General features: G+C 56.1%; 6 protein-coding genes across 6 annotated transcripts; 4 read left to right on the top strand and 2 right to left on the bottom strand.

The window, feature by feature from the left end:
• The first annotated feature begins 6,483 nt into the window (after positions 1–6,483).
• Positions 6,484–10,873, top strand: UPK3BL2 (uroplakin 3B like 2). Its single transcript, XM_007942352.1, is given in 6 exon segments — positions 6,484–6,748; positions 8,376–8,528; positions 8,695–8,914; positions 9,430–9,509; positions 9,731–9,851; positions 10,765–10,873. Coding segments are annotated over 6 exon segments (948 nt in total).
• An 18,831-nt stretch (positions 10,874–29,704) lies between these two features.
• On the top strand, positions 29,705–64,929 carry LOC103196424 (ras GTPase-activating protein 4). Its single transcript, XM_007940167.1, has 21 exons — positions 29,705–29,769; positions 37,295–37,351; positions 39,853–39,966; positions 40,819–40,880; positions 41,957–42,086; positions 44,485–44,566; positions 45,138–45,269; positions 45,548–45,639; positions 47,957–48,074; positions 48,319–48,466; positions 48,752–48,816; positions 49,133–49,245; positions 49,499–49,691; positions 49,895–50,032; positions 50,708–50,852; positions 51,063–51,232; positions 57,440–57,577; positions 57,977–58,112; positions 60,388–60,508; positions 64,581–64,630; positions 64,793–64,929. The coding sequence occupies exons 1-21, from the start codon at positions 29,705–29,707 to the stop codon at positions 64,927–64,929; spliced, it is 2,406 nt and encodes an 801-aa protein (XP_007938358.1).
• A 2,978-nt stretch (positions 64,930–67,907) lies between these two features.
• Positions 67,908–71,454, top strand: POLR2J (RNA polymerase II subunit J). The gene is made up of 4 exons (XM_007940156.2): positions 67,908–67,960; positions 69,558–69,647; positions 70,499–70,673; positions 71,419–71,454. The coding sequence occupies exons 1-4, from the start codon at positions 67,908–67,910 to the stop codon at positions 71,452–71,454; spliced, it is 354 nt and encodes a 117-aa protein (XP_007938347.1).
• A 690-nt stretch (positions 71,455–72,144) lies between these two features.
• On the bottom strand, positions 72,145–78,919 carry LRWD1 (leucine rich repeats and WD repeat domain containing 1). Its single transcript, XM_007940145.1, has 15 exons — positions 78,840–78,919; positions 78,042–78,276; positions 77,832–77,948; positions 77,274–77,414; positions 76,911–77,015; positions 76,578–76,700; positions 76,387–76,501; positions 75,851–75,951; positions 75,456–75,663; positions 74,954–75,026; positions 74,720–74,860; positions 72,893–72,984; positions 72,594–72,749; positions 72,391–72,503; positions 72,145–72,285 (listed from the first exon to the last, which is right to left on the bottom strand). The coding sequence occupies exons 1-15, from the start codon at positions 78,917–78,919 to the stop codon at positions 72,145–72,147; spliced, it is 1,941 nt and encodes a 646-aa protein (XP_007938336.1).
• A 226-nt stretch (positions 78,920–79,145) lies between these two features.
• Positions 79,146–86,588, top strand: ALKBH4 (alkB homolog 4, lysine demethylase). Its single transcript, XM_007940136.1, has 3 exons — positions 79,146–79,271; positions 82,346–82,543; positions 86,001–86,588. The coding sequence occupies exons 1-3, from the start codon at positions 79,146–79,148 to the stop codon at positions 86,586–86,588; spliced, it is 912 nt and encodes a 303-aa protein (XP_007938327.1).
• Positions 86,589–92,242: 5,654 nt separating this feature from the next.
• On the bottom strand, positions 92,243–98,650 carry ORAI2 (ORAI calcium release-activated calcium modulator 2). Its single transcript, XM_007940127.2, has 2 exons — positions 98,402–98,650; positions 92,243–92,782 (listed from the first exon to the last, which is right to left on the bottom strand). The coding sequence occupies exons 1-2, from the start codon at positions 98,624–98,626 to the stop codon at positions 92,243–92,245; spliced, it is 765 nt and encodes a 254-aa protein (XP_007938318.1). The 5' UTR covers positions 98,627–98,650.
• Positions 98,651–102,475: the final 3,825 nt, after the last annotated feature.

Genomic DNA, 102,475 nt, shown 5'->3' with positions numbered 1-102,475 from the left:
GGGAAGGTGGACTATATGAAGAAGAATGTGGCATCAGGACTGGAGGAAGACTCATTAACAACCTGTGATATGCAGATGACACAACCTTGCTGAAAGAAAGACTTGAACCATTTACTGATGAAGACCAAAGACTACACAGCCTTCAGTATGGATTATACCTCAACATAAAGAAAACAAAAATCCTCACAACTAGGCCAATAAGCAACGTGATGATAAATGGAGAAAATATTGAAGTTGTCAGGGATTTAATTTTACTTGGATCCACAATCAACTTCCACAGAAGCAGTAGTCAAGATATCAAGCGATGTATTGCATTGGACAAATCTGCTGCAAAAGAACTCTTTAAAGTGTTAAAAAACAAAGACGTCACTTTGATGACGAAACCAAGCCATAGTATTCTAAATCGCTTCATATACATGAGAAACCTGGACAATGACTAAGGAAGACTGAAGAGAACGGATGCCTTTGAATTATGGTGTTGGTGAAGAATATTGGATATGCCGTGGAGTGCCAGAAGAATGAACACATTTGTCTTGGAAGAAGTGCAGCCCGAACACTACTTAGAAGTGAGTGTGGTGAGACTTCCTCTCACGTACTTTGGACACGTTATCAGGAGGGACCAGACCCTAGAGAAGGCCTTCATACTTGGTGAAGTAAAGGGTCAGTGAAATCGAGGTAGAGTTTCAATGACAGGGATTGACAGAGTGGCTGCAACAATGGGCTCAAATATAGCAACGGTTGTAAGGATGGTGCAGGCCCAGGTGGTGTTTCGTATTGTTGTACATTGGGTTGCTATGGGTTGGAACCACCTTTGCAGGACCTACCACCAAGAAGCAAGCAAAGACAGGGAAGACATCAAGCTACATGAGATCGCTGGGGAACACAAGCTGAAAGAGACAAGGACCTTCCTCCAGGCCGACAGAGAGAGAAAGCCTTCCCCTAGAGCCAGCTCTCTGAGTGTGGGCTTCTAGCCTCCTAAACTGTGAGAAAACAAATTCCTGTTTGTTAAAGCCATCCCCTTGTGGTGGTTCTGTTATAGCAGCTCTAGAGAACTAAGACAGATGCCGAACAGGTTTCTGTGGAGCTTCCAGATGACGATGGACTAGGAAGAAAGGTCTGGTGATCTGCTTCTGAAAATTGGTCAACAAGAGCCTTATGGGCCACAGTGGTCCCACCTGCAACCTGTCACAGGTATGGTGCAGGGCTGGATGGTTCTTTGTTCCACTGTTCACGTGGTCTCTGTGAGTTGGAGGCCATCTCAATGCCACCTGATTGCACACACACATACCCCACACAGATAAACACACTGTGGTAGTTAAGGTTATGTGTCAGTGTGGCTGGGCCTGGTTTTGAGTGGCTGGGCAGTTGGATGTAGTTACCCCCCATGATGAGACTGGTAATCAGCTCCCGGAGGAATCTACTGTGAGCAGCTGAGTAGCTGCCTCAGGGATGTGGTCTGCTTCCTGTGCAGAAGGACAAGCCTTGGGACTGGCTTGGAGCTTCTGGGACGCTTGAATGCTGCAGGTAGCTGAGTCTTCCTTCAGCAGCCTGCCATGTTGTCTGCCAATCTTGGGACTGTTAATGGACTTGAATTAGTGGCCTACCGTGTTGCTTGATAATCTTGGGACTGTGCCATTTTACTTATGGACCTTGGGTTTGTCAGCCTCAGCAGTCAGCAGCTGCCTGAGTGAAGAGACGCCTCCAGCTCCAGTGGGCTGGAAGCAAGAGGCAGAGCCAAAGCCCAAGGTCGAGGGGTGTGATAGTTGGAGCTGTGTGTCAACCTGGCTGAACCACAATTCTGAGTGGTTTAAGCATTTGTGATGTGGGTTATTCCCATGATGAGATCGGATGTATATGTTTTGAGCAGCCAATCCACTGAAAGGGAGTTTCCCTAGGGGTGTGGCCTGCTTCCAATATATCTGTGGACCTTCTGGGAAAAGAGACACTCTTCTGTGGATCAGGATCCTGTTGTGCTGCCTACAACTGTCCGTGAGCAAACAACCCACCATTCGGCCTGGAGATCTTGGATTCATCATTTGTTGGTGTCAACAGCCAGTATACTCCCTGCCAACCTTGAGTTCATCAGCCCCTGTAGCTAGCTGCATGAGTCAGGAAAAGCCTCCAGCTTAACATTTGATCCAAGAACTTGGGACTTGCCAGCTTCTATAAATGTGTGAGCCATTTTCCTAAGACAAATTTCTCTCTCTCTCTCTCTCTCTCTCTCTCTATATATATATATATATAAGCTTTACTGGTTTTGCTTCTCTAGAGAACCCAGCCTAACACAAGGGGCTTTCATCCAGCCCCTAGAGCTTGGCACTTAGAACTCAGACGTCTAACCTCCAAAACTGTAAGAGAATAAACTCCTGTTTGTTAAAGCCATCCACCCATCTGTGGTATTCCTGCTAGAGTGGCACTAGAGAGGTAACCAAAATACATGGGCGGTTCTCTTTAAGTAAAGCCATGCATGCGCCCATGTCACGATGTGACTAGGCCTATTCCAGGCGTAGGGGACAGAGCCCATTTCTATTTTCCTCCTGTTGCTTTGCTGGGCTGCCTTGAGCAGACGTCAGTTTCTCCTATATAAAATAAATGATCTGTTTCTAACCTTTCTCTGTTCCCATTGGTCTGTTCCTGCACAGGGCAAGTAGGAGACTTGAGGCTTATGCTTCACTAGCATTACAGTGGGAGCTCTGGTAGCACAGTAGCTAAGGCACTGGACTGCTAACCAGAAGGCTGGCAGTTCAAACCCACCAGCCACTCCTCAGAAGGAAGATGGGGCAATCTACTTCCGTAGTGATATTGCCTCGGAAACCCAAGGAGGGGTCTCTATGAGTTGGGTCCGACTCGACGGCATATAACAACAACAACAACAGCATTACAGTAAATCTGCCCCTGGCCACCCAGTAAACCAGCAAGAAAAAGACCAAAATAATAATAATAATATAATCTCATTTTATATGGCTATGAACAGACCAATCCCAGAATTAGACACACAAATGGTCAGCACACAGGTGTTTAAACCCACCTGTAAGCTGAGAGAAGCCACTTACAAATCAAATAGCATTTTATTTCCCTTCGATTGGGAAACGTTAGAAAGTTGAATAACAACAAGTGTCTGTGAGGATGTAGGGAAACAGGAGCCTTCACGTGCCTCCATGGGGATGTAATCTCGTGCCACCCTGCCAGACACCAGTCTGGCAGTATCTGGGGCAATGGTGTTTGCGTGTTTCCCCATCACTTAGCCATCTCGCCCCTGGGTAAAAGTCCCAGGGAGATCCTCACACGGGTCCATAAGGGGACACGCATGAGGATGCTCACGCAGGAGGGCGGTCTGTAGCCCTGGGGAATTCAAGGCCCTCACTCAGGGTGGACAAGTAATATATGAGGGTCGTTCACTGTGGAATTTTATGCAGGAGAGAGCAGCAAGTCATTCAATGTACACACGGATGGAGCTTAATTGTGTGGAGTGGAAAAAGTAAGAAACAGAAGGAAGCCTGTAGCACAAAATCATTTAAATGAGTAACACTGACCCTGAACAACCGTGCATGTTCTGTAAAGCTACACACATACTGCACCAACCTTCCAGACAGTCCCTGGGCACTGCACCCTGTACAGTGCCCTTCCTCCCAGGTGCTGGGTCTGTGTGACCAGCATAACTCGGGAGAGAGGATGGAATGTCACCTCTGAGGCTAAGTCAGACAGGACAGTGTGGTTCCTGCTTTTCTCTTGTGCACTGTTTGCTCTGAGAGCAGCCAGCCGCCGTGTCATGAGGACACTCAGACATGGTAATGGGACTTAGACCTTCTGCCCACAGCCATAAAGAAACTGAGGCCTCATGCCACCTTCCAAATGTATCCTCCAGCCCTAGTTGAGCTTTCAGATGACTGTAGCCCCAATGAAAAGTTTGACTGTAACTTCACGAAAAACCCTCATCCAGAACCGCTCCTCGGGTGCTGACCCGCAGAAAGTTTGAGATAATAAATGTTTATTGTTTTAAGCTGTGAATTTTGGGTTAACTTGTTATGTGGCCATAGGTAACTGATACAAGGCCATACACCAAACCAACTAGAGCAGGTGCCTGAGGAGGAAACAGGAGTGGGGTGGAGATGGGAACAAAGAGAGAAAAACAAAAGTAAAGCAGGTCCTTGTGCAGAGCAGTGATGAAGGGCACGATGGACCAAGAAATAAAACGAACCATCTGCCCTGCAGCCCCCAAATTAAAACAGATACAATCAGAAGACCTGAGGGAGACTTCCATCTCCACGGTTGACCCACTTGGGGCTGCAGGAAGTCCCTCTCTCTGTGGGGGCCCAGTTTTCTCACCTGTGTCATCAGATTAACTCCTGCCCTGTCCACTTCTGGGGATGTGATGAGATGAGTCAATGAGCAAGAACGTATTTTCAAAAGGATGAAGCAAGCCCTTCTCACTTCTTCTCAAGAAGCATGGTGCCTGCTTCCACCGACTTTCAAATGGTCAAGAGGAAAGAGGCAAAGCAGAGAGACACAGACGAGAGGGACAGAGCAAACATGGCAAAATGTTAGCAACGGTTGCATCTGGGTGGAGAATACAGGCAGGACTGTTCATTGCACTTGGTCTGCTCTTAAGGTTAGGATAGGGTTAGAGGTAAGGGTTAGGGATTAGGGGTTAGGATTATGGATTGGCTAGGGCTAGACCTAGGACTTGGTCTAGTGTTAGGGTTAGGGTTAAGTGCTAGGAGTTTGGGTTAGGGATTAGGGTTAAATTAAGAGTTAGTGTTAGGATAAGGATTAGGGTTATGGTTTGGCCTAGGTGTAGGCCTTGGGCTTGGAGTACTTTATTTTTTAACTTTTTATTGTGATTTGGCTGAAGGTTTACAGAGCAAATCAGTTTTCCATTCAACAATTCATACACATTTTGTTTCCTGCCATTGAATGCAATCCCCACAATGTACCATCACTCACCCCACTTAATCCCTGTTTCTCATTTCCATTCCCCCTTCTTTCCTAACTCTTCTCACCTTCTGACCTTTGTCCTTGGACAAAGGATGTTCTTTAGATCTCATACAGTCGACTGCTCTAAGGAGTGCATACCTCCCTGGTGTCTGTTGGGTATCAACCTGTCTGTTGTTTGGCTGAAAATTGAGCCATGGGGGTGAGTTCAGTTCCAGGACTCAAGGGTTGGTCTGAATGTGTCACATGACACTTGAGACCAGGCTGGAGGTGCTCATGGTTCATTCCTACAATGAGCAGCAGCACCTGCTAGGGTCTGGAAGCCACACTGGCCTTCTCTATGCTGACCCAGGATTTTCACAGGACAGGGCTCCTGGGACTGTGACAATGCCAACTCTCCTGATGATGGGCAGCCTCCCACTTGTCCCAGTGCAGACTGGGCCCCAAGAGAGTAGATTGTGTGTGACCAACTGATAACTGACCAGCGAGGACACTAGTCTGTGTGAAGCGCCATGGGAAAATTGAGAAAGCAGGGGTTTATTCTGCTTGGTGGTCAGGGAAACAGGTTGGGAAGAGTGTCTCAGAGGACTTTATCAAGGAGGTGATATCTGAACTGGGTTTTGAAGTAACCGTAGGAGTATTCTCCTTTTAGGCAGGGGAATAGCACATGCAAAGGTTCAGTACTAAATGCTCCAAGAAGGACGTGGTAAGGAGTGAGTTGATATGACCTTCTACTTCTAGCACCTGGTGGTCAGTGGTTCTCAACCTCTTCCCACCTCAACATGCTTGACACTCCCAGCCTGCTCAGTTGTTCAACAGAGGTTCCTTCCAGCAGTTTTCATCAGTTAGAGCGGACATCCAAGTTCCCCCCAGGGAAATCTTCCTCTCACCGGGAACTAGGTCACAGTGATGTAAACCTGTTGGATTTTCAGCTGAGAAGACACCTGGCATGATTGGAGTTTTAGGAGGATGGTTCTGGCTAGGTGTGCAGGCTAGACTGGGGGCAGGGGGTTGAGCCTGAGGCAGAAACCCATGGGGGGTTCTTCTCTAATCCAAGAGTATTATGCTCTGCCCATCCACCCTGGGCCCCATCTGGAACCTTCTGTCTGGAGGACAGTGACCAAAGATGGAGGAGGAAAAGAGGAAAGGCCAGATGGTCACCTGGACACGGACAGGAGGGACAGGGTGGTTGAGGAGCCCTCCTCCTACCTTGCAGTGGGTGTGACCTGCTGGCCCCAGGTCCTACGCTAGCTGGCCGGTGATCTTGGACAAGCCATTTTCCTGCTAGGCCTTTCTAGAAAATGAGGGTGCCTCCCTGCACCCAGGGTGCTGTGAGGAGCCTTAGTTACCAGGTTAGGGAGTGTTTGGATGAGAAGATGCCATGTAGTGGGGTGTGGCAGGATTGTCACTGGGGCAGTCTAGACCCCAGGGCCTGCCTCCTCCTTCCCAGGCCTCTCCCTGGCCAGGCCCTTCTGCAGTGGGGGTGGGGGTGTCCAGGCAAGTCTTGGCGGCGGCAGCAACTGATTGTTCTCTTCAGACCCCTCCCTGGTGATGCCAAATTCTGCCCCAAAACCTGTCCGACCAGTTGTTTGGGAGGAAGGGGCACCACGGGAGGGGCAGCAGGAGGTGCCAGAAGCAGCCTCCCCCAGCCCAGCAGGACGGTGGAGCCTCTGAGGCTGTGGATGCTGTAGACAGACCCTTGGACAGACAGACGGAGGGACACTTGGCCTGGCCATGGGGCTCAGCGGGGAACACGTCCTCCTGTCTACACCTCTGCTGCTGCTGTTGACTGGTCTCCGGTGCGGGATATGCCTGGGTAAGTGAGGGTGGGGACCTAGGCAGGAGGCCTACTCGTGTCTGGGTTCAGGAGGACAGGCCCACCTGCCCTGGCTGCCTCCCAAGCCTCTCACATGTCTGAGAACTGGAGGACCACCAAACAAGCTCACAAGACACACACCTACCCTCTCAAGACTGAGGACCAAGCGATGCTGCCTTTCCCCACTTTGGGATCCTCGTCACCATGGATCCTGAGTGCTCACCTCAAATCTCACCAAAAATGTCCTCCTTCTTCCCCTGTGCCCTTCCCCTGAGGAGAGGTTTAAAGGAACCTGACAGGACAAAGGAAAGTGCTCTGTCTCCCAGCCCATCCCTCCCCTCACCCCAAGGCAGCTCTCTGACCTGGGCTGGAGGCACTGTTCCCTTGCCAGCTCTGAAACGAGAGACCCTTCGAGATCCAGCACCCCTTCCGCCCCTGCCACTCCACTCCTCTTTCTTCCTCAAGCCTGGTATGCCGGGTACACTGGGCCTCAGAGATAGGACCTCTGAGAAGGGAGGAATCGAGTCAGCCCCCCACCCCTACCCTCTAAGGGTCTGGCTTGGAGGTTTGACCCAGGGGTTTGTTGAGAATTGAGCTGGATTAAATGGGAATGGATTGCATTGAGCTGAGCTGAAAGAAGGAGCAGGTTCCAGAGACTTGCATAAAAGCCACCTCATCTTCTGCTCCTCCCCAGTATTGGGGGCCGGGGAGAGGAGGGGCGCTGTGGCTCTGTTCCTCTTGTCTTTGGGAGTTGGAGGCAAGGGTCAGGGGTTCTGAACTCTCCAGGTGGCACAGTGACACAGGCCAGGCTGCCAGTCCTGAGTCCCAGCTGGCATACGGGCTGAGGCTGCTTGGCCTGCAGCCCTCCCTCCATGCGCCCCCCAGTGAGGCTATGAGGGGGGACAAGGTCCTGAAGGCAAAGGTGTCTTGAGGCCAGGGTGGAAGATGGCAGAGAACTGGGAGGGAAGGAGAAGGGGTCTAGACTCTGAGCCAACTTCTGGGGTCTCAGTGGGGTCCTACCTGTGTTGTCCCCCATCCCTCTCAACCCCAAGTCAGTCCTCTCACAACGCAAACCAATGTGGGTGGTGTTGGAAGGACTTGAGATGTGGGTTAACTGAGGCCCAGAGAGAGAGACAGAGCCCAAGGTGAATGGAAACATCAGGAGCAGAGTCCGGCCAAGGGCTCAGGCTCACCCCACCTTGAGTCTCACTCCGACAAAGCCAAAGACCCCTACCCAGGAGAACTCTGCCTGCAGCTGGGGGAAAAGGCTTCCTGGGCCTCTCACCTGGGCATCCCAGGAGGGGCAGGATATGAAGGTGAGGTTGACTAAGCCTCTCTCTTGACCTCCCACCACCCCTGGTGGGATCCCAAAGGTGGGGGCAAGGAGCTGGACTCAGGCTGTCCACCCTGCCTGTGGGGTACAGACTTGTCAGGGAGGCTTCCTAATCAATGTCCGACTCCCAGGAAAGAGCCCCAACTCCTCCCTCCCATTGGGGCTCCCAAGACAGACCCACCCATGTCTCTTGCCCCAGACTTTGACTCCCAGGGCATGGGGATGGGCTGGGGGAGACCTGCCCTGTTCAGCCTCTTCTCTCTGCCCTGCCTGTCCCCCCACCCCACCCCCCAGAGCATGTCAGCTACGTGCCCCAGCTGTCAAATGCCACCCTGGCAGGGAAGCTCACCCAGTCCACCTTCACCTTGGAGCAGCCACTGGGTCAGTTCAGTCATCTAAGCGTCTCCGACTTTGATGCCATCTGGCTGGTAGTGGCTTACAGCAACGGTGGGTATGCATGTGTGGACCCTGTGAAATGGTGGGCAGGCCTGGGACCAGCACCAGGGGTGTATGAGGGTGGAGATGCTGCAAGGGTAGCTATCTGGCCTGGTGGGGTGTAGGTGGAATCCTGCCCGTTCGGCCCCCACCACCTGACCCGCAGTGCCACCCTCAGCCACCCAGAACTTCACTGCCCCCCAGAGGATGGAGGATTCTCCTGCCCCCGCTGACCTAGCCCAGAAGGGTTACTACCTCACACTGAGGGCCAACCGGGCACTCTACCCGGGCAAGCAGGCCGGCAACCAGCTCCAAGTCCTCCGCGTGGGCAACAACACCCACTGCTCACCGACCCAAAAGGGCTGCAACCACCCCCTGCCAGGCCCGGGCCCCTACCGGTGAGTGCTTCCGCCTGGCCCCTGGCTGGGGTGCAGGGGCACACCTCACGCTGCCCAAACTTGGGCTTGGAAGGCTCCTCAGAGGGCCCTGGGGGCTGTGTGCTCCTGCAAACAGGAGCTGGGGCAGTGGGCAGACCCGGGCCTTGCTGAATTCTCGGTCTTGAATTCACCTCCAGCCCCTTCCTCCATGGTCAGTGTGAACCACACGGATGGTGTCTCCCCACCCAGACTCGGCGTCCCCCAGTCTCCTCCTCCTAAGTGCTTGACTCACTGATGTTAGGTGCCAGCACCCACACACACATCCCAATGAAGGCACTGAGACCCAAGAGGGTGAGAGATGCACCCAAGGTCACACAGCTGGAAAATGCCACAGCCGGGATTTGAACCCCTTCTGCTGGGCTCTTAGCCCCTGCTCTACCCCCAACCCTGGTGCCCTCCCCAGGCCCTGAGAGTCCAGGGGACTTAATGTCAGGTTTTCAGACCCTGGGGCCTTCAGTGCTGGGTCTCTCGTTCAGGGTGAAGTTCCTGGTGATGAGTGATGACAGGGGGCTTGTGGCTGAGACAGAGTGGTCCAGTGAGACCCGCCTGCAGCAAGGTATCGGCCAATGAGCCGCTCAAACACGAGGGGCTGGAGACCAGTGGTCTGGGGGGATCCCGAGGACTGGGGATGGGCTGGGGACCAGGCCAGCCACCTACTAGAACCCCCATGAACATGCTAGTGTCTGCAGGTGCCCCTCCAGCCTGAAGCCCCTTCTCAGATCAAACGAAACCTCTTTTCCTCCCCACCCTGCCTGCCTGCTTGTGTGGCCCCCTCAGCGGAAGTACTCCAGGCTGCGCCGGGGCGGCTGACCACCGGCACCGTGGTCATCATCGCCTTCCTGTCTGTCCTGCTGGCCGTGCTCCTCACTGCCCTCCTGGCCCTGCTCATCTATACCTGGTGAGTGGGCAGGCCACCACTCTGGGACTACCTCTGGTCTCTCCTCCTCTCACCTGGCTTCCCCCAGCAGCTGCCCTGGCCCGGGTCCCCTCGCACAGCGCCTCCTTGCTGCCCGAGCTGGAAGGCTTTTTCCTGCAGGGTAACATGTATGCAGCAGGGATGGACACCATTCCTGAATCTCTGAGCTCTGAGTTGGAGACCTTATCTTCCCTGCCGAGGAGCCCGCAGGACAGGGTGGGGGTCTGCCCATTGGGCCCACACTTTCTGAGTGGGCGCCACTCGCCCCCTGGTGGCAGCGGATGAAATTGCAACTAGGGATCAGGCGACTCTCCCCCAAGTGCCAGACCCTCCAGGCAAGGTGCATAGCTTTCAGGTGAAGCACTGAGCTGTGCCTCACGACTTCATAGAAAGCTCAGGTGCTGGGGCCTGGCGGAGAGGGGTGTCCATGAAGTTTCGAAGAGGAAAAGGGGAACTAGCCTCTGAAGCATGGGTGGAGGAGGGGAAAGGGGCCAGGAGTCTTTGATGGCAGAAGAAGCCAGTGGTGGGTTTTCGACACGGGCAGGGGATCCCTGGGCATGTGGGGCGAGGAGAGGCAGAGCGTAGGGGCTGGGTGGTGACAGAGGCAGGGAGGCGGAAGAAAGACAGCAGCTACTGGAAACCCTGGGAGCACAATGCGAAGGCGCAGGCCAGGCATTCCGCACCACTGTCCGTGGGGATCGCCACGCAGACGGGCCAGCTACGGCAGTTACAAACGACAACAGAGAAACAGCCATGGTTTGATTCCCTTTGGCTAATAGAAGCTGGCCCGTGGCGCCTCAGTTTCCCCGGAGCAATGGATCGGAGCTCCAGGCAGTGGCTGTGGGCCCTCCCCCAGGCCCTAAATTCACCATTCTCTCTCCTACCTACCTCCCAGCTTCAACACCTGCGGAAGCACACCCATTTCCGGCCCAGAGGAGTCCGTGTGCGTGAGACAATACAACACTCACCACGCGTTCAGCCCTCCAGCCGTGGGGAACCTCTGAGGACGCCCATCTGCCCCTCAGCCTCGTCCCTAGTCCAAGGACGCCCTGCAGCGTCACAGGCCAGGGAGAGAGATTTTTAAAAGGAGAGTTTGGGGGGGGGTGTATGAAACCCCCAAAGCTTGGGCCAGTCCCTGTGGGAAATAAACGTCCCCGACACCTCCACTGTGTGTCTGACTGTTCACCTGGACAGTCTTCTGCCACCACTCCCCCAGCTCCTCTGGGAGCTTCTGGACGGAGTGGGGGGAGAGGAGGACCATAGGGGAGGTTCTTAGGGCCACGGAGCCACCTGGGGCCCTTCGGCTCAATCTGTAAAATGAAGATGAGCGCACGCGCGCCACTGGGCAGCAGCGAGGCTGCGTAAACTGTGAAGACTGCGCATGCGCAGCGAGGGGTGCTCGCCCTAGCGCTGCAGCCAGCCTTCCTCTCACGGAAGAGGCCTCAGGTTGCATGCTCCATCCCCAGTGCACCCACTCTCCAGCTCGCTTCTCCTCCTGGCTGGCTGGGGGACTTAGAGCTGCCCCTCTGCCCTTCCTCCCTGGAGGGCACAAGACGTCCAACTTCCAAACATCACCCACCACAGCTGGTGCACTTTCGGGTGGGGACGCCCTCCAGGTTGGGGCAGGTGGTCAGGGAGTGTGTGAAGCCCCCCCCCAAGAGAAGCAGGGTCTCTGCCCAGAGCTGACTGCAACCCCAAGTCATTCAGAGCATGGCTCATCGTCATCAGTATCCCCACCCCGCACTGGGCCTCAAGGGTCTGGGATGACCCAGGCCGGGGTGGACTGCCTGAGACTCCAGCGGGGGCTTCCTGGGGGGTGTGGCCTTGAAGAAGCAGGGTGGTTCCAGGTGGGCACAGGAAGGGGGCCCAGGTAGCAGGAACAGTGCGTTCAAAGGCCTGGGAGCATTTGGGGGCTGGGGGCAGGTGGGAGGTGCCAGAGCACAGTGAGGGAGATGAAGGGTGGAGGAGGGTCTGGGAGAGGTGCCTCCTGCCTCGCCTCTGGGGTCAGGGGGTCAGAGAAGAAGGGTGTGGCTGGGTTCCCAGGCGCCTGACTCTGGGAGGGGCCAATACCCCTAATGGGTTTATTAACTGAAGCGGACACATCCGGCTTCTGCAGAGGAGGTGCTCCGTGACCACAGGGACCAGGCTTGGAGGGGGGTGGGAGGCACGCCGAGTCCCCAAGCCTTGGCCTCTCCACCGCCTCTTTAGAGCAGCCTCCAGACTCGACCCGGGGGTTGGATGGGCCTGGGCAGGTCACGTACCCTCTCTGGGCCTCAGTTTTCCCTGATATAAGGCAGCAAAGACTGAACTACCCTCCACTGACTTTTATCTACGCCCAGTAAATGCCAGGGCGCTGGCAGGAACAGATGGCTCCCATCTCAAAGGGCAACTGAGAGTTTACAAAGGTGTGGGCAGGACCAGGGGTCAAGGGACAGACACCAGTGGGGAGCCCTGAGCTCTCCTGACTGAAGGGAGGACAGGAGAGAGAGGATGGTGTTTCCAGAACCAGTGAACGGTAGCCATGGTGAGGGTCTGCCCTCCCCTCTCCCCTCCCAGCCCACTGCAGGAACGGGCTGCAGTAGAGGGATGTAGACTGCGCCCCAAGGCCTGAAGGGAGGGAGCGGAGGAACACATATCCAGCCTCTCTCCTCCTGCCCTTTGGTCTCAGGCTGGTGCCTTCACTGGCCACACCTGACCAGACGCAAAAGGGCAGGGGTCTGGGAGATGTGGCCTGTGAGGCCAGCCTCCTGGGCTCCCAGCAGGGCAGAGAAAGGCCAAGACCACATCTGGAGGGCCCAGGCCACCTCGTGTGGGACCTGTAAAACCTTCTTACCCTCCAGACTGAGGAGGGGGGCAGATGGATGGCACAAAGACCTGTCCCACACAGAAGGCTGCCTGGGGCTGGGATGGAGCCTCAGAGAGGGTCCTGAGGGACTGACCCCTGAGCCTCAAAGGACAGGGGAATTTGCTCACATAGCCCCTTCACTGCCTTCTTGCTGCTTCCTTGAGGAAAGCCCTCCTGGGTGGAACCTACCTCATGCTTCAGGGTTGGGAGGTAGTGAGTGTGAGGGTCCTCTTTGCTCCTCAACCCCTATTTGGGAACACTGCCCTGGGCTAAGTTCACAACTCCCCCCAGCCTCTCCACCCGTAAGCGGTTGCCCATGTTGTGGGCCTGGACCTCATCGGTGGGAGACCATGGCCTGCCCCACAGGCTCCTACCCTCACCGCCTGCCTCACCGAGCTCCCTGCTTCCTGGACACTCACCCCCTCCAGCCAGCCCTCTGTGTTCACTCCTGACACCTCCTTACCGCCCCTCCCCTCAGCTGCCTCATGTGTCCTCTCTCCCTGGGTATCTCGGACCAGACATCCTGGAGGCCTTCATGCCAAACACCCCCCATGTGCACAACACAAACCTAGAGCTGTCTTCAGCCCCACTCCTCCTCCCGATTCCCTGGTCCTCAGGCACCCAGGCAGAATGCTGGGGACACACCCAGATGACACTCTCTCCCTGGCCCATGGGGACATGTGCCACCTTCTTCAGACCTGGGACAGACACAGCCTGCCACAAAAACTTCAGCTACCTCCTCAGGACCTGCCTAGGGTGGAGCCCAGAACTTATCGTCAGGGCCTGATGGAGAGCCCAGCATGAGTGGGCGGGGGTCTCCCTGCGTTCGTTTCCATGGGCGGCCGTACAAATTACCACGGGCTGGGTGGCTTAAAGCAATGAGAACTTCTCTCCCAGTTCTGAAGGCCAGAAGTCTGAAGCCAAGGTGTTGGCAGGGCCGTGTTTCCTCTGACAGCTCCAAGGGAGAGCCTTCCTTTGCCTGTCCCAGCTTTCCATGGCTCCTACCATTCTTTGCCTTGTGGCTGGATCACTCCAATGTCAGCCTCTGTGTCCCATGGCCTTTCCCTCTCTGTGTGTCCTCTTCTCTCTTACGAGGGCACCAGTCATTGGAATTAGGATGAATTCACCTTGATCCTTAACGAATTATACCTGCAAAGACTCTATGTCTGAATAAGGTCACATGTTGGGGGTTTGGGTGGACATGATCTTGAGGGAAGAGGGGATACTATTCAGGCCGCCTTCTCCCTCCAGCTGGGGTCCACAATGGAGATCCTCATCTGGGCTTGCTTCTCTGGGCTTTTCTGGGGTGTGGGAGTCTGGGACTGGTTGGAGGGAAAGGCCCAAGCCAGGACCCTTGACCCTAGAGTACCCTTTGACACCTTTTCTATGGCGCTGAGAGAAAGCTCTGGCCCTTGGGTCCCTGGGTCCCCCACCATTCACCCATTCCCCCCTCACTCACTCACTCATTCCTTCCTTCAACAGGCAGTGCCTGACTTCAGCCAATCAGATGGGGCACTGGGTTGGATAGGGTCCTCACCCGCAGCCACCGGCAAGGCCATCCCCACCTCAGTGCGAGGTAGACTTGTGCATAACATTGGAGCCCTGATGGGGGGCAAGTAAAGAAGGAGCGTGAAGTGAGGACCATGAAGGATGGAGAAGAGGCCAAGAGGCAGAGGGCCATCCCAGGGCCAGCACGGAGCCTGGTGGGCCCCTGGCATGTCCACAGGGCACTGGGGCCCACGAGGTGACACAGGTTTCCTCCCACTGAACACAAGGTGTGGCTGAACCAACCCCGTCAGCACTCCGACTCCTGGCGACCAACCTGGGGCAAACAGACTTCGGAACAAGGAGGCTGAGCTCGTGTCAGCCTGAAGACAAGCAAGTGGTGGGGCAGGGGCCTGGTGCATCTCTTGATGCTTCTACCTACCATCTGTCTGTCTCTCTTCTCTGACCCCTGTCTTGTCTCTCTGCCTCTTTCTAGTTCCATCTCTTGTCTCTGTTTTCAACTCTGACAAGCCATGGGAACTCACTTTGCTTCCTTGGCGGAAGCTTGTATAAACCTGCCAGCGATGGGCACCACCATTTTCCAATAAACACAAAAAAAAACCCGGAGCATTAGCATCTGTTCCAGGTTTGGGCTCAGGAGGGCAAAGGGGCCAAAATGGGACAGAAAGGAGAAGAGGGAAAGGCAGGAGACAGGGAGAAAGACAGCATGGGTCAGGGACAGGGACAGAAGACACCAGCCCGGAACCCCACCCTGCTGGCCTTGCCTCTCGTCTCACTGTTTCCATGTCCTGGCCCCTCCTTGGCAGAGCCCTTGTGGCCTGCGTGGACTGTTGTGGAAAATTAAGTAACTCCCTTTTCCTCTTGCCCACAACTAGGTATTTGCAGCCCTCGTTTGGCAGAGCTGAGCCTGTCCTGGAAACCCTGGCTCACACGGAGGGTCTGAAGACCTGAGGGGGTGGATACTGGTGGCCAGTCAGGCAGCAGGGGCTGTTTGGCCAAGGAGAGGAAGGAGACAGCTCTCTAGGAGTCTGGGGTAGGGGATGCTTGCAGGTCCAACCCCATCAGCTAAGCTCCCTGGGGATGTTTCTATCTCATGGGCAAAGACACAGCCACTGTGACCTGGAGAGGGGCCTCCCTGGGATCCCAGCCATCCTGCTGTGGAGCCCTCTCTGAAGGATGACAGCCTAGGCCAAGGGTTGGCTTCCTCCTTCCTCCCACGACCTATTAGTGAGCCCCAGGATGCTCCCAGGACCTCCTGGGGACTTGGCGTTTCAGAACTCCAGGATGCCCACTTGCTGGGTAGGGTGTGACCTGCCCAGAGTGTGCCCTGAGGTTCCTGTGCTCTCAGGACGGCAGCCCTGGGCTCACACACCATCCTTGCTATCCTCCTGCTTTTGGCTCACCCCCTTCACCTGGAACTCAAATCCTCTCCGTCCATCAAGATGATTCAAGTGTCACCATCTCATTGTTACCACCAACCACTCTTCTATGGCAGGTAATCTCTCCTCCTCTGTAAAAATGTCATAGTGGAGGCATCTAACCTCCTCTAACTTCATGAAGGGGAGAGAGACTCACCACTGGCATCAGCCCAAGGCTGATTCCTATTAGACGGAGGTCAGACATGTCTCCATGCTCCAAACTTTCTATCAATTCTGACACCAAGCATCTGTCCCATAGCCCTCTTTACTTCTCTACTGGGTTCAGCAATTTGTTGCAACAGCCACACAGAACCCACAGACTATGTTCATGATCATGGAATTTATTATGGAAGTAACAGTTTACAATTTAGGATCAGAAATGACTCAAGACAGCCTCTTCTCAGTTGTGCCAGGAGGCAGGCCTCTCTCTGGCCCTCAGCTCCTTGGGCCTCTTGCCTCTCTTGGGCCAGCCTGGCCTCTGCCCTGCTTGGACAAGTGTTGCAATGCTCTCTAGATGCACCAATAAGTGCCTACAGGCACCCCACTCCACCTCTCGTGCTGTAGGCCAGGAAGCCCACCACCACATCTCCTGCTGGTCTCCTGGTGTCCTGCCTTTGCTGCCACCATTTCTCTGCCACTGCTTCTCTCCACCTCTCACTATCTCTGGTGTTGCAGTTCTCTGTCTCCTGGGTCTAGGAGGTTCCCAGTTCAGGGACCTCCAGGTCCAAAGGATAAGTTCTGCTCCCGTCCCCTCCCCTTGGGGGTAGTCCGCTACCCTGTGCCATCTCTGGGATGGCTCATTATAAGCCTAGCAGGATGACAAAACTGACCAATCCCCTCATTAGTGTTCCATGCACCTTATTTGCATTTTTAGCAAACTGTCCAATCCCCTTGGTGTGCCACAAGCACCTTATTTGCATAGCACCACCCAATCATTTGGTGGGTGTTATAAGACCACGGTTGAAAATGGCAGATGAAAGTGATCCATTGCACTGTATCTTCTGACTCTGCAGAAATCCAAGAATACCTCCCAGAGCACACAGAGTGGACGCTCCTCCATCCCTGGTGCACACAGAGAAGTCAGGCACTCAGAGCCCCTGTGTCAGCTGCCACCATTCATTTCAACCCAGCTGCACACAGAGGTGACTCAGAATGGCTCCTAGTGGGAAGGGAGGACAGACATGACAACGAAGGAGCTAACACTTGCACAGCACTTCCTGGTCTGAAGTGCTGGTCTGAGCCATTCACATGAACAACAAGTTGCCGTTAAGTTGACCCTGACTCATAGTGACCCTGTGTGTGTCAGACTAGAACTGTGTTCCACAGAGTTTTCAACCATTGAATTTTCCATAGACCTCCCAGCCTTTCCTCCAAGGCAACTGTGGGTGGACTCGAACCTTTAGGCTTTGGGTTGGCACCGAGTACATTAATCATGGCACTTCCCAGGGACACCTTCCTGTCTAGGAGCCCTGCTAATACTGGGTCAATCCCACAGCGAGTCTCATACTACAGATGAAGAACTGGCGACCTGGTGTGGTAAGTGCCAAGAGAGTGGGAAACACGGGGCCAGGAACGAGCTGGGGTGGAGTGGTGATGGGAGGGGTCAGGGATGTCTCCATGGGGGTCTCCAGGCTGAGCAGGTGGGGAAGGAGAAAAGGCCACTGTGGGAGGAAGGAGCTGCACCTGCAAAGGCCAGAAATATGCATGACAGTGAGGAACAGTGACTCAGCCTGCCTGGAGCCTGGGGTGAGTGGACCAACGTGGCTGAGGGGCTGGAGCCAGTCAGGAAAGAGCCTGGGGCCACGACTGAGTCCTGAGGGCAGCAGGGAGCCTTGCAGGATTTTAGGCAGGAGATTCCTAGAGTACATGTGGAGTTTACAAAGTGGAGTGGGAGACCTACTGCAGGCGGGTGAGAGAGAGGCCAGTTTGGAGGCCTGAGCCAGCTGGGCTAGGGCTGGAGGAGAGGGGGCTCAGGGCCCTTCCTGGAAGGCAGGGACTCTCAGCTCTTCCACCCCCTGCTATGCAACCCTGCAGAGACTCCCGGGGACAGAGCTCTGGGAGAGCCTCTTGCCAGGCCAACACCCTCTAGCTCTGATCTGGATCTCCCCTTACCTCGCCCCCCTTCTACCCCCAGCTTCCTTAGCAAGAGAATGAGGCTGGGCGTTTCCATCCCGTTTCTGGAAGGTTCAGGAGGTTAAAGAGGGCAAAGCACGCAACTCCATTCAGGCAGATGAACTTCTGGGAAGACAGGAACCTGGGCCCAGGACGAGGGCCAAGGGCGGGTGGGCAACAGTCCTCTGGTCATGGACCCTGTCACCTGGTGCCCCAGGTCCATGGCTTGGTCCCTATGACCTGCCATTGGCCCCCAGAGGTGTCTGAGTGACCATCAGAGGTACTGAACAGAGACCCCCACCCCCACCTCGGCCAGCTCCAACCTGGGCTATGCAGGAAGTGGGCTCTCAGGGCCTGGAAGGGTGTGGCAGCCTTCCTGTGGCTACAGCAAAAAACAAGTAAGGACTTCTGTCCTTGAGACACTGGCATTGCCAGAGCTGTCTGTCACTGAGACCTGGGGGTGTCCCCACCACTGCCCACACTGTCAGCATGACTGCTCCTTACCCAGGTGCCAGCAGCAAGAGATTTGTGGGGTCCAGCAGGGGAGGGTGTTGACAGCCACACAGAGTGTCCCAGGCCAAGCAGAGGCAGGGATGCTGGGGGGGACACACTGGGGGTTCCGCTGGGGTCAGCTAGGGGACATCCTGAGGCCAGGGTTGCAGTTACCCACAGCGCACCAGGAGCTGTGGCAGCAGTGGGGTTGGCAGCAGCAGAGGGAAGGGCTGTGCTGGAGGCCTGTTTGAGCCACAACAAGAAGGGTGTGCCTTGAAAAACACCTCAGAAGGTGGATGAACTCGGAGGACATTCTGCTGGGTGAAGTAATCACAGAAGGACAAATATTGTATTCATTATTGTAAAAAGTCAAGGAAAGGTTTATATATGGATGGAAACTTTCTTTGTTGGTTACCAGGGTTGGGAGGGAACACTGCACAAATAAAAATAAATACATAAATAAGTAAGAAGGGTGTACTAGAGCTCTTGGGGCTGAGAACCACCAATTCCACCCTCCCGTGCCCCCACCGAGGCGCTATCCTCCATTCTTCTCGCCAAGGGTCCTGGTTCCTGTCAGCCTTGTCCCTGCCTGGTAGGGAGACTATGACGCCAAAAGCCTAGACAGGTTTACATCCTGGCTGCAGCTGACTGGCCCTGTCCCAAGTGTCCCAAGTCCCACTCTCTCTCTCTCTCTCACACAGACACACTCACACACACACACACACACACACACACACACACATCTCTCCATGGAGCAAGGAGATACCCAGCCAGACCCATAAGTACTTGTCCCCCACAGGTCCCGGATCCCAGGGTCTCCTCCAGCCCTGGGCCATCTCTGCTCAGGGGTGCCCCCATAGCCATGCCTGTCCTTTCACCCCCCCACTTCCCAGCCCCAGGCCTTCTCAAGTCCAGCCATGGTACCACCTCTTCCAGGAAGCCCACCCAGACTATCACCGTCCACAATAGGAAGGAGGTGCATGTGGTTGTTCCCAGAGGCCACGGCAGAGGTCTGGACCCCCGACCTGGCATTCCCAGCCTTCAGCTGGTCGGAGGTTTGAGTCCACTCTGATCAACTGAAAACGGAGCCACTGAAAAGGCCGTGGGGCACCGTGCTACCATGACAGCCACAGGGTGGCCGACTCAGAGGGGATGTGACAGCAACTGGCTCTGCTACCTGAGGCTGGGACCGGGACTTCTGGTTTTCCACTTGCCTTGCCATGCCTCAGTTTCCCACTCTGGGAAGGGGCAGAGCTTTCACCTACAGGGGATGGGGCTGAAGTAGTTAAATGACTCTTTTGCCCCAGAGAAAGGTGAAGTTGGGCCTCAGCATCTAAGACCACATGGATAGATAACCTCTGCACAGCAGGGCTGAGCACCCTCCTGGACCCACGCCCCTAGACACCCAAGGGGCCCCTGCTGGCAGCCCCGAGCCTGCTTCTGCCTCCTTTGGCCTCTGCCTGAGACCCCGCTCAACCACCTCTGGGATGCCCAGAGGGACCTGCAGGCTGTACCCCCCACAAGGGATCCCTGAGGAGAACTGGGCAGATATTCTCCTGTCCAGGCCTCCTTTGGCTGGGGCTGAGCCTGGGCCGGTCCTCTCTGCCTCTGTTTCTCTGTTTGCCTCTTTCTCTCTGTGTTTCTTGCTCTCTGAGCAGGTAAATATAACCCCCACTCTTCCAAGAGGGTGGGGACCATGCTAAGAGTGAGTATCCTTGTAAAAGTGACTTGGCCACTCCTTGTCTAGTAAGTGGGCATACACTTGCATTTTATTCCTGGATTGCTGGTGAGGACTCTGAGAGCTGAGGCCCGGCCCACACACAGTAGGGACCCGGTACATGCTTTCCCCATCTTTAGAATACAATGAACAGCCCCTGGCTTGTGTGAGGACTAATGAGATGATCCCAGAAGTACTCACCACAGGAAGGTGTCATGAGAGGTCTGCTGGCCAAGTGGCTCCTCAGCAGAGGTCAGCCAAGAGGAGCCCAGGTCACAGCCACTTGATGGGGTGCAGCCATCACTGGCCACTTTGCTTGTTGTTGTTGTTGTTAAGTGCCATCAAGTCGTTTCTGACTCATAGTGACCCCATGCACAGCAAAACGAAACACTGCCTGATCCCGCGCCAGCCCCACAATCCTGCTATACTTGAGCCCATCATCGCAACCACCGTATCAATCCATCTCGATGAAGGCCTCCCCTTCTTTCGTCGACCCTCCACCCTACCAAGCATGACATCCTTCTCCAGGGAATGGTCCCTTCTGACAACATGATCAAAATACGTGAGACGAAGTCTGGCCATTCTTGCTTCCAAGGAGCATTCTGGCTGCACTTCCTCCAGGACAGATCTGTTAGTTCTTTTAGCAGTCCATGGTACTTTCAGCATTCTCTGCCAGCACCACAACTCAAAAGCATCAACTCTTCTTCGGTCTTCCTTATTCATTGTCCAGCTTTCACATGCATACGAGGCGATTGGAAATATCATGGCTTGTGTCAGGTGCACCTTAGTCCTCAAGGAGATATCCTTGCTCCTCAGCACTTGATACAGTTCCTTCGCAGTTGACTTTCCCAATGCTACATGTCGTCTAGGAGCTCTGGTAGCATAGTGCCTAAGGCACTTGACTGCTCACCAGAAGGCTGGTGGTTCAAACCCACCAGCCACTCCTCGGAAGGAAGGTTGGGCAATCCTACTTCCGTAGTGATACTGCCTCGGAAACCCAAGGAGGGGTCACTATGAGTCGGGGCCGACTCGACGGCAAACAACAACAACAACAACAACAACATGTCATCTAATGTCCTGACTAATGTCTAATGTCCTGACTGCTGCTTCTGTTGGCATCGATTGTAGAACCAAGCAACGTGAATTCTTTGACAACCTCAATCTTCTCTCCATTTATTGTGATGCTGCTCATTGGTCCAGTTGTGAGGATTTTTGTTTTCTTTATATTGAGACATAATCCATACTGCAGACTGTATTCTTCAACCTTCATCAGTAGGTGCCTTAAGTCATCCTCACTTTCAGCAAGCAAAGTTGTATCATCTGCATATCTCAGGTTGCTAATGATTCTTCCTCCAATCCTGATACCACGTTTTTCTTCATATAGTCCAGCTTCTCGGATTATTTGCTCAGCATATAGATTGAATAAGTGTGGAGAAAGGATACAACCCTGATGCACTCCCTTCTTGATTTTAAACCATGTAGTGTCCCCTTGCTCTGTTTGAACGACAGCCTCCTGGTCAAGGTACAGATTCCTCATGAGTACAATCAAGTGCTCGGGAATTCCCATTCTTCTCAATGTTATCCATAATTTGTCATGATCCACACAATCAAATGCCTTTGCATAGTCAATAAAACACAAGTAAACATCTTTCTGGTATTCTTTGCCTTGAGCCAAGATCCATCTGCCACTTTGCAGATCAGGCAAATGAGGCTCAGAGAGGTTGAGTAACTTGCCTTCCATCACACATCAGTCTTCCTGTAATAGTGGAGCCAGGATTTGAACTTGGCAGTCTAGCTCCAGAGCCCACACTTTTTTTTTTTAATTTTTATTGTGGTTTGGATGAAAGTTTACACAACAAATTCATCTTCTATACAGCAGTTTATACACATTTTGTCTCATGACATGGACTGCAATTCCCCACAATGCAACACCTCTCTTCCCACTTCCTCCTGTAGTTACCTCTTCCCTGTGTCCTTCCCTCCCATGCACTCCCACCTCTCAAGCTATCTCCCTGGGCAAACACTGCCCTTCTGTTCTCCCATGATTGAGTGCTCTAAGGAGTGTATCTACCTGGTGTAAACGTTCACCCTGTATGTCTGGCTATTGTTTGGCTGGAAGTGATAGGAGTGAGTTCAAGTCCAAGCCTGAAGAGTAACTAGGGGCCATAGTCTTGAGGGTCTCACCAGGCTCTATCAGACCCGCAAACCTGGTCTTTTTTTTTTTTAATGATTTTTTAGTTTTGTTCCACATTGTTCTCATACTCTATCCAGGATCTCCTGCACTGATCCCTTTCCAAGAGGTTGACAGTGGTAGCCGGGTACCATCTAGTTTTTCTGGTCTCAGGGCCATGTAGGCTGAGGTTTGCATGGTCCACTAGTTCCTTGGACTAATTGTTTCCATGTGTCTTTGGTTTTCTTCATTCTTCTTTGTCCAGAGCCCACACTCTTAACTGTGGGCCTATACTTTAAAAAGAGTGTTAATGCTAAATGCCTAAGATTAAATGGGTGGAGGTGTCAAGCTGGGGACAGAGCCCTTCTTGGAAGGTGGAAGGCCCCCTCCTGTCCTCTCACCACTGTCCACTCCAGATTTCTTAGCACACTGCTGTCACTCAGCCTGTGGGCTTCCTGTGGTCCTGGGTGAGCCTATACTCCTGCATTCAGCATTTGGGGGTCCACAGCTCTCTGACCTTCGTGTGGGGGCTTACCTAGCCACACTTGGGGCCTCCCGGCCCAGCTTCTCCCCATTCCCTGCTCTTCCTTTTCATCTACTTTCCTCCAATGTTCCCTCTTCCTCCTCCTCTCTCCCCCCACCTAGTCCTCTCTGCCTCCCACCCCACTTCTGTGGGGCTTCAGCCCAGGGCCAGCCCCTTGGGGCTCCATCGGTCCTGAGCCCTGGACAGAGGTTTGGCACTGGCTGGGCAGGCAGCAGGCACCACAGGCAGAGAGAAGCCGAGATGAGAGTGGCTTTCCTCTTTGGCAGGACAGTGTTCTCCAGAAAGCCCCTCAGGGCTGTGAAATCCCTGAGGCCTAAGGGGAAAAAATTACACTTGCTCAGAAATATGAAAAGTGCGGAACAGAAAAATAGCAAATGCTTACTGAAATGTGTTCAAAACCAAACATTCTGTCAGCTTGTCCCGTTGTTAAATTTAGTATTTGAAATGCACCACTGGGCCTGCGAACAATTTGTAGGTCGCATATCCTTGCCCGGGCAGAACCCCTGAGAGTCCTAGGAAGGCATGAGGAGGCGGAGCTAGCAGCAAGGCAGTGAGTGCCTTGCATCACTGCCTTGCAGTCAAATAGCTCCCAAAGTTCAGTTATACAATCTTCTCAAATATTTTTACAGCCAAAAAAAGCCCCACCATATAAAGTCGGGGTGTGTGTACATTTCCAAATGTTTATTGGGATGTGGCGCGGAGCCCCGCGCTGACGCACGTCCAAAGATAGCACTTCAGCCTTGCCTTGATGGATGAGACGAGCAGTGCGCATGTCACAAGCTTTCCAAGTGGAGTGTTTTTTTTCCAGCGCTCAATTTAATCTCCAGGGAACTCTTGTTCCACAGGCGACAGAAATTTAGTTACAGTCATTTCGGCATCCGGCCCCACAGTGGGGTGGGGTAGCCCCCAGGCGGACATCCTGGTTCAGCGCTCACTCCATGGCTCCTGGAGGGGGTCGTAGGGGTCGTGGTCCTGCAGGCCTTCCCGCCCCGGAAGTAGATTGCCCAATCTTCCTTCCCAGGAGTCGCTGGTGGGTTTGAACCGCCAAACTTCTGATTAGCAGTCAAATGCCTTAGTCACTACACCACCAGAGCTCCCAGGGCTGTACTAGGGCTCAAAGATCCCTCACTTTATCTCCAACATGACTGACCTGCCGAGTTTCCAAAGCCTGCCTTGAAACTCCAGATACCTGTCCTGTGGCCAGGTGGTACGTCACTTCCATGAGCCTGAGGCACGTGTAACTTGGGCAGGCTCTTTTCTGGATTAAATAAATAAGTAAACATTAACATTTATATTTTATTATAAATTTTATTTATTTTATTATAAAGGGAGCGCTTGTGGCATAGTGCCTAAGGCATTTGCTAACCAGAAATCTGGAGGTTCAAATCCATCAGCCACTCCTCCTTGGAAGGAAGGCTGGGCAATCTACTTCCAGTAGTGATACCATCTCAGAAACCCAAGGAGGGGTCTCTATGAGTTGCAATTGACTCAATGGCAGTGAGTTATTATTATTATAAAGACAAATATAATCCAGGCAGGATTCATGGTTACATAGTTACTACAATTATATTTACTTTTTTCCCTTGCAATTCTAAAAGAGATTTAAATTACAACATTTTCAGGGGTTTCTGAAAATATCGTGTGGGCAGGGACAGGCCATGCCATCCAGCTGCCCAAGTGTGTGAGGGACACAGGGGACTGGCAGATGCATATGCCAGCCCTTCAAAATGTTCCCACTGCATTTTCAAGACCCAAGTCTGTGCATGTCACTCTTTCACCCCAAAACTTTCACAGGAAGCAGCCCAGGGCTGAGGTGGCAGTGGGGACAGCATGGTAAAGGGTCCCGTCTCCGTGAACATTGCCACTCTTGGCTGACCAGCATTCTAGGCCTTTCATTGGCTGGTTCCTGTTTGCTTCTGGACTCACGTTCCACAATCTTCCCAGCCTGTTTATGCTTCCAAGGCTTTGCTCATGCTGTTCCCTTCCCTGAGAATATTCCCTTCCCACCTGGACCACGTCATGCTTCCCTTTGCTTCCTCCAAGACCCAGCTCAAATGGCACTTCCTCTTTGAAGACCCCTGGGCACGTCCCTCCTCTGTGTTCCATTCATTTCTCAGCTGAAGTACGTCTACAACCATCTCTTCCTTTCAACTGTGAACCCCTTGAGGGCAGGGTCTGTGGTTGGTTTTTCTCTGGATCTCCAGTGCCCAGTCCAGGGCCTGGCACACAGCAGGTACTCAGTGAATGGTGTATAAATAAGCAGATGGCTGAGTGAGTGAGTGAGTGAGTGACTGGTTGTTGTTGTTGTTGTTGTCGTTAGGTGCCATCAAGTCGGCTCCGACTCATAGCAACCTTATGTACAACAGAACAAAACTGCCCAGGCCTGTGCCAGCCTCACAATCCTTGCTATACCTGAGCCCATCATTGTAGCTACTGTGTCAATCCATCTCATTGAAGGCCTTCCCCTTTTTCATTGACCCTCCAGTTTACCAAGCATGATATCCTTCTCTAGGAACAGTCCCTTCTGACAACATGACCAAAGTAGGTGAGATGACGTCTGGCCATTCTTGTCTCCAAGGAGCATCCCGGCTGCACTTCTTCCAGGACAGATTTATTCGTTCTTCTGGCAGTCCATGGTACCTTCAGTATTCTTCACCAACACCACAACTCAAAAGGATCAACTCTTCTTTGGTCTTCCTTATTCATTGTCCGGCTTTCACATGCATATGAGGTGATTGAAAATACCATGGCTTTGGTTAGGCGCACCTCAGTCTTCAAAGAGACATCTTGGCTCTTCAGCACTTGAAAGGGGTCTTTTGAAGCAGATTTGTCCAGTGCAATATGTCATCTGACGTCTTCACTGCTGCTTCCATTGGTGTTGATTGTGGAACCAAGTAATGTGACGGGAGGAGTGTGGTAGTTTGGTTTGTGTGTCAACTTGGCTGGGCCTGGTTGAGTGGCTGGGCAGCTGGTGGTAGTTACTCCCCATGATGAGACTAGCAATCAACTCCATGGTGGGATCTACCACAAGCAGCTGAGTAGCTGTCTTTGGGATGTGGTCTACTTCCTGTATATAAGGAGAAGCCTTGGGGATGGTCTCTAGCTCCTGGCACGCTTGGACCCTGCATGTAGCCATGCTGTTGCTCAGCAGCCTGCTATGCTCTGCCGACCTTGGGACTTACAATGGACTTAAGTTAATGGCCTGCCGTGGGGTTTGGTAACGTTGGGACTGTGCCTTTTTCCTTGTCAACCTTGGGTTTGTCAGCCTCAGCAGCCAGCAGCTGTCTGAGTGAAAAAACGCCTCTAGCTCCAGTGGGCCAGGAGCAGGAGGCAGAGCTGGACCCCAAGGTTGAGGGGCTTTCACCCAGTCCCTAGGGCTTGGCACTTTGAACTTGGACTTAAAGTCTCCAAAGTGTAAGAATAAACTCCTGTTTGTTAAGTGCATCCCATTTGTGGTATATTTCTGTCAGAGCGGCACTAGGGAACCAGGACAAGGAGGTAGGAAATGACAGCAGTAGTCAGGTCAGCAAAGGAGTGTCCCCTGCTTCCCGCACAAATGGAGGAGCAGGGCTGAGCCCCCTCCCTGCCCCACCCTCTCACTCCTCTTGAGAGACCAGTTTTGGGAACATGCTGAAATTTGGCCCATCTCTCTAGCTGAGTCCTCCAAGTAGATAAGGTTGTCCCTGGGAGTCCCCAGGCTGAGGGCTGTGCTCCCTGGCTGCAGGGTGAGAGAAGGAACCGTGTCAGCGAAGCTGGGGGCCAGGGGACAGCAGCCTTTGACTAGAATGGCAGGTGCCTGGGACAGAGTCTGAGGTCCATTCGCCAGTCCTGGGCATGGAAGCGCCCATCTTCCTTCTGAGGTGAGTGTGTTGTGGATACCGGGTGACACGTCAGGTGAACCTCAGGGAAAGGAGTTAATAGCATCTGCTGCACAGGTTGTTACAAGGATTGAGTGAGGACATGATGCTGGTGTCTGGTGGGGACTGGGGAAGTCATTGACATGGAGAAATTCAAGACCCTGCCCTTGGGTCCCTGGAGCCACCTGAAAATGCCAAAGATGAGGGGAGAGGAGGTGGCACTGGGGACAGCATGGTAAAAGGTCTGGTCTCAGCCACCTTCGACCTCATTATGAGTGCGGTGAACACTGTCACTCCTGGCTGGCCAGCATCTGAACACTTCCCTTGGTCCTGAGACTTCCCTCTTCATCTCCACCACTCCGCCTTCTCAGGTAGGGCCCTTCTCAGCACAGATGCTAAAAATGTTACTGGCCTTCCCAGCCTGCCTTGCATCAGGGGTCAGGTGTTCTATTGAGGGGGATGAGAATGCAGCATTATAGCGATGGTCCAGTGTCGGTGTGAAATGAGAGCCCAAGGCCAGTGCCAGCAGCGGGGGTATGTGCAGCAAGCCACTTCTGGGCTGCGATTTGGGGTGCTACTCCTGCTGTGTACAGCCTTTGGGCCTGGTTCTCTGTGACACACTCAAGGGTTTAAACGACTCAGAACTAGCTTCTCTTGCCTGGAACCAAAATCCAGGGAAGTATGGCTCACGAAGCAAGGGGATTGTGGGTGGTGCCATTAAAAGCCTAGTGCCCCACAGAAGGAAGAGTTAATCTGTGTCTATTCTGCACAGCTCAGAGCACAGGGCGAGGCCAAGCTCCTAGCTGGAAGCCACACTCCAGGAAGGCCAGCAATAGAGCAAAGCTGTCTAGGAGACAATCACCAAAGTAGAGAGGGGCCTGGCTGGGAGCAGGTGGAAGGCTTTGGGGGAGGGATGTGCCAGAGTGCTCTGGGGAGAAGATCCAGGGTTTAGGATCCAATGGCAGGTGTGCAGCCTTGGTTGACAGGAAGTCCAGACTGTGCTCAGAGCTGGAGTCATTCGGAGATGGACAGAGCCACCTTCCCAGGCCTAGAGGTGAACAAGCAGGACACCCTGAAGTGGACTAAGCAAAGCCAAGTGGGGGAAGGCCCCTCCAAGGTGGGCTTCCTGGCTCAGCTGTGGGCGACGCGTCTCCAGGTTAAAGGGCTGCACCAACACCTGAACAATAGACCTGGCAGAGGGCCACCTGCCTCAGGAGCAGCCCACGGTGCAGGGCGTGTGCCCCAGCCCCACCCAGAAGCCAACAAAGTTCCTTCCCACTCCACGAGTGGCCTAGAGGGAGATATTGAGGCCAAATGGCAAATCAGTAACTAGGAAGGGCTGGCAACAATCCCAAGAAACCACCTGAAACACTAAGCTGTCAGTACCCCGACAAGCCATCATTTTCCCTCTGATCACACTGACAAAAATCAAGAGATTGATAACAGGTGTGTGGGTGAGAATGTGGGGGAGCTGGCCCTCTCTCGTGTGCTGGTGGCAATAATACCTGAACAGCTGGTGCAGCAGGAACCTTGGCAAATCCTATGGCAGTCCCTCATGCACGTGTCTTCTGGCCCAGCAATTCCACTTCTAGGAATTCATCCCCGGCTACAGTTGCTCACGTGCAAAACGGCGTGTCAGCGAAGCTGTTGGCGGCAGCATTGTTGGTGAGAGCTAAGGATGGCAACAAGCGTCCTGTCACTAACAGAGGACTGCTCAAAGAGAAGGATGCTTTTATACACAGATATGCATGGTAAGAAAATTGTACGTGTGAACAATAAGCTATTTGTGTAATAAAGAAAAGAACGCATTTGTGGAGGAAAAAGACTGACCTCCCTGAATTTGGTCATATGTGCATGAATACTACAAACAACAAAACAGGAAAGGAAAACAAGATGTAGATAAAAGTCAGGGAGACTTATGGTACTTTGCAGGGTGAGTTCTTCAATGCCTTTTGAATTTGCTAAAGTGTGAGCGTAGAGAAAACAGGAAAAGGATTTGTAGCGAACACCAGAACTCGTGCCTCTCACCCAGTGTACCTCCTGGGTACCTCTGGCACTTGGTACTGTGCCCTCTTTGCAGGCAATGAAATGAAATCAGCTCAGAGAAGTTCAGGCAGCCGCCCAGCGTCACCCAGCAAGAGTGTGGCAGAGCTGGGGAACCCAAGTCTGCAGCCACACTTGGGGCGCCAGCTGGCCAGGGCCAGTCGCACTGTGCCAGCCCCAGAACTGGAACCTCTAGATCTGGGAGAAAACCAGCTGAGTGATCTTCCGATTTGCGGCAGGTAACTTCCCCTCATCTGTGCCATGGGGTGCAGGAGGAGTAAATTAGGGTGACAGGCCACCTCCACCCCTAAGCGGGTGCTCGATAAAATCCCGGGGTCGGTGCTCAAAACCTCTGGGCTGTCCTAGCTCTCCCAGAGCCTCCCCGGGCCCAGGCGTCTCGAACACAAACACTGTTTACTAACTTCATCCGATTGTTCATTCATTCGACATACATCTAAGGCAGGCGGTCATGCATCACACATCGGAGCCCGGCGCCCCGGGCCCCGTGCGCACGGGCCTTCTCCTCCAGCCCGCCTGGGCGCCCCTTGCACTTGCCCACGCCTCCGAGCTCCGACACGGCCCACTCGGGCACCGCCCGTCCGCCCCACACGTCCCTGGCGCAAAGCCGCTGGGCACAACGCGTTTACACTCGCCCACAGCAGCTTCCATCCCCGCTGCTCGGGGCTCCCAACGCGCCCAGAGCCAGCCCTGCATCAGCGCCTCCGCGCAGGTCCCGCCCTGCCCTCGCCCCCAGGCGGCCAATGAAGGCCTCGGTCCGGGTCTTCCCCGCCCACCCCGGGAAGCCCGGCCGTGGATTGGCCTGCACGGGGGCAGAGTCTCCCCCCCCCCGCCCCAGCCAATGAACTCCGTGGTCTGGAACTGCCACGCCCACCCCGGGAAGTCCGGCCCTTGATTGGCCTGCAAGGGCGCAGTGTCCCCCGCACGTGGGACGGGGGCGGGGGCGGGAGTGAATGAAGTGGAAGCGAGGCCCCCCGCCCCCGCGATCTCCTCCCCGTTCGCCGGCGCGGCCCGCCCCCGGTGGCGCCGGGTCCAGCATCGCCGGCGGCCGCCCGCTGCACCGGATCCTGGCGTCCAGCTCCTCGCACCAGGACCCCACGGCGCGGACCCGCGATGGCCAAGCGCAGCTCGCTCTCCATCCGCATCGTCGAGGGGAAGAACCTGCCCGCCAAGGACATGTGAGCGCGGCCAGGGACGGGAGCCCCAACTTTCCGGGGAGGGGTGCCACCCCTTAAGGCTGACCTTTCTGTGGGCCACACAGCACGCCCACAAGTAGAGCAGCGACGAGGGTGTGGCGAGTGTGGCCGCAGTGGGGGACTGGTAGGGAAAATGGGGACAGTGAGATTTTCTGCAAACACTGGACAGCAGCTGACAACAGGAGCAGAGGGTGTCAGTGAAGGGCGGGGACCGAGGAGGGGGCCCCCGTCTGTGCGGACGCTTACGGAGCAGGGAGGGAGCTAAGAGCGAATCTAGAGGACAAGGGGCTTTGCCGGTGGGAAAACATTCTGGGGAACTACCAGGGGTGTGGCTGCAGAGGATGGAGGTACCTCCTAGAAATGAGGGTTCCTTCTTAGCAGTTCAGAGCCCTCCGTACGCGGCAGTGTGCCCCTGACACACGTCTGCCTCTCCAACGTTCCCTGAGCCCGGGGGGAGCTCTTGAGAAGAGCAGGACAGGTGGAGATGGGCCAAGATAGGTCAGGAGGCCAGGATTCCTGCAAAATCGGGCAGATTGGGTCTGCATTGTGTCCCTTTAGTCCTGCCAACCACCCGGCAAGGCAGCTCTCAGCAGCCCATCTCACAGGCGAGGAAACCGAGGCTCAGAGGTGTGAAGTGCTGGCCCTAGTATCTAGGGCTTTCTCGGATCCTCAGCTGGATTTGGGGAGAAGGGTTCAGGGACCCCTTGCCCTACTCTTCTAGAAGGTCCCATAGGCCTGACCCCTGGCTCCTGGTTCTGCCAGCAGCTCCTTTGTGTACAGTCTTAGAGGCAGGTCTCTGCTTTAGCTTCAGTTTTTCCTTTTGTAAACTGAGGGTTGAAATCCCTCCCAGATGGGAGAAGTGAAAAACACACTGATGGAGGGGCACTGGCTGCCTGGAGCAGGGGCAGGGAGGCTGTCTAGAGTCCAAAGTCTGCTGGGCCAGACCTCCCCACCCTGCGCTCCTCAGCGGGCGGGCTCCGGGATACAGAGAGGTGGCAAGCCCAAGGTAGGGGGCACGGGCATCTCTCTCTCACATACATTGCCCCCTGAGTTCCCCTGAACTCATCATGCAAGCAGTTCCAGTTCAAGGGCCCCCTGGGCCTGCCAAGGCCAGGCTCAGCAGTTGCCATGGCGATGGGTGAGGGAGGAATGAGCCCTCTCAAAGTGGGTTTCTGTGCGTGGAGGAGGTGGGGCAGGAGCTGGGAGTGGGAATGTCTGTAGCTCTGAAAAGGGTCTTGGCCTCCAGGCCCATCCTATAAGCACCCCCATGCTGGCCCCAGTAACTAGGTCATCTTGGCCTCCTCTGGCTGGTGGCGGCTGGGAGGAGCGGCCCCTCCGTCTGTCGCCTCCCTCCCCATCCCAGCAGCAGCTGGCTCTCATGCAGGTTCTTACCAGCCCAGGGTGTACCCGCCTGGGAACCAAGGTGCCCCTCCCACAGCCCTGCCTCCATCCCGGAGGGCCCCCAGTCTTGTTGGTTCTGCCTCTGGAATCTCTTTCCTTCTCTATCCCCCTACCTCTCCTGACCACCTCTTCCCTGCCTCCTGCGTGGTGCCAGGGGTATTCGTTTAATCCAGCTCTGACCTGTCAACCCTCCCTTCTCCATGTGCATGGCCCGTCAGCGTGGTCATGTCACTGCCGACCCCCCATGGACCTGCTTTTGAGTATATTTAAAGCCCTTCTGCTTCCATACACTCCCGTTCGGAGTCCTCCAGAAAACTCCTATTCATCCTACAGGACCCCTCTCAGACATCTCCTCTCTAGGGCTTGCCCTGTGCTCTTGGTCAGGGTTCCTTGCCCCCATTTTGTGCCTTCCAGCACTTTGGGTCTGCTGGGGTGAGCATGGAGCCTTCGTGTGGCAGTTGCTCCTTCCCAGTCTGCCTGCCTGCCTGCCTGCCTCTAGGGCAGGGAGCGTGACTCATTTGTCTTGATATTCCAGGTCCCTGAGGAACACCTGGTCCCTAGGAAGGAGAAGAAGAGGTAGTGGGGCCCTTCCCATTTAATCTTTTTATTAGCTGTAGAAGGTAGATACGTTCGCTCAGTTTGTGGGTGAGGAATCTGAGGCCTGAGATGTTTAGTTTGCCAAGGCCACACAGCATGTACTTAGAAGTCAGAGTTCAGATCCTGCAGAAAGGACGAGGAGGCCACATGTTCTGACCTCCTAGAACCCCACAAGAGGAAGGCAGAATCACCATCAATAGCCCAAGGCCTATTACTTCAAGGCCAGACATGCTGCCTCCCTCCAGTCCTTTCACCAAGCGTTCCTCCCAAAGTACCCACCACCTCTCTCCTGGGTTCGATAATTCACTGCAGTGGCCACACAGAACTCACAGATTATGGGGTTTATCAGGGAAGCACCAGGCTACAATTCGAGTTCAGGAAAAATGCTCAGTCTCTCTCCCCAGCCCACCGTCTCTCAGCCAAGTCTCTCACAGTCTCTCCCCCAGCAGTGCATGTCCCTCGGTGTCTTCCTCAGCAATGCGTGTCTCTTGTGTTTTTCCCAGCAGCACGTGTCTCTTTCGGCAGCAGCGTTCTGCCTCTAGGAGGCCTCCTTTTCAGCCCGGCAGAGTGGCCAAACTAGCCAATCATAGCATCAGAACTCTAAGCACCTGAGAGAGAGTGGGAACCTCCCAGAACATTGTTTTGTGCCACTCCCAACAGAAATACTCCAGGTGGACACCTTCAGCAATCAGGAGCTCCTCAGGTGCCCATAGAAAATCCCACCTTGGAGTTTACAAAGACTTATGGGTAGAAAAGCCATACTAAGTAATTTACTACACTGCAGATCCTCTCTGCTGCTGGAATGAGCCAGGGATCCTGGCTGGACCAAGATTGAAAGCTAGCTGTGGTCACTAAGCTTCGAAAATCCTGTGCAAAGCATGGCTGCAGGGTTTCAGGGCCTCGGAGACCACCCGTGGCCCTCCTTTACTGTCTCGTGAGCAGTGTCTCCCCAGCCAGGGCTTGCACACTTCTGAGGACAGGGAGCTCACCACTTGCCATAGTGGTCTATCTTTATTGTTGTTGAGAAAATACACAGCAAAACATATACCCATCAATGGCCTTGATTACATTCCCTGAGTTGTGCAGCTATTCTCACCCTGCTTTTCGGAGTTGTTCCTTCTCCAGTAAGATAAACTCACTGCCCTTTAAGGCTCCTGTCTAATCTTTCGAGTTGCTGTTGTCAATGTGATCCCCTGTAGATAGTTCTTAAAAGAACATAATACTCAAGACAGGTATTTTTAAAGACATTAGTTAAACTATTGTCTGGTTCTAAGATGACTTCAGGGGATGTTTTTAGTTTAAGGTTTAAAGGTGATCTAGGGCAATAGTTTCAAGGCTTCATTCAGCCTCCATGGCTCCAGAAAGTCTATAGTCTATGAGATTTTTCCATTATGTTCTGCAGTTTCCCCCCTTTTGATCAGGATACTTTTATAGAATCTTTAATCAAAATGTTCAGTAATTATTGCCAGGCACCATCCAGTTCTTTTGTTCTCCTGGCAAAGGAGGCAGTTATTCATGGAAGCAATTAGCCACACATTCCATTGCCTCCTCCTGTTCCTGACTCTCCTTACTCTGTTGCTTCAGGTGAAGAAACACCAATTATGCCTTGGATGACAGGTTGCAAGCTTTCCATACCCCAGGCGCCATGCAGTCAACTGGGAGGTAGAACAGAAGCACTAAACACGTTATTAAGCCAATTAACTGAGATGTCGCATGAAACCATGACCCTAAACTTCCACAGTGAGGAACTCTGGTGGTTACTCCCCCTCCCCCATGGGTGCTGCTGGCCAGGGAACACCATCATCCCCACCCCCAGATGGAATGGCCTGTCCCCTGCCCCCCAGGCTGCACTGCTTGGGCCCTGCCCCTCCTGGCCCTGCCCCCTTCCACTCCCTTGAAGCTCCTTCTCTTTCCCATTGGCCAAGGCAGAGACCCTCTTCTCTGCCCCATGGTGTGTGCCACTCTGGCAGCCTGCACCCTGACAGGCAACGGGCAGGACTGGGGGGTGGGATGAGGGTGAGGGGGATAGTTAAGAGTTACTGCACTAGGTGACAGGTGACACCACCCTTAGTGATGCCATTGCCTTTGTGGTCCACTACTGCGGCACCAGCCTGCCACCACTGACCCTGGGGTCATTTTGGTGTCACCCCTGTGACAGTGTCAGGGGGTCTGTCTTCATACACAGACCCATCCTGCCTTCTCCCACCCTGCTTCCTCCTGCTGTCTGCTGCCCCTCGGTGTCTGGGTCAGCCAGGCAGGAGCTGAGTCTCACAGTGACCAGTGACCCAGCGGCGCCCACGTCCAGTGGCCCTGGGGACGGGCCTGGGGCTATTTTGGAGTTTGCCCTGATCACCGCCCTTCTGCAGCCTGGAAACTGCCAAGGCCCTAAATATAGAGGCCCCGCAAGTAGCCAGGCTGGGCCAGAGGCGACTGGCTGGGAAAGGAGAAGTGGAAGAGGGGGCCAGCCCAGGGGCCTCACTGGGGCGGAGAGCACTGGCAAGCGGGACAGGTCCCAGCGGGTCATCAAGGAGCCATGGTTGGGCCCAAGTTCTAAAACCTGGCCTCAGCCCACTCTTGACACTGTTCCCTTTGCACCCTCTGATCCACCCCTCCAGCCCATCGCTGCCCCGGCACCACCCCTCCCCATCTGTCCTGGCTTCCAGGCCTTTGCTTACCCAGTGATCCAGCCTGAAACACAAGCCCCAGGCCTCGCCATGCATTCGCATATTCATTCATTGTTCGTGGATCCATTCATTGAGTGAGAGGCAGCCAGGCAGCGCTGGGCCCACAGGGAAAAGCAAGAGGTTTTCTGTACCCGAAGGTCCACTGGCCTGGAGGTGGTAGCAAGCAGGGAAGAGGTGGCCTTGTGCTGGGGCTGCCCGTCTCAGCCTGCACTGACCTTCCCTCCTCCTCCTGTGCTCCTTGTACAAACACGGCTGATTCACATTCTTGCATTCTGTATTTGCAAATTCATCTGCTCGCTAACTTTATTTTGTACCCCCAAATCAATGATCGTGGCACTTTGACAGTCATTCCTGGAATGCACGGTGCAAGAGGCATAGAATTTGAGTTGCGTGACATGCGGGTTGCCAGCTGAGGTGTAACAAGGCAACACGTTGCCTTCTTGTCTCCGCTCTTAGAGTGTAACCAAGGGTCCTTCAAGCGTTCTATGTAGTGCCATGCTTTTTGCATTCTTGTGCTTTTCATGGCAATTTCACTGTTTAGAATGGCCCCCAAGCATTCTGGTAAAGTACTGGCCAGTTTTTCTGAGCTCACGAAGGCTGTGATGTGCTTTATGGGAGAAATCCGTGGGTGAGATCAGCTTTATTCAGGCAGGAACTTCCATGCTGTGGGCTGTGAGTTTTAATGTTAATGAACCAACAATACATATGAAATAAGGTGTCTTTAAACAGAAACACATGAAAAGAAGAAAGGTTATGTATGTATTGATTTGTTAGGAGCTCTGGTGGTGTCTGGTGGTGTTAAAAGGACTTGGCTGCTGACAAGAAGGTTGGCAGTTTGAACCTACCAGCCGCTCCATGGGAGAAAGTTGAGGAAGTCTGCTTCCATAAAGATTTACAGCCTTGGAAACCCTATGGGGCAGTTCCACTCTGTCCTGCAGGGTTGCTATGAGATGGAATTGCTTTATGGTAATGTTTTGTTTGTTTGTTTGTTTGTTATTGATCTGTTGACAAAAATCAGACCAGAGGCTTGCAGGACCCTAACCCTGCACATCCCCTAAAAAACCAAACTCGCTGCTTTTGAGTCGAATCTGTCTCATAGAGACCCCTCCTTGGGTTTCCAAGGCGGTATCTCTATGGGAGTAATTGTCCAGTCTTCATTCTGAGGAGTGGCTGGTGGGTTTGAACCTCCAGGCTTCTGGTCAGCAGTCAGGTGCCTTAGGCACTACCCCACCAGAGCTCCTCCCCTAGGAGTGGTGGTTCAGTATTTGCTAATTCAGTGTGTATGGCAACTCTATGGAACATAATTACCACCAATAGGAAGAGTTGGCCGTGTATGTGTGTGGCTTCTGGCTCTTCAGCCCAGCCCCCATTACCTGGGTGCACAGGGGGCTGATCGCTTGAGGCTAGGAGTCCTCTGGCTTTGAGGTGGGTAGAATGCAAGCTGGAGTGTTCACTGAGGGCTCCCTGGAAGAGGAGGTTCTTGCGTAATAGGGGCAGTTTACAGGCAGATGAGCAAGGAGACTCAGGCTGGGCTAACATTCACCGAGCAAGCCCGTGAGCTGGTATTGTGGGAAAAAGTGAGTCTTGGCAGGGATTTCCATTGGTGTCAGGACTTTTGGAGATGTTTTCCAGAGTGGCTTCCTCTGCCGGACAAGCCCCTTATGAGAAGGGAAGCAGGACATGGAATTCCCCAACCTCCCACTTGCTAGTACACTTCCTTTTAACGGACGCCAGGAGGGCAGTTCTGGAGAGAGTCCTCCCGTGCCCCTTCCACAGTACCATCCCTGGGCCTGCCTGGAGACCCCGCTAGACTCTAGGGATCCCCCACATTCAGCGTCAGTTGGAACTGAGTGCCCCCTGTTTTGCTGGCAGCTCCTGAGGCCAGACTGTGTGCTGTTTGTTCATTCAGCCCTTTATTCATTCAGCAAACACTCACAGGACCCCTGTTCTGTGCCAAGCCCTGTGCGGGGCCCTGTGGACATAGCAGTGGTCTGCCCTCAGATAGCTCATAGGTCAGGGAGGCATTGATGTTCTTGTATCCTGAGCTGTGCTGGGGTGACGAGGGACCTGCAGCAGGGTCCCCAGAACTAGCACCCCAGCCTCTGAGACAGGGGCTTCTTAGTGGGGGCTGATGGTGGGGGAAGTGGGGGGACATTCTGGGCAGGGGACCCGCAGGAGCAAAGGGGATGCTGTTCTGACTGCTCCCCAGAACAGGCCGGCTGGGGTGGGGGTGGCTGGGGTGGGGGTGGGAGTGGGCGGGAGGAAGCACCCTTTGTCCCCAGGGAGGGGCGTGAGGAATGACACTCTCTGCTCCCTCCACCCCCGATGCCTGGGCAGGAGTAGATTGTCCAGTCTTCATTCTGAGGAGTGGCTGGTGGGTTTGAACCTCCAGGCTTCTGGTCAGCGGTCAAGGGCCTTAGGCATACCCCACCAGAGCTCCTCCCCTAAGAGGAAGTCTGCTTCCATAAAGATTTACAGCCTTGGAAACCCTATGGGGCAGTTCCACTCTGTCCTACAGGGTTGCTATGAGTTGGAATTGCTTTACGGTAATGTTTTGTTTGTTTGTTTGTTTGTTTGTTAGTTATTGATCTCCTTTCCTTCTGGCTCCTGTCTTTCCCTCCTGGCCTCCCACCCAGACTGAATGGGGGGGCACATGTTTAGGCTGAGAAGCCTTTGGGCCTCAGCCCTGGACCCTGTGCAAAGCCTTTTCCTGGGGCCACTGAGGGCCCCTGGCAGAGAGAGAGGAGCTGCCTGGGGGGCCCATCCTTGGCCCCGCCTCTAGCAGGCCTCCCACTCAGCCCCTCCTTTCCTTGTCTGTCTTGTAGCAGCGGCAGCAGCGACCCCTACTGCATCGTGAAGGTGGACAATGAACCTATTATCAGGTACTGCCTGCGCCCCCAGGACCAGGGCCTGGGAAGGGGCTCCCTCCGGGAGTATACCCTCTCCCCCCTGCTCATTCCATCTCACACTCTCAGTGGGGTGTGGGTTTTGTGCAGAGGTGGGTGAGGGCTTAGAGCATCTAATCCCCTGGGCCCCCCACCATGCCCTGACACTACCCAGGGCAGTGAGGAAGGCCTACCTGTAGTCATGGACCTTAAACGCCTGTCCACTGATTACCTGCTGTGGGGCTGGGAGCTTGGCCAAAGGATGGTTGCCTGGCTTTATTCATGTCTGCAAGCTTGTGAGGGAGAGATGACGGTGACGACCATGACCATGACCATGACGCAGTGTCCACTTGAGCACTGTCTACTTAATTCTTACAATGAGCCAGATACTGTATCATTCAAGCCTACTACAGATGGGGAAACTGAGGCTTAGAGAGACTAACTTGCCAACATCACATACCCAGTAAGTGGCAAAGCCAGACAGGAGCTCAAGTCGTCCAGCCCCAAAGCCCAAGCGCCTTCCACAGTGCTCCTCTGCCTTCCCTGGTCCTTGTTCCAACTCAGGGGCCCCCTCTCCCTCTACAAAGACTGCTTCTCTCCAGGCTCGGAATCCCCAGCCATTTCCTCTGATGCCCCTTCCTCCCTTGTGCTATTTGGGGGTTCCCAAGCCCACCCTCAGGTTCAGTAGTTCACTAGAAGGACTCCTGGAACTTCGAAAAGCCATTATTGTCACAATTGTGGTTCGTGACAGCAAAAAGAGACTAAAACCGGCCAAGGGAAGATGTGTGGAGGGCAGGGAGACACCAAGCCCCAGCTTCTGTTGCCTTCTGCCAGTGGGGTCAGACCAACAACGCTTGCTTCGCCCAGCAAGTGAGGAGGAAGCACAGGTGAAGTGCTGCCAACTAGGGAACCTTACCCGATCTTGGCGTCCAGAGTTTTCGTTGGAGTTGGTCACACAGAGATGGCTGACCACTCAGATACAAAACTTCGGTGGCGTAGTGCCTAAGGCATTTGACTGCTAACCAGAAGGTTGGCGGTTCAAACACACCAGCCACTCCTTGGAAGGAAGATTGGGCAATCTACTTCCGTAGAGATACTGCCTCAGAAACCCAAGGAGGGGTCGCTATGAGTTGGATCTGACTCCACAGCAGTGAGTTTTTTGGTTTCATTTTGGTTGGACCACTCACATGGCTGACCTTAACCTCTAATCCCTTCAGAGGTCAAGGTGATACCATATGGCCCAATCACATTGTTAGCATAGACTATCTGGCATGGTCCAGGGCCCCCAGGTAAACAAAGACACTCTTATCAAGCAGGATATTCCAAGGGCTTAAAGGTTATGTCCCAGGAGCTGGTTGAGAGCCAAGCTTTAATGTACAGGGTGTGGACACCAGACTCACTGTGTTGTTAATTCTTTACTGCACACGTTCCCTCCCCATCTCTGGGCCAGGCATAACGTAGGGCCTTGGATGCCCTGCCCCTTCCCTCATCGAGGCCCATCTCTAAGTGAATGGCCAGAGATGCTTCCAGTGTTCTGCTTGCCTTAGTCTCTGTTGTTGTCCGCAGGCCAAGGCCACTGGACAACAGTTCTTCCTGCCTGCAGGCACGGCCCCAGTCTTTCTCTAGATTCCCTCAAAACCATGGATACCAAGGGGCTAGAGAGGCATTGGGGGTCTGACTGTCTCAATTACAGACAGGGACACCGAGGCCCCAGAGCTCAAATGACCTGCCTGAGAAGTGGCTGGAGTGAAAATGGTTCCTTGTGCTTACATTCCAGTCCTTGGAGGCTTCAGCTCTCCTCACACATACCCTGGGACATTCCATGAATTGAAGGCTGTGGTCCTCAGGGGTTTGGCCAGAGCTGGGTTAGGACCTGCCCGGACAAGACCTTGTGGCTCTTCATCCCAGTGCCTCCCAGGAGGACTGCCCGGCTCCTGAGTCAGCTTGGCCAGCCTCCTGGCTCCGCCCTTGGCAAGTCCGCTCCGAATCAGGAGCTGAGGTGGGGCTGGGAGGCCAGTCTGGTCCCAGCTCTCCTGCCACCCTGCCGTGTCACCAAAGGCCCGATGGGAACTCAAGTCTGGCTGAGCCCGAAGCTGGAGCTCCTTCCACAGTGCTCCTCTGCCCTCCCTGGTCCTCCTTCCAACTTGGGGCCCCTCTTCCTGAGAGAGTCCCACAGTGATCACCCCTTCCTCCAGCCTCAGCTTCTCAGACTCAGTTTCTCAGTAGTGATTACTACTTCTTCCAGTCTCAGTTTTCCCAAATGTAAATGCTGGAAAGACACAGCCCTGGCCTCACGAAGGGGAGAGGAAAGTCAGGAAGGGGGTGATTGTTGGTGGAGGGCTCTGGGACAAGGAGGCCTCAGACGACAGAGCCAGTTGTCATCACTGGGGTGGGGAGAGGGATGTGGAGAAAGGTGGGCTCCTTTCACACAGTCCTGTCTTGCTGCAGCCCGGGGCATGGGGGTGGCCAGGGCAGATGCTAAGGGGCCGCTCTTGTAGGACAGCCACTGTATGGAAGACCCTGTGCCCCTTCTGGGGTGAGGAGTATCGAGTGCACCTGGCACCCACCTTCCACTCTGTGGCCTTCTATGTCATGGACGAGGATGCCCTCAGGTGGGTGGGCCCCACTCTTCACCTGGGGTCTGGACCTGGACATCTGCCCCCTCCCTGGCCCATTTCACTCCTGGTCTCACTGGGTGCATTGCATCCTCTGTGAGAACCCTTCTATGTTTATACCCTTCTATATCCAAAGGCAATCTACTTCCGTAGTGATGCTGCCTTGGAAACCCAAGGAGGGGTCACTATAAGTCAGGTCCGACTCGACGGCACATAACAACATATCCAAAGGAGGAGCTTTGGTGGTCTAGTGCCTAAGGCATTTGACTGCTAACCAGGAGGCTGGCGGTTCAAACCCACCAGCCACTCCTTGGGAGGTTGGGCAATTTACTTCCATAGTGATGCCGCCTCAGAAACCCAAGGAGGTGTTGCTATGAGATCCAATGTGTGTGTTTGTTTGTTGAATATCCAAAGGGTGGGGGAGCCCAGGAGGGGTTGGTAGATGCAGTGTGTCTGCAATAGATGCAGGGTGTCTGTGAGTGAGGATGCCTGCATCACGTCATATATGTGCACAGGTGGGAATTGCATGTGATCCAGTGTTACATGTGCATGGGGGTGTGAGTCATGAAGGGGCCCCAGATAGCATGAGCTTGGCACGCGTGTGGACACACAGTGGTCCGTGTGCCGAAACAGCATGTGCCCGTGAGAGTGTCCAGAAGCCAGGGCCTGCAGGAGAAGGGTCTCAGAACCAGCCCTCGTCTTGGGTCCTGCTCCGAAGGGCCCCCACAAGTGGCTGGAGTGACTGGAGTGCTCACACAGGGGCTCTGAACTGGGTGGGAGGGGGTCCTGGACTCCCAGAGCACAGATGCTGTAGCCCCACCCAGCTCTGACTCCTGCTCCACCCTCCAGCCGGGATGATGTGATCGGAAAGGTCTGCCTGACGCGGGACACCCTGGCCGCCTACCCTAAGGGTAAGAGCTGTGAGACGGAGTCCATGCCCAGCAACCCTGGTCTCCCTCTCTGACTCCCTCACTTCTCTGCCTCATCCCTGCCTGGCTTGCACCCAAGGGCCCTCCCTCTAGACTCCTTCCAACCCCTAAAAGTCTGGGCCTCTGGCCATCTCCTGTACCCCCTACCTCTGGGTCCTGGCCCCCATTTAGCCTCTGGGTTGGGACAGCATCTTCTCTAGAGTAAAGAGTTGATGCTGGTGATGGGATCTGAGGGTGCTGTAGGCAGAAGGGGACCCCTTCTTTCCATCAGATGGCTCCTCTGTGGCCTGTGGGGTCCTCTCAGCCTGGGCTCCCTGCCACTCTCATGTCTGAGGAGTCATGTCTGAGGGCTGGAGGGCCACCGACATGGCTCCTGGGATGCTGACAAGGTCGCTGTATGACCTTGACCTTCCTGGGCTGAGCCCTGTCCTGGCAAGGGTTCAGGCCAGCAGCTCCTAGGTGCTTCTGGCTCTGCCAGCCGGAACCTCGCCCCCGGCACACACCTGCTCCTGTCTGTGAGGCCAGGGCAGACGTGCAGGGGTGGGGGAGAGAAGGGGACTTTGCTGACTCATGAGGCCTCTGGCCCTTGCCAGGCCAGAGGCCTCTCCTCCTATGTCCTCAGCCTGCCCCTCTGGGCCCCAGTGACCACAGTGATGCCATTCCTTAGTGTCTTCTCTGACTTCCCCATCCGGACCTCAGGCCCTTCTCTAGGCAGCCCTGAGAGAGAGGCACTTCCCTGGTTTCAAGATGGGGAAACTGAGCACGTGATCCCACGATGAGTTGGGGTCAGGGCTGCCAAACACAGCGTGGCACAGCAGTGAGGACACTGGCCCGGCAGGCCCCAGGACTTGGATTCTAATCTTGGCTCTCCCACCTGCTGTTGCTTAGCTTCTGAGCCTCAGTTTCCACTATTGGTCCCTTGGAATAACAGCCCCCACCTCACAGGGGCTTGAGCAGATTCTGAGGGGATTATGGAGGGGTCACTTGGGGCCTGGTGGAGGATGAGGGTGGAGGGCATGGTGGGAAAAGCCAGGCCCCAGCTGAGCCCCCGCCCACAGGTTTCAGTGGGTGGGCCCATCTGACCGAGGTGGACCCTGATGAGGAGGTGCAGGGTGAGATCCACCTGCGGCTGGAAGTGGTACCTGGGACCGGCCCCCACCGGCTGCGCTGCTCCGTGCTGGAGGCCAGGTGAGAGGTGGGGCTGGAGAGCGGGGCAGTGGGCCTGCAGGGACCACGACATTGGAGAAACCCATGGGGGCCTCTGAGCCTCCTCACCCTCCACATCTTGGCCCCAGTACTCTGCCTCTGTCCACCCAGGCCTGCTCTCAGGAGACAATCCCAGTTTCCTTGTCTTGAAGGTATTTTCTGGGTGCCCCACTCAGGGAGATGGGCCCCTTAGGGGGTGAGATGGTGTTCTAATGGTGGGACTCTGGGCGTTATAGAGAGGGTTCCCAAAAACCAGATTCACTGCCATCAGGTCAGTTTGGACTCACGACCCACTGCCGTTGAGTTGGATCCAACTCATAGCGACCCCTCCTTGGGTTTCTGAGGCGGTATCACTACGGAAGTATATTACCCAACCTTCCTTCCGAGGAGTAGCTGGTGGGTTTGAACTGCCAGCCTTCTGGTCAGCAGTCAAATGCCTTAGGCACTATGCCACCAGAGTTCCTGTTTGGACTCAGGGACCTCTCGTTGGGTTTCCAAGGCTGTACATCTTTACAAAAGCAGACTGCCTCATCTTTCTTCCAGAGCCACCGATGGGTTCAAACCACTGACTAACCTTTTGGTTAGCAGCCAAATGCCTTAACCACCGCACCACCAGAGCGTTTAGCCGCACACATTTGGCCTGGTGTGTGCGTGTGTGTGTGTGTGTGTGTGTGTGTGTGTGTAAGGAGAGGTTCTCAGTGGGGTGGGAGGGTCAGAAAAATTTCTGAGAACCTGCAGATGGCAGGGCTGGTGGGGGATAGCCCCAGGAGGGGCAGTGCCTTGAATGGGAAGGGGGTGCTGGCTCTGTGGGTCTGAATCACCTGTGGCAGCCCCCCTCCCCCCCTCCAGGGTATTTTTAGCTGCAGGCCCACCCCTGTCTGGGCCTGGGTGTGAGTCACACACTTGCCATGAGGGAGCGTCTTCCTCTCTGGTTTCAAGGCCACTCCATTGGGTCCTTCCCTGCTGCGAGGTGGGAGGGCGTCGCCCTGGAGGACAGCAGCACTGAGCCAGCACCTTGGGCCACCTGTGCTGGGAGGGAGGGCGGCCGGCTTCTCTGGAGGTAAAGATTGCTCTTCTGGAAAGGAGAGCGGGCCTGGGAGGGGCGGGGACATTCTGTGACCCCACCCCTAGCTTTACTTCTCCAGGGAGCTGGACTATGAAAAGACATAGCTGCCTGGGGACACAAGTCCCGCCCCTCCCGGCTCCACCCTTCCTCACACACCACCCCACGCTCACCACCTTTCTCCTGCCTCCCCAGGCTATCTGGGGGCACGCTCACAAGTGCTGCCCAGCTCCTGGGGTCTTGGGGGCTCTTCTCCCAGCACCCACCTGCCACAAAGGGAGATGCCAGGGTTTTCTCCCACACCTTCTCTCCCTCACCTCTCTCAGCCCTCTGTTCCTGAGGGCTGTTGGAGAGACGACTAGTCTGAGTCCACTTGTCACCCACTGTCCCCAGCCATGAGACCCTTGCTGGATGTTTGAGGTAACGCAGAAAGCCCGATTTGCTGCAGGGAAAGAATGAACTTTTTCTCCTCATCTTTCATGGCAGATTCTTAAGGCCAATCTCCGGGATTCTCTAAGTTCTGAGGAGGTTGAAAAGCAGGCAGGAGAGGAAAGGAGACGGGCAGGAGGGAATGTTAATAAGCCGTGGAAGAAGAGTGGGCTTCATAGCTCTCCAGAAGGTTCTAAGTCAGGGACCGTGTAGAGCCCTGTTGGGTCCTGTATCTTGACCTTCCCCACTTACCTGCATAGGAGCTCTGGTAGGCACTTGACTGCTAACCAGAAGGCTGGCGGTTCAAACCCACCAGCCACTCCTCGGAAGGAAGGTTAGGCAATCTACTTCTGTAGTGATACTGCCTCGGCAACCCAAGGAGGGGTTGCTATGAGTCAGGGCCGACTCGACGGCACATAACAACAACAACTACCTGCATATCATGGAGGAGATGTTCTAGAAACCTGTTGTCTCTACTGAGGAAACCAAGCTCAGAGACGTTGTCCTTGCCCAAGGTGGCCCTGGGAGCAGAGGGCATTAGGGCCCATGGCCCCGGCGGTTGCCATGGCTACATTTCCCCCCACACACACACCCCTAGACTGAGGGGTGGCAGCTGGTCTGCAGGTGCTCAGTTGGAAGGAGCTGTGGCCCCTGCCTTGGGCCAACTTGGTCTGGGCAGGTGGCACATGGGGGACAATGGAGCAATCATTGTGGGAATCGGGGCCCAGAAAAGAGACAGGTGCTGTCCACAGCCACCCCACTTGGCAGGGGCAGCCTGAGGTGCCTAGACCTTCCTCTGGGAGCAGTCACCCCATGGTGGCAGGGTGGCAGTCAGGGAGGGAGAGGTGGGGGCTTGGGTGACAAGTCATTGATCGCTCCCTTCCCCAGGGACCTAGCCCCAAAGGACCGGAATGGTGCATCTGACCCCTTTGTGCGAGTGTACTACAATGGCCGGACACGGGAGACCTCGGTGAGGAAGCTAGGAGGGGCAGGGAGGCTCAGGGACACACCAGGTCCTTGCCACCTCCTCACCACCACCTGGAGGGCAGGTTGGGCAGGAAGTCACAGAGGCACTGCAGAAGAGCGGTACAGACTCTCTGAGGGCACTGAGTGGGTTCCAGGCCTCCAGCCCCTGTGACCTCAGCTAGGCTGGGGGCCAGGTAGGGGGGGAGTTGAGGTAACCATACCTGTGGAGCATGGTATGGCCCACACTGAGTTCCTCACCTCCTGGAATGGCTGGGATGGTGGGCTCAGCCTGGGGTGGAGGCGTCAAGACCTGGGTTCTCAGGGCAGTGTGCCACCATTTTGCTGTGTGGCCTTGGACAACTCCCTCACCCACTCTGGGCCTCAGTGCCCCTCCCATCTGAGAAATGGGAGGGGGGCTTGGGGATCGAACAGGAAGTTGTTCCGTCTAGTATTTAGGACCTGCGCCTGGTCTCAGGAGAGGGGCTGCATCGAGGCCCTTGCAGGAAACCCTGGGGAGGTGTTTGGGGTGGGTGGGCCTGGGGAGCCTGTGGAGTCAAGCCCACCCTTGCTTATAGATTGTGAAGAAATCATGCTACCCCCGCTGGAACGAGACGTTCGAGTTTGAGCTGGAGGAGGGGGCTACGGGGGCACTGTGCGTGGAGGCCTGGGACTGGGACCTCGTCAGCCGCAACGACTTTCTGGGCAAAGTGAGCTCCGCTCTGCCTCCCCACCCCAGTCCCCAAGGCTGCACCTGCCGCCTTCAGCATCTGGCCTCCAGTCCCACCCCTGAGGGCCGCCCTCCAGCTCCCCAGAGAGGGGCACTCAGAAGGCCTGGGACTCCCCAGAACCAGAAGCTCCCCTTCCCATGCACTGGTGCCCAGGGACCCTGAGAAGGTAACCCTCCCTCCACAAGACCAGGAGTGGGCAAGGAAAGAGCTGAGTATCCCAGCCCCAGCTTGGTCTCCCCACTCTGCTCTGTCCCCAGGTGGCGTTCAATGTTGCAGGACTGTGGGCAGCCCAACAGGAAGAGGGCTGGTTCCGGCTGCAGCCCGACAAGTCCAAGAGTCGCAGGAACGAGTGAGTGCTGGGGGCTTGGCAGCAGGGTGGTGGGCTCTGGCCCAGGGTGGAGGCTGGCTGAGAGTGGGCTGCAGGCAGGCAGTGAGGGAGGGCTGGTCAGGGGTCAAAGTGACACAGTCCTGGAATTCTTTCAGCCCTTACCTGTCAAGCCAGGATCCATCTCCATCCCAGACCAGTTACCATTGCCTCTTCCTTCCCACAGTCCTGGACTTAGCCTTGTCCTCTGAGCTTCAAGACAGTACTAGTCTCCTGCTTTCTGGCTTTTCTCAGTTTCTGGAACAATCCCTCAGACCCTTTTCCTTTAAGAGTTTTCTTGCAGACCCCAGGGTTCTGAGTCGGGATCCTTGAGTTATAGCTCTGACTGCCTGGGATTTCCCAGGCATAGGATTGCCAGATAGGAAGAAGACACCCAGTTATAACTCAGTTATAGATAAACAATCATGTTTAGTGTAAGTATGTTCATGGGGTATCAGGATTGGAGGAAGACTCATTAGCAACCTACAATATGTAGATGACATAATCTCACTTGCTGAAAGCCAGGAGGTCTTGAAGCACTCACTGATGAAGATCAAAGACTACGGCCTTCAGTATCAACACAAAACTACGGCTTACATCTCAACACAAAACAAAAATCCTCACAATTGGACCAGTAAGCAACATCATGGTAAGCGGGTAAAAGACTGAGGTTGTCAAGGATTTCATTTTACTTGGATCCACAATCAACACCCATGGAAGCAGCAGTCAAAGAATTAAACAACTATTGCATCGGGCAAATCTGCTGCAAAAGACCCCTTTAAAGGGTTGAAAGGCAAAGATGTCACTTTGAGGACTAAGGTGTGCCTGACCCAAGCCGTGGTATTTTCATTTACCTCATATGCATATGAAAGTTGGATAATGAATAAGGAAGACCGAAGAATTGATGCATCTGAATTGTGGTGTTGGCAAGGAATGTTGAATGTACCATGGTGCCAGGGAACAAAGTGTCTTCGATGAAGTGCAGCCGGAATGCTCCTTAGAAGGGAGATGGCCAGACTTTGTTTCTTGTATTTTGGTCATGTGATCAAGAGGGGCCAGTCCCTAGAGAAGGATATCATGTCTGGTGAAGTAGAGGGTGAGTGAAAAAGCGGAAGGTGGATTGACACGGTGGCTGCATTGGTGGCTTAAACAGAACAGTGACTGTGAGAATGGCACAGGACTGGGCCGCGTTTCATTCTGTTGTACGTAGTGTCGCATGAGTTAGGACCAACTCAGCGGCACCTAACAACAACAACACGTTCGTGCAGTATTTGAGACATAAAGCAAAAAACCAAACTTACTGCCATCGAGTTGCTTCTTACTCACAGCGACCCCTCCTTGGGTTTCCGAGGCAGTATCTCTATGGAAGTAGATTGCCCAATCTTCCTTCCGAGGAGTGGCTGGTAGGTTTGAACCGCCAGCCTTGTGGTTAGCAGTCAGATGCCTTAGGCACTACACCATCAGAGCTCCTACTTGAGACATATTTACACTAAAAATTTCGCATTTAACTGGGCATCTTGTATTTCTGTTTTTCTAAATCTGGCAACCCTCTCCAGGAAGCCCCTGACCTCCTTACCCCCTGTTCCCTAAAGCGGAAGCTCAGCAGGGCCCCCACACCCCGCTGATGATTTAGCTTTGCTCCTGTCTCCCTGTGGAAGCCCATCCCGGGCTCTTAACCGGGTAGAAGGTGTGCCTCCAGCACCAGGGCAATTGCACGGAGCAAGCCGAGGGCATGTCTCCACTGAGCGTGCTTGGGTGACCCTTTGCTGAGCAGCATCGTGTTGAGGTCTATCTACCGTGTGCTGAGGGCCGGGGTCTTTGAAAATGTTAAGCCTTAGTTAGCGCTCCCCACCGGAAGGGCCCGAGCAAGGGAACTTGGGAGTTAGGTCAAAAGTGGCAAGTTGCTCAGCCTGCCTGAGCTTCAGTTTCCCTTGGTGGGTGGATATAAGGGCAAAGGGAGGCAGTGGATGGGCTTTGCTTCAGGGGTGAAGTGTACCCAGGAGGGAGGTGTTATCTGGGAGTTACGGACCCGAGGCTGGGGAGCCCTCCATGTCCACGGGAATCAATCTGGAGTCTGGAGGGAGCAAGGCCAGGCCTTGAGGATAGGTGGGGTTTCCATGAGCACTGAGGCAGGAATGACTTTCTAGACAGACAGCAGCATGGGCAAAGAATGGGATAGTGCTGTGCACGCCAAGCTGGAGGCTATGAGCAGAGACTCTGGGGGACTGGAGGCAGTGGGGAGGGGCCGTGGCCCAGGACGGCCTGGGTCCCTGGTGGAGAGGTCATAGGCTGCCCATTCCAGGAGCAACCTGGGCTCCTTGCAGCTGGAGGTATGGCTGCGGGACGAGACGGTGCTGCCATCCAGCTGCTACCAGCCCCTGGTGCAGCTGCTGTGCCGGGAGGTGAAGCTGGGCACCCAGGTGAGGGGTGCCCGGGGGGGACGAGGTGGGAGGGTCTTCCCTGTCCTCCTAAACCCACTCCACAGAAGGCAAAACCGGGTCCTCAGGACGGTAGGGGGCTGGCCAGCGCTGAGCTGGGCCTGTGCTGGGAGCCTGCTGTGCCCAGGCCTCACTACCCCTTGGGCAAGTGTCCCCCTTCCCCGTAGTGCTCCAAGGGCCCTGGCCACACCCCCCCAGCCCTGCCTGTCCTTGCCGCCCCCTGCAGGGCCCAGGGCTGATTACACTCATCGAGGAGACCACCAGCACCGAGTGCCGCCAGGAGGTGGCCACCAACCTGCTCATGCTTTTCCTGGGGCAGGGGCTGGCCAAGGACTTTCTGGACCTGCTCTTCCAGCTGGAGCTGGGGCGCACCAGTGAGGCCTGGGTGAAGCAGCTGGTCCAAGGGTGTGGCCGAGAGGGGAGCGGGGGCCAGGGCCTTCGGAGATGCTGGGAAGGGAGAGACCCAGGCAACTTCCTCCGGGAGAGTGACGAGTCAGATCAGGAGAGCCGCAGGAGGCAGGCAAGGGATTGGAGCAGGAGGACAGTGGGTGGGGAGGCGGCCAGGAGGCTGCTCACTGAGGGGCCAGCTTAGAGCGCCCAGCCTCCTCTTCTCCTCTTGGAGGCCCTGTCCTCCCACCCAGTGGAACCTCTCCTCGTAGGCGAGGCCAACACCCTGTTTCGGAGCAACAGTCTGGCCTCAAAGTCCATGGAGTCTTTTCTGAAGGTGAGTTTGCATCCTGTACTGACGTTTTATACACAAGGAGACCAAGACAGGCCAAGAGACAGAGGGGACCTGAACTCACGCCCACTACTCTTTAAGGCTAAGAATTCCATTAATTCACTCAGCAGCTGCGTACCATGCCCACTGCCCTACTTGTGTGGGTAGAACCCTCCAGGCCAGCTGTATGGGTACAGGGGGACAAGCGGGGCAGGGGCGAGAGGGAAAGGGCGTGAGTCACGGAAGCTGGGGAGACTGATGCTGGGAGATGGTGGGCAGCTGGAGGTGGAGAAGGACCAGTCCGGCTCTTGGTGGTCCCCAGGTGGCTGGGATGCGTTATCTGCACAGCATTCTGGGTCCCGTCATCGACAGGGTATTTGAGCAGAAGAAGTACGTGGAGTTGGACCCGAGCAAAGTGGAGGTCAAGGATGTGGGGTGAGGCCAGGGGTAGTTCCCGGGAGCGGGGATGGTTAGGCTCAGTCTCTGAATGGGTTTATGGCGCTTTCTGCCTGGGGTTTACCTGTGGTGACTCTACCCTGTTCCACCTGTGTCTTAACTCTGCGCCCCTGTCTCTGCTGAAGCCTTTCTGTGCCTATCCCCACGGCAGGCCCTGCCCGAGCCCGCCGCCCGCCGCGGGTGCAGGTGCTAACCACGCCCCTCTCTCCACCGGTCCGCCCCGCCCACGCAGGTGCTCGGGGCTGCACCGCCCACAGACCGAGGCCGAGGTGCTGGAGCAGAGCGCGCAGACGCTGCGCTCCCACTTGGGGGCGCTGCTGAGCGCGCTCAGTCGGTCCGTGCGCGCCTGCCCCGTGGTGGTCCGCGCCACCTTCCGCCAGCTGTTCCGGCGCGTGCGCGAGCGCTTCCCCAGGGCCGAGGACGAGGTGCGCCTTCCTGGGGCGGGGAGAGGGAGGAAAGTGGTGGGGGAGAAGGGACTGCGGGCCACGGGGAAGGTGGGGAAGGTGGAGGGTTGGAAGCGGACGAAGGGCAGGGCGGGGCCGTGGAGAGAGTCGGAACAAAGGAAAGAGGGCGCAGGAGGCCAGGCCTGGGGAGAGAACAGCTCGGCTCTCCCCTGTCGACCCTTCAGAACGTGCCCTTCATCGCCGTGACCAGCTTCCTGTGCCTGCGCTTCTTCTCTCCCGCCATTATGGCGCCCAAGCTCTTCCACCTGCGGGAGCGACACGCGGACGCGCGCACCAGCCGCACGCTGCTGCTGTTGGCTAAGGTACAAGCCTGCAGACAGTGGCGGGGTGCCTGACTGCATGTAGGAGAGGTTGCGCCTGTCTGGACCATCGTGTGTTCGCGACTGATTCCCAGAAGGCCTTGTGAGGAGGCCAGTGATAACGCCCACGTTGACACCTTACTTCACAGTTTACAAAGATTTCTCATGCTCATCTCACCAGAGCCCAAACTCATAGATAAGGAAAATGAGCCCTGCCAGGTTGCCCAAGTGGTGTAACAGGGACTTCCAACCTGATCTAGTTACTCCCTGGTCCCAGCAGGCAGGATTCTAGTCACGCCTGCAAACCAAGAACCCAAACTCATTGCCATCCAGCCCATTCTGACTCAGTGGTCCCCATTTCCAAGGCTGTAAATCTTTACAGAAGCAGACTGCCTGGAGCAGCTGGTTTGAACCACTATTTTGGTTAGTAACCAAATGCCTTAACCACTACACCACCAGAGCCCGCAGAGGAAGGTTAATGGGTTGGGCCCCAATGGTCTAACCTACTGAAGTCCCAAAAGGCTTCAAACTCTGATCAGTTCAACTCTGATCCCCAGTGGGGCTGGGCTGGGCCGTGAGCGGGGCCGTGCCGCCAGGTGCATCAAGGGAACCATGAACTCAACCCTTCTTGGGAGAAGAGGCTCAGCTGACAGCTGGACTGGCCCTTCCTGCCCCCAGGCGGTGCAGAACGTGGGCAACATGGACACGCTAGCTTCCAGGGCCAAGGAGGCATGGATGGAGCCCCTGCAGCCCACTGTGCGCCAAGGCGTGGCCCAGCTGAAGGACTTCATCACCAAGCTCGTGGACATCGAGGAGCGAGAAGGTGAGCGATTCCCTGTGAGTCTCGCCCACCGCCGTGTTAGCCTCTCGAGGCCCCGCCCACAGCCTCCTGTGATTGTCTGCTCCGCCCATGGCCCTGCCCCCCGCTGCTGGTGCCTCACACGGCTCCTCCCACAGCCTCCAGCTGTCTTTTGCTCCGGCCCCGCCCCTGCTCACCTAGCTGTCTTTTCGTCTTACGCATCCGGCCGGGCAGAGCTGGACCTGCAGCGGACGCTGAGCTTGCAGACGCTGCCGGTCAAGGAGGGGCCTCTCTTCATTCACAAAACCAAAGGCAAGGGCCCCCTCATGTCCTCCTCCTTCAAAAAGCTCCACTTCTCCCTCACCACCGAGACGCTCAGCTTCTCCAAGACGCCCAGCTCCAAGGTGGGTAAAGAGGGAGGCAAGTGAGTGGTGCTCCCAGGGCTCCCAGAGCCCACACCAGGGTCCACGGGGTCTTAGAAGGCGGTTTCTGGTGATTGAGCTGCTTCTGTAACTTACGAGGGTCACTTCCAACCGGTGAGGGTGAAGTCCTTCTGCATAAGTGGCCGCATGTCCAGTCCTGATTTTCTTGGCAAGTGCCTAAGTGCGGTGGGAGTGCTTCTGAGGAAAGCTGAGGAGGGCCAAGAGAGGTCCTGGAACAGGCCTTGGAGTCCTGGGTTCCAGTTCTGGCTCAGCTGTGTCTACCTGGGGAAGTGTCTTCCTCTCTCTGAGCCTTGGGTTCTTGGCTTGTACATTTTAGATGCCAACTGAGCCTTGGGTTCTTGGCTTGTACATGTTAGATGCAAAAAGCCAAACTCACTGTCTTTGAGTCGATTCCGACTCATACAGCGCCCCCCATTGGATTTCTGAGGTAATAAATCCTTACTGAAGTAGGTCGCAGTCTTCCTTCCACAGAGTGGCTGGCAGGTTCGAACCGCCAACCTTCTGGTTAGCAGTCAGATGTCTTAGGCACTGTGCCACCAGAGCTCCTTACATCTGGGATTGTTGTTATTGTTGTTATGTGCTGTCGAGTCAGACCCAACTCATAGCGACCCCTCCTTGGGTTTCTGAGGTGGTATCACTACAGAAGTAGATTGCCCAACCTTCCTTCCAGGAGTGGCTGGTGGGTTTGAACCACTAGCCTTCTGGTTAGCAGTCAAGTGCCTTAGGCACTACGCTACCAGAGCTCCTTACATCTGGGATAATAGACCCTATTTACCAGGTTGTTGAGGGTTAGATGAGGTGATCTCTGAGGAGCCTAACACAGGGCCTCACCAAACCAAAAGTCACTGCCATCAAGTTGATTCTGACTCATAATGACTCCCTTGGGGTTTCCGAGGTGGTACAGAAGTATATTGCCCAGTCTTCCTTCCGTGGAGTGGCTGGTGGGTTTGAACCGCCAACCTTCTGGTTAGCAGTTAAATGCCTTAGGCATTACGCCACCAGAGCTCCTTAATACCATTTACATGGTAAATGGTATTAAAGACCCTATCCTCTGGGCCAGAGTCTTCTGTGAGCTGAGTCTCTTCTTCCAAGAAGGATTGAGTTTATGGCTCCACTGATGCACCTGGCCCGGCCCCCAGGCAGACAGGCCCTGCCAGGGGTGCCCAGCCCACCCCTGAGTGGGTAGAGTGGGCCAAGGACAGGTGAAGGATCTCGTCACACCCCTGCCCTTGGGAGTCAGCTGGTCCTTGAGGGGTCCCACCAGGTGAGAGGGCCAGCCTCTTCCCCACCAAAGACCCCTTAGGTTATTTTGCCAACACTATTTCTTAAGATTTGAACGGTTTTGTCACAAAGGCATTATTTACTTCTGGTCACCATTTGTGTTCATGGTCAGCGAGTGAGCCAGTCAGATGGCCCATCAGGCAGAGACAGCCTCACGCCACCAATGGGACTTCCACCCTGGGCAGGGTTCCCCGCGGTTGACTCTGCCCCTATCAGGGGATCCTGTATTTTCCCCTGGGCGCTTGGCAGCTGTGGGAAGCACTTGTAGCCTCTCATTGTGACCATCTGGGAGTACCTCCTGTGGGCCCGGCACCTGTTACCTCACCTCATCATCTCAGTCCTGCAAGGTTGGGGTGTCATCCTATTTCATGAGAACCAAGGCTCAAAAGTGGCGCCAAAGCTCCTTGGTAAAGAGTGGCGGCACTGGGACGAGTCCACGTGACTCTGCAGCCCGGTTCTCCTGTGATGCCTCTGCTTGCCAGGTGGGGAGCCGGGACTGGGTGGTAGTCAAGGGCTGCTCCATCTCTGACCCTCTGGGGTTCTGGGGGGATGCGTGAGACAGAAGTGGACCAGGATCCAAATGACAGCCTGACTAGTAAAGACTGCTGGAGTGAGCAGGGAGGTTGGAACAACCAGGGAAGTCTTCCTGGAAGAGGTGAGGACATAGAATCACTGACTCTCAGCATTAGATTGTTGTTGTTGTTATGTGTCATCAAGTCAGCCCCGACACATAGCAACCTTTCCTTGGGTTTCCGAGGCGGTAACACTATGGAAGTAGATTGCCCAACTTTCCTCCTGAGGAGTGGATGGGGTCCCAGAAAGCATCCTGTCCAGTCCTGTCTGGGTCATGGATTACCTCTCCAAGATCCCCCCCAACCAAAGACTTTGCTTGCATGCTGCTGATCACGGGGAGCTCACTACCGCACAAAACCCCTTCTGTCTTTGCAGTCCTAAGCTGCAGCCCGCTTTCTTGTGTCTTTCTTCTCTGTTGTCTGCTTTGCCGTTGGGCAGCAGAACCAGTGTGTCCCTCCACCCTAGCACAGTGGACACCACAGCCCTGAGAGCATGTACTTCCAGGGCCCCAAGGCCCTGAGCTTCCAGCTAATCCACTGGGAGGAGATGGGAAGTCTCTCACCCAGTCATCTTTAATTTTTTTTTTCTTTATCAGACTTCATAACATGCTTTAATTTGCCAAGTTCCTACTTGGACTGTGGCATCCAGAACTGGCCACCACGGGTGTGATCCGCGCACTGCAGAGTCACATCCTTGATTCTGGCCATCATCCCTTTACTGATGCCGCTCTGAGTCACATGTATTTTTTAGTTCCATGTGACAGTGGTTCACACTCAACCTCCTACTGACTACTCAAGTCATGTTTATTTTGCTCTTCAGAGGGGAAAAGAAGAACCCTTTAACTCAGGAGCAGGAGTTTGGATTTCTGTCTCTCCAGCTTCACCTTGTTGAATTCAGCCCTTGGCACCAGCTGACTAGGATCCTTTTCAGTTCTGATCCTGAGAGTGACCCTGGGCCTGGTGCCCAGGCTAGAGCTGAGGGCCGCGCTTGGGGCTGCTGCTGAGGCTTCCGGGGAGCGGGGGAAGGAAGGTCCCCTCCGTCAACAGTCCCCCTCCAGGATGCACCGCGCCTTCTCTTGGTTCTGTAATTTGGCTGAAATCAATGAACTGTGCTTGGAGGGGGAAGGCCTGGCGACACCCCCTAGTGGTGGCTGATTTCCTTTCTAGCTTCCTCTTGGATTTGATTAAGGATCTGGCCCAGCATTCTGCTTGCTTCCTTGCTTGGCAGAATTCGCAGCTGCTTCCCTTGGAAGCCCACCACGTGGCTCCTGTCTCTGGCCCCTCTGTGCCTCTCTTGAACCTGGCTTTGGGGTTGTAACGGCTACTGGTTCCCCCCCACTTGGTGCTCTCTTGCAATTCCGTGTCCCTGCTTGCAGCACTCTCCCGTTCCCACAGGGGCAGCGGGTCTGAAGCAGGTCTCTTCTGGTCCTCACTGGGGTGACCTGTAAGCACAGGCCTCCCATGTTCCAGTGTCTCTAGCTCTGGGAACCTCACTGGCTCTTGTGTTCCCCTTGGCTTTTTCTGCAGCCCAGCCCAGTGTGGGCACTGGCTCCCGACCACCTGGTCGGGCCCACCCTCTGGACCACCTGTCCCTCCACATCTTGTGTAGACCCTCGGGCAGCGGCCCCCATCCCTGCCTTCTCTCTGCCTCCTCTGCAGTGGGCGCACCCCTGCATGAGAGCACTTCCTCCGGCCGGGCACAGGACCCCCCGACTCCCTCTGCTCTGTGCGTGTGTGTCTCTGCGTGTGCGCGTGTGTCTGTATGTCTCTGTGTCTGTGTGTGTCTGTCTCTCACCCCAAAGCTCAGATGGGTGTCCTCAGACTTTCTTCCAGGCTTCCCACTCCTCTCCTCCCAAGAGATGGCCTCTGTGGTGTTTGTCTCTGAGGCCAGTGGACGTGACAGGCCTTGGATTCCTGGCTGGGGGTGTGGGTCTTACCCTGAGGGCCTCGAGGACTGGTCCTTCCACTGAGGGGGTCCTGGCGTGAGAGCTGATGGGAGGGTTTAGGAGGCAAGAGCAGGGCTTGGGGGCTGGTAGCCTAGATTTGGGGCCCCTTTGGGGATGTGGGTATTTTTATTTTTTTAACCTTTCCCTTCACCCAAGTTAAGATGCGTCTGCCCTCTACTTAGTGGTTTACCCTCCCTTCCCCCCCCACCATTGGTAACCATCAAAGAATAGTTCTTTTGTGAGACCGTTCTGTTACCACAATTGTTGTCTCATTTTCTGTGAAACCCTTTCCTTGACGTTGTACACTAGTGGTCTCATGTAATAGTTGTCCTTTTGGGATTGGCTGACTTTACTCAGCATCACTCCTCCAAGTTCATCCGTGTTGTGAAATGTTTTGCAGGTTCCTCGTTGTTTAACGGTGTGTGGTATTCCATTGTGTGTATGGACCATTTGTTGATCCATTCTTCCATCAGTGGGCACTTACATTGTTTCCTTCTTTTTGCTGCCGTGAGTAGTGCTGCCGTGAACGTGGGTGTGCATGTAGAGGGACTGTCCGTGTCACGACTCTTACTTCTTTGGGACATATAGCTACTAGTGGGATTGCTGAGTCAAATAGTCTTTCTGTCTCCAGCTTTTTAAGGAAGTGCCTTACCGTTTTCCACAACGGTTACACCATTTTACAGTCCCACCAATTGTGTGTGAAGGTTCTTCTTGTTGTTGTTATGTGCCATCAAGTCGGACCCGACTCATAGCGACGCCTCCTTGGGTTTCCGAGGCAGTATCACTACGGAAGTAGATTGCCCAACCTTCTTTCTGGAGAGTGGCTGGTGGGTTTGAAGCGCCAGCCTGCTGGTTAACAGTTAAGTGCCTTAGGCACTACGCCACCAGAGCTCCTGTGTGAAGAAGGTTCTAGTCTCTTCAAACCCCTGCCAGGATTTTTTTTTTTTTTTAAACTTTGCTATTAGTGCTGAAGGAGCTCTGGTGGTGTAGTGCCTAAGGCATTGACTGCTAACCAGAAGGCTGGCGGTTCAAATCCACCAGCCACTCCTCGAAAGGGAAGGTTGGGCAATCTTAGTTCCACAGTGATACTGCCTTGGAAACCCAAGGAGGGGTCGTTCTGAGTCGGATCCAACTCGACGGCAGTGAGTTTGGTTTGGTTTTATAAGTGTTGAAATAGCTCTGGTGATGTAGTGGTTAAGACATTTAGCTGCTAACCTGAAAAAGCTGTTCCAGGGAAGAAAGATGGGGCAATCTACTTCTGTAAAGATTTACAACCTTGGTAACTCAATGGGGGTCGCTGTGAGTCAGTAAAGACTCAATGACTGTGGGTTGGGTTTTGTTTGGGTTTATTAGTGCTGGGGTGAGATGGTACTTGTTTTGATTTGCATCTATCTGATGGCTAATGAGGAGCGCTGGTGGTGCAGTGGTTAAGCGCTTGGCTGCTGACCAGGAGGTCACCAGTTCGAATCCACCAACTGCTTCGTGGGGGAAAGATGAAGCAGTCTGCTTCTGTAAAGATTGACAGCTTCGGAATCTGTATGGGACAGTTCCACTCTGGCCTCTAGGAGCGCTGTGTCAGATCAACTCGATGGTAGTGGGTGGGTTGCTGGCTGATCTCTTGTGTTTGTTGTCTGCCTCGATGTCTTTTTGGGTGAAGTGTCTAGTCACCTCTTCTCCCTGTTTTTTAATTGGATTGTCTTTTTGTTGTTAAATTGTTGAAGTGTTCTATAAATTTCAGAGATTAGCCCCTTGTCTGATGGGTCGTTGCCAAGTTCTTTTTTCCCCAGCCTGCAGGTTCTCTTTTGACTTTCGATGAAGTCTTTTGATGCACTAAGTGTCTGGTTTTCAGGAGGTCCCAGTCATCCCATTTGTCTTCTGGGGTTTGTGCAATTTTAGTTGCATTTGACAGATGTGGGGGTTTTTCAGGCCCGAGCGGCTCTCTGTCCCACGTGGCTTTTATCAGATTCTGTTAAACAGCATCGCGTCTCACCCAAAGAGGCAGGAGCAGAGGTGACTTGGGAGATTAGTGAATGTGGCGAGGCCTGGGGCCTGGTCCCAGGCAGGCCTTGCTTTCAAGTCCCTGGGGAGTGCTGGGTGGCCAGAGGTATTCCAAGTCACAGACCTCCCAGGACTGCCGGGAGCCCGGGAGCCCAGGAGCCCAGGAGCCCAGGCTCCGCCCCTCCCAGTTACAGGGCTCCCTGTCACCATCTGCCTGCCCTCTGTCTGGCTGAGGTCACTCCTGGGAGAGCTGGGCACTAAGAACCCACACTGCAGAGGGGAGACAGGCCTAATGATCGGAGGCCGAGTGGGGGAGAGGGTGACTGTGTCTCAGCCGGGCCCCTGACCCTGTCTTCCCCTGCCGGCCTCAGAAAAGCTCCCTCATCAAGCTGGCTAACATCCGGGCAGCAGAAAAGGTGGAGGAGAAGAGCTTTGGCAGCTCGCATGTCATGCAGGTCATCTACACGGACGACGCCGGCCGGCCCCAGACGGCCTACCTGCAGTGCAAGGTGCTGGCTGTGGGCAGGGGCCCAGTGGGGCACCACAGGGCTGGGGTCTGGGGGTCTGCCTGGGTGGGCTGGAAATGAGGAACGAATGTCTCCCATCCGCCATCAGCCACGTTTGGCACAACAGGATGTGTATCTGTGTGTCCATGTCTGTATGTCCTGTGTCTGTCTGTCTTGAGTCTCTGTGCCTGTGTGTGTATCTATGTCTTTGTATGTGTGTGTGCATGTGTGTGTCTCTGTCTGTTTCTTTTGTGTCCATGTGTCTTGGTGTATGTCTGTGTATGTGTCTTGTATTTGTGTCTGTATGTCTGTCTTGTGTCTGTGTGTGTCTGCATCTGTCTGTGTGTGTGGCTGTGTGCCTGGGAGGCCCTGGCCCTTGTCTGATGAGGTCACACCTTGCAGTGTGTGAACGAGCTGAACCAGTGGCTGTCTGCACTGCGGAAAGTGAGCGTCAACAACACTGGCCTGCTGGGCTCCTACCACCCTGGCATCTTCCGCGGGGACAGGTGGAGCTGCTGCCACCAGAGGGACAAGACAGGTGGGGGTGGAGCCTGGCCACAGCAGGCCTCAGGCTCCCTGACGGGGAGATGTGGCCAGTGAGCGCCTCCTGCTGGCCTGGCTGGGAGCCACACGGGGGAAACTAACCTGAACAATGCCAGTCCCTCCAGATGTTGGGGGGAATGAGGTCCATGGACAGCTAGCTTGGGAAAAACCCCAGATGTGTGTGTATGATGCACCATCAGGACATCAAAGGCTCTGAGGAGGCCACAAACTCTTAGAATCAATCCTGTTTCTAACGCTCTTTAAACTCAAACTCATTGGACAGGGACTCTTCTTGCCCAATGAGTTGCAGAACAGTGCTCCAAGGAGCACGCTAGGATGCCCTGCCCGTGAGTGCTGGAGGGAGGCCCTGAGCTTGCCCACTTCCGGTACCAGGAGCTGAGCTGGGCTGGGGAGCGCCCTGAGCCTCAGGCACTGGAGGGGTGGCAGGAAGGAGTGTCTGGAAGAACCTTCTGGACATGGGCTCTGTCTGTGCCGCCCAGTACACCAGCCCCAGCCACAGCTGCTGACTCTGGAAATGTGGACAGAGCAAATGAAGAATGGGTTTTTTTTTAAATTTTTTTATTGTGATGTGGGTGAGTTTACAGAGCAAATTCATTTTCCATACAGCAATTCATGCACATTTTGTCTCTTGACATTGACTGCAACTCAACTCCCTACAATGTAGCCGCTCTCTTCCCACTTCTTCACCATAGTTACACCTCTTCCCTATGTCCTTCCCTCCATGAACTCCCGCCCCCCTGAGCTGTCTCCCTGTGCAAACACAGTAGCCCTTCTATTCTCCCATGACTGATCACTCCAAGGAGTGTATCTGCCTGATGTAAATGTTCAGCCTATATGCCTGTCTTTTATTTGGCTGGAAGCCATAGGAGTGGGTTCAATTCAAGACCTGAAGGATAGCCAGGGGCCATAGTCTCAGGGGTTCCACCAGGTTCCATCAGACCAGCAAACCTGGTCCCTGTTTTTTTTTTTATGATTTTGAGTTTTGTTTCACATTCATTCCATCCAGGATCTCCTACACAGATCCCCCTCCGAGTGGTAGCCAGGCACCATCTAGTTCTGGTCTCAGGGTCATATAGGCTGAGGATTGCATGGTCTGCCAGTCCCTTGGACTAATTGTTTCCATGCATTTATGGTTTTCTTCATTCCTTTTTGCTGTGGACGAGGAGAGACCCATCCTTGTATCTAGATGACCACTTGCAAGCTTTTAAGATCCCAGTTGCTACTCACCAAAGTAGGGTATGGAACAATGTTTTTGTATAGTATGAAGAACAGGGTTTTTAAATTTTAAAAATTGTGTTTGATATTAATTGACTTAGATTTGAGTAGCCTCATAGAAGTAGCCTCAGTAGGTGGCTACCTTACTGGACAGCACAGTTCTAGAACCTTCCAGACTGTCCCCCTTATCTCTAGCTGCTTTGCAGAATGCTTGCTTCCCAGAGTACCTTCAGCACTTGGAGCCCCTGCTCTCCAGGCCAGGCCTCAGCCCCCAAAGCCCCATGGAAGCTGTCAGAACCTGACTCACTTGTTCTAGACCAGCCCTGGATGGGGAGTGTCAGCTGTTGGTGTTGGGGTGCCACCAGGCCACCGATGCTCTTGAAGGGAGTTTGTTCCCTTTCCTTGTGTAGAAAGTTCAGTCCAGCTACGGTGCTTGCCCACAGACAGACCCCCCTCCAGGGCCCTGCAGGGTGGCTCTTTACAAGTGACATTGGGGCTGGCTGTCCTGCCCTGTAGCCTCTGACTGTCACCACTGAAGTGACACTGTTGGTGAAGTGGGGCCTCACCACAGCACTGTGGGCAGGGCCTGTAAGATGGAGGAGACCAGAGCTCAGAGAGGGCAGGTGATTTGGCCAAAGTCATAAGGCCAGTGAGTTGCAAGGCTAGCTCATTCCAAGGTGTAGACTCCCTTATGGCCCACTTGACCATGATCTTCACAGGTAACCTTCCACGTTACCCAGATTTCCAAGGTGCATCTTGCCCAGTTCCCACACTCAGCAGTCATGTATCCCACATCCTGTGGTTCAGGAGTTTCTGCCTGGAACGGTGTTTTGGGGGGCCACAGGCATGCCTGGGCTGGGCTTCCCTAGTTCTGTTCTGCACTGGGGGACCCAGGTCCATCCCTCTTACCCTCTGGGCCTTGGTTTGCCCACCTCTACAACCAGCAAGACGGACTTGAACTCAGCTAGTGCCTGTCCCTCTTCCCTGCCCACAGGCAGGGCCAGCCTGTAACCCTGGCCTCTCTCTGCCCCCAGATCTGGGTTGTGATAAGACTCGGTCACGGGTGACTCTGCAGGAGTGGAATGATCCTCTCGACCATGACCTGGAGGCCCAGCTCACCTACCGGCACCTGCTGGGCGTGGAGGCCACACTTCGGTGAGGAAGCCTTTGCAGATCACGCATGGAGAGCCGTGCGTGCTGGGGGACTGGACTCAGGGCTGCTCTGAGTGGGCACTGAGGTCACTTCCCTTCTAACCAGGCACATCACCCCCTGCTCTTGGCAGCCACATTGGGGAAGGGGCACCCAGATCTCTGCAGATCAGGACGGAAGCGCCAGGGTGGTGGGAGCCCAGGGTCAGGGCCAGGCTGCTTCTTGCCTCCCAATATCAACTTCCCATGGCGCCTTAGGAGCAAGGCCTGGAGGGGTGGTGAATGTCCTCCCTGTTTGTCATTGCCACTTCCAGAATTCATCCCTCCACCCCCTCAAAGACCATTGAGCTCCCACTGTCAGTCTAGAACCTTCTGCTCACCTGTCAACTGCAGCCACCTCCTGTGGTGCCCTGGCTCCCTTTCTTCTGCACTCCTGCTCCCTTGTTGGGTAACCTCATCCTTCACGTAGGTGGTGCATTCACATCCTGTCTTCTCCGAGGACCCTTCTAGAGTCATAGTCGTCTGCCCACCTGCGCCCGTACTCCCATGGCTACACCCTGGAGCGTGTCATTCTTCTTGCTTCACTTCAGTTCACGTCATGTATTGGTTCTTGTTAATTTGCAAACACTGAGCCAGTAGGTATTCTTATCCCCAATTAAGTCAGGAAGTGGCAGAGCCAAGAATCAAACCCGGGCCACCTGGCTCCAGTGCCCATGTCCTAACCACTGCACCCTGCTGCCTTTGGAGTCTCACTGACTCCAGAACCCTCCAGCCACTCTCCTCTCCTTCCCTCTCACTTCCTGTGGTGTCTGATGCTAACAGACCTTCCACCCCACTGAGTCCTCCACCCATTGACCTGTCTGTGGTCCTCTGCTGTATCAGTTTCCTATAGCTGCTGTAACATCACCACAAGCTTGGTGGCTCCAAGCAGCATGCCCACTCATCAGTTGTTGACATGGTTAGGTAGCAAAGATTGGGTCATTTTTCCGCATTATGCAGAAACAAGAGGGTGACCACATCAGATTAGAAAATGGAGAATGACTGTATCTTCACCTAACTTCCAAATTACATCATTACATAACTTCTAAACCACTGAGAATCATGGCCAAACCAGAGTGACATATAACCTTTACCATCACAGCCAGTCTTACTATCTCGTCACACCTCAGCGTTCATACTGCCAGACGTGCGGCGTGAATGCACAAAACAGTTGGATGGGTTTTTACTGTGGTTCTAGGTGCGAAATGTCAGATGACGAGGTAGTCGGTGAGGAGAAGGTGTGCACATTTACTCTCTTACGGTTCTGGGGTTCAGAAGCCTAATTCACGGTGTCAGCAGTGCTGGTTCCTTCCGGGGGTTCTAGGGGAGAGCCCATTTTCTTCTTTTTTCATCTTTGAGAGGCTCCCTGCATTCCTGGGCTTGTGGCCCCTTCCTCCACCTTCACGGTCAGTTCCTCCAGTCTCTGATCCTGTCATTGCACTGCCTCCCTCTTAATAGGACCCTTGTGAGGGCATTTAGGGTCCCCCTGGACAATCCAGGAGTATCTTCCTGTCGCCAGGCCCTTAATCACATCTGCAAAGTCCCTTTTGCCCTAGAAGGTAACAGATTCTGGGGCTTAGGTCGTGAATTTCTTTTTTTTTTTTTTCATATTGTGATTTGGGTGAAGATTTACAGAGCAAATTCACTTTCCATACAGCAGTTCACATACACTTTGTCTCATGTCATTGACCACAGTTTACCACAATGGATCCATACAGCAGTTCACATACACTTTGTCTCATGTCATTGACCACAGTTTACCACAATGCAACAGCTCCTCTCCCACTTCCTCCCCATAGTCACCTCTTCCCAGTGTCCGTCCCTCCATGCACTCCTGCCCCCTGAGCTGTCTCCCTGTGCATAAGCAGCCCTTCCTTCTCCCATGATTGTTCTCTCCAAAGAATGTATCTACTTGAGATAAATGTTCAACTCATATGCCTGTATTTTGTTTGGCTGGAAACCACAGGTGTGGGTTCAATTCCAGACCTGAAGGGCAGCTAGGGGCCATAGTCTCAGTGGTTCCACCAGGCTCTATCGGACCAGCAAACCTGGTCCCCACCGTTTTTTTTCTCCCCTAGGACATGGATTTCTTGGGGGGGCTGATCACGTCGCCCACCATCTGCCCCCACTTCCCCACTTTTACAGTGTAGATCCCAGGACCCGTCTCTGAGGCCTGTGTTGGGTACATCCTCCTCGCCCCCCTGCTGCCTCTCTGTGGTTAAGCCTCATCATCCCTGGGTAACCCAACCCTCCACCCACTTCTTGCCTGCACTCAAGCAGCTCAGTGAGTCTGGAGAAAGAGTTGCTGGCCCCACTTTAAACTTTTTACCCCAGGTCTCAGGCAGTGCTGCTGCTGCTCCTAATCTGTGTCCTCTGTCAGGTTGTCCTGTTGGCTGTCCCACCGCCCCTGATGCTGGTGGCTGTTTCTCAGTTCACCACACAAATGAGCACAGCCAAGATAAGACCCTCGCCTTCCCACGGCCCGACCCGTCCCACCTGCGTCAGGACGTGGATGGTCTGTGGTCTTGTTCCCATGCATGAACTACATCTTCTCCCAAGGCCACATCCCTTCTCCTCGTTCCTTTATGCAGGGACGTTGCTCCTGACGTGGTCGCCTCTCTTGTTCATCATCAGTTTTTTCTTGGTCTCCCCGATCATTCCATCAACACAGAGACCCTCTGCCGTCAGTCCATCTGAAAACATGAAGCCCTCCCTGGACCCACATGCCCCTCAAACCACTGCTCCGTCTCCCTGCTCCCTGGGTTGCAGAACTTTAGAAGGAATTATCTTTACTCTTTGTTCTTTCTCAAACTCAGTCTGGACAGGCTCATGCCCTACCAGTCACCTCCATGTTTCCAGGTCCGATGGGCACATCTTGGCGCTCCCTGCTCTTGGCCCATCACAGTCATGGGCACAGTTGGCATCCCCCACTCTAGACACATGCCCTTGACTTCCAGGACCTGCCACACTCCTGTGGTTTTCTTTCTCTCCTCCTCTTCCTCAGTCTGCCCCATGCCTTTACATATCATCTGTGACCTATGGACTCCGACCTCTCTCCTTCCTGAGCTCCACACCAGTCCAGCCACCTACCTGTCATCTCCGCTTGGATATCCAAACGTTATCTCAAACCTAACTGTAGACAGTAGGGCTCCCCATTTCTCCACTTCCAGGCCCCTTCCTCTCCTAGTCTCCTCTCTGTAAATGGCACCACCGCCTACCTGGGTGCAAAGCTAGGGATCATCCCTGGTTCCCCTCTTTCTCTCACCTGCCACATCCATCCCCTCAGCAAGTTCCCTTGGCTTCACGTTCAGAATAAATCCAGAGCTGACCTCTTCTCCCTCCACTGCTACACCTCCAGTCCAAGCTCTCCCATTTATGGCCAGGACAGTGCAGTAGCCTCCGAATGGGTCTTCCTGCCACCACTCCAGCCTTACCACAGTCCCTAGAGGGACCTGCTAGAATGTGACGCTTGATCACGTCCTCATTCTCCTGCGTGAAACCTCTAACAGTTTCCCATCACAGGCCCTGGCCCCTGGCTGTTCTTCCAGCCTCTTCTCCTGTGGCCTTTGCTTCCTTCCTGTTTCTGGGCCTCACCATGGTTATTTGCACCCCAGGGCCTTTGCACGTGTTGTAGCCTTTACCTGAGTGTTCCTCCCCCAGGTGCTCCCATGGCTCGTTCCCTTACCAGATGCAGGTCTCTGCTCAAATGCCCCCTTGTCTAAGAGGCCTCCCCTGAGCCCCCTGCGAAAGTTACTCCCCCACCCGCACCCGCCATCACTCTTGAATCTCACGAGAGTCTTTCTCTCTGAAGCTGTGTTCTACATGAACTGCCTGCTCATCTGTTGCCTGTCTGTTGACTGTGAGCTCCGTGAGGGCAGGACTCATTCACGGCTCTGACCCCAGGATGGAGAACAGAGCCTGGCACCCTCAGACAATGCTGATTGAACAAATGAGTGGGGGCAGGGAGGGAGCTGGTTCCGAGGTTGACGGGTTCAGGGGGCCCCAGGTCACCAGCCTCCCCATCATTCTTCCCTCACAGGGAGAAACACCAGGAGCTGAGGGGGGCCACAGAGGCGGGCTCTGGCCCAGGTAGGTCTCTCCATCTGGGACTCACGTGGTGCCCTGAGCCCCCTTTGGGGGAGTCGCGGCCAGGATCTGTATCCACGGGGCTCCTCAGGCTGCACCCAGGGCCCTCTTGCCTCTGGGATTGGCGCTGGCTGGTGAGAGGCCCTGCCAGCTCTACCCTTACAGCCTTCTGCTCCCCAGCCCCCAAGGACAGCCTCGCCCAGCTGTTCCAGGTGTTGCAGGACCTCAAGAAGGCCCACAGTGCCATTTCTGCCACCGTCCCACCCTCGGAGCATAGCAGTGTCCTGGAACGGCAGACGTGAGGCCAGCGCACCCTCGCCAAGCCCCTGCCAGGTGCCGGGAGACCCTGTGTGTTCTTGGCCCTTCACCTAAGTCCCCTTCCTGGGATGCTGGGCCTAGGGGTCTCCTGGGTCGGGGGGCAGGGAGGTCCAGAAGTCCAGATTGGGCAAGGCTTTGGCCCATTATCACTGACCTGAAATCTCTTGGGGACTTTGGGGCTCCATGCTCCCGAGAGGCCTGGCTGCTTCCTGTGGCCCTTACACTCCTGCCACTAGCCCAGACTCTCCAGGCATCTCCTCTCCTGGACAGACCAACAGACCACCCTCGGGAATCAGGGCTGAGGGGGCCCAGGTGGGGAGGGAACACACTTCCTCTGTAGCCCACACCCCACTCATGAAATCTAGGCTCCTGGGGCCCAGGACACCCCTCACTCTCGGCGGCCACCCACCACTCTCCTTGCAGCCACTGCCTGTGCCCCTGGGGTGGGGGGAGCACCACAGTGCTCTGTGACGACAATAAATCAGCTGTGACTGCTTGGCTCTGGGTCCTGTAATGGGGTCGGGGAAGAGAGTGGGCCCAGGGGGACCCCAGCAGCTGCTGGCAGGGGTGACCAAGGACTGGGGCCACCATCACAGCCTCTGTGCAGTCCCCATCCCTCTACTTTGCCTCCCTTCCCCCCCCCACCCGAGAGGCCCCTTTTCCTCCCGGCTGCTGTCCCCCCAGATCCCTGCCTTCCTCGCCCTGCCCCACATCCCTCACAGACTCATCCCTTGGATGAGTCTCTCCTCACAGCCCCAAACAGGCCCACCGGCCCCTTCATCCAGGGCAGCCCTGAACACTGCACAGCGGGGCTGGGTTTAGAATTCGAATCCTGAGCCATGGCCTGGCCCTGGCAGCAGCCCCTTCCTCCTCCAGGCACAGAAGCCTGCCATCACCCAGCTCTCCACTAGCTGTGACAGGCCAGCAGGCCAGGCCAAGTGCGCTGCTGTGGCCACAGTGACTTGGCTTTTGGTGTTACTGTTTTGGTTACCTTGTGCTGCTCTGACAGAAATATACCACAAGTGAGATGGCTCGAACAAACAAAGAGTTTATTCTCTTACAGCTTTGGAGGTGTTCTAGTTACTTAGTGCCAGTCTGACAGGAATATACCACAAATGGGATGGCCTTAACAAACAGTTTATTCTTACAATTTGGAGGCTTTAAGTCCAAGTTCAGAGTTCCAAGCTCTAGGGGCTGTGTGGAAACCCCCTGACCATGGGCTTCAGCTCTGCCTCTTGCTCCCAGCCCACTGAACCTAGAGGCATCTCTTCACTTAGACAGCTACTGGCTAACAAGCTCATGGTCGACAAAATCGCACAGTCCTGATGTTACCAAACAACATGGCAGGCTGCGGAACGATACGGCTACATGCAGGGTCCAAGTGTGCCATAAGCTAGAGACTGTTCCTAAGGCTTCTCCTTATCTACGTTAAGCAGACCACATCCCTAAGGCAGCTAGCTACTCAGTTGCTCACAGTAGATTCCACCATGGAGTTGATAACCTGTTTATTCATGGGGAATACTACATCCAGCTGCCAGCCAAGTTGACACACAAACTTTTAACTACCAGTTTGTGTGAGGCTAGAAATCTGAGTTCAAAGTATCAGGCTCTAGGGGCTCGGTGAGAGCCCCTGGACTTTGGACTTCAGGTCTACCTCTTGCTCCCGGCCCACTGAAGCTGGAGGCTGTTCTTCAGTCAGGCAGCTGCTGGCTGCTGAGGCTGACAAGCCCAAGGTCGACAAATAAAACGGCACAGTCCTGATACTACCAAACCACACGGCAGACTACTGATTCAAGTCCTGAAAAAGTCCTAAGATCTGCAGGGCAACACAGCAGGCTGCTGAATATTGACTCGGCTACATGCAGGGTTCAAGTGTGCCATCTGCTGGAGACCTTCCTCAACGTTGCTCCTCCAGTAGGTTCCACTGTGGAGTTGATTACCAGTCTCGCCATGGAGAATACCTACATCCAGCTGCCCAGCCACACTGACATACAATCTTAACTACCACACTGACACAGGGTGGAGAGAAACCCAGAGTCCTCCTCTCCTATAAGGCCTCCAGCCCCTGCCTTGGCCACATAGTTGCCTCCTTGGCTCTCTGATCCCAGGCCCCAAAGGACCACCCTGGCTCCAGCCCACTCCTGGCCCCAGGAGGGTTGTCTGAGCCTTCACCATCGGAGCTCCCAGGCTGGTTCTTTTGGCCAAGCAGGAATCCAGGGGGCTGAGGGCCCTACGCGTGGCGTCCCAGCATCCCAGGAGCCTGGATGCCTTTACGGGGTCAGTTCCTTCTGAGCCCCTACAACTCCACATGGGTGCACTTTGCTGAAGAGGGGACCCGACCTCTGTGGGGCAGTGATGACGACCCCTCCTTGGGTTTCCGAGGCAGTATCACTACGGAAGTAGACTGCCCCATCTTCCTTCCGAGGAGTGGCTGGTGGGTTTGAACCACCAGCCTTCTGGTTAGCAGTCAAGTGCTGTAGGCACTACGCTACCAGAGCTAGGGTGCCTGAATGCCCAGGCTCCAGCCGACCTGCTGGAGGTACCACACACTCCGTCCCCCACTCGGACGCCTCTCGCTGCGTACTCCAAGGATACACTTCCGTGTAGGGATCAAGAAGCAGCGGGGCGGGAAGGGCCACAGCTCGGAGGTTCCAGCTTAGCCTGGACGAGGCTAGCTCTGTTAGAGTGGGTCCCCAGGCGTCTGAGCGTCCCACCACGCCCACTTATGAGCGAACCAAATGGCGTTTACAGGCTCACGCATGCGCAGAGCGACCGGCCGGCTTTCGCCCCTCCCTCTCGTAACTCGCGCGTCGGCGCACGGTCCTCCCGTCCGACTGGGGGCGGTGAGTTGGTTGCACTCACCGAGCGTGTCTGACGCCGCCGACCTAACTTGGAAGCGGAAACTAATCTGGACCGAGTCGCATTATAGGGCTTCGGAGGTGGAGGCGGCTGTGGCCCTAAGATGAACGCCCCTCCTGCCTTCGAGTCGTTCCTGCTCTTCGAGGGCGAGAAGAAGTAAGTGGGGCCTGCGGTGCCGAGCAGGGTCGGGCCAAGCTTCGCGGGGCCCTCGGCTTTCAGGACCCGCGGATTCTGGGGCTTCTCTTTCCAGCCCGTGTAGGAGCCTTAGCGCCTGTGTCTGCCAGACTTGAGGCCGTGGTGAGGCTCGGGTTTGCAGGGGAGGAGACTGAGGCTTAGCGAGTCTGAGTAACTTTCTCCGGACACTGGCGTATTCGAACCCCGAAAGCCGGGCCCCAAAGCCCTGTTCTTCTGGGATCATACCAACTCGTCTTTCCTCCACCGCCTCCATCCTTCTTGCTGCAGCGAGTGCGATGTCTCTGCTGTTCGTGTGACGCCGTCAGTAACTCTCATTGCCTGCAAATGTGTGATTTAACGGTCAGGCAGCGCAGGCTTGGCCGCTGGTCCCCAGTTACCCGTGCCTTTGGACAAGTGGCTTGATTTGCCCGAGGCCCAGGTTTTTAATCTGAAAAATGGGCTTATTGCTGTATTGTAGTATGTTCTCCTAGGGAAGATTAAGTGAACTAATTTAAAGTGTGCAAAATGCCCATTCTGGGCTCACCACATGGAAGTGTCATTAAATATTACCCAGAACCCCCTGGTGTGCAGGACTAGTGGTCTAGCTTTTTGCAGCCTCCCTTTTAAGCAGTAGTTCTCAAATGAGGGCCTGTTCTGGTTCCCTAGTGCCGCTCTGACAAGAATAGACCATAAATGGGATGGCTTGAAGAAACAGTTTATTCTCTTACTGTTTGGAGGCTTTAAGTCCAAGTTCAAAGTGCCAGGCTCTAGGGGCTGGGTGAAAGCCCCTCGACGACCTTGGACTTCAGCTCTGCCTCCTGCTCCTGGCCCACTGATGCTGGAGGCTTTTCCTCACTCAGCTGCTGGCTGCTGAGGCTGGCAAGCTCAAGGTTGACAAGTAAAAAGACACAGTCCCAATGTTACCAAACTACAAGGCAGGCCATTAATTCAAGTCCATAGAAAGTCCCAAGGTTGGGAGAGCATGGCAGGCTGCTGAACAATGACACGGCTACATGCAGGGTCCAAGAGACCATTCCCCAAGTCGTCTTCTATACAGGAAGTAGACCACATCCCAAAGGCAGCTACTCAGCTGCTCACAATAGATTCCACTATGGAGTTGATTACCAGTCTCGTCATGGGGAATACTACATCCAGCTGCCCAGCCACTCCACCCGGCCAAGCCAAGTTGACACACAGACTTAACTACCACGGGGCCATTTTGCTCCCCAAGGGGCATTTGTCAATGCCTAGGAATATTTTTGGCTGTGCCAGGGGAGGTGTAGTGTGCAGAGGCCAGGGATCCTGGTCATGTCTTCCACAAGGAAGAATTACCTGGCCCCCAATCTTGGTCCTGCCAAAGATGAGAAATCCTGCTTCAGAGAAAAGAATCAAAGCAGAGAGGTAGAGGTCAGTGTACAGACAGTGCTGCTCTGAGTCCGAGAGGTCTTTATGGGACCAACAGACCCAGGGAAAGCTTCCAGGAAGAGGGACTTGAGCCTGCCTTCCCGAAGGGCAGGGTTTAACTTGGGGAGCGAGGGGAGAGCCCTGCCCCTCATATGCTGCCTCTGCCTCTTCCCAGGATCACCATTAACAAGGACACCAAGGTGCCCAATGCCTGCTTGTTCACCATAAACAAAGAAGACCACACGCTCGGAAACATCATTAAATCGTAAGTTCCAGGTCGGAGCATCTCAAGGGCTATGTTTCATGGGGCTCTTTATGCAAAGCACAGTTCCATAAGGACATTCTTAAGCTGAGAAGAGGGACAGGAAGTGCCCGGGGTGCTGGCCCGTGGCTTCCCACCGTTCCAGCACCTTTTTCCAGCATCACACTGACCCGTATGTGTTCACAGCCATGTGTCTATATGGACTATCTGACATAAGTGAGTTACTGTGCAGACAGCCACAGCGCTCACCCAGGACAATGGCTCTGTGCTAGTGAGCATCATTAAGCACTCGGGGCTAGGATCCCCCTCACCGTCAGTTGTCGCAGTGATGTCAGTGACCTGTTACACCTGGCATTAGACTGTGTGTGGCAGAGACTGTAGCTTCAGTAGAGGACGGGGAGGGAATGAGGGGGGCGTTTGTGGTTATCTGGTACCGGTACCTGAAACCGGTCACTGCATGTTTGCTTACACCAGTGATGTCCTGGCCAGGCGGTCAGGGATGTGATGGGTGTTTACCATCTTGCGGGGCCCTCTTTAGAGGCATTGCAGGGTCCTGTCTTCCCCTGAGGGAAGAAGTTGCTAAAAGCCTCGTTTTCCCAGCTAGAGTCCTTGATCCTCATGGATGTAGGTTTGTGGGGGTATGGGGGGCCCCTCACATGGTTTATCTTCTTCAAAGCATCTGTTTTACCTACAAATTTTTGGGAAAACTACACATGAAGAGCAGAGGACCCCTGGGGTCAGCCCCCAGAGGCATTGGCTTACAGGCCTCAGCCTAACAGGCTCCTTGCTGGATGGCCAGGGCCCCCAGGGCATTAGGCACAGCCTCTCTCACACCGCCCACCCCTGCATTTCAGGCAGCTGTTGAAGGACCCACAGGTGCTGTTTGCTGGCTACAAGGTCCCCCACCCCCTGGAGCACAAGATCATTATCCGGGTGCAGACCACACCCGACTACAGCCCTCAGGAAGCCTTCACCAATGCCATCACCGACCTCATCAGTGAGCTGTCCCTGCTGGAGGAGCGCTTCCGGGTGAGGGCCCAGGGCCCAGCTGGCAGGGGATGGGGGAGGCTAGAGCCAGCATGCCCGGTGCCACGGTGTTCTCAAGGCCCCTGGAACTGTTGCTCACACCGAGGACGGCCCCTGCGTCATTTCCTCTGCCTGTGTGATGTGAGGAGAGCGGGGCTCCTGGAAGCCTCCAGGAAGCCTGCACTAATGTCTAATGGCCTGCTGCCTGTACCCTCACTGGGGATCTGCCTCCTTGTGCACACTTGGGGCTCCTGTGGCAGGAAGCCACCTGCCACCCTGTGGAGGTGCTCTTCCAAGGCTCCTCGGTGGTCTATAAAGCCTGTCTAGGCTGCAGCTCATCCTGGGGTGGGATCCTAGGGCTCAGGAGGCCACATGGGTAGTGGCCACACCTGTTCATGGCAGAGGGCCTCAGTCTGTGCACAGCTGAGAGGGGGAAAGGTCCATAGCTAGTCAGATTTTCAAAGTCAAAGTCAAAAGCTTGCCTAGGATAGCCTCTGCTCCACCTGACTGACCCCAGGCAGCCGGACATAGGATGGGCGGGACCTTTGGTTCCTGGCTGCCCGGCCCCCAGTGCTGTTTGGGGTCCATTTGCTGACCTGGTGCAGTTCTCTGCTGTGCAGTGTGGCCTGGTGGTTACACTGTGCAGTGTGGCCCGGTGGTTACACTGTGCAGAGCGGGTGCTGGGTTTCATTTCCAGGCTCACCCCCAGCCATTCTGCTAAGTGCATTGCCTTCTTCCTCTCCCCCAGGTGGCCATCAAAGACAAGCAGGAAGGAATCGAGTAGTGGCCTGGAAGGAGCCCTGCTCAGCCTGGGGGCCCAGCGCCTCCCCTCCGCTGGACACGTCTCTCCCGGTGCCAGGCTGAGCAGAGGCTTCGCTCAGCTGTGGGGCCCCCCCTTGTAGATATCCCATGAGCCCTGACCCGTAACCCTTATGTCTCCTGTATATATAGGTTCTCCTGGTATTCCCAGTAAAGTATGGCAGACAGAGACCTGGCTGTGGGCTGCTGCTGGCTGGGCCGCACTGAAGTGAAGGTGGCTTCACAAGCGGACGGTCTTGGGCTCATAGCACAATCTGTGTCAGAGCCACTAAGGGGTGGGTGGAGGTCACCTGCACGACTTGTTACAAAGACACTGAGGGGGCCATACTTCAAAGGTTTCTATCTGAGATGTTGGCATAAACAGAGTCACTCTGGACCCAAAATGGAGTACCTGGAGGGCTGCTGGGGAGTGGCAGCCTTGCAGAAGGGGACAGACACCTGGTACTTCCTGAGCGGCTCTCTAGCACCTCCACTCCCAGGAATACGCGGTGGGGCCCACGAAACCGTAAACAGCATGCCACAAGCCTCTCTTTAACAGTATAGAGTTTAATAAAAAATGTTTACTGGCAAAAACACCCTTATTGTTAGCCCAAAGGCTGCACCAGCATGTCCCTGGTACTCTGAGGGGCAGAGCCCCTCCCTGGCCTGCTGGCAGCTACAGCCTCCTCCAGATGGCCACGATGTTGGAGTCGGTCAGCGCGGTGAGGTAGGTAAAGGTGGGGTTGGCCACCACCGTGTTCACCATGGTCTTGGTCACCGCCTGGCCGAGAGCCCAGGGCTGGGGCCACTTGAGGATCTGGTGGCAAGAGGCAGAGAGGGGCTGGGCACTGGCTCCCCAGCGGCCAGGCCCCCATTGCCGCGCCAGCCCCAAGCACAGGTGGGGCAGTGAGCTGTGCAGTACCTGCGTGGGGGCCTGAGGGGCTGCTGGCAGTGGAGGGTGCTGGTCGAGCAAGTGCTGGACGTCGTAGACCCACACGCTGCCCTCCTCGTCCCCACAGAGCACGATTCCCTCACCTGCCGGGACGGGGAGGTTGATGGCCAAGGTGGGACTTGGGGGGGGGGGGTCAGAGCGCCAGGAGGTGGAAGGTGGGGCAGGTGGCTTACCAGGACAAGTGCTGAGCGAGAAATAGGCCAACTCGGTGGGTGACCACTGCAGCTGAGCCAGGACAACCACAGCCACCGTGGCCTGGCTGCCCCGGCCTGCCCACGTCTGGCTCCAGCTCCACAGGCAGATGGTACCCAGGCCGCTCCCCTTGGAGGCTGTGGGGAGAACCGAGACCTGCGTCTGGGCTGGTCCCACACCAGACACTTGCTGTTCACACGGGGGGCTCCCCAGCAGCCCCTGACCCACACCCCAGCCCAGGGAGAGGTGACCCACCGAGGGTCCAGGAGGCTGAGCTTACCCACAACATCGTCGTTCACGAAGGCCAGTCCATCCACTCTCCGTGCAGATGCCTCCGAGGCCTCGGGGAAGGTGAACTCCACCTCACACACCCTGTGGGGAGCAGAACAGGCTGGGTCAGCAACCACTAGCTTTCCATCTGTTCCGGCACCTGCTCTGGGCCATGCCCGGTGTGGAGGCCAGATGCAACCAAGAAGGGAAGTTCTTGGCCCCGGAGGGGGAGCTGGTCCCCAGGTGTGCTTCAGTGTCACAGGGGAGCAGGTCAAAGTGCAGGGCTGCTGCTTCCAGGGTGGGGCAGGTGGTCAGGAGGGTTCTGGAGAGGAAGCGCCTCTGGGCCTGAGAGAGACGTGAGCTGAGCTCACTTCCACACAGAGTGCTGGGGCTGGAGACCGCGGTGCCTAAGGGGGGCGCTTGCTCTGACGGTGGGGAGTGGCTGCTCGAGGTTTTTAAATCAGGAAGCGTGATCACATCGGAACTTGGAAAGGCCACCAGCAACCGCCCAGAGTCCTGGAGAGGCCAGTGAGGCAGCAGCTGTGGGCTGGGCCTGCACCATGGCACCGGAGGCAGGAGAAGCGCATGCATCTGAGATGGTGAGAAACACCACAGGACCTGGGGGACGGGGGAGGGAGGGGGCGAGGTGGACCCAGGGTAGCCCCTAGGGGTGATACAGGGCTGTCGTATGAGTGAAGGGAAGCCACCGCTGACACTAGGCAGGTCACCTGAAAGGGTCTCGTCTCAGGCCTCCGCTCCCCTCGTGTAGGAGCTACTTCTCTCCTGCCACCTGCCCTACAATCCGCCCTGGGCTCTCCTACACTAAAAATAAAATTCTAACTTCTGACCAGCCAACAACACCCACCGGGCCCCGGCCCCAGGCACCCTGCCCACCTCTCCTTGGGCACATCTGCTGGGCTTTGTGAAACTGTGGTCAAACCTCCCGGGTCAGCCTAGCTCTCCCTACCCCCTGCCCAGTGCACGCACTTCCCTGCTCCGCCTGGTCTCCCTGTGGGAGAGCAGGAGCCCAAGCACCACCTGGTCTGCCTGCAGTTCCCTCCCAGAGTCCCCGTGGGTCCCCATCTAGAGCTGGCTGCCCCTCACTCAGCACCGCCTGCTCTGCCCTCAGCTCCCCTCACCGAGTCCTGGTGGGCCCCCACCTACAATGGGCCACCCCTCAGAGCACTGCCTGGTCTGCCCTCAGCACCCCTCACTGAGTCCCTGTGGGTCCCCACCTAGAGCAGGTCACCCCTCACTCAGAGCACCGCCTGCTCTGCCCTCAGCTCCCCTCACCGAGTCCCTGTGGGTCCCCACCTTGAGCAGGTCACCCCCCCACTCAGAGCACCGCCTGCTCTGTCCTCGTCGCACCGTGCAGTCTTATCATCTGCCGCCTTTGTCCGATGCCTATCTCTGGACGAGGCTGTGGGCCCCACACAGGCAGGGATCCTGTGCCAAGCACCCTATCAGGGCCTCCCAGGTGGTGCACTGCAGGCACTTCCAGAGCCTCGCGTATCCAGACCCTACTGCACTCGACCTCGTCCCCACTTTACAAATAAAGCCAGGAGGGGAACACTTACTGCCGGTGAGTGGCCTGGCCGATCCCTGTCATGGTGCAGTGAAGCCCCAAGTTAAAGGTGACGCGATCACAGCCCAGAAAGGGGACTGAGGCAGCCCCGCCCCACTGCTGAACCCCGGGCTGAGCAGGGGGCCCCAGACCCTTTCCTCCGCGTGGGAAGAGACCAGCCCTGCGGGGCTGGGTAATTTGGGCTCTGCCCCGACTTGACTGACAGCACCCAGCTCTGAGGCTTGGCTTCCCGAGCTGCCCTGCCCGCCTCACCTCCGCCTCTGGGACTGGTCCAGCCGAACGTCCCAGCAGCAGCAACCACCCTCGCAGCCGGCCAGCAGGTAGGTATCCGGGCAGGAGGCCACAGGGCAGAGCCGCAGGGGGATGGAGGTGGTGTCGAGCATGAGCAGCTGGCTGCCAGGTAGGAGAGGAAAGCCGGGGCCCCTGAGCCCTCTGTCTCCCCGACCCCAGCAGCAGGCCCGCCCCAGCCCTGCCCCAGCGCACTACCTGGCCCGGAATTCATAATCGTGGTTGGGTGTCCCGATGTCCCACAGGATGATACGCTTGTCATAGGAGCCCGCTGAGGAGGGAATGGGGAAGGGGATAGGTGGCCCTGAGGAGACCTTGCTTCTGCCTGCAGGCTGTGTCCCGGGCTGAGACAGCGGTCTGAGGCAGAGAGGGTCATGATTCGGACACGAGACAGACTCAGGGCCTCTTGATCTAACCCGACACGCTGCACCAGGCAGCCTTCTCTCACCAGGCAGGCCTCTGCTCACCACACTGGAGGGCCACAGGTGTCAACCCACGATAGACGAGAACCAAGTATGTGGTCAAAAAACTCCACAGCCACAGAACAGGCTGGGAGTCAAGCCGGGACCTGGAGCCCAGCTCATCTACCAAACCAGAGCCAAACCCAGCCAACCCAGTGGGAGCCCCTACCCTCCCAGGGAGTCCGGGCACAGCACAGTGGTGCCGGGGGAGCATGGGGGCTGAGAGGAGGGGGTCTTACTGAAGAGATGGGTCTCGTGGGTGGGGCTGAAGCAGAGGGTGGCAATGGCCTTCTTGTGGGCCCGGACGACTCCGCAGGAGAAGCCAGCACGCACGTGCAGCAGCCGTACCAGGCCCCGCAGGCCGGCAGCCGCCAGCACGTTCCAGCGCTTCTTGTGGCCTGCCTGTGTGACTACCGTCACGGCTGTCCAGGCCACTGAGAAGAATTCCTGGGGGGCAGGGAAGGAGCGGACACTGAAGGTGTCAAGCTACCTTTTCGGACACGTATGCTGGCTCAAGCCTGGGGACCAAGGCCCAGCATGAAAGACCAAGGCTGCGAGGTGAGGAGGCCTCTGACTCTGCCCCCGAGCCTGGCACTCTGCCCGCCACCCAGCAGGACAGGGCCCCGGCACTCACCTCACCAGGCACCTTGTACTTGTGCAGCACGATGCCCGTCTGGCAGTCAATCACACAGACAGCCTCCCCACCGCAAGTGGCCACGGTCTGGGACGTGGTTCCTGAGTGCCCTGTTTGGAGGGGTCAGCCTAGTGAAAAACATTTTTGTTAAAGTGCCCCCTGTCCCTCCTTGGCCGTGGTCTCCTGACTCCCCAGTTCACTAAGGCTGCCCTTTCAGGGAGTACCCACATACCCCCCTTTTGTTTTTTAAATTTTTATTGTGATTTGGGTGAAAACTGACAGAGTGAATTCGTTTTCCATACAGCAGTTCACACATTTTGTTTCATGACATTGACTGCAACTCTCTACAATGTAACAGCTCTCTTCCCACTTCCTCCCTGTAGGTACTCTTCCCTGTATCCTTCCCTCCCATGCACTCCCGCTCCCTGAGCTGTGCCCTGTGCAAACACTGCCCTTGTGTTCTCCCATGATCCCCACACGCCTTTATGCTGAAGGCCGTCTGCTCGTTTCCCATAGCCTGCCCAGCAAGCACGTACCCTCCTCCCAGGCCGGCTCAAAGGCGCACGCCCACAGCTGGGTCTCCAGGTCCCGGGGGCTGTTGTTCTTGCTGTGACACTGCAGGAAATGCAGGGGCTCCAGCTGCAGGCTGGGCTGTGGGGACAGAGGAGTCACAGCTGGCCTAGGCCGGGCTCCTCTGCACCTCCTCCCGGCCACCTTGCTAGCCTACCTGGCTGCCATCAGAGCCCATGGGCCTGCCTTCCACCTGGGCTGGTGGGGAGGTGCACACCCGCTTGTTGGGAGAGAGGCTGAGTGGGTCATCACCGGGCCGCTTCAAGGCTGCCAGCCCGGCCTGTGGAGGGCGTGAGGGCGGGCTGAAATCCTTGCAGCCATTGGCCCATCCGTCTGGGGCTTCCTTCCTCCCCATCGCGGGCTGGACCACATCCTCCTGGCACCCATGTTTATCCCCAGGACTCCCCGCTCCCCTGTGGCTTCGCTAGGCAGGCAGGGTGGTGGCAGCAGGTACATGGAGCACTGGGGAGCTGCAAAGAGACATCCTCACCCTGGGCTCGGGGGTGGCTTTGGCTTCCACAGTCCTCTTTGGGTTGTCTGCCTCAGGCACCTGGGTCCTACCAGAGGCTACCAGCTCCTCGGAGATCATCCGCACCTGGGTGGGGCCAGGCACTCTGGAAGCTGGGCATAGTCTTGAGTGCCCCCAGCCCCTCCCCAGATGTCTGGTCAGGGGGTGCATGTGCTTCTGGAGTTGGGAAAGGGCCTTTCCAGGCACGGGGGCTGCCTTCCCTGACCCCTCGCCCCCCACAGCCCCACCCCTCACAGACCCGAGAGCTCCGGGACAGCTGGGGGCCACCTGAACCAGGAGGGAAGTGGCAGAACTAGTTCCCTGAACCACAGGGTGAGGACGTACCCGCCACTGGGTGAACTCGCTGAGGGACTCAGGCCCGTAACGAACTTCCCTGACAGCAGATTTCACAAAGTCCGCCTGAATCTTCTCAGCCTCCTCCTCGGGGCCCAGGGTGGCCATGAACTTCTGCCAGTAAGCAGTGACCTGGTACAAGAGGGGCTGGATCCAGGCCGAGTCCACCCCAGCTCTCCTGGCCTCCCTGAGGCACCACGGCCCCCAAACTCATCATAGCCAGAAACGGCTCAACCTTCTCATCTCCCAGAAGCCTCTGCACAAACCAGCAATACGCATACATCCAAAAGGGCCCCAGCAGGGGAAGAACTGACTCAAGTCAAGCATGGCAAGACACCGAAAATCACCCGGCCTCTCCTGCCTGCAAACCCAGAAGGCAGGGCCTCCAAGGGCAATGGCCCAAGCACCAGATCTCAGAGGAGGCAGCACCTTGTTCAGACTAGGCTGGTGCTGCATGTGAGGCTAAGCAACTTAAGGGCAGAGCCCCTCAATGTCCTCCGAACGTCTGACCGCACTCGGTCCTCGAGGCCTCCCTCTGCTTCCTCTTACCCTGCTGGTCAGCTCCCGGTTCAGGTTCTCCACCTGAGAGGAAGTCGAAGATGCCTCCTTGCCATTGACCTTACGGAGCTTGGGCAGAAGAAAGGAGACTTTCAGATTGTCGCTGACCTGGGAGATGAGGGAACCATGGCTCAGAGGCTGCCCGTCGGAGCTCAACTGACTGGTGGCCCGTGCACTGGGCCAGGGGTGGTGACCACTCACCGTCAGGAAGGGGTTGCCTTCCAAACTAAGCTCCTCCAGCTGTGGGAACTGGCACAAGAAAGTGACATCCCCCAGCTGGTTGTTAGCACAGCGGAGGACACGCAGGTGCGTCAGGCCCAGGTTGGCGGGCAGCGTGTCCAGCTGGTTGTTGGACAGGTCCAGCTCTTGCAGCTGAGTTAGGCGGCACAGGAGCTTGGGGTCCAAGTGTTCAGAGCGCAGCTTCAGGCCTGACAGGCTGAGGTTGAGGGGGGAAGGGAGGCAGATGTGGAGGGTTCAGGGACCAAGCAGCTCTCACCCCACGCCCCCGGCTGCCCTGCCAGCCTCAGGTTTTCTCTCTTCACATTTCTGGGGCATTCACAGCCTCCCCGTCTCCTTTTATTTACTTGCAATCTTGCAATACTTCAGGGCTCAGCTGAGCGTGGCCCCCTCCAGGATGTTTTCCCCGAACTTTTGGGGGCTCCTCTGTGCACCTCACGCCCTCTCTAACTATCTCAACACTGCCTCTCTACCACTCTGTCTCCCTAGCAGCCCGGGCACTCCACTCTTCAGCAGTAAGGCCACTGGGGACCCAACCCGCACACTGGTCGAACAGCAGTCCGGTCCATCTCATAACTAGAGGAAGGCGCTTGGCGAGGGGGCGATTGCGAACCGAGGGGGCTGGGCAGAGGGTGCAGGAGGGCCCCAATCTATCTTCCCGACCCCCGGGGACCCAGGACCGGGCAGCCCAGACAAGCCCTGGTGGCGGGCTATGTGACCCTGGACATGCGGACATAGCTTTGCACCTATCCCAGCCCTTACTCTAGGCTCCGGATCTTCCCAAGCCGGTCACACTTGGGCCGGCCCCGCTGCATCAGCAACCGCGACGAGAGGGGGACCATGGCGAGAAGGCGTGGCCGGTACTGGCCTGAACGGCTGCCCGAGCGTTCTAGGAGCCTGGTACTGGCGCATGGGGGTGCCGAGCACAGAAAGCGGAGTCTCGAGAGCCTGTCTGGAGCGAAGACCGGAAGGAAGCAGGTCCGCGGACTAAGCGCCCCGCGGCAAGGACTACAATTCCCAGAAATCCACGCGGTCCCGCGCCTGCGCCTTGGCTGCCCGGTAGGGGCTATGGCGGCGGTGACAGTGGCAGAGGCACCCGAGGTCCTTCAGGAATGCGGCTGCAAGGGCATCCGGACTTGTCTGATCTGCGAGCGACAGCGCAGTGGTGACCCGTCCTGGCAGGTTCCCCCGCAGGTAAGGGCTGGAGGGGGGACCGCGCCCACAAACTTCTTATGGGGGAACTCAGGCCCAGATGGACCACGAGACGGGCCAGGATCAAACTGTGTCAGGAACCCGGGGTTGTTGCGGGGTGAGGAGGTGAGGTCTTTGAGGAGTGGTCTTGGGTGTAGAGAAAGGGCTTCTCGTCGTGGGGTGTCACCCAATCGCAGTTCAGTTCCGAGACAGGAAGAGTGTTGTTGTCGTCACGTGCCATCGAGTCGGGCTCACAGCGACCCCTCCTTGGGTTTCCCAGGCGGTAGCTCTGGTAGCATAGTGGCTAAGGCACTTGACTGCTAACCAGAAGGCGGGCGGTTCAAACCCACCAGCCACTCCTCGGAAGGAAGATAGGGCAATCTACTTCCGTAGTGATACCGCCTCGGAAACTCAAGGAGGGCTCTCTACGAGTCGGGTCCGACTCCACCGCACATAACAACAACAACAACATCACTACGGAAGTAGACTGCCCAACCTTCCTTCCGAGGAGTGGCTGGTAGCTGGTGGGTTTGAACCGCCAGCCTTCTGGTTAGCAGTCAAGTGCCTTAGGCACTAGGCTACCAGAGCTCCTCCGGGAATAGTAGAGGGTGGGGATGCCACGGAGCAGGCTGGATGTGGTTAGGTGGGAATCTCAGGACGCTCCTGGGGTAGTCTGGGAGGTGTGGCACTAAGGGGTGGAAGCCGGGAAGCCAGCACTATCCCAGCTTGGATGGCTGTGGGAGTTGGTGAGTGAGATGGCCAGTGTGGGGCTGGGAGACAGGGGATGGCGGCCCAAAGCGCGGGAGGCAGCTTCAGGAGGGGGCGTGGGGTGAGAGAAGAATGGAGGGCCAGCAGTGGGGCCCTGGGGGTGGGAGCCACAAGAGGAGAGCCCACTAAAGGCTCTGATGGGCTCTGTAGTCCTGGCTGGGTGAGCGCTGGCCTGAGCCTCACACAGAGGAGGCATTATAGTCTCTGCCTCCTGGGGCTGGCCTGAGGATTAAGCTGGTAATACATATAATCTGCCACATATTAGCTACTTTATGAACTAACTCTTTAATTAAGAAAGCTGGAAGAGAAATATGTATTGGAAGCCAAGGGAGAGGTTTAGAAGCAGTACTGAGTTGTGTGGCGAGTGGTCAGGGCTGACTGGATGGGACAACATATGTAACAGATGATGGAGTGGGGACCCCTGGGGGAGATGCTGGGGGCATGTGGGCTGGGGATGAGGAATGAGGTGGTGGGGGAAACAGAGGCTGCAAATGCAGGAATCGTGAGGGTGGGACAGGAAGGGAGGAGGCGGGGCTGTAGCCTGGAAGGAGACAAGGTAGGGATGTTGTTGACTTCTGAGGATGAGGCCTGAGTGCGTTCAGCGGCCGTGGGGGAGAAGAAGGACCAGGAGATGGAAGAAGGTTAATGAGGGACAGCTAAGGAAGTGAAGAGCCGAGAGATCAGGGCTGCCCCTGGGAAGGAGTTGGATTTGAATAAGAGGAAAAAAAGGAGTGAGGCTGAGAAGTCTGGGAGAGGCAGGAAGGGTGGTGATGAGGAGCCCACGTTGAAGGTCTGCTTAGTGGAGCACGGGCAGCAAAGACCAGGGGAAGCTGGTTATCGTGGGGTGGGAAATGGACTGAACAAAGAGGCAGACCTGCTTCTCCAGCTGGTGGTCCTCTTGGCTGGGGTGGGCACGGTGGGGCATGATCCTAAGCCACTTGAGCAATGAATCTCACTGCGGAGGGAGGCAAACCTATACCTGGGTGAGACCCCAGGAAAGCTGCACCATGGCTTGGAAGTGGGGGAAAAGTCTTCTTGGACAGAAGGGCCCTCAAACTGGCCCTCCCGGAGGTGACAGGCATGAGCAGCCCATGAGGAACCGAGGTGGAGCCAGGAAGGCCCAGAAGAGATCACGGGTGCACAGCTACAGGGGAGAGGTGTCAGCAACTGCGTCCTTTGGATCTCCTGGAAGCAGATGCTGAGACGGAGGTAGGAGTAGAAGAGACTTGCGGGGCAGGGGTCATGCCACGAGACCTAGACAGGCAGGAAACAGGACTGAATGGGCAGAGAGCACTTCTGGCCACCATGCAGATCTAACGGTCTTGTCCAAGGCAACCAGGGGCTCTGGGCAGACTGCCATCAGAGGAGCCTCACTGTGGGCACAAAGGGCCAAGCCTAGAGTTAGCGTTGCTGGGCCTGCCCTGGAAAAGCTTGCCCTCGGCTTAGAATCTGAGGTGGGCCTTGAAGGCCTTGCAGCATGAGGTTGTCTGCTCACTGCACACCTCGCAGATGAAGAGAGGAGGGCGGGACCCTGAGAGCCCCTGCTTCTGCTGAAAGACTTCTCCCCTGTGGCCTCACAGCACGTGCTGCTCCCTCTGCGTGGCCGGGTCCTCAGGGTTGGGTTTCACATACTCCTTGAGCCCCTGGTCTGGGCCAGATGCTTTCACACAGGTCCTCTCCCCCACCCATGACGGGAGGACGGGAGATGCCCTGTAGTGACACGGGGACACTCGTAGGCTGCTCCCTGGCTGTGCAGCACCGGGCCAGTTTCTGACTTGGCTGAGCCTCATCAGCCTGTCTGTGAAGCAGAGGGAACTGCCTTGGCTATGAGGCTGCGCTTCCCTTTTACAGAGGAAGAAAGTGAGCAGTGGCCCAGTTGAGTGCCTCTCTCGTGCTGCCCTGGGCCTTCCCACACGGCCTCAGGGCAGAGGCACGGCAGCTCTGAATCTGATGCCAGAGAGAGAAGCTTGGAGGGCAGAGATGGGCGTCACCAGACTTCACCAGGCTTAAAGGCAGGTGGCGTAGTACCTAAGGCATTTGACTGCTAACCAGAAGGGTGGCAGTTCAAACCCACCAGTTGCTCCAGTTGCTCTGTGGAAGGAAGATGGGGCAGTCTGCTTCCATGATGATTTACCGCCTCGGAAACTCAGTAGGGGTCACTATGACTCGGAATGAACTCGGTGGCAGTGAATTCAAGGCAGGGAAGAATGGACCACTGGAGACCCCTCAAAGGCAGCTGGCCACGGGGCAGGGGCTGCTCCCGGGGGGTAAGCTTTGATGGCTTTGGCTCCCCCGTCTTTCTTCTGCAGAAACGGGACCGTTTCATGTACTGCGCCCACACTGGCTGGGCTGTGGGCGCCGAGGAGTCTGACTTCGAAGGCTGGGCCTTCCCCTTCCCAGGAGTGACGCTGATAGAGGACTTTGTGACGCGGGAGGAGGAAGCTGAGCTGGTGCGCCTGATGGACCGGGACCCCTGGAAGCTCTCGCAGTCTGGTCGGAGGAAGCAGGTGCGTCAGCCAGAACTCAGGCGGGGGCCCCGACGGTCAGAGAGGACCCTGGAGACTGACTCCTCCTCGACTCGGAGACCCTGTGCTCACCTTCCTCCGCCTCTCTGAGTGGGTCTCTCGGGTCCTCCATCAACACCCCCAGGGTCGTTAGTGGGCAGGCTTCCCCTGGCCTGGGACTGAGGGTGAGGGGTGGCTGAGGGATGTGTGGAAGAGAGGGGCAACTGAGTCAGTTCACTTCCCAACAAGACAGCACTGTGGCCTGTGCTCCAAGGCAGACGTGGCTGCTTCTCCCCGTTCCCCTCTTCTGAGCTAGCTCGAGGTGGTGACAGTCAGGAGGGATTCACCTCCCTGGCCTCCCTTCACGTCTGAAGTTCTCTCTCCATTGGCTCGTGTCCTGCTCGTCTGGCCTCGAGGTCCTGGGCTTCCCCTTTGCCGTGACCATCCCTCCTCCCTTGGTTCACTCCTCTCCAACTCACTCCTTGGCACCTTGCAACCTTCGACCCCAGCGGCACCTGCAGCCCATCCATCCTGCCCTTCCCTTCCCTCACCCCTCTCGTCTTCCTTCACCCAGCTTCAACGCCCTGACCCTTACTACAGTCACTGCCCACTCACCCTTCGCCCCTCACTTCATTGTGCTGCTTTTGCTGACCCACAGCCTGGTGACGCCCGCCTGCCCACCCTGTACCTGCTCCTGCACGCAGACCTGGTCGGGAAGCGGTGTGGCACATAGCCTGTGACAGGCCCCCTCCAACAAGGGTCGCCCTCCCTGCTCTCAGCCTGGGTCTCCGGGGTCACTCACCCCGCTTCTCTCCTCTCGGGCCTCCTTTCCTATCCCTCACCCTCCTCACCATCAGTTCTGGTTCCCTAGTGCTGCTCTGACCAGAATAGACCACACACGGGAGGCCTTAACAAACAGGAGTTTATGGTTACAATTTGGAGGCTTTAAGTCCAGGTTCAAAGTGCCAGGCTCTAAGGGCTGGGTGAAAGCCCCTCAACCTTGGGGTCCAGGTCAGCCTCCTGTTCCCAGCCCACTGGAGCTAGAGATGTTTCTTCACTCAGACAGCTGCTGGCTGCTGAGGCTGAGAAGCCCCAAGGTTGACAAATCAAAAGGCACAGTCCTGATGTTACCCAACCACACGGCAGGCCATTAACTCAAGTCCATTGTAAGTCCCAAGGTCGGCAGAGCATAGCAGGCTGCTGAGCAACAACACGGCTACATGCAGGGTCCAAGCGTGCCATAGGCTAGAGACCATTCCCAAAGCTTCTCCTTCTATACAGGAAGCAGACCACATACCCAAAGGCAGCTACCCAGCTGCTCGTGGTAGATCCACCAAGGAGTTGATTGCCAGTCTCCTCATGGGGAATAACTACCACCAGCCGCCCAGCCACTCAACCAGGCCCAGCCAAGTTGACACACAAACATAACCACCACACCATCTGCGGACGACCTTGCCTCACTGAGCAGAAAGAACCGCGTCCCACGCCACCTGCATCTGTGCACAGATGGCCACCATCTCTCCTGCTGCTGAGGCCTCTCTCCGGGGCTGCCTGCCGTCACCTGTGCTCTCCTCAACGCTGTTTCCCCCCCTCCTGCAGGGTTAGCTTTGTGCACGGCTTCCCTGCCTGGCCTCCGTGACCTGCGCCCGACCCTCCCAGGCTCTATCCCGTGTGGTCAGAGCAGGGCTTCCATGTAGTTGGTCACAACTTCCTCTTCCAAACACATTCTTTGCTCAACCGGCCTCTCCTCTCGGGCCGCTGCTTCCTCCTCTGCAGGCCTCCTCGGGTGGCGTGTCCTCAGGCTCAGTCCTGGGGCCTCTTCTCTTCCCTCTCGGCTCCCTCCCTTGGTGAGCTCCATGAGGCCTGCTCCTAAACACCCTGCCCCTGAACACTGTCTGTGTTTAGAAGCTCTTAGCATCAGCCCCTAAAATGGGCTTGGCCCTCCCCTCACCCCCACAGTGGGCCCCCGTTCAGCAAATGCCCTCACCTGCTCAGCCCAGAAAGCTGGCATCTTCCCCAGTCTCCCGCTCTTTCTGTATTTCCAAACCAAACAAAAACCAAACCCACTGCCATCAACTTGATTCCAACTCATAGCAACCCCCACTGGGTTTCTGAGACAATAAATCTTTATGGAAGTAGATTGCCCTGTCTTCCTTCTATGGTATGGCTGGTGGGTTTGAACTGCCAACCTTCTGGTTAGCAGTCACATGCCTTAGGTACTGTCAGCTCTCCCTTCAGAGCTAACCCTGAGCACGTCACCCTCTCCCCTACTGCTGCTTTCTGCAGCGCTGCCCGGGGTGGCCTGCAGGCGCCAACTCGCTCCAGCACCCTGGGGCAGGCGAAACCTGCAAGTACGCAGACGTCAGCACCAGGTCGACCAGACGTCAGCCTCATGGGGGTGGATACTGGCTCCCTTCTCGCCAATTCTCAGCCACAGTTCTGAAAAGCATCCTACAAGGCTTCTTCTTAAGCTTTTATTTTATCCTTCGATGTAGTTCCCACACCATAAAACTTCCCCTTTTCAACCATGTGCCTGAGTGGCTTTTAGTACACTTGCGAGGTTGTGCACCAGCCATTAATGCCTAGCTCCAGAACACGCCATCACTGCAGACGGGAACTCGGCATCCAGTAGCAGCCATTCCCCATTCTCCTGTCCCCTCTCCAGCCCATGGCAACCACTAACCTACTTCCTGTTTTCTATGGATATACCTAGTTGGGACATGGCGTGTACTATGAATGGAATCATACAACATGTGGTCCTTGGGTCTGCCTTCTTGCACTTAGCATGATGTTTTCAGGGTGCCTTCCTGTTGGAGCATGTGTCTGAACTCCATTCCTTTTGATGGCTTTATAACATTCTGTTGCTGCAGGTGCCCCACTGGGTCCAGTCACCTGTTGATGGCCATGCAGGCTGTCGTGAGCAGTGCTCCTGTGAACATGTGCATGACGTTGTGTGCACATGCACTTCAGTGCTCTGGAGCCTGTACCCGTGACTGGAATCCCTGGCTCCTGTGTTCTCCCTGATGGTTGTGAACCTCAGTTGACCCCAGGCTGACCTGCTTCCTGATACAGCCCTGGACTGGCCTTCTCTCCCTCCCTGATCACCTACCCACACCCTCACTGTTTGGGATCACATCCCAGAACACGCTACCTGGACACAGGCCCTTTGTCTCTAGCCCTGCTAGACCTAGGCTAAGACAGCCCTCCCAGCACCTTATGCCCCCTCCTGCTTGGTTCTTCCCTTGGCGTTTACTGCCAACTAACGTTTGCTCTGTTATTTAGTATTTAGATCTTCTCAGTGGCCCGCCTCCCCGCTGGAATGTCAGGACTGTGAAGTCACGTTTCCGCCCAGCTCATTCACTGAGACTGACGTCTTTGGATCAGTCTTCAGACCCAGCCTGTGGCTGACACCATGATAAACGCAACCACTTCTCACCACCTTTTTGTTCTCATCCTTCAGGACTACGGCCCTAAGGTCAACTTTCGGAAACGGAAGCTGAGGGTGGCTGGCTTCAGAGGCCTGCCCAGCTTTAGCTGGGAGGTGGTACGGAGAATGGCCCTCTACCCCGGCCTGGAGGACTTCCGGCCCGTCGAGCAGTGTAACCTGGACTACCGCCCTGAGTGGGGCTCGGCCATCGACCCTCACCTGGATGACTCCTGGCTGTGGGGGGAGCGGCTGGTGAGCCTCAGCCTGCTCTCCTCCACGGTGCTGTCCATGGGCCACGAGGCGCCCGGCAGCCTCCTGCTCTGCCCGGCGCCTCCTGGCTCCCTGGAGCCCTTGGTGGAAGGTGTGCTGGCCTTCAGCAGGTCCATCCTGTGCCAGGACGTGGAGGTGGCCATCCCCTTGCCCCGCCGGTCGCTGCTGGTGCTCTCGGGCGCGGCACGGCACCAGTGGCAGCATGCCATCCACCGGAGACACATCACCGCCCGCCGCGTCGGCGCCACCTTCCGGGAGCTGTCAGCCGAGTTCTGCTCCGGAGGGAAGCAGCAGGCCCTGGGGCAGCAGCTCCTGCAGCTCGCCCTCTCCTTCCAGGGAAGACCTGTATGAGCCGCCTCGCGGACGGAGCCAGCGTGGGGCCTGCCAGGCCGACCGACCTCTCACCAGGGTTAAAGGGGGGGCCCCCCCGGCAAAGGCTTGTTTCCAGCTCATCAGGGAATCAGCTTGACCTCTGACACCACACAGGTGTTGACAAGAACTCACCTCAGGTCTGTCCCCGTCGGCCTGTGCTGTGGTCACTTGTGTTCTGGTTGTCATAGTTTTCAGAGAGTGGGGTTAACTTGAGCTTAAATAATTTTGGTACCATTTAAAGCTCTTTTCTCCTTGATCGGTTTCTTTAATGAGGTTCCCCAGCGTTCCCTTCGTTTGGAGAGCGTGCTGCATTGAGGACAGGAACTGGGGGACACCTGGAAGTTCCCGTTCTTTCAGGCTTCTGAGTGTTGGGGAAGCTTTTGAGTCACGTGCAGCCTGTGGCACGGTCGTGACCCCACGGGGGTGTGATGAGGGCAGGGAAACCCAGAGCCCGTTCATCCCTCCTGCAAAGAATACCGTTAAAAAGTTCAAAAGAAAATAAAACTCCTCCCCTGCCAGGATGCTGCAAGGTTGTGTGCTTTCTTGGTGCTGTGGGGCGTGCTCACTTGGACAGGCTGGCTGCCCTGGTGCACCTGTGACCAGGTGAGGAGCAGGCCACGAGGTCAGGGTGCGGCCAGCCCTCGACCTGTGTGGCCAGCTCTCCCTCAGCAGCCAGGACTCCAAACAAAACACAGTCGCTCCCCGCCCTTGTGCTGGGAGCCAAACTCAGCGGGAGCCGGCCCGTCAAAGCCAAGTCCAGGTCGTGGCTGGGTCTGGTTCTTCCAGACACACTCAGCCCACCCGGGAGTTGCTGTCAGCTAGGAGGAGCTGCCGGCCGGCCGTGGGCTGTCTGCTAAGAAGCCACCCAGCTGCTGAGCCACCTGTGGGTCTGCAGGACACGGGGAGAGAGCGGAGAAGCTCTCAGGTTTCAAGTGTCTGCCAGAGGCCCAGCTGCCTGGTGGGTGGGGTGGGAAGTGAGCTCCCAGACGAGCGTGACAAGAATCTGGCCTCTTGCCAGGTGTCTCTGGGCTCAGTGGGCATCCAGGGCAGGCCGTCCCTGCTGCATCTGAGCAGCAGAGGGGCTGGTGGTCTACTCCAGAGGGGCCGGTGGGTGTCTGCCCCCCCACAGGCTGGACCTTACTTAGTGCAACCCTGTCCCTGGGTGGAGCCCGCAAGGAGCCGCCACCAAGGGGCTCCACAGGAAGGGCATTTGGGAGAACCCGCCTCCCTGAACCCCCCCACCCCCCCCCGAGAGGCACGTTAAGGCTCGGGGAACACACTTGGCGAAGAAACCTGCTGTAGCCAGTGCACCGGGGTAACCCGGGGCTTGCTGGACATTTGGGCAGGTGGCCCCCTCTCCAGTCCCGCAGAACACACTAGGAAGTAGTCCAGTGCTGGAGCCAAGTCGGTGACGCCAGCAGTCGTGTTAGTCCTTGAAGCCACCGTATGAAGACTGTCAGCCTGGATGTGACCTGCTGTCTCCGCAGTGATTCCTCCCCGCGCGAGGGCATTCACAGAGCTCCTAGGGCAGGGCTTTGAGATGGCAGGCTGCCATGCTGCACCCACACCCAGCTTCCGGGTGTCAGGGTCCCAGCATCAGCATGCGGGGGTAGCTGGCGTCTGTTAATCCTGCATCTCGGACAGCCCTTCATGCATTCGTGCAGAACCAGACGTATTGTGTGCAGGCTAGTGTGTTGGTTCTAACCCTCCTGCAGTCTCAAACTGAGGAGGTACAGCCCCGGGACGGCACGCTCACCGGGCGCTGTCTGGCCTGAGGCAGCTTCCTGCAGCACCCGATTCCACAGAAGTCAAGGGGTGGCGCCGCTGAAGGTCCTCAGCCCGCCCTGCTTTGGGAAGACATCAGGGAAGTTGGTGCCATTCTGAGAGGCGGGCAGTGAGGTCTGGGTCGGCCATGACTAAGGGCAAGGGCTGCTGAGTTCAGTCCACGGATATTCTCAAGTCATTCCTGCCTGGAGTTGGGTACCATGCCCCAGAGCAACTTGTGGGAGGCCTAGCAGACAGCTGGGGCTGGAGAGGGGGGTTAGCAGGTTCTGAATGGGCTGGAAGGCATCTCTGGGCCCACACGGGGGACCACCTAGGACCCTTCCACTCAACCACCAGGGCCTCCAGGTTGAGAGGTGAGTCTGCTGGGAGGCTTCCGGCGGAAATGGTCCGGAGCCACCAGCCACGACTCTCGCCCTGCCAGTGCGTGGGTGCCTGTGCCCCGTGTGTGCACCTGTGTGTTCGCATGTTTGTGTGGGTTTGTGCCTGTCTGTTGGGGAAGGGGCTGTCGGTGTCTTTTTTTTTTTAATCCCATTTTTCCCTTAAGGAAACCTCAGCCCCCATTCTGAGTGTTGTCTTGCTAGTGGCCTTGAAAACCGGGCAACGGGCTTGCTGGTACGAGGCGCTGTTCCGACCCCAGACCTCTCGGGCCACCCACAGCCTGGGAAGGCCTTTTTCTGGGCTGAAGGGCAGTCTGGCCCCTCAGGACGGGCAGAGTGCAGGCACTGCCGGCAGCTTTGCCCCCGATTCCCAGGAGCCTCAGGGGAAGTGTCAGGAAGTTAAAATATCAAGGATGACATGCTCCTCTGAGAAGGTGGCCTGTGCCCCGCTGGCTGTGGGAAGGGTGTGCTGCCCGAGGGGACAGCCAGCACTGGCCCTACAGCCACAGGAACCTGCTGTTGGAGGAGGCACCGCAGGACCTACCCCTCGGTGGCTCCTCTCATGGGGACTGTGGGGACTTGCACCCCGACCCTGTCCGGATGGGCTCTGGTTGGCTCAGTGGCACACATGGGTTGCCCCTCCATTTCCGGGAAGGGAGAGCCCGGCCTGGGAAGGAGAGCAGCAGGCAGAGGTGCTCACTGCTGACCCACCCTCTCCCCTCCATGGAGGGAGCCTGCAGCGTAGCCGTCCGAGTGCCTGCCTCTCCAGCCCCCACTGGCCTGGGCGGCCTGTTAGGGCACTGCGGCTGGTGACCAGCCAGCCATTAGGACAAGGTGGTGGGGGCTTCCGAAGTGCCTGCCCCTTCCAGGATGCAGGGCCAGCTGTGCAGGGAAGGACACTCCACGGAGAGCAGAGGGAGCCGTAATCGCTTCGGTTTATTTGGTTCAATCCAGGACAATGTTTTTAAAATCTATACATGAGACAGGTTATGTACACCATTCATGATCTGCATGGTACCCAGGCATGTAGAACTGATTGGCATGGCCAGGAACCCTCTGCACGTGACCCTTGATCCACTGGGGTTTGGGTGGCTTTGGCCTCAACAGACACACCTTCCTAGAAGCCGCTAAAAATACATTCTGCTGTCGCTGTTCCTAAAATAGACACTGGGTTCTGGGACTTCTGGGCAGGTGCTAAGTGGGGAGCGTGTTCTATCCTGGAAAGAACCTGGGGAGCTTGTCTGATGAGCACCTGGCTGGCTCTTCTCAAAGGAAAACAGACAAGCCCCAGTGGTGTCAGCGCAGCCACCCGTCTCACCCGGGCAGAGGCCGCTGTGCTCAACACCCTTCCGAGTCAGGCGAACCCTCCGGCAGCCAGAGGTCTAGCCTGCACCTCGCTCTTCCCCGCCTTCCCCGCCTGCCCCCTTGTTGCTGCAGCAGCCCTCATGGAGCGCTGGAGCCCACCCCAGGTTGCCTCTCCTGCCTGCTGCTCCCTGTCCCCTTGGCTGTCTCTGTTCCCACTGAAAGTCTGTCTTCCCTGTGCCTCAGAGCTAGGAGATGGGAGCCAGCCGAGTCCTGTGGCTGAAGGCAAGAAATTACAGGAATGCTGTTCTTCCCATCAGAGGGCGAAGATGACATGGTACGTGGTGTCCTCCCCGCCCGGGTGGCCTTCTCTGACCCTGATGCCGACAGGCCGCTGACCAGGTGTGACGACCTTCCTTCCTGTGCGGGAGAGCCCATACCCAGCAAAGCAGCCACCTTGGCCCTGAGGGCCTGCCTTCCCGGCGGGTCTGCTGTGTCACTGAAGCCTTTTTGTAAAACAAACACGTATTGAACCCGACGAGTCGCACCAGGGCTTCTGGAAAGGGCAGGCATGCAGGCAGATGTCTGCAAAGGATGTGCACGCCCTGGAGACGACGTTTCCCGACTGGATGTGACGCACAGGCCTCTCCACAGGTGTCAGGATGCGGGCTGAGCGCAGCACATCTCCCCCGAGGGCCTCGGCATTGCGGTCACAGGTTAGGGTTTGTATCATAGCCCCAGAAGCCCCAACCAGGCCAGCCAGGCCTTCAAGGCACTGACAGCCCAGACCCTACAGAGATGGTGAGCTGTCAGTAGAAATGAGACCACAGAACAGAGCTGTCTGACACCCACTTATACAAACAGAAGAGGCGTCCCTCTGCAGGCAATCATTGGAAAAAGTGGTAAACGTGGTTCTTAAAAGCCGTGTGGGGACAGCAGCGCCCACACATGCTGGTGCTGCAGTGTGTCCGCAGCCACCAGGAACAGGGCTCAAGCTAACCAGACACTCTTGGTGACCCCACTGGACCCCACCCTGAGCACAGCTGTGTAAACATGAGAGGCCTGGAGGCCCATGAATGGGGATACCGTGTGGGGCCCCACCCTCCCTGCAGAGGGGCTCAGGGTCATTACAAGGAGGACTTACACCAGGGCTGGTCCCTGGTTCCACCACCCACAGGCCAGGCAAACAGGAAGCCCCCAGACTGCCTCACTCTCCTGGGACGGAGCAGTAGGGAACAGACAGGCCTCCTGCTCCTGGCCTCCTGCTAGCACAGAAGGGAGGGACACGGAGGGCTGGCTGACACAGCTCAGAGGTCATTCTGTGGCCTGAAGGTGGAGGCCATCAGACTCGGGGCTTGTCTGCCAGCCTGGTGGCCTCATGCGTCAGTGTAGCCAGGGTCCCAGGCTGGCTGGGAAGAGAGATTTCCAGCCTGGTGGGCTTCAGCGCGCCTCGGTGAGCTCCGTCACTTTAGACCCGTGTCGTGTGGGATGCCCGCCACCCGCACCCCCCACCCTGGCCCGGCCTTCACCCTGAGAGCTTTCCCCAGGGTGGAGTCTCACTCCCTGTTATACTACACCATGGGCCGCTGAGGCGGTAGGTGCCTGGGCTGGGAAGGGGCACCAGGCCAGGCCACCCCACCATCCCAGCCCTAGTCTATCACAGTCGTGTGACAGGGTCAGACATGCTACCCAGCAGGGCCCGAATCTTACAGGGCACCCTGCCAGGCTCGCTGCCCGCTCTGGCTGCAGGTCTCCGAGATCACCCTGCACCACTGGCTCAGAGCCCTTCCTGGGATGGAGCCGACGGGCTGTGCCCTCAAGCATCTTCAGCCTGCCGCCAACACTCGTTCCAACAGCTCACCCCGAGCCCACTCAGCTGCCCTTCTCTTCCCCACAGCCCCGGGGCCGTGCTTCTGACCCCGGAAAGGCTCAGCCTTTCTTTGACTCCTTTGCTCTTAGCAACCGAGTCTCTTGACTGAGCGAGGAATTCCATTTTTGGAGGGAAACTGTCCTGAGTGCCATAGCATTAGGACAGGAGTAAAACTTTGGTTTTGAACTATCTGGCAGTGTCTACGCGGCCTCGGCGACACTGGGCCTTTTCGAGATTCCCCCAGACGCAGGCGCCCGGCTCTGCTGCCCACTGGCTCCCCCTGCAGGCGCCCGGCGTCCTTACACCACCTGCAGGCTTCGCTCGTGCCCATCCAGCTGCACCTTGAGCTTGTGCAGCTCCTCGATCTCCCGGTTGTGGCGCTCGGTTTTGTGCCGCACCAGCGAGCGGTAGAAGTGGATGGTGAAGACCACGAAGATGAGGCCCACGGGCACCATGATGATGGTGGACACCAGGGCGGCCTGCCAGCCCGTGTGGCCGCCTGGGCTGGCCGGGGGGCCGGGCGGGGGCCGCGCGTCCACGGGCAGGAACTTGATCCAGCACAGCAGGACCACCTCGGCCAGGAAGAGCAGGATGCCCAGCACGGTGGAGAAGCCCCAGGCCAGCTCGATGTAGGGGTGCATGCGCTCGTGGGGCGACTCGCTGATGGAGTTGAGGTTGTGGATGTTGCTCACCGCCTCCACGTTGGGCAGGATGCACGTGCTGATGAGCAGGGCGAACAGGTGCACGGCCACCAGCACCGTGGTGCAGGCGCTGAAGGCAATGAGCAGCGGCCGCGGGTACTGGTACTGCGTCTCCAGCTGCACCTCCACCATGGCCACCTGGAAGGCACAGCCACGCCGTCAGCGGGGGGACAGGTCAACGCGTGGCACGTCCATGGGGGTACGACCCAGCCACCCAAAGGAACAAATCCTGACACATGCTACGACACGGACGGACCGCTGAAACGTCACGCTGCGTGAAGGAAGCGAGACCTATGACCTGTGTCTTGGAAGTATCTACAACAGGTGAATGCAGAGACGGAGAGAGGATGAGCGGTCGCCAGGGGCAGGGGCTGGGGGAGTGGCTGCATCACGGGGACAGAGGTTCTGTTTGGGAGGCTACATGGGGGTGATGACCACACAATGAATTAACACCACTGGGCTATACCTGGGAACTCTGGTGGCATAGTGCCTAAGGCATCCGACTGCTAACCAGAAGGCTGGTGGTTCAAACCCACCAGCCACTTCCCGGAAGGAAGGTTGGGCAATCTACTTCTGTAGTGATATCGCCTCAGAAACCCAAGAAGGGTTGCTATGAGTCGGGGCGGGCTTGACAGCAGCAGGGCTATATACCTAAACATGGGTGAAACGGCAAGATTCATGTTGTATACGTTTCACCACAATTAAAATAAAGAAAAAAGAGGCAGAGTTGAGTGCTGCTGGGTGGGGTCAGTGGGCAGGGCAGGGACTCACCCAGTGCTGGGCCTCGGTGACCAGAGGGCCCTCTGCTCGCTGTTTACTCATCTTTAATCTTCCTTGTTTTGGGTTAGCTAAAGAAGAGCCAAGGCCCTCTGGTGGCACAGTGGTTAAGGCATTCAGCCATTAACCAAAAGGTCAAGGGTTCGAATCTACCAGCTGCTCGGAGGGAGGAGGATGAGGCAGTCAGCTTCTGAAAAGATTTACAGCCTTGGAAACTCTACGGGACAGTTCCACTCTGCCCTACAGGGGCGCTGTGAGTCCGCACCCACAGGACAGTGGGTTTGGTTTGAGCCTTGCCTGGGTAAAGATTTACGGCCTTGGAAACGCTATGGGGCAGTTCCACTCTGTCCTCTAGGGGCGCTGTGAGTCGGAATCGATTTTTAAAGAGCTCATTGAAGAAAAGTTTAAAAAGAAAGAAATAAGAAGCTTGGGGAAAAAGAATTGTCCTCTGTTGCCTTCCTGAAACAGAACGTGGGGCGTACACGGGGGTGGCCCCCTACACTGGGGTGTTCTGCTCGGATTTCGACCCCAGCAGCTATCTGATGGGTTCAAGAAAGTCATGATTTTGCATTCTGTGTGCCTTTACCATTATTAGTTCTAAACCAAGAGGAACAGCTCCTGTTCTTGTAAGAAGTAAAAACCGACCCCTCAAAAGGGAAAAACAAGCTCCTCATGCACCCCCCCTTGGAGCCGCACATGGGCTGGGCGGGACGGGGCAGGACAGGGCGGTGTGAGACGGTCTCACACCCACCACGCTGTGCTCTCAGCTGAGCCCAGAGCCAAAGGGCGAGCTCTCATCTCTGGAGCCATGAACATGGCCGAAGTGGGGGTCACCGGCAGGAGGGGCATTGTGGGAAGGGGGCGGGGCTGGAAGGCGTGCACTCCGTCAGCAGCCAGCCACCGGATGCCGGCAGATAGTGTCTAAAATTGGGGTGAGTGGCGGGGCAGAGGGCTGAGCCTGGAATTTAAAATCAGAGCAAATGCCAGAAGAAACAACGGAAAGAGTTCCACACAGCTGTCGGGGAGGGCGGCTGGGAAGCTGGGGGCTGCTGCGAAGCTGGGGGCTGCTGCTTTGTTAAACGAGCTCTGGTTGCGCAGCGATTAAGACATTCAGCTGCTAACCAAATGGTCAGTGGCTCGAATCCACCAGCCGCTCTGTGGGAGAAGGAGAAGGAGAAGGACTGCCACTTCCGGAAAGATCTGCAGCCTAGGGAACCCTATGGTGCAGTCCTACTTTGTCCGCTAGGGGCGCTGTGGGTCAGCATTGACTCCATGGCAATGGGTTTGATTTTGGTTTTCGATTGTTACAAGCTTTTTAGTGGGACTTAATTATTTTTAAATGAAGGGGGAAAACCCACAAAGGGATCTGGAGGCCGTCTGTGGTAGCCAGGCCAGGTCCTGCTCACTACACACCCCAAGGGGCTTTCACAGCGTGCTCAGCACTCAAGACCGTGTCTACCAGTTCCCTTAATAACTCTCCCTGCCCTGTTCCCCAGCACTGAGGACTGCGTGGTGGAGGGTTTAGTACCCAGCAAGGATTCTGGGCCTCATGCCACAAAGATGCAGCAAGAGCCTTCTCCCTGACACCCAAAGGTGAGAAACTAGATGATCCAAGGAGGCAAGAAGGGGGGTGAGATGCGGAAAGAGCAAAGCCAGAGGAAGGCTTTTCTACCCACCGGGTGCATCCTAGATCTGAACAACCTTGTGAAATGAAACATCTGGTAAATAAAAAGAAGATAAAGCAGGTAGCATAGTGGCTAAGGCACTTGACTGCTAACCAGAAGGCTGGCGGTTCAAACCCACCTGCCACTCCTCGAAAGGAGGATGGGGCAATCTACTTCCGTAGTGATACTGCCTCGGAAACCCAAGGAGGGGTCACTATGAGTTGGGTGTGACTCGACGGCACATAACGACAACAACAACAACAGTGGACCACAGGGAGCTCTGGTGGCACAGTCCCTAAGGCATCTGACTGCTAACCAGAAGGCTGGCAGTTCAAACCCACCAGCCACTCATCGGAAGGAGGGTTGGGCAATCTACTTCCGTAGAGATACCGCCTCGGAAACCTAAGGAGGTGTGGCTGTGAGTCGAATTGACTCGACGGCAGTGAGTTTGGTTTTCCGCATGGACCACAAGCTGAACAGCATCCGCAGTGTTCACTGCTGGGCCATTCTGAAAAGTATCCAAAAAGACAGAAACCGGGGGCTAAGGGGTGGTCCCTTCTCAGTGCCTTGTGGCCTGGGGCTCTTGTCACCACAGAGTGCCAACTATAATTACGAAAGAATGCTGCAAAGGGAAGAGGGTTCTGAGATAAGAGACAGAGATGATGAAAGGCCAGGCTGCTGCCCATCAGGAAAGCGGTTCCGTTCCACCTCACAGGGAGAAAGGGCCAAAATGAAATGTTTATGCCGAGCTTTTATGAGGGGGTCTCAGATCACTGGTTCTCTGTGTGAGGGCAAAGATACACATGAAGAAGTGAGCTTCCCGTTAGGCAAAATGGAACAGCCTTACAATTCTAGTCAGAGGGCACCCTCCCCATGACTCCCTGGGCCAGAAGGGAACTGTGTGCTCCACAGGGCTTTCAATGGCTGGGTTTTGGGAAACAGATCGCCAGGCCTTGCTTCCAGGGCACCTGGGTAAACTCGAACCCCCAACCTTTCAGTTAGCGGCCGAATGCATTCACCACCCAGGGACCCAACAATTCAATTCCAGCAAAGGGCTCGTTTCATTTGTCCATATTCCCCGCCAGTCCCTGCCCTCCTCAGCGGTGGCTTAGAGTTCAGGTGCGTCTGTCACTTACGTCCCCGGGGCGCTCCACTGCTGAACTCATTTCCGTCTGCCTGACTAGCAGGGAGTTCACTAATCCAGCTGGGTGGCCCACGGCTGCCCTCTCTGCCCTGCTGACCGTGCTGGGTGCTGGGGGAGCTCACAGCGCATGTCAGCGGGCGGCCTTCCCGAGAGGGCACTCAGGCAGGGGTGCAGGCAGGCAGGAATTGTGACTAGCAAGTGTGACATTGCCACGCCAAGGACAGACAACACGGGGGACCTGCCTGGTCCAGTCATCAGATTCTCACTCAAAGACCACTTCCAACACCCCCCACCCCCAAGCTCCTGCTGAGTCTCAGAATCTCTTCTCCAGAAGTTCTGCCTCTCTCACTTGATAGACAGGGCTTGTTTTTACATTTTAATTAGTGACTGTGAGGCCCTCACCTTGGTGAGCATCCTGTTGGCTACAGAAAACAATGATCCTAAGTTTGGAAATGCAAATATTTGGAAGAAAGCGTCTTCAAAAGACAGCTGCAGACAGGAAGAGACCTCCAGACCCGGGCCCCACACAGGAAGTGAACCTTACTGCATTATATAAGGCAATGCTTCTCAGGGTTAAAAGAAAAAAAAGGCCAGAAGAACTTAATGCAATATTGTGATTCTTCTGATGGGTACAAAGTAAGCTCTGATCTTAATTGTGACATCTAAGCTTCTCACACATGTTCCTTAAAATTAAGCTAATTAAAGCTAATTAATTAATTAATTACTCTGTCTCTTTAATGGGATGGAAACCATGGGAAAAAAGCACTACAAGCCTTAGTTAGCACAACGATTGTGCGTTCCTGTGATTATGTTAAAAAAGACAAAACCATAAACCCTCGTGACCTCAGTAAGCCTAGCTTCAGACTACAGACATAAACACACATGACTGTCCTTCCGTGATGGCCTCAGCCTCACCCAGCATGTCAGTCACTCCCTCCCTGACTCCCGGGTCTCATTCTTCCCAAGGGTGGCCCACTCAGAAGACAGCTCACGGGGGCAGCCACCGTGGCTCAATGCACAACTTTCGACCTTCTGTGCTACCAATGTGACAACTGAGGTCTTGGGCTGAATAAAAACAATTGTTTTTACATAAGGAAAAAAAAAATCCCTGCCAGTCCAACAGGACCTGTGAGCGTATGACAGAGACGCAGGGGTGGCCCCAGTGATATGAACCAGCCGTGTACATTCTCAGTCTGAATCCTGACAGCCTCACCCACCCGGGCGGTTGCCAGGAGGGCTGAGGGACTGGGGGCTTTGGAATCAGCAGGAGGTCTCCATGGTTCTCTGCCCAAGGCTGACTCTTGTCCTCGGGGATGACGCAGAGGGCAAGTCCCAGCTGGCAGTGGGCGTCAGGCCCGAGGCTCTGCTTCGTCACCCAGAGGCCACATTCGGGGAGTGTGTGCGTCCCCAACTGTCAGGCTAAACTAAACACTGCAGTCACTCCCACAGTTCTTGCTCAAATTCCTCATCTCCAGATTCCTGGGTGTTGCCCAAGATGGAGCAGCCATGGGTACCTTTCTCCAGGAAACTCTGTACTGGACACTGGAGACACTTAATTAATCCCCACACCAACATTCCTAAAGGAACCCCAGTGGTGCCGTGGTTGGCTGCTGACCAAAAGATCGGGGGTTCTAACACAGCAACTCCATGGGAGATAGCTGACACAGTCTGCACCCATACACATTAGAGCCTTATAAACCCTATGGGGCAGTTCTATTCTTTCCTATAGGGTCGCTAGGAGCTCTGGTAGCGGTAGCATAGTGGCTAAGGCACTTGACTGCTAACCAGAAGGCTGGCGGCTCAAACCCACCAGCCACTCCTCGGAAGGAAGGTGGGGCAATCTACTTCCGTAGTGACACTGCCTCAGAAACCCAAGGAGGAGTTGCTATGAGTTGGAGCCAACTCAACGGCACATAACAACAGGGTCGCTAGAGTCTTCTGAGGCTTTCTGAGGGCGCTGGGGCATGGGGACAACCCTGGATCCCCCAGCAACCCTGTATGTTGAAAGAGCAGGTCTCTCGGAGGAGCTGGGATGTGGGGGGCATTCCTAATGGTCCATCTCGGCTGTGAGGGAGCCCAGAGGGAACGCCGTGCTCCCTGAAGCCAGAGTCCTGAGCAGCAGAGGCCTGTTTGGCTGCCCGCGTTTCCCACTGTCCGCGCGACGGTACTCACCATGGCGAAACCCGAGAGCAGGGCGGACGTCCGGCTGGAGGCCTTCAGTTTGGCCCTGCTCAGGTAGAGCTTCCTCCAGGAGAGGGCCTGCACTGAGTGGTGGTTGGAGGTGACCAGTTCCAGGTAGCTGCGACGGACCCAGTCCCGGTAATCCATGCCCTTGTGGCCGGGCTCAGAGCAGGCGGGCGTGGAGGGGGCCACAGGCACATTGAGCTCGGCACTCATGGTGGGAGCCAGGCTTGGGGCAGTAGAGAGGTGCCCTCGGGCATCCTAGAGCGCTCCCGTGGCCTGGAAAAGCCGGAAGCCAAGCCCATTTAACCTTCTGGGGGCAGGGGGCTGGACCTGTCCATCCCCTGCCAGAGAGAGCCATGGCATCCAAAGGCATGAGGATGGGGCCCTGGTCCCGGTGACAGGCCCCAAACCAGAATGTGGGGACCATGTGGAGGGGAGGCAGGTCAGCATGCATCTCTAGAGATCCCCGCAACATTCAAAGGTGCTCCCTCTGCAATGTTAGTCCCACCCTCAAAAAGACTCCAAATCAGGTGTGGTGGCCCCAGGGCCACTGGGTGGAAGGAGTTCAAAGGCTGGCCCAGGGTGCCCCACAAATCCCACAGTTGTTTCTGCCCTCAAGGAACAAGAAGCTGTAGCGTTTAGAGAAAGGCTTGCACCCACAATGACAAAACCTGGACTTGACTTGTTAAATCAAATCTCTAACTGTCCCTAGGGGATCCTGAGCGTGACACCTGCTCCTTCCAACCTTGTCTTCATCATCTCCCAGTAGGGACACTGCCACCCTACCGGACTCTTGTGCAGCTTGGACAAGTGAACACACCAAAGACCCAAGACAGCTTTTCAATATCCAGGTGACGACGAAGAAATAAACACCTCCAAGTAGCTGCGGTAGCATAGTGCCTAAGGCACCTGACTGCTTACCAGAAGGCTGGCAGTTCAAACCCACCAGCCACTCCTCGGAAGGAAGGTTGGGCAATCCTGCTTCCGTAGTGATACTGCCTCGGAAACCCAAGGAGGGGTCACTATGAGTCGGGGCCGACTCGACGGCAAACAACAACAACAGTAGCTGCTAGTTCCTCAGATCCAAGTTCAATTTTAATCAGTACATCTACCTTCACAAATACTTGGTTATATAACTGAAGAAAAGCCACATTCAGGCTGTAACGGAGACTGTGAGCAAAATGACAATCGGTCCCCCCGCTGAGATGAGGACGTGCCACGGGGACATGAACACAGGAGCCCCGAGTCCCCCACGCACACATCTGGCTTGCCAATAACGTGGGCTGAAGAGCAGAGAGGTGGTGATTTGTGACTTTAAGCCCAAACCTCTACTGATTGAAACAGGCGACTGGCGGCCTCATGCAGCCCACAGACTGGCCTGGGCGGCGACAGGCCGGGATCCCGCTCCAATTAATCTGCAGAGCGCGCTTCAAGGACACGGACACCTTGCAGCTCACTTGGCATCGGCTATTAGCTTTTGTATTCAAGCTCGCACAGGCCCGTGGAAAGCAGACTTAAGGCTGTTACAAGCAGATCAGTGTTGCTGGGTCCCAGGAAGCAGGGCGGGCAGTGAGTGGGCTGGCGAGGAAACGTCCCCAAGGCCCCCCACTTGATCTGTAAATGCTAAGCCCTGAGAGGGCCCTGGAGGTGGGGAAAGGGCCCTCTTTTGGGGCGCTTTTCCCTTTGTTCTGTTCCCAGGCTGCAAAGGCACGGTTCTGCGCCCTTCTTGTCCTGCCAGAGGGTGCCAACTTACTAGGTCATGAATCGGAATGCCAACTTGGGAGCTGTGGTTGCCTCCTGCCCGCCGTGTCTGCAGCCAGCAGCTCTGAACTCAGGCCCTTTAATCATCGGAACAGCCCCTCCCAGGGGAAGGATTCAGAGGGACGCTGCTCACTAATCGATCTGTCGGTGAGCTCCAAATAATTAAAAATGGCGTTATCGGAAACACACACTTTCTCCCCCGCCCCCCACCTACTACCAGATTTTGCCATTATCATGCGGACAGTGTTCAGGGTGTGCAGGGGTGAAGGGCAAGAAAAATACCCCCGTGGCCCCTCAGAACGCCCATCCCCAATCTTGCATCCTGCATTCCATCCGTGCTACCTGGGTCCCAATACAGGGCTGCCTTCCACACAAAGATGAGAGGTGAGACTCTCCACCAGGGAACTCACTGCCCACCGCAGGGCTGAGGGAGCGGAGAAAGGGGTGGCTGCTGTAGCCTTGGCCAGAGGAAAGGTCCTTGCAGGCAACAGCAGAGAGTAGTTAGGGAACAAGGACACAGGTAGTGAAGCCAGCCCTAGCAAAGAGCGGTCCTCCCTTAAAGACAGGATGCTGAGTGTGCGCAAGGGTTGAGGCAGGAAGCCGAGTTTGAGGCGCACGTTTGGGGGCTCCCATCCTCCTGGGGACACGGCATGAAGGCTGGCTGTGAAGGTGGGGCTGGGAAAACTGGGTGGAAAGGAGGCTGCTGGCAGCATGGGGGTCGCAGGGGCATGGACGGAACTGGAGAGTGGAGCAATCTGGGAATCACTTGCTCCGTCTGGTCCGTGCGCCCAGTGGTTGACTGACTGCGAGGATGGGAGGCAGGCAATGGTGCCTCCAATGTGGGGAAAAGGCAGCTGGGTGGGGTGACAACTAACGACGGGGCCCTGGGGCCACCACTGAGTGAGGTTCTCAGGCAGCTAGGTCTGAAGGGGGCCTCTGGTGAGCGTTCAGGACAGTCTCAGCCCTGCTGATGCCCCCAGCGTGAGCAGAGCTGGAAGGGAAGGGCTGGCTGTCTGCTTGGAGCCTGGGTCTCTAGACAGGGCTGCAGGTCTGGAAGGTAAGGAAGCCACTTCCTCCAGGGGGTGCTGCCCAGGACGAGTCTCAAGTCCACCTAAAGGACCCCCGTGCCCTCCCCGTGCCAGGCCTTGTGCCTCAGCTGCAGCACCGTCTGGTCCCCACTCCGGGGCACGGGCAGGGGGCGGTGTGGGGCACTCAGGAGGCAGCCACTCCCACAGCCACGCTCAAGCTCCCGGGCTTATTAGGAGCCATCAGCCCGAGAAACAGGGACTTGTGGGATAATGGGGCCCATCTCTCTCAAGAGGCGCAGTTCTTGGCAGCCTCGTTTGAAACATTTAAGAGGCCGTTTTTGGGGTTGGACTAGACTTCCTTTAAACATTTGGGGCAAGAGCGAGTGCCACGCAGACCCTCCCACGCCCGAGGTCACCTACCTCTGTTTCTAACTGTCTCTCTCTCACATACACACACACTACACACGGAGGAGGCGCTGCAGCCCCCACAGGGACGACACATACACACACGGGAGGCGATGCAGCCCCCACAGGGACGGGGGGACACACTCACACACACACACACACACACACACACGGAGGAGATGCTGCAGCCCCCACAGGGATGGGACACACACACACACACGGGGAGGCGCTGCAGCCCCCACAGAGACGGGGACACACACGCACACACACACTACACACGGAGGAGGCACTGCAGCCCCCACGGGGACGGGGACACACACACACACACACACACAAGCACACAGGGAGGCGCTGCAGCCCCCACAGGGACGGGGGCACGCGCACACACACACACACACACACGGAGGAGACGATGCAGCCCCCACAGGGACGGGGGCACGTACACACACACACACACACACAGGAGGCAATGCAGCCCCCACAGGGACGGGAACACACTCACACATACTCACACACACATACACACGGGGAGGCGCTGCAGCCCCCACAGGGACGGGGACACACACACACACACACACACACGCACACGGGGAGGAGCTGCAGCCCCCACGGGGAGCCCCCAGAGGCGTTCACCTGCATCTCTGTCCCTTCCGCTGGGGAAGCCCCAGGGGCCGCAGGGCCCCGGACTCAGCCCGCGCCTCTGCCCTCCACCCAAGTCGTCTCCCTGCCGCACCCGCCCGGGGATCCTGCGAGGGGTGGGGTCACCTGGCCGCCCTCAGTCCCACCCTTCTCCATCTGCCCCACCCCCAACCAGCTGCTCCCCTCTCGAACCTCCCGGGTCCAATTCCGGGCTCCCGCCTGGGCGGGG

Source organism: Orycteropus afer, unplaced genomic scaffold, assembly GCF_000298275.1.
Source record: "Orycteropus afer afer isolate SDZICR_OR568_19922 unplaced genomic scaffold, OryAfe1.0 scaffold00006, whole genome shotgun sequence".
NCBI lineage: Eukaryota > Metazoa > Chordata > Mammalia > Tubulidentata > Orycteropodidae > Orycteropus > Orycteropus afer.
This window is presented reverse-complemented; position numbering and strand designations above follow the sequence as displayed.

Coding starts and splice junctions, on each gene's coding strand:
- LOC103196424 (XM_007940167.1), top strand. CDS start 29,705: ATGGCCAAGCGCAGCTCGCTCTCCATCCGCATCGTCGAGGGGAAGAAC. Junction 37,352..39,852: donor GACAATGAACCTATTATCAG/GTACTGCCTGCG, acceptor CCGCTCTTGTAG/GACAGCCACTGTATGGAAGA. Junction 60,509..64,580: donor GGCGTGGAGGCCACACTTCG/GTGAGGAAGCCT, acceptor CTTCCCTCACAG/GGAGAAACACCAGGAGCTGA.
- POLR2J (XM_007940156.2), top strand. CDS start 67,908: ATGAACGCCCCTCCTGCCTTCGAGTCGTTCCTGCTCTTCGAGGGCGAG. Junction 67,961..69,557: donor CTCTTCGAGGGCGAGAAGAA/GTAAGTGGGGCC, acceptor GCCTCTTCCCAG/GATCACCATTAACAAGGACA. Junction 70,674..71,418: donor TGCTGGAGGAGCGCTTCCGG/GTGAGGGCCCAG, acceptor CCTCTCCCCCAG/GTGGCCATCAAAGACAAGCA.
- LRWD1 (XM_007940145.1), bottom strand. CDS start 78,919: ATGGTCCCCCTCTCGTCGCGGTTGCTGATGCAGCGGGGCCGGCCCAAG. Junction 77,415..77,831: donor ACCGGGAGCTGACCAGCAGG/GTAAGAGGAAGC, acceptor CTCTTGTACCAG/GTCACTGCTTACTGGCAGAA. Junction 75,664..75,850: donor AGTACAAGGTGCCTGGTGAG/GTGAGTGCCGGG, acceptor CCTGCCCCCCAG/GAATTCTTCTCAGTGGCCTG.
- ALKBH4 (XM_007940136.1), top strand. CDS start 79,146: ATGGCGGCGGTGACAGTGGCAGAGGCACCCGAGGTCCTTCAGGAATGC. Junction 79,272..82,345: donor CCTGGCAGGTTCCCCCGCAG/GTAAGGGCTGGA, acceptor TTTCTTCTGCAG/AAACGGGACCGTTTCATGTA. Junction 82,544..86,000: donor AGTCTGGTCGGAGGAAGCAG/GTGCGTCAGCCA, acceptor CTCATCCTTCAG/GACTACGGCCCTAAGGTCAA.
- ORAI2 (XM_007940127.2), bottom strand. CDS start 98,626: ATGAGTGCCGAGCTCAATGTGCCTGTGGCCCCCTCCACGCCCGCCTGC. Junction 92,783..98,401: donor TGCTCTCGGGTTTCGCCATG/GTGAGTACCGTC, acceptor TGTGCCTTCCAG/GTGGCCATGGTGGAGGTGCA.